General features: G+C 46.7%; 1 protein-coding gene, 1 long non-coding RNA gene and 1 pseudogene across 2 annotated transcripts; all 3 read left to right on the top strand.

Moving 5' to 3' along the window:
* The first annotated feature begins 29167 nt into the window (after nt 1–29167).
* LOC127679867 (uncharacterized) lies at nt 29168–33367 on the top strand. The gene is made up of 2 exons (XR_007976918.1): nt 29168–30551; nt 33171–33367. It is a non-coding gene; the product is annotated as an uncharacterized LOC127679867 (long non-coding RNA).
* A 17928-nt stretch (nt 33368–51295) lies between these two features.
* On the top strand, nt 51296–52281 carry LOC127679866 (pleckstrin homology domain-containing family B member 2-like; annotated as a pseudogene).
* Nucleotides 52282–60556: 8275 nt separating this feature from the next.
* B4galt1 (beta-1,4-galactosyltransferase 1) lies at nt 60557–111953 on the top strand. Its single transcript, XM_052176255.1, has 6 exons — nt 60557–61177; nt 91961–92196; nt 103162–103349; nt 106407–106529; nt 108591–108695; nt 109101–111953. The coding sequence occupies exons 1-6, from the start codon at nt 60763–60765 to the stop codon at nt 109231–109233; spliced, it is 1200 nt and encodes a 399-aa protein (XP_052032215.1). The 5' UTR covers nt 60557–60762; the 3' UTR covers nt 109234–111953.
* The last annotated feature ends 24062 nt before the right edge of the window (nt 111954–136015 follow it).

Here is a 136015-nt window from a genome sequence, read left to right as displayed (position 1 = left end):
AGAGCTGTGCTGTGGCCCAGCTCAGGCTGGGACCAGCTCTCCTGCAACCACATTCATTAATGTGGCTTCAAGCATCAGACACCCACATGGGCTTCAGTGGCAACATGGCCACAGACATCAACATAGCCCTTGGCCATATCAGGACCACTGACCCTCTCATGGCCCTCGGTGGCTGCAGGGGTCAGGGGTTTCAACATGGCCTCAGGTTCATAAACTGGCACATGCCAGTCACAGCAGGATGCCCCCTCCCCCCAGGCAGCAAAGCATGAGGATGTCACCTAGTCATCAGGCAGTGGCACAGATTGCATATGTCCGACCACATGTCCGACCACGTGGATTTCAACCTTCACCGTGGCCTGTGGCCACAGAGTGAACCACAGACACCAACATGGTCTCCGGTGGCATCAAGAAACATGGCGGTCCTTTAAAAAGGTCTAATCCACAAAGAGAGCATTTCCTCATCTTGGGCCTTTGTGGTTGCCCAGAGAGAGAGAGAGAGAGAGCCAGGGGATCTCGTGGTCTAGTAACAGGTTCGGGGGCTGAGTCTGCATCTTCATAAGCTCCAGGCTGCACAGAACCCTGCTGACTCTACTGGGCAATGACAACAGGTTAGCCTCGGTCCTCTCTCACCTGTCACCACCATCACGTCTCCAGTTCTGCCTTTCTCTACACACCACTCCATTTCTTAGTCTTTCCCACCTCTCCACCTATTTTAATTTTAATTAATTTTTTTTTAGATTTGTTCATCTTACACATTTTTTTCCCTGCACATATGTATGTGCACCATGTGCCTGCTTAGTGCCTATGGAGGTCAAAAGAGGACCTTGGTTTCCAGGAACTGGAGTTACTGATGGTTGTGAGCCAAACCTAGGTACTGGGAATCAAACCCCGGTCCTCTGAAGGAGTAAGTACTCATAACTGCTGAACCATTTCTCTGGCCCTCGATACCTTCTTTTTGAGACAGGGTCTCTTCGTTGAAATGGAAGCTTGCTAATTTAACAGGCCCTGGATACCTTTGGGAGTGCGAGGCTGCAATTGTTCCTTGCACCTCCCTCAGCACACCGGTGTTTCTCCAGAGATGCACTTTGTGGTCAAGAAGCAGGCTCATGCTGTGCACCAGATTGCTCTCTCTTAGACACTGGCCACAATCAGTAGTTCATTAGGAATTCCTTGGGTATTCATTTTCTATCCAGTGTTTCTCAGTTTAAGTGATTATAAAATCTTTCCTCCTTCCCCGAAACAAATATCTATTAATCTTCAGAATCAATGCTTTAATTGCTAGTCTAGGAAATGTTGCCTGTGGTGGTTGGGATGTAATTGGCCCCCATAGGCTCTAGGGAGCGGCACTATTAGGTAGGGTATGTGGCCTCGCTGGAGTAGGTGTGACCTTGCTGAGGCAGGCCTTGAAGTCTCCTTTGCTGCCTTCCGTTGTGGGTTTTTTCTAATAAAAAATTAGAATTTGCACACAAGACACTGAGGTTCCCTGCCCCCAGCTGGGCCTGATCAGCAGATAAAGTTGCCAGAGGCCAGTGATTGGGCAGAGAGACAGAGGTGGGACGTTAGGATTTGTGGGAAAGGGGACTGAGGAAGAGGCAGTATTGCCAAGCTGGGGAAGCAGAAAGATCATGCCTGAGAAGAGCAGGACAGACAGACATCCAACATGTAAGAGTTGGGAATTGTCCAGGAGGGCTTGGGTGGCCAGGATGGAATATAGGTTTTAGTAAGTAATAATTCAGGAATATCAGAGGGGAGAGTGTGGTAACATTCAAGGCAGTGTGCAGGAACTCTGGGTTTAAGCTGGTACAGATAGTTTATTTCATTTATTTTAAATTGTTTAGATTATTATGATGGGTGGGATGTTGAACTTTGTGTTTATATTGTTCCTCTGGGAGAGAGGTCAAAATAAGGGTTTTCCTGGCTCAAGGATGTGCTGGTTTAAAAAAGAAAAAAAGTTGTTCTTAAAAAGTGTGATTAGACTCTGGACATCTTCCAGAGCTATTTGGATCAGAAATGAAGGAGGAAGACCTCCAGAGGACTGTAAGACCCCAAAAACTGAGAGTGCCCCAGCATCCCACACCCCAGAAGGCAACACCCAAATCACTGGCAAGAAACGTTCTCGATGCAATAGCATGAGGATTTCTTTATTCCAGAATTCTGGGTTCCATAGCCATGTACCACGCAGGGTCAGAGGACTATGGACCCCGAGTGCCAAACTGCGATAGCTTTTTTAAGTTTACGACAGAGCCCGCGAATCACAAACCAATCATTTCTTAGCATGGAGAGCCCGCGAAATGGGAGCCAATTGATTTGTACCACTCCATAGTTTTTAGGCCAATCAGTTTAAATTATCGGAGCCCGCGCTCAGTGGACCAATTAGTTTCCTATAATGTCTACAGCTGCGTGAACTCCTGCTTAGGGGTAATGGCTTAGCCCATTTCCAGTTACCTTATGGGGCCAGGATCACCTATTCAAGGCCTTTCTGCTAGGTCTAAACAAAGGGCGGGCTCTGGAATGTGACCTTTTACCTAGTTTCTAACAAAGCGAGATAGCATTTTAAACTCCTGATTTCTTGGGGTCATCAGAGTTAGGCTGTATTATTTTCTATCCTTCAAGGACTAGATTCTAAAATATCAAACAAAAAAATCTGTTTTTGTGATACCAAAATCTTGTTTTGTGATTTATATTACAGAAAATACCACTCCCCTTCATATCTCAACGCCCATATTCAGCTTGAAGAAGTCACAAAGAATCGTCGACCCAATTCCCTGGGATTTGGGGCAGGAGAGGGTTATTATTATTTTTTTTTTAAAGATTTATTTATTTATTATATGTAAGTACACTGTAGCTGTCCTCAGATACACCAGAAACGGGTGTCAGATCTCATTACGGATGGTTGTGAGCCACTATGTAGTTGCTGGGATTTGAACTCAGGACCTTTGGAAGAGCAGTCGGTGCTCTTATCCACTGAGCCACCTCCCCAGCCCCTGAGGGTTATTATTTTTAAGTTGTCTTTCTAGAGAACATAGAAATGGTCAGATTTGAAACAGGGAGGAAATAAAATTGATTATATAGACATATTATCATTTGGTAAAAATCTTTATAATTGTTATTAAGTCCAAGGCATAAGTTCTTATTTGGTACAGAATTTATTTTGATACAAAATCAAAGTTTTCATTGGTGTAAATAATAACAATTTGAGAGTACAGGATTTAGACCCAGACCTTCTTTGCTGTTATTATTACAGATCTGAGATGTTTAAGCCTGTGAGTTTAGGGCCAAATAAAAACGTAAGGCTCTGAGTTTATTGTTAGGGTGTTTTCTAGGTTTTAATCAGAAATAGCTAAAGATAGTTAACAGACCACACTCCACATTACTTTACATAGATAGTTGGTTTTTCAAAAACGTCAGAAATCCACATACTGTGACATTTAGTGTTATTTATTTTTGTTATAGAGACTAGTCTGCTCCTGACAGCTTCCCTTTCTTGGATTTAAAGAAGAAGCTGAGCATCTATAGAGCTGCTTCTGTTGTGGTGAGACAGCCACGAGGCAAAGATTGTCCCTCTTCATCTACAGACAAACTCTGTCCAGAAAAGGATGCTTTTACAGGTTGGACAGCTTGATTTCTGCCAAGACAGAATGGCTCGTCCTTAACAATTCCTGATTCTTTAAGTCTGTCAGACGTTCATGCAGCAGAAGGCTGAATGTCGAAATATAAACTGTTCAGGTGTTCAGCGGTCTCTATTATTTGGCTAAGTCTTAGAAGCTGTGTTAAGCTTCTATATATTTTCAGTTAATATTGGTCAATCTTGGATTTCTGATGGGGTTGAAGACTCTTAGTCTTGTAGGCAGCCCAAGCTGTTTAGTTTTGAGAAAGTTGATACAGATTTAAATAGATGGTTTTCAGATGACTTAAAATTTATAGCCAATACATGAATTAGGTGTTAATTCTTAGTCTTTTAAGATAGTACAGATGACAAAGGTTCTATTTGATTGACAGAAATGACAGACTGGGTGTTAGGTCTATCTTATAGTTTATAATTTACAAAATGGTAATAGTTATGCTCAATTTATATTTAGAGAGGAGCACAGGAGCGGAGCAGGAGGAGACCTGAGACCACCTCCCCTGATACCACGGTAGCTCTCTCACTAAGGGCATATTTCCCAAGAGACTGATTAATCTCTTTGACACAGTTTTATTTGTAATACAGGAAGCCAAGAAGAATACCCCCTCAGATAAAAGGTAAGAGACACCTGAAGGACCAACACCAGACTCCATTGGCAGTTCTCGAGGGTGTGGCAGCCCATAAATTTGACCAAGGTATGTGACATTAAGCAGGGACCAGATGAGTCACCTGCAGCTTTTCTAGAGCAGTTCATAGAGGCATTCTGCCAATATACACCCTATGATCCCGGGGGCAAGGAATATAAAGCTACTGTGACAGTGGCTTTTATAGACTGGGCTAGTAGAGATATCAGGAAAAAAAAAAAGCTTCAGAGGCTAGAGGGATTTCGTGTAGTTTGCTGAGAAAGTCTTTAGAGGGGTTTAGAGCAGGTGGTTGAGGAAGTCTATAGAGAGATTTAGTGTAGTTTGCTGAGACAGGGAGACAGAGGGGAAGAAATGGGGAAAAAAAGAAGAATAAAACGACAGAGAAGGAAGTTACAGAGAGTCCTGGCTATAATAGTTAGAAAAAGCAGAGAAGAGAGACAGAAAAGGACTAGTGTGCATACTGCAAGGAGAGAGGCTACTGAGTCAGAGTGTGCCCTAACAAATAGAAGCCTGAAGCAGGAATTCCCAAGCCTTGGGAAAAATGCCCCCAAATGGCAAAGGTGTTAGCCTTGGGTGAAGACAGTGACTAGGGGAGATGGGGTTCTGACCACCTCCCCCAACCCAGGATAACTCTGAGAGTGGAAGAGAAACCCACTCAGTTCTTGGTGGACACAGGGGCTCAACACTCGGTCCTCCAAGCCAATGGCCCTGTTTCCAAGAAAAGATCTTGGGTCCAAGAAGCCACTGGCACCAAAATGTATTCATGGACTACCCGAAGAACAGTGGACCTAGGGATGGGATGGGTAGCCCATTCATTTAGGGTCACCCCAGACTGTCCTTACCCTTTGTTGAAACAAGACATACTCTCCAAAATGGGGGACCATATATACTTCGTGCCCAATGGGCTGCAGCTAACTAGCCCAAAAAGAGAGACTGAACCCTGCCGAAAGTCGCTACAGACAGGAGCAGTTTTCTCCATGAAGATCAGAGACGAGCAGGTGCTGCTATGGAGGACGGCACAAATGTCACCTGGGTAGAAGAACCTTTACCCCCTGGCTCGTCAGTGCAGAAAGTGGAGCTAATTGCCCTCACCAAGACCTTGGAACTTGGAGCTAGCAAGAAAATCAACATCCACACAGATAGCAGGTATGCCTTTGCCACAGCCCACATCCACAGGGATATATGCCAAGAGGACTGCTCATATCAGAGGAAACCAACAGGAAATCTTGGACCTCTTATATGCCTTACTGAAGCCAGTAACTGTGAGTACTATTCACTGCCCAGGATGTCAGAAGGGAAAAGACTCAGTGGGCAATAACCAGGCAGAGCAAGTGGCTCCAGGAGTGGCTATGCAGGAGCCTATCTATACTGGTTATGGGCCTGCAAGAGACACCCACTGGGAAATGGGACTAAATTAAGAGATGACCTCACTTAAAATATGCTAAAGAAAAAAGGACTGAGATGGCTAGCCACCCTACCAACTATTACCAAGAGAAGGCACACACAAAAAGGAAGAACTCCCTACGCACTAGGCCAAATGCACAGATGGACTCATTTAGGGGATTAAAAACCTTGTCCTGGCAGTTAAGGGACCTAAAGTATGTATTTATAACTCAGGTTTTGGACCAGACAGATAATAGAACATTGTAAGGTATGCCAGCAAGTGAATGCTTATACAGAAAAGAGTAAACAGGGCAAAAGACCTAGAAGAGAACAGCCTAGAGTATATCGAGAGATTTTATAAAAGCTAAGGCAAGAGAATATGGTTACAAATACCTTCTAGTGTGTCTAGATACTTTCTCTAGATGGGTTGAGACTTTCCCCAGCAAGCAGGAAACAGCTGCCAGGGTTAGAAGAAATTTTCCTGAGTTTCAGAGTGCCCAAGGTAATTGGATCAGACATTGGTTCTGTTTTTGTTTCCAAGGTAAGTCAGAAATTGACAGAGATATTGGGGGCTAATTGGAAACATTATTAGACCTACCTCCCCAGAGCTCAAGACAGGTAGAGAAAATAAACCAAACCCCATGAGAGACCTTAACTAAATTGACCTCGGAGACCGGTTCAGGCTGGGTTGTGCCTCTCCCCTTGTTTCTGAACAGCCTCTGTCATTTTAACCTGACTCCCCCTTGAGATCCTCTTTGATACCCCAACTCCTTTGGTGTCCACTGGGCCCCCCCAGGTGGTGTCCTATAACATGAGATTTGGCTCAAACTGTCTGCCTTAAATGCTCTAGGCATGCCAGAGACTCCTCACTGCTTTCAGACAGGTGACTGGATCTGTGTAAGGTTTCAGGAATAGTTGCTGGAACCCTGATGAAAGAGACCCTTCCTGGCCGGGCAGTGGTGGCGCACGCCTTTAATCCCAGCACTCTGGGAGGCAGAGGCAGGCGGATTTCTGAGTTCAGTTCGAGGCCAGCCTGGTCTACAGAGTGAGTTCCAGGACAGTCAGGGCTACACAGAGAAACCCTGTCTTGAAAAAAAAAAAAAAGAAAAAGACCCTTCCTGGCGCTGCTAGCCACTCCCACAGGCCTCAAGGTGGACGGTACTGTGGCCTGGGTATATGCTTCCCATGTGAAACCTGCAGATGCCCTGCTCTCCAGGCCCCCACTGGCCAGTATAGAAGATAGACACTCTGTTCAAGCTTAAGATCACTTGAACTTGATCATGACTGCCTGGTGGTAGGTACCCTAGGATTCTGGTCCCTCCCCTCCCCACCATGTGTCTGTTCACCAAACCTGTCAGGGCATTCACTGTCTCTCTTCTGATGGGGTTAGAGATGGCTGGGGCAGCCACCAGGACTTCCACTCTGGTCTCATTAGAGCTCAGAATAGCAGCAATTGTTTCAGGATTGAGGCATGCACAAAGAAAAGGGGGGAATGAAAGAGTTAACTCAGGAACCTTAAAAAGGTCAGAGGCTGGGTTACATTCCTCAGACTACAAGGGAGAGGGGGAGGCCTACCTAAGGGTGAGGACGAATTCTGAAGGTTGTTTTTGTTTTTGATTTTTGTTTTGCCTCTTTTGTCTTGGTCTCCAGCTCTGGGCACTGGAGGAGTTGTAGGGAGAATTAGGAGCAAACTGACCCATCCGGAATGGTCAGGACATGTGTGTTGGAAGCTGAGCAAGCTGTCCCCTCCTGGCACTGGACACAGCTGGGGCAAGCTCTGAGGCTGTAATAAGACAGAGGAGGTCCAGGGAAGCTCTAGGACAAGAGGAAGGCTTTTGCCGCATCCCCAGGTCTGTGCTGTGTGAAGGCTGCTGTCTTAGGTCCTTTTCTATTGCTGTGAAGGGACATCATGACTGAGAAAAAAGAAAGTGTTTAACAGGGGCTTATGGGTTCAGAGGGTTGAGTCCATGACTATTGTGTGTGGGCAGGGAGACAGGTAGCAGGCAGGCAGGCATGGTGCTGGAGCAGTAGCCAAGAGCTTACATCTGACCCACAGGTCAAAGTGGAGAGAGCTAGCCAGGAAGGGGTTGGATTTTGAAATCTCAAAGCACATCCCAGTGATACACCTTTTCCAACAAAGTCACACCTCTTCCTAATCCTTCCCAAACAGATCCACATACACGGTGGTGGATCAAGCATTCAAACATTTGAGCCCATGGGAACCATTCTCATTCAGACACCATAGCTGACTATCTCTGGAGAGACGTAAACACCTGGAAAGGAAGCAGAAAACTGACATGAATAAGCCCGACAAAATAAAACACATAGACACTCCAAGACCCTTCCCACGGCCCCTTGCCTGCCCCTGCCCCAGGGAGAGGTCTAGGTTTTCCTAGCAGGGGAACCCGTCCATCTTTTCCACAAAACCAGAACAGACATAGATCCCCTAGTGACCAGTAGCCACGGGGAAGTAGACATCTTAATTCCATCAAAAACCTCTGAGAAAGGCAGCATGACTATATATTTCCATGACAAGGAAGAGGGGTATTAAGCTAGGTTGCTCTTTCTTTTTCTCTTCCTTTCCCTCTTTCCCTCCTCCCTTCCCCCTTCCTTCTTCCTATCTTCTCTTCCTTCTTTTCTTTGGGCAGTTTCTAACTACACAGTCCAGACTACATTTAAACTCCCAATCCTGCAGAATGCTAGAATTACAAGTGTGCCCACAACATCTGGCTCACCCTACCCCTTTCTGGAGAGAGTTTACCAGGACAGTTTACTTAGGGCTCCACCCCTAGCCTGGCCAATAGCTATCAGAGGAGGCCTACCCCTCTGCAGAAGGAGTTGCCAAGGGCAGGCTGTTCCTGACACAGGAAGCAGCATGGGAGGAATGCTCTCCTCAGAAACAAAGCTCTACCTACAAAGGAAAATAGCCTTGGGACTTGTGAGATGGTTCTGTGGGTAAAGGAGCTTGCTGCCAGGTCTGAAGACCTAAGTTCAATTCCCCAGGCTCCCCATGATGGAAGGGGAGAACTAACTCCCCCAAGTGGTCCTCTGCCTTCCACATGCACATCATAGCTCTCAAGTACCGCCTGCCCACACTCCAAATAAATATATAAAAATAATAGTACACTTTGTGTGTGTGTGTGTGTGGTTTTTTGGTATTTTTCGAGACAGGGTTTCTCTGTGTAGCCCTGGCTGTCCTGGAACTCACTCTAGAGACCAGGCTGGCCTCGAACTCAGAAATCCGCCTGCCTCTGCCTCCCAGAGTGCTGGGATTACAGGCGTGCGCAACCACCGCCTGGCCAATGGTACACTTTTTAAAGAAGGAAAATAGTCTCTCCACCCCACCTAAGCTCACTCCCTAATAACAACTGCTATACATTTGGGTGAAAAAAAAATTTTTTTACAAGTTTTTTGCTCCACATGTATTTGTTCACATTTAACCTAACTGAGATTATAATAGGCACACATTATATGCCTTACTTTCTCACCTAGTACACTATAAACTCTTCACTATTTGAATTGCTATAATCATAATTAAGATTTTTTTTTTCTGAGACAGGGTTTCTCTGTGTAGCCCTGGCTGTCCTGGAACTCACTCTGTAGACCAGGCTGGCCTCGAACTCAGAAATCCACCTGCCTCTGCCTCCCAGAGTGCTGGGATTACAGGCGTGCGCCACCACCGCCCGACCAATCATTATTAGCATGCTATAATGATGAGACAGGCTGACTCCATGACGGGCTTCAAATTGGCAATCTAAGAGACTGGGCCCGAGAACTGGGCAAGCCCAGGCAAGTCAGTTACTAGAAAAAACCCAGGCCTCAGGCAGCTGGTCAGAAACCGTCCTGCCTTTAGGAGCTACCCCACCACTTGGCCTGAAGCAAGGACAATGGGTCTGCAAGTTTCCAGACCTCCCAAGTAACCCTGGTGATGGAGTAAGATAAAGAAAGGCCACCTACCTAGTGTTAGAATTCCTTCTAGGATCTGCCCTGCAGTTACGTGGCTACAGCCAGGTATGTCTGACTCAGTATAAAAGGGGCTGTTGGCTCCCTCCTCACTCTGTTGCTCTTACCCTCTTTCCTCTGCCCATTTCTCTCCCCCATTTCTCTCTCCCCCTCTCTCCAACTCTCATAGCCGGCCTCTCCTCCTCTCCATTCTCCCTCTCCCTCCCTCCTCCCTGCCCCTGTCTCTCCCCCACTTTCTCTGTCTTTACTCCATGAACTCCCCTTCCCACGCTGTAAATAAACTCTATTCCATACTATATCTGTTGAATATCCCTCAGGGGGAAGGGGTGCCTCAGCATGGACCCATAGAGGCCCCCTTCCCCTGCACCATACGCACCTCTATCAAACATATTCCTGGTTCTTCCTTTCTTTTTATAAAACACAACACCCAGACCTCCTCAGCAGCAGTTTCCAGACCTCATGCCCCGGATGCCCCTGGAGATGGAACGAGATAAAGGTCACCTACCCCAGACTCCCCTTCAACCAGGCCTGCAAGCTCACTTGGGTGTCTATCTTGGTAATGGGGATACCCCAGTCTCGGAATGCGGGACTTCTGCAGACTAAAACACTCTTTGCATTTATATACTATTTGAGTCTAGGGTGTCATTCTTTAGTGAATCACAGACCCTTACAATAATATGATTGTAAGTTAATTAGCTATGTACCTGTTGTAGGTGAAGGGGGCTTTAAAAGAGAGAGGGGGGTTTAGAGAATGTGTGGCATGGCGGTGTGGGGGAAGGGGTGCTCAGGAGGGCCCATGCCCAAGCACCTATTCCCCCTGAGGGACCACACGCATACAGGCATGGTATAGAATAGAGTTTATTCAGGCCAGAGGATGGGAGTCAGAGAGGCAGAGAGAGAGAGAGAGAGAGAAGAGGAATGGAGGAGTGGAGGCATGCCATGACCAGCGGGGAGGGGAGGAGAGTCCAAGATGCAGAGAGGTGAGATGGGAGAGAGCGATGGGAGAGAGGAGGGGCAAGTAGCCCCTTTTATAGTGGGCCAGGTCTATGGGGCGGGGCATACCTGGCTGTTGCCAGGTAAGTGTGGGGTGGAGCTTAGACAGAATACCAACAGTAGGGTCTGTCTCACTGTGACTGAGGCTATATAGAGAAACTGGGATTTCTAAGAGTTTTTTTTCCCTTTAAAAACTTTTAAAATTACATTATTCATTCATTTTGTGTGTGTGTGCGGCACATGCCATAGTGTAGGTAGTGTACTTGTATGGAAGTCAGAAGACCATTTGCAGGATTTGATTCTCACCTTTTGAGGCAGGGGAATAGGAAGGGAGAAGGGGGTTCTAGGGGTTAACATTAATTGCAGCAGGAAACAGGAAACAAGAGACAGGCAGTCCAGAGCCCACCTGCCTGCCTTCAGAGCATGTTTGAGAAAGAGGGAAGTTTATGACCGTGGAGGAGGTGAGTACTATGTTAATGCCCCCTGGGAGCCAGGCCGCTGTGAAAGTCTGGGGTACCTCTAGGCTCCTCTGGGCCTCTCCCTTAACAAGCTATTCTTTTTCTTGTAACTTTCCACACATCTCTGTACAATTCATACGAGATACATTCTGGAGAGACGGCTCTGTGGGTAAGAGAACTGGCTGCTCTTCCAGAGGATTTGGATTTGATTCCCAACAACCTGCTTACAATGACCAGGGGATCCAGTGCCCTCTTCTGCCTCTGTGGGCACCAGAATCCATGTGGTGCACAGACAGACATGGAAGCAGGGCCCGCATGCGCATAAAATAAAAGCAAATAATTAGGGGAAGAGACACAAGAACCTGGCAGCTAAAGTGTCTGCGTTCTAGACTCACATCTAGGACTGTAACACTGTTGCAGTGTGCGCTGGACTGTAACACTGTTGCAGTGTGCGCTGGACTGTAACAATGTTGCAGTGTGCGTCCTGGGGGTCGGTCTTCAGTTGTTGACTCCGCAGCAAGCAGTCCTAGCCGTCAGGCCATCTCCCCAGCCCTGGGAGTTTTAAATCCTTCATTCTGATTGAGGAAGTTCTTTTTGCAATCTCCCTCTCAGTTAATAAGGAAACTGTGGAATAATATGAATCGATAACGTAAACAGCCCATCTCTAAAAGTTTTTTTTTTTATTTAATTTTACTTCAGTTGACTATGTATGTCAGAAAGTGCCATCTCTCCTGGAGCATCCTAAACCTTAACTCCCCTCCTCTGCTGGGCTAATATGAGCTAAGGCTCCTACAACCCTCACTGAGGAGTCTGATGCAGGGACTGTTAAGTTCCAGTGAGGTTAAAGTAACAATCGAATGAGAATCTTCGAGGACTTGGGATCAGTGTCCTAGGATGGGGTTGTCCTCCCAGGAGGCCGGCACGGACATCAGCAGAAAGCTGTTCTGGAAGAGAAGGGCAGACAGGGAATTTGGGGGAGATAGAATGTACTGATGCCTGCCAGGTGGTCTGTTGGGAAGGGAGTGAAGGCGAGGATAGGAAGGATGGGGGCGGAGGTGGAAAAGGAGGGAGTTGGGGATGGGGGTAAAGGCAGGGGTGGGAGTGGGGGTGGGGGCATTTGAAGGCTGGGGTAGGTGGGCATTTGAAAGTGGGGGGTAGGGTGGGAGTGAAGGAAAGGGTAGGGTGGGAGTCGAGGGGTGGGGGGCGGGGAGTCGGTTTGAGCGGGGTGGGAGTTTAGGGAAAGAGCTGGGACAGTAAACACCTTGACACCTCGCATGTCTTGTAGCAGAACTGAACTGGAAGGCAGGGGGTTATGTATTCTTCAGCTAACCTCCCGGTACACAAGGAAGAGCAGAAAACATTGAAGGTGGATCTGATGAGATGATAGAGATGTGAAGAGACGGCATCTCTCAGAGTCAGACTATGCTGTCTCTTTTGGTTAAACACTACAAAAATAAGCTAAAGCTAGCTTAAGTTTGGGGATTAATTATTCAAATTATTAGACTACCTGGGACTTTCAGCATCTATTTCCTTTTGCTGTTTTTAAGATTTATTGTTTTTTTAATGTGTTGACTATTTGTTTGCCCTTGTGTATGTGCACCATGTGGGTGCAGATGTTTCAGCAGCCAGAAGAGGGCCTGAGATCCCCTGAGACTAGAGGTACAGATGGCTGTGTATGGTCAGGTAGGAGCTGAGACACAAGCCCAGGTCCTCTGCAAAAGCAGTTAAGTGTTCTTAACTGCTAAGCCATCTCTCGTGCATCTGTTATTATTGTTCTATTTCATTTTGCTTTTTGAGGCAGACTCTCTTGTAGCCCAGGCTGATCTGAACTTAGTATGTAAGCCAGACTCGTTTTGAGCTCCTGTTCTTCCTGCCCATGTCTCCTAAGTGCTGGGGTTATAAACATGTACTGTCATGCCAAACTCAGAACCTATTTCATTCTTCTCCTTTGTTCCAAAGAATGGCTTCTTTACAGTCCACCTGCTACTTACACTTTAATATTTAATCACTCAGAGAGACTAAATTGTCTATCATAGTTCTTCTACTAGTTAGGTTCCAATCAGACAAGAGAAGCCATAAAGTAGTTAGGATAGGGAAACTTTTACCTAATAAATTATTAACTATACTATTGATCAGAGTAAGGAGGGATTGGCAAGTAAGAATGAGAACTCTGCAGAGTATAGGAAGAGTGTCTGTATTGAGTCACTGCCGGCCATGGGGCTGGGGAAGAGCATCCAAGACAGAATTCTCATGGCCAAGATCCAGGTCTTGCTGCAGCTTCTGTCTTAGATGCTCTCTCTACCCCTCTGTCTTGTTAGGGTTTCACTGCTGAGAACAGACACCATGGCTAAGGTACGTCTTACAAGGACAACATTTAATTGGGGCTGGCTTACAGGTTCAGAGTTCAGTCCATTATCATCAAGGTGGGAACATGGCAGCATCCAGGTAGTCAAGGTACAGGAGGAGCTGAGAGTTCTACATCTTTATCTGAGGGTTTTAGCAGAATACTGACCTCCAGGCACTAGGATGAGGATCTTAAAGCCCACACTCACAGTGACACACCTACTCCAACAGGGCCACACTTTCTCATAGAGCCACTCTCTGGGCCAAGCATATTAAAGCCAACACAGCCTCCCTCCCCACCTCCCTCCATTATCCTGACATGGTCCACTCAGCAGGCTCCTGTAGCTTGCAGTAGCTGGTTCCTGCAGAATAGACACCTTCTCTAGTATGTAGCCCTCATGGCAGAAGCAGCGCATTTGTACAATACAGATGGCTTCTCCAACACCTGCTTACTACAGCACATAGTGGTTAATATCATCCAAAGGCTGGTGGCTTCCTCTAATACCTTCCCTGTATCGTCTTACAGAAGGGTAAGTCTGGCAGGCACCTCCCAAGTACTTAGAAGATGGATTTCAAGTAAAATCAACTCCCGTGGAACTGTAGTTTGTCAGTTGTCAAACACTCAATGTGGCGAGGGTCTCAGGGGTGGACAGGGTTCCTGGCTAATGCACCAAATGTTAGGTCCAAAAGTACTGTATGGAGACCACCACTCACATATGCAACATGCAAGAGTGTTTTTATTTTTCAAAAGCAAGAAGCCTGCATGCAGGGGTTGGCCACTTATAAACGTGGTGACTCCAGACAAAGGGGCACAAGTCTTTTTATAGGGAACTAGGGGAACTTCAGCAAAGGTTAGGAAATCTAAAACTTCATTGATGGGTGCTGGGGAAGTTACATGTGTTAGGTTTTGATTGGTTGCTATGATAGTTTTACTATATTTGATGAGGCCTTGAGGAAATTCCAGGAACCAACTCAGTTCTGAGCTTTTTCTTTGTCAGAGCCATCAATGGTTAATATCCCATTTTCGGTAACTCCTTCTGAGGAGCCCAATCTGCTTCCCTGGGGAACTGAAACTTTTTTATTCCCAACGGGGTTTTATTTATTTTATTTATTTATTTACTCTTATTTTAGATGACCTCTCAAAACAAATTGCTGTCTCTAGTTCCTCAGGCTTCACCATGGTCTTCAAAAAACCAGCAAGGTGTTCTTCATTTCTTTTTACCCACACATGATGCTCACCAAGAAACCTTCTGAGTTTTCTTCCCCCAATCTCAGTACCATCTGGACAGCTTAGGCCCAGTAGCCATACAAAGCCATGCTGTCTAGATAGAAAGGGACGTCAAGTCTTCCCCCAAACCACTCATAACTAGTGCACTAGGAAAGCCATCTCTGACGCTGAAAATCCAAGATCTTGGTTTTGGTCTCAGGAACTCCATCGAGAGATTTCCTTGCAAGCTCTGAAGCCTCCACCCTACACAAAGCTGCTGACATAGTCCCCAGGAGAGAAGCCTGCAGGACACATAACTGGGTGTGGCTACAGCAGGTTCTGCTAATGTGTGTCTTCTGCTTGATGACGTTTTGAGCTGTTTCTATCCTTTACCTTTCTTCGCCCAGAGACATAATTATTGAGGTCTACCCTCCATCTCCAGGCATAGCTGTAGCCATTTTGTTCCATGCCTGCCAGATATTTCATATATGCCTGCCAGTCATTGACATAGAAAAATAACTTGACCCAGAGCAAGGCGATGCTGATCATATATTCTGTTACGTTCTGTATGAGATTTGTTAATCTTAAGAGATTCCACAGAGCTTTACGTAGGACCCATCAGATCAAAGGTCCATATGAACTGTTATGTCTAAAATGACTTGAGTCAGAGCCAATCACTGAGCAGCACTTCCTGCACCTGTGCATGAGCTCACTGTGGTTTTTGTGGATTTTTTTCCTTTATAAGCCCACACTGAGAAATGGTCTGGGTTGTAGCTCAGCTCCCAAATTCTGAGCTGTAGTCCTGATCAATCAGTCTTAAGGTGTGTGTTCAGTAAACCATCCTGTGTGACTGAGATCAGTGTTTGTGTGGTTTGTGGGACGACTCCTGGACCCCAACAATAATCACACTTTTGTGATTAGCACTGAGCTGGTGATTGGTGTTCATCTCTGTTGTCTTGTTTTTGTATTCCAAGTGATTCCCTTAGGGTTAAAAAAGCGGTAGACACCAGCCTCTCTCTCTCTTTCTCTCTCTCTTTTCTTTCTTCTTTCTCTCTCTCTCCTCTTTCTTTCTTTCTTTCTTTCTTTCTTTCTTTCTTTCTTTCTAAGACAGGATATGTGTCCCTTTCTATCTTATTTTCCTTATGTAGCTGAGGATTGCATTGAGTTTCCGATCTATGCACTTCCACCTCCCAAATTTGGGGATAACAGATGTGTTTCACTATCCCAGGTTTATGGACTACTGGGAATGGAACCCAGGGCTTTGTGTATGATATGCAAGGACTCTACCAAACTATCCAGTTTCCAGCCTACTCTTTCACTGGGAAAAGGTATGATAGAATATATATATATATATATATATATATATATATATATCCCAAATCCAACCCCCCCCAAAAAAAAGCCGGGAGGTGGTGACACACGCCTTTAATCCCAGCACTTGGGAGGCAGAGGCAGGTAGATTTCTGAGTTCGAGGCCAGCCTGGTCTACAGAGTGAGTTCCAGGACAGCCGGGGCTACACAGAGAAACCCTGTTTTGAAAAACATCAAACAAACACATTTTATAGATGTAGTATCCAGTGGTTTCAACTGAACTGTGCCTGTTTCATCCTGCTGGGCTGATTTAAACCACTTCAGGACATTCCGGCACACGTGAAGAAACTTTGTGTGCATATGGGCATTTGAGTGTGTATACTATACATTTATGCAAATGCAGACATATGGAATCTCCTTTTGCATTTCTTTAGCTGATATTGGGGCTAGGTGATCATGCTCAATTTGTTAATCTCTTGCCCTCTCTGAGAATTGTCTGCTGAGGTCCTTCACATTTAAGAAGTTTTGATCTCTGTGGAATTTCATCACTCAGAGTCTATATAAAACTCCCTTCAGACAGAGAGGGTCTCTGTCTTTATAGTTCCAGACCCTTTGGAATTTCCCTGCTGAATTCCAGTTTCTGTGATAGAGGGGGAGGACTCGGAGCACAGTAGCTTGGAGGAGACTGGGAGCACGTATGAGGAGTCTGAAAGCAAACCAGGTGAGCTCCACCTCCCTGGCGTTTCCTTCAAGAGAAGAGAGGAGCCTGGTCAGAACTCTACTCTGTTTCCTAACAGTTCCAAGGGTCTCTGTATTTTCTTATTTTTATTGTGATTCAATTTAGTCTCCAAATAAACTTTGCTACTTATTACGCCTAGCCACATTTTTAGAGAAAACATTCACTTAAAAAGTGATTTAAAAAAAAAAAGATTTATTTATTTTATGTATATGAGTATACTATTGCTCTCTTCAGACATACCAGAAGAGGGCATTGGATCTCATTACAGATGGCTGTGAGCCATCATGTGGATGCTAGGAATTGAACTCAGGTCCTCTGGAAGAGCAGTCGTGCTCTTAACCGTTGAGCCATCTCTCCAGCCCAAAGTGATTTTTTTTTGTTTGTTTGTTTTTGTTTTTTGGTTTTTTGAGACAGGGTTTCTCTGTGTAGCCCTGGCTGTCCTGGAACTCACTCTGTAGACCAGGCTGGCCTTGAACTCAGAAACCCGCCTGCCTCTACCTCCCAAGTGCTGGGATTATAGGCGTGCGCCACCACCGCCCTACAAAGTGATTTTTTTTTAATGTGATAAATTATCAAAGCAAGAATCTCACCATCCCCTGAGCCCTGAGGTTTCTCTGATTGTCTCAGAGAGCATGTGTGTCCTGTTGGTTGGTAGATAGCAAGCATTTGGTATAGTTGTGCTGGTGTATACAGATACACAGGAGGTGACAGCAGTTGTGTGTGCTGGAGCTAGACAATGACCAAAGCCAGGGCAGGGTAGTTACTGTTGGTCACCTGACATGATGGCCAGGACTGGGAAATAACTAAAGGAGTGAGCTAAGTGTCTACTTTCGTCTTATTGGTGCCACCAGAAACCTGGGTTAGGAGGCAAGATACTCAAAGGAAATTACAGAGACATGGGAAGGGAGAGAAATCTCTTTCACTGCCAGGCAGTGGTGGTACATACCCTTAATCCTAGCACTGTGGAGCCAAAGGCAGGCAGATCTCTGACTTTGCTGCCAGTTGGTCTACAGAGTGAATTCTAGGATAGCCAGGACCATACAGAGAAACCCTGTCTTGAAAAAACATACAAAAAAAAGAACCACTCAGGTTGCTGTGGGCAGCAATGTGAAATTGGGCCCCCATGCCTGCTACTGACAGTTCTGTGTATGTTGCTTCTGGTATCATCAACCATCTATTCATCTATTCATCTATCCACCTGTCTGTCTATCCATCTATCCACCCACACACTTACCCATGTGTGGCGGTTTGAATAGATATGGCCTCCATAGATTTATGTGTTTGAATGCTTAGCCATAGGCGGTGGGACATTAGGAGGTGTGGCCTTGTTGGAGGAAGCGTGTCACTGTGGAAGGGGGCTTTGAGGTCTTATATAACCTCAAGCTACATCCAATGTGGCACACAGTCTCCTCCTGCTGCCTTCTGATCAAGATGCAGAACTCTCAGTTCATTCTCCAGCACCATGTCTACCTGCACGCCGCCATGCTTTCTGGCATGATGATAATGGACTGAACCTCTGAAACTGTACGCCAGCCCCAATTAAATGTTTTTCTTTATAAGAGTTGCCATGGTCATGGTGTCTGTCCACAGCAACGAAACCCTAAGTAAGACAGCATGCATGAATGTATGTGTGCCTGAATTCCTATATTTCATCCATTCTTTGCATGATCCATCATCTTTCTATTTATTCTTTTGATACCTACAAAGGACCTGCTCTGTAGCATGCTGAGGACACTTTTTTTTAACTTAATTTAATTTTATTATTTTTTTGCAGCACAGTCTTCTATCTCCATGGCTATATGTAGCCAAGGAGATTCTTGTCCTTTTGATCTTCCTGGAGCCTTCCCAGCAGTAGGTTCATAGGCCTGGACTACAGTACTTGGTTTATGTGGTGGTGAGGATCAAACTCACGTCTTTACAAGTGGCAGAGCCCTCGACTGACATCTACAGGGCTCTAAATTCAATCTCTAGCATTTTTTTAAAAGGAAAGTTAAAATTGAAAGCAAGAAAACATAGTGTCCCACTAGCTGTTTGCTGAACGTATGCTGTATGAGATAGGGGTGGTAGTGCCGGCTACTTGAGATACTGAGGCAGGAGTATTGCTTGAGGCCAGGAGTAGGAGGCCAGCCTAAGAGACACAGTGTCATAGTGACTTTTTTTTTTTAAAGCTTGTATAAATGTCCCTTCCCTCAAAGGACTTATCTGAGCAAGCAGTCGAATCAATTTTGACGTTCATTCCTATACTTTCTTATCCGAGCATTTGTCACAGCTAGTTCTTACTTTTTCTCTTATATTTATTTAGTGTGTGTATATGTATGTGCATGTGTGGAGCTCGGAGGACCATGTGCAGGCGTTCTCTCCTTCCTGCTTTACACGGGTTCCATCTATGAGGCCTCTGTCACTGTATTGCTCATGGGACGTTTATTTGCTGAGTTTGTCTCTTCCAGTGGCCTGGAAGCTCTGAGGTGACAAAGTCTCAGTCCAATTTGCTGAATACTTAGCACTCAACACCCATTCCAAGTCTAGCACAAGGCATGTCCTCAGCTGACAGGAAATGAACACACTAACATAAACATCCGCCATATACAGGAATTCTAGGATTTTGTACTAAGTTAATGATTCTCTAAGCGTTTTCCTTGGGTTAGCAGCAGAGTCAACATCTGAGATCTCATTAGAAGTGAAAGTTCTTCGCTTCATTTAGATCAGAATCAGAAAATTGGTTTTGTTTTGTTTTAAACAGGGTCTCACTTTCTATGTAGACCAGGCTAGCCTCAAAGTTACAAAGACCTGCCTCCCAAAAGCTAGGATAAAATATGTGTTCTACCACACCTGGGCGGAACTGAAACTTGATATCAATGTCAGCAGTATGAGTTTTAACAAATCTTCTGGGTGATTCTGATATTCACGAATGTTTGGAAAGACTGTAGTGAACTAATAAATGATCATTATATTAAGTCTTAAACATCTATGGATTTTTGTTTTGTTTTGTTTTGAAGTCTGTGTAGCCCTGGCTGTTCTGGACTTCACTCTGTAGACCAGGCCTGCCTCTGCCTCCTAAGTGCTAGGATTAAAGGCGTGTGCCCACTATGCCCATCTGAGACTGGCTTTCAGCACAGAGGCAATAGCAGTTCTCTCTGGTTTGGAGAACACTTCTTGGAGAAAAGCTTCCAGGTACGTAGACAGAAGAGCAACTGAGACAGAAAACTATACATTCCAAAGCACAAAACAATACATCCATCCGAATATTGAGTGGGTCTGTTTGTAAGTAGCTCTGTGGTTAGTTAAGCCTGGCATGAGATGGAAATGTGGGCAGGGGTCTCGATGTCAGGTGTTAAACAGGGGGGGGGGGATGTGTATCTCATCCCCCCAACTCCAGGAGCATTTCTCCCTCATTTTCTCCTCCCACCTCTTTCTTCGTGGGTGAGACAGCCTAGCTGCTGGGCCAGTCCTACTCCACCTTCACCGGGTGGAGCCCATTGATGTCTGCTCTGCCTGGACATGCCTGGGCTGTAGCTTTGAAGCTTACTGGGGCCACCAGGATGCTGGGGAAAGGCCAGGATGCTGGGCTCTCCCAGGGAACTTTGCCAGGACACCCAGTAGTTGGTTGATAGGAAACTTCCAGGGCTTCAGAAACACAGTTCCTCTCCTTGGAGACGTCCAGATCTGGGAGAAAGTGACATCAGAGGCCAGGCTTCTCTGGACTACTCGGTGCTCCCCATCATGAGTACTACACACACACACACACACACACATGCACAGGCACACACACAGGCACTCACACATGCACACACACACACACACACATGCACGCACACGCACACGCACACGCACACGCACACGCACACACACATATCTAAACACAAACTAAATCTTACTAGTTTTTTTTTTTTTTAAAGAAAGAAGAGAAAGGCCATTAGAGTGTCAGTATTTGATTTGACTCTACCTCTTGTCTACTTTAGGACTGCACATGACCCTGAGCTTGTTTTAAAGATCGAGGGGTGGGCCATCCATGGTGGCACATACCTTTGATCTTGGCACTCAGGAGGCAGAAGCAAGCAGATCTGAGTAAGGCCAGCGTGGTCTCCACGATGAGTTCCAGGCGAGCCAGAATGAGACCTTGTCTCGAAAAAACAAAGATTGAGAGTCGTGTTTTGATGGGACTCCTGGGATTGGGACACGGGGTAGGGGGCACATGTGGACATGTTCCACAGGTGTGAGTTTATTTATTTTTAATCTTCTGGCTGTTGTGTTGATGGAACCCAGGGCCTGGTAGTCAAGCCCCCTTCACTGAGTCAAGCCCCCAACCAGAATTCCTTTTTGTGGCCCAGGCCTTCATGGAAGCTGCCATATTCCAGAGAATGGAGAGCTCGTGGAGGAAGAGCAGAGACGAAGGTAAACCCTGCCTAGACTCTTAGACCTGTGACTCTCACTCTCCCCACAGACCAAGGCTTTGAGGGATTAGCCACTAAAACCTGACAGTTTGATCCAGTGACTGGTCAACGCTAGGCTCCAGTGAGTACACTTATTCCTCCCAAGCTGGTAGATAAACTAGCACTCGAAGTCCTCACCGGGGCTCAGAGGCTCAGGGCACGTCCTCCCCACAGGTTCACAGTGCCATTCAGCTTCCACAGCTATGGTGTAAATCTGAGCCATTGCCATCTCCAGTTTTCTACAAGTGACTGGCCTTTGTCTGATTTTGCACTGTGAGGAACTGGGATGGCTTCCCCGCATGAGAAAGCTTTGACTGGAACAGCAGTTTTATAACAGAGTCAGAGGGAGGAGGTGTGAGCAGAGAGGAAAACAGATTAATCAGGAAAATAGGCTCCAGGCATGAGTAACAGCAGCAAGGGAAAGAGTTTCTAGGTTAAAAGAGAAACCAGGACACATGGAGCGGGCTTGCCTCCTCTCTGGTGCACGGACTGTGGTCTGCCTTGACGTCGTTTCCACAGATGTGCTGAGGCTGCTGACTGCATTGGTTCCAGACCTGGGATTCAGTTTTTTTTTTTTTTGTTTTTTTTTTTTTTGAGACAGGGTTTCTCTGTGTAGCCCTGGCTGTCCTGGAACTCACTCTGTAGACCAGGCTGGCCTCGAACTCAGAAATCTGCCTGCCTCTGCCTCCCAAGTGCTGGGATTACAGGCGTGCGCCACCACGCCCGGCTTCCTGGGATTCAGTTATAACTGAGCTCAGAGGTTGGAGGGATGGGGCAGAGGAGACCACCTAGATGCACGCGGGGGTCCTAAGAGGAGGGTTGAGGTAGATGGCTAGCAGGTGAGGGTAAGCCAGATAGCCCAGAATTCATGCTAGGTAGAAGGAGAAACCAGACTCTGGTCAGAGAGTCAGTCTCTGTCCTCCACATGTGTGCCATCTTCTCCTGCCCACCCCCTGCCTCCACACGGACACACACAGACACACACAAACACACACAGACACACACACAAGAAAGAATCCAGAGTGGAGGCAGTTAGAAGCAGCCCTCTGGCCTGAGCTGGAATCATGCTTCAGACTCAACTCTTTCAGAGAGAGAGAGAGAGATGTTTCCTGTTCCGGTTCTCCCACACTCCCTGTTTCTGAGTCCACACCAGCGTTTCAGAGCAGTGAAGGCCAAGGTCACCAGATGTGCTGCCACACTGGATAGTGTTGGATAACCCAGACCATCCTCTCACTGGATCTGTTCCTGGAAGCAGGAAAATGGCTGGATACCTGCCGTTCCCACAGGTCCTGAGGCTGGAAGTTGATTCTTTGCTTTCTCACAGGTCTCTTGCCCTCTGCCACCCAGTGTGCCTCAGCAAAGAGGGCCCCCACCAGATTTGAGTCTCTTGGACTTGGCCTTTCCAGACTCTAGGACTCTAAGAAAATTAATCTGTAGGCTTTATAAATGACTCAGTCCTAGGTACAGAGGGAAAGAAGCTTGCAGAACAGTCAATTATGCAAGTTCAATTATGTAGAGTCCAGACAGCAGCTATCTGCTGCCAAACGCCTCCGGCCCTTCTCTGGTGTTCTGCACTGTTTCCCATGCTCAGGGTCCGCTTCTCTGAAAGCATGAACATAGAATCTCTGCCCCAGGATCTGCCCTCCAGAGATTGGCCCAGAACAACCTTCCAAGAGCGTCTCTTTCCCTCAAACAGTTGTTCCTCCAGGAACAACTAAGGTTCTAGGAACACTCTGGAAATACCGTGTTGGCCACCTTTGCCAGTTCCAAGACTGAATCAGCCTTTTTCCATTTTTCTTTACATGTCTTCCTTTTCTGGCCTTCTCTGGTTTAATGACTAGGGTCACATTTGCCTGCCGCCTGTGTGATCTGGAGGTGTTGGGATGTAGCTCTGGAACCCCGTATTGTAAATCAAGCCAGTCTGGAACTTATACTGATCTTCCTGCCTCTGCCTTCTGAGTGCCAGGATTAGTGCAGCACTACCACTTCCTATCCTCCCACCCCCAGGGCCTCCTTAACCCAGGCTGGTTCTGAACTCACTGTGTAGTTGTGGGCGACCTCGACTTTCTCTTGCCTCAAGCCCCAGGGCTTTTGCCATCGCTAGTTTCTGGGTATCACTCTTGTCACCTTCCTCCTCTCCTCTGACAAGCCTCCCTCCTCTCCTCTGACATACCTCTGTCCCTTCCGCCCTCCTTCTCACCTGATTCACTAACAATTATTCATTGTTTGTTAAAGAAGCATTGTATGGAGGGAGAAGAGACTTGGCAGCTTGCTCACACCTGCAATCTCAGCACTTAGGATGGTGGGGCAGGGGGGTTGCCATGAGTTTCAGGCCAGCCTGGTCTACATAGTGAGGTTCAGAGAAGTCTGGGCTATAGAATGAGACCCTGTCTCAAAAGACAAACAAATAGGCCAGGTGGTGGCGGCGCACACCTTTAATCCCAGCCCTTGGGAGGCAGAGGCTGGTGGATCTCTGTGACTTCAGTCCAGCCTGGTCTACAGACTGAGTGCCAGGACAGTCAGGACTGTACAGAGAAAACCCCATCTCAAAAAAACCAAAAACAAACAAACCACAACAATGGAACTGGAGTAGGTTTAAAGGGACTTGGGGGGGGGGAAGATAACAAATACATACAAATAAAACATTACAAATGTGTTTTTATCATCTTTGGAGGCTAGTAGCCTGAAATCAAGCTGGGGAGGTAGGGTGAGGGGCTGGAGAAGTGGTTCATCGGTTAACAACACTGCCTGCTCCTCTAGAGGACCTGGCTTCTATTCCCAGTACCCATGTGGTTGCTCATAACTGTCTGTAACTTCAGTTTCAGGAGATTTAATTCCCTTTTCTAGTCTTAACAGTCACCAGGAACACAAACGTACACGCAGCCAAAACAGTCACACACATAAAATAAAAATTAAAATTAAAAAAAAAAGTAAAAGTCTCATGAGGGACCCTTCCATGGGGTGCCTAAGTCTTGGGTTGCACGGTAAGGGGGTGCAGGCTGAACACCAGCAGCCTCAGCTCCTGCTTGCCCGCTGCGAGCTGCCCCATGCTCCTGCCCTTCCTGCCACAATAGACTGTAACGGAAAACTGGATCAGAAAAGAAACTTCCATGTGCACATAGGTGTTAAAGGAAGGTCAACTCAAGTAGGAGCCAATGTAGTTTTTAGTGAATGGACATGCCTTTCCTATCTCTAAGAAGAAAAATGTAGACCAATAGAACCAAGGGCCAAAGTCACAGATACCCAGTGTGCAGGGTGTGGGAGGCAAACACCGTGGAGAAATGGGCTGCAGGGAGAGCCAGAGAGATGAGGGGCTTGTGGGGAAACCTGCTGAGAACACAGTGTGGCTGGTGGCTGTTTGTAGCACCGACAAATAAATGAACAATACTAATGTTCTGAGATACTTTGATGGACAGAATGAGCTGTTAAATAGTACCAAGGAGTAAACTAATGCTACAACGGATGGAACATTTTTTTTTCATTTTTTTATTCGATATATTCTTTATTTACATTTCAAATGATTTTCCCTTTCTTGGATTCCCCCCTCCCTGAAAGTCCCATAAGCCCTCTTCCCTCCCCCTGTTACCCAATCCAACCCTTCCCACTTACCTGTCCTGGTATTCCCCTACACTGCTGCACTGAGCTTTTCCAGGACCCGGGGCCACTCCTTTCTTCTTCTTGGGCACTATTTGATATGTGCATTATGTCTTGGGTATTCCAAGATTCTAGGCTAATATCCATTTATCAGTGAGTGCAATCCATGAGTGTTCTTTTGAGACTGGGTTGCCTCACTTAGGATGATGTTCTCCAGTTCCATGGAGAAAGAGGAACCCTCCTTCACTGCTGGTGGGGTTGCAAGCTGGTACAACCACTCTGGAAATCAGTCTGGTGGTTCCTCAGAAAACTGGGAATGATACTTCCAGAGGACCCCGCTATACCACTCCTGGGCATATACCCAGAGGATTCCCCAGCATGTAATAAGGAAACATGCTCCACTATGTTCATAGCAGCCCTATTTAGAATAGCCAGAAGCTGGAAAGAACCCAGATGTCCCTTAATGGAAGAATGGATACAGAAAATGTGGTATATATACACATAATGGAGTACTATCCAGCCATTAGAAACAATGAATTCATGAAATTCTTAGACAAATGGATGGAGCTGGGTGGAACATTAAAGATACACTATTGGCAGGGTTGGCCCCTTCTAACTCCTGGACACCCAGTCCTTTGCGTTTTTTCTGGCTCGAAGCATGTCACTCCAGTTTCTCCTTCCTCTGTCCCGTGGCTTCTCCTTGCGGTCTCTGTGTGTCTTCATGACCAGAACACTCCGACAGGCTCTCGTGTCAACTTAAAAGTAATTACATGTGTCACGACCTTATTTCCAAACAGTCACTGCCTGAGGTTTTGTGAGGTAGGAGCTCAACATGTCTTTTATTTTGGTGTACGTGGACAAAACTCAACCCACAACAGGGAGAAAATGATCTGATTTTACATCACGTTCAAGAGCTGCTTTGATCTAATTGGCCGTATTTTTGCTTGGAGGAGACACAAGCTGGCAAACCAGAAATAAAATTGTCTTCCAAGCATGTTTGTCAAACCAGAGTCCTTTCCATTCCCCTGTGTAGTATGCTAGTCACTTTACAAAACCGCATTGTCTTTCTGGCTGGAAGGAATGTGCATTCGTGATGTTTTTGGTTAGAACTAATGGCCTTGGAAAAGTGCTTCGCCATTTTAAACTCTTAGCTCCAGAACTATCCTGAGGCCCAGACAAGTATGATCCCGTTTCACTGACCCAGACAGAAAGGGTGGGAGGGGGTCCTGGGATTACTGAAGGAAAGTAGTGGAGCCAGGACTCCAACCCAAGTCTAGCCTCCAGTCCTGACACCAATGTTAAGAGACTTTCTCCTTTTCCCGGGTATTTAAAACACTACCTTTTAAATTAGTTAGACTCTCCTCAAACCCAGTGTAGTTAAAACACTAACATTCTTGAAGCTAAAAACTGAGAAGCAGGCACATTCCCAAAGGGAAACCTTTACAGATGTTTCCTCCAGAGAGAAGAAAGCACAATGTGTTGTCTACACTGCAAATGTCTGGTTTTGACCTTGGCTAAATTTTCTTCTCCAAGTAAGGAGAAAGAGGAGGGGAGGAGGCAGAGAAGGGAAAGGCAGCTAAGTATGAGAGGCAGATAAAGTCTGTGAGGCTGGTCCGGATGATTCCTCTGTGGATACCTCTAGGCCGTTAAGCCACCTCTAAAACTTCGCTTTGTTCTTCCAAATGATTGGAAGGAAAACGTTTTGTTCTTTATGAACCTGAGGCCTGTCTTTGGGCGAGGGAGGACTGAGATTTATGTTTGTGTCTTCTCAGTTGCCTTTAGGTCAAAATGACCACTGTGGCAAAGTGACACATCTTGGGAAGGTATGTGCTGCCTCTCACAGTAGACTCTCACGGCCTTGACTTTACTCGGTAATTTACTTAGTAATTCTAGACAAAATATTTTTGGAGGTGGAGGGGTGCTGGGCTGTCAACTCTGTTACAAAGTAGGTTAGTATTCTTTCACTGAGCTACCTACCCTCCAGTCTCTGTTCAATTTTTAATTTTAATTATTTTATTTTTTGAGACACCATCTCACTATGTAGCTTTAGCTGGCCTGGAGTTCCCTGTGTAGACCAAGCTGGCCTTAAACTCAGAGAGATCTGTCTACCTCTTGCCCCCTAAGTGCTGGGATTTAAAGTCATGTGCCACCATGCCTGGCTCACTGTAAAACAATTTGTGTGTGTGTGCGTAGGTGTTTTGTCTGTCTACCACTTGTATGACTTACGCCCGCATAGGCCAGGAAAGGGTGTTGGATCCCTTGGAACTAGAGTTACAGTTGGTTGTGAGTCAGCATGGGTGTGGGGAATTGAATCTGGGCCCTTTGGAAGAGCAGCCAGGGCTTTTGTTCACAGTGTCTTTTCTCCAGCTCCTCCCTTCAACTTTTAAATGTGTGTTCTTGTTTAGGAGGAGTAGAATGTACTAATGTCATATATATGATGAGTGTGTATGTGTGTGTGCAGTGTATATGTGCAAGCATGTGTACATACACATACATGTGATATATATATATATATATATATATATATATTTTTTTTTTTTTTTTTTTTTTTACAGCGAGAGAGTCTTGGATAAAGAGGGCCTGGTCTTGGGTATGATGTTCTCTTGCCTGGATGGGAGTACGTGTCACTTGGAGAGCTCACTGGAGTGACTCCCTATACAGCTGACTGATCAGATCATGTGCAGGAGGAAGAAGTGTGGTATCTTCAACACTCCAAATGCGGTTGCCTAATAAACTACTCCCAGGAATGGCCCCAGGCCCTCTTCCCTGTGCCCTCCGCTCTGGTCGGAGGCCTTAACTGTCTACTTTGTAGCTTTTTTTCTTTTTCTCAGCTGCTATCATTTTTTTCTGTATTTACTTTTGGTGCTAAATGTAGAACACTTCTCTTTCATAAACTCTTTCGCATGTCCCCTTCCTTCCAGCACTATAAATATCCACCTATGTCCTTTTACTATTTTTATGATTTCATGTTTTACATGAAAATCTTTATGCCATCTGGAATTTAGTCTAATGCTAGCCAGGACTGGACTCCAAATTAATTTCATTCCTAATGGCGAGGTTTTCGTGTGTGGGTTTCTTAAGTGTGACTCAATTCTCAGAGCTCCATAAACGTTTCAAAGTCAAGAACTGAGGAGCTAAACTGTAACTCAGCCAGCTCCTGATCTCTGTCCCACTGCTGCTCAGTCAGAGTCTCTGGCACCCTCTGTGCTGCTCCTGCTTCTCTGGGGAGAAGCTCTGGATGTTTGCACAGGAGGAGAGCTGAGGAGGAGATGAAGCTTAAACTCTCTGGAGAAGCCAAACACTCGCTGTGTTCCTGCCACCAGGCACCGCCTCCTTAGACATGAGACCCAGCCTTGCCAGCAGCATCCGTGGCCCTGGTGCCACTTCTTAACTGTATTTTCTTGCTTTAGTTCCCCAAGCCCTTTCTTCAGTGGTCCAGCTCTGAACCGTGACTGCTCACACACTCCCACCAGACACACAACTCTAGGGAAATGTATTTGACTTTATTTTTTGAGACAGGTTCTCTTATATCCTATAACTTAAAACGTGTTATATAGCCGAGGCTGGCTTTGAACACTCTTAAAATTCTTTTTTAAAATTATTTTATTTATTTTAATTTTATGTGTGTGAGTGTTTGCCTACATGTATGTCCATGCACCAAACACATGCAGTGGCTGTAGAGGCTAGAAGACAGGGCCTGATTCCCTGCAACTAGAGTTATAGAGGGTTGTGAGCCCCCACGGGAGTGATGGGAAGAGCGGCCAGTGATCTTAACTGGTGAGCCAACTCCAGCCCTGGATTTTTTGTCTTTTCTGAGACAAGGTTTCTCTGTGTAGCCCTGGCTGTCCTGGAACTCACTCTGTAGACCAGGCTGGCCTCGAACTCAGAAATCCACCTGTCTCTGCCTCCCAGAGTGCTGGGATTAAAGGCGTGCATGCGCCAACGAGGCCCAGCTGGCTTTGACTCTTAAGCCTTTGCTTCCACTTCCCAAGTGCTGGTATTACAGGTGTGGGCTCTCTAAACGTTAAACTCAACACACACTGTTTCATTTGATTTAAGAACAAAAACAGCAACAGAAAAACCCAGCTGGCATTATTGGTTCCATTTCTCAAATGATGAAACTGAGTTTCAGAGAGGGGGAAATGATTTACTTAAGGTCACGAAGAGGAAGCACCCCACCCCCACCCCCACCCCCGTTCAGAAGCCTAGGCGCAAAGGGTTAACTTTGGCAAGCAGAACCTCTCTGTTAGCTGGCTTCCTCTACTTTTTGAAGCTAGTTAGTGGGGTTGAGCGGGGTTTTCCATTAGAAACTGCTTTCTTTTTTAAGATTTATTTTAAATTTTGCATGTATGTGTGTGGCTGTGTGGTGTGGCTTTGCACACTTGACGCAGCTGCCAGCACAGTTCAGAAGAGGGTGTAAGGACCTGTGGAGCTGGAGTTCCAGGTGGCTGTGAGCGGCTGGGGAACAGACTCGGGAAGAGCAGTAAGCGCTGGAAGTCGGATCTCCCACCCTTTGATGTAGTTTCTTCTGCTTGCAATTGCCCGCCTCAGCCTTTTGACTCTAGGGCAATGGTTTTTCCTTACAAGCAACCTCCCATGTCCAGCTCCCTTGCCCTTGCCTCCTCCTGCCCTGAGAATTCCTCCAGGGCTCCGTCCCCCTCCAGGCTTCATGAAGGGAGAGAGGAACTCAACACCCTCCTGTTCTCCTTTGTCTGGACTCTCCAGGGTCTGGTGCGTGGCCTGTCGCCCATGCTTGTCTGTTTTAGTACACTTTGTATTACAAAGCACCAACGGCTGAGACTAACCATGCCACGGTTTGTTTAGTTCTTGAGGTTCAAGAACATGGTACCAGCATCTGCTTGGCTCGGGCCTTACAGCAGATGGTCCCTCAGCAATAGGAATGGGTAGGAACCATGGGGCACAAGGAGGAGGCCAGCCACACCTGTGGAATTGTTCTCAGGGCCTGTGATGTAGCTAGCATGAATATGGCCCTGGGTTCCAGCCCTGTTGACTCACTCCAAAGTAAGAAGGACCCAGGGAACCAGGGAAGGGGCCAACCTTGCTAACTTTTGTTGGGGCATGGGTGCCACATGCCTGTGTCCAGCACCAGGAAGCTGTAGCAGGAAGAATCCAAGTTCAAGTTCAGCTTTGGCTATGTAGCAAGACCTTGTCTCAAACCAATGGCTGTAGATGTGCTAAGTGATAGAACACTGGTCTAGCCTGCACAAGGCTCTGGGTTCCATCTCAGCACAAGGGACACTGCGTGGTGTGGGGTGTACAACTCTTTTCTCAGGGGAACTGATCTAGTCCCACTGAAGCATTTATCCCCACACCAGATGTCATCAGCTCCCTGCAGCCAGACTTAGGTTCTAGCAGGCTCTACCTAGTAAAGGTCCTGCTGCCTCATTGCTGTCAGACTAGAAAAGGGAATGAAGATTTCAGCCCATGATCCTCTGGGGCAAACCAAGGCATATATTAAATAAGTGTAAGAAGAAAAGCACTTGTGTATGTGTGCCTGTGTGTGTGCAAGTGTGTGTATAAATGATTGCAAGTGTGTGCCTGTGCCTCTGTGCGCATCGATCTATCGCTGTGAATCTCCACCTGAAGATAATGTAAGCTGTAGGAAGAAATATAAAGACGATCATTCCTGGGCTGCCAAAATGGCTGGCCAGGGAAAACTCTTGCCGCCAAGACTGAAGAACTGCGTTTGATCTCCAGAAACCACACAACAGAAGGAGAGTGCCAACTCTACAAGGCTGTCCTCTGAGCTCTGTGTGTGCCATACTCATGCCCACATGCACACGTGCACATTTGCATACATGCCCATGTGTACACATGCATACATGCACACATGCATACAGGTATGTAAAATAATAATTGTAATTTTGAAAGCCTAAAAATCCTTTGACTTGTATTTTAGTTTCCTCGGAAAGAATCTCTTGTTTTTAAAAAATAATTTTGTACTTTAAGAATTGAGTTTCTTTTTCTTTCTTGTGTGTGTGGTGTATGGCGTTGTTGGTGATAGAACCCAGCACTTCACAAATGACTATACTTTTCTACTACCAAGCCATTTCTCCAGCTGTTTCTCCTTTTTAGTATTTCATTTTGAGATAGGTTACCCAGGCTAGCCTGGAATAAACTCAGTAGCCCAGGATTGGCAAGCTCCTGCCTCAGCTTCTGAATAGCTAAGAATATAGGTTTTGTGCACAGTAGGTGGAACAAATACCTTCGTTTTCAAGCCAAGGGTCTTTGTTTTGTTTTATAGACAAAAGGGTCTCATGTTTTCCAGACCAGCTTTGCATTTGTAACCAAGATGACCTAACATTTAGGCTGCTCCGACCTCCACCTTCCAAGTGCTGGTTCCCTGAGCTCAGTTATATGCAGTGCTGGGTAGTGAACCTGGGGCTGTGTGAGTGGTGGGCAAGCCCTTAGTAATTGAGCCAATTTCCAATCCCAGGACACAGAGTCTAGCATCTCAGTCATCTTCATGTGTACAGGTGGTAGTGCTTAACATATTCACACCAATCTCCAAAGTCTGTATATCTTAAAAACCTAAAACTTTGTACTGATTAAACATAACTCTCAAGTTTTTTTCCTGACTGTGGCACCTGGTAACCATATCGCTTTGCATCTCAATGAATTTGACTCTTAAGTAACTCATAGAAGCGGACTCACATAGCATACCTTTAAAATGACTGGCTTATTTCAGTTCTCCCAATGTCCTCAGATTTTATTCATGTGTGGTCAATTTTTCTTCTTTTTAAAAGCCTGAAAAACATTCTATTTTGTTTAATTTTCAACTTTTTAATTAATTAATTTCTACTCTTTCGTTATTTCTGACTTAGTCATTTTGATCAGAGAACGCTTTTTTTTTTTTTTTAAATAAAAGCAAGTATTTAATTGGGGCCAGCTTACAGTGTCAGAGGTTTAGCCTGTTATCATCACAAAGGGAATGACACCATGCAGTCAGACTTGGTGCTGCACAGGAGCTAAGAGTTCCACATCTTGATTGGAAGGCAACCAGGAAAGACTGACTTCTAGGCAGCAGAGGAGATGGTCTCTTCTACAACGGGTGTAGCCTGAGCATCGGAGGACACCTCCAAAGCCCACCCCACGGTGACATGCCTCAGAGAAGGCTTTCTGGAACTTAGTCACTCTATGTAACCCTGGCTGTCCTGAAACTCAGATGTAGATTAGGCTGCCTTCAAATTCAGAGAGTCCCCCCACTTCAGCCTTCTGAGTGCTGGAACTAACAGTGTGTACCACCACACCTGCCTGACTGGGATGATTTGAGTTTTGAAATGGTGATTTTTAAGTGGTTTATGGGTACCTCCAAAGGAATATATTATTTATTGATTTTCAAGGTTTGTAGTTTGATATATTTCAATTTGATCTTTCTTGCTAATTAATAAATCATATAATCTATGTTTGCTTTTATTGTCTGATTTATTAATAAATCAGAGGCTGAGAGAGTTGAATTAAAATGACCTATTGTGAGGCAGTTGTGGCACACTTCTGTTCCCAGCACTTGGGGGCAGAGGCAGGGAGATTTCTGAGTCTGAGGCCAGCCTGGTCTATACAGCGAGTTCCAGGACAATCAGAGCTACACAGAGAAACCCTGTCTCAAAAGAACAAATCAAACCACACCCAAAAAGCCTTCTACCATTGGGCGTGGTGGCACCCGACTTTAACCTCGGCATACTGGAGGCAGGTGGATCTCTGTGAGTTTGAAGCCAGCGTGGTCTACAAAGTGAGTCTAGGACAGCCAGGGCTCTGTTGTACAAAGAAACCTGTCTCAAAAACCAAACAAAACAAAATCCCCTACTGTTGGGGCTGGAGAGACAACTCTGCAGTTAAGAGTGCATATCGATCTTCCGGAGGATCCAGGTTCAGTTCCTAGACCAGGCTGGGTAGCCCACAGTCTGACCCCTCTGGCTCCCATGGGCACCTGCTCTCACAGGAACAGACACATACACGCCACTAAATATAATAAAAACAAACTCCCTATGCCCAGTTGCATTTCTGTTCACACCTCCCTGTCTTTGCTGTCAATATTAGTTTATGAATTCTGATGCTATATTTTTTCATGCATAGGTGTTTATGACAGAGCTTCATTTAACAGTCAGCCCTTGTCATCATGAAGTCTTCTTTTGTGTCTTTTCTAGGTCGTGTGTAAGTGTGTGTGTGTGTGTGTGTGTGTGTTAACCTTGTCTGGTAATAATATTGCAACCCCTGTTTTACTCATTGTTTCTGTTTTAAGTGCAGCTTCTGTTTTTTTCTGTTTGTTTTTTATTTTTGTTTGTTTGTTTTATTTTTCACCTGAGGAACACTGTTGTACAAGTCTCTCTTGCACACTGTACTAGCTGGGTTTAGTTTGGGAACTTGCCACTGTCTCTCAAGACTGGGATTATTGGGTCAAAGGTAAAGGAAGCTCTTCTCAAGTCCTTGACCTCCTCAACCAAATAAATTGTTTTTTACAGGTTGCACGCACACTATCCTGACACCAGCTGTTTTGAAGTAAACCGTTTCTCCACCGCTGCCAGGATGGCTATTATGCCACCGGCTGCTTACATTTTTAATAGATGAAGATGGAGTCTCACTGTCCAGCCCCACCCCCACCCCAGCTTTGTCAATTTCCACTCCAAGTTAAGAGAGAAGAAAGATGATCTCAAAATGAGGTGCTCTGTTTTGGGTATCCATCCCAGTGAGTTTGATGCTCGGTGCTGATGTTTTTGATTCCTGGTTGCCATGGAGAAACCAGATCGACCTCTTCTCATAGGCTCTTCCACCTAACCTTTGGATTCTCCCAGGAGAAATCGCCACCGTCCCTTTATTTCTGATGGGAAACCCCAGGCTCCTGGCAGCCATGTTCCCAGCCCCGCAGTGAAGCCACTGCAAGGAGCCTGCTGGGTGGAGGGTGGGGGGGGCGGACAGCCACAGAAGGAAGAGAGTCAGGCCCCGCTAGAGTCTCTGATTGTGGCTGTCCAGAAATGTTATCTCCTGAACTAATACACAGCCATTTTTTCCCCATAAACTCACTTTGGGTTTCTGTCTCTTGCAACTGAGAAAGAGCATTTAGTATTGGTTCCTAAGGCACCTAAGGACTTTACACACCGCAGTCTCCCGTCAGACAGACAGCTCTCCAAAAACCTCAAAAAGCTCTCGAATGTGCTCCTTTTACTCACAGAGTGGTGGCAACTCCAGTACAACCACACACACACACACACACACACACACACACACACACACACACACACACACACGATGGTCACACCAAGACTCAGGCCTGCAGAGAAGCCCTTTCGAGGCAGGATGCCATCCTGGAAATCCGAGCCGTTCTCGGCACACCCACTGCCCTTTTCGTTCACTGCCCTATTCAGCAATTTCACTGATATATAACAGCACCTGTCAGCCCGGAGGCCCCAAGAGAGTCAGCAAACAGCCTGTGCTGTCAAGGAAGCTACAGTCCGGGACTGTGAGCTGTCAGAAGGCCGCTCTGACTGAGGCAGTGGGATGAATGCTCAACAGATGTTTTTGTCAAGGGCTGCAGTTGCTCACAGGCTTTGTCCCTTGTTGCCTGAGACAGTTGTCTGGCTGGGTGACCAGCCTGCCCCACATGCCATCACCAGACTGGCTTCTGAACACAGCTGTGCTAGCCCCCCTCCCCCCACAGCAGGCTGAGACCAAATTCCTCAGCCCAACAACAACAACAACAAAAGTGACTCCAGATAATTCCCTGGCTCCCCTTCTTAGCCACATCACCCACTGCTCCCTGTTCACAAACCTTCCAGGGCCGTGTGGTGACTCAGGTCAACGCTCCCCCCCCATCATGGCCCCCCTTCTTTCTCGCCTCTTAGATGTCTCCTACATGTTTCCATTGTACACACCTCCTAAGGTGTTAGGGTGGCAGGTGGATTTTCTTCTCCCATGATGTCTCCGATAGTGACTGGATTGTTGTATGGAAAAGAATCCCATGAACGTGTGCCCACAAGGGAAAGAGAAAAGGGTTCCATGTGCAGTTGCCTTGGGTGTGAGATTGGGAGTGCATTTGAGCATGGCTTAGCTATAAGAACACTTGATAGCATTCGTGAGGTCCTGGGGTCCATCAGCCCAGCGAAATAAGTAAATTAAAAAAAAAAAAGTTGGGAAGGGAGTTTTTAAAATGGGTGCACGGGTAAAGGCGCCTAATGCCAGGCTGGGCATTTCGAGTTCCATCTCTAGAATTCACACGGTAGAAAAACAGAATCGACTCCCACAGTTTCCTTCTGACCTCGACATTTGCATTTCGGCTCGAGGGCCCACACTCGTACACACATGCCTGAAAATAAGTTAACGTGGCCAACAAATCAAAAGTAAATAAATAAAAAATAAAAATGAAAGACAGCACAAATATAAAAATAAAAAATAAAAGCATTGTGCGTGGGGGGAAACAGCACCCTGCTGCAAAGCCAGTCTAATGTTGCCCGTCCCCGTGAAACCTTCCTAACTCCTGCAAGTGAAATTGATCTAATCTGTTTCTAAACTTTCATAATGCAGTCTCTGTGCTCCAGCCCAGATGCCACCTGCCTTCTCACGGATGCGAGTGGTTTTCTGTGTTTGAGAGACAGATGGTATCCTGTGGTATACGAGACAGTCTGTTTACTGACAAGTTGGAACTGTGTGAAACCTTGACTGTTCTTCCACAGGACGGACGCACAGCTGTACAGCTGCACAGGTGCTTCAAGGTCTGGCTTCACACCCACCAGGCATTTGTCCAACAGACCCTTAGGATGGTGTGTTCCTGTGACCGTGGTGTGTGAGTGTATGTGTGTGAGTGTGAGTATGTGTGTGAGTGTGTGTATAAGTGTGTGTGAGTGTGTGAGTGTGTGAGTGTGTGAGTAAATGTGTGTGAATGTGAGAATGTGTGTGAGTGAGAGTGTGAGTGTATTTGTGTGTGTGTGTGTGAGTGTGTATAAGTGTGTGAGTATGTGTGAGTAAATGTGTGTGTGAGAATGTGTGTGAGTGAGAGTGTGTGTATGTGAGTGTGAGAGAGTGTGTGTGAGAGTGTGAGTGTGTGTGCATAAGTGTGTGTGTGAGTGTGAGTGAGTGTGTGAGTGAGTGAGTGTGGGTGTGGGAGTATTGTAGAGTCAATGTCCGATGTCTTCATCTATTGCTCTCCTCTGTGGTTTTGAGGCAGGGTCCCTCACTGATCCTGAAGCTTGCCCTTTGGGCTCACTGGCTGGCTAGAAAACCCTTAGGTATCACCTCTTGCTGCCTCCACCTCGTGCCTTCCAGCTCTGGGGTTACAGACACACGCTATGGCCTAGCTGGAGATGAACTAACTCCATGATTATGAAGCAAGCGTTTTACCAAGTGTGCCATCTCTTCAGCCCTCTCTCTCTTTTCCTTCCTCATTTCCTCCCTCCCTCCCTTCTTACCTCTTCCTTCCTTCCTTCCTTCCTTCCTTCCTTCCTTCCTTCCTTCCTTCCTTCTCTCTCTCTCTCTCTCTCTCTCTCTCTCTCTTTCTCTTTCTCTCTCTCTCTTCCTAAGACAGAGTTTTACTATGCAGCCCTGGCTAGCCTAGATCTCCATATGTAGACCAAGCTAGCCTTGAAGTCACAGAAATCTGCCTGCCTTTGTCTCCTGCAGTCTAGGATTAAAAATAGGTCCCACCATTGGCCTGGAACAATGGCCCATACCTTTAATCCCAGCATTTGAGAGGCAGAGGCAGACAAATCTCTGAGTTTGAGGCCAGGCTAGTCTACAGAGTGAGCTCCAGGACAGCCAGGGCTGCACAGAGAAACCCTGTCTCAATAAAACCAAGTACATAAATGTCAACGCACCCAGCACCACGGGATGTATGTTTTGACAGTCTCACTAAGTTACCACAGTTGGCCTCCGATTTGTGACCTTTCTGCCTTCAGCCTCCCAAGTGTTGGGATCATAGGCCTGTGTCATGATGCCCAGCCCTCTTTTCAAAGCCAAAATCGTTTACTTCCTGTATGGTTACTTCTGTCTGTCGTGTTATTTGTGATATTCTTGTGGTCTGTAACTGTAACTGAGCTCCCGGCCTCTTTCATCTCCCGCCTCCTTCAGGAAATCTTTGTCCTGTCTCATTAGTGGTCAGCTCAGTGCTCGGTGGTAGGGATACAAGATAGTACTCTGCCTTGGAGTCAATCTTTGACTTACAGAGAATGGGGTGAAACAAGTCTTGAGACTGATGTGTGGCCCCTAAGGAAGAGCAGAGAGATTGTAAGGGATTGTGGTGGAAGGCCTGGGGGTGGGGTGGGGGAGGGGTGTGGCAGGGTGGAGCTCAATGGCATAGGTCCATCCACATGATAAATCCCCTCTTCCTCTGCACTCCCACACCCCTTACACCTCCGTCCTGTGACTTCCACAGCTGCTGGCTCTATGCTCCGAAGATCCAGGACCTGCACTAATAGAGCGTGCTTCAATACCCTCCGCACACCTCACCCTGCCGGGTACTCATCCCCCACACGTGTACAAACAAGAGCTCAGCATTTATTACCCTCCCACACCTGGGATCTGGCCACTGGACACTCTTGAATTTCCCTGACTACATTCATACCCAGGACCTTGGGCCTAGGAAACCAGCCAGACTCTTGGGCTACATGGGGCCCCCTGGTTTCCTGTCTCTAGGACTGGGTGACCACCATGGTCACCTCTGATGTCCTTAAATTACTACAGGCGCTATAAAATCACTGGCCAGGTCACGAAGGCTGCTCTGCCTCTCTGTCCTTGGCCCCACCCTGCGACGTCCCCCCTCCTCCCCTCCCTGCTTGCAAACACATGGAGGCTGCCAAACTCAGCGGTAGAATCTTACAGCCTTTTTGGCAGGAGCCTGGCTGGCTCCAGAGAGCAGGCTGGAGAGAAATGTAGTGGATCACATTTCTCCGGCTTGTACCAAATATTATTCAGATGTAGCTTTGTCAGACACACACAAATTGCTCATCCAACAAACACAGAAGGGCTAATCCCAGGGCATGTATCAGAGTCAGGGAAAGCCTAGGGAAAGAATAGCCACAAGAGGCCTTTGAGGCCTGGCCAGGTAAGGTTGGCCTGAGGGGAGATGGTGAGACCTGTGTGTCTTCCCGGGGCTTTTATTCCACAGAGGGCCTGAAACCTGGTACCAAGGCTTTGGACCCTTCTGTCATCATGTCATTCAAAGTCTGCCCTGCTGTGTACACTTCCCAGTGGTGAATCGCAGTGGAGAAGTCTGCACTGGCCAGGCTGCTTTTGTAGGTAGACAGTCCTCACCCCAAGTGACAATGGTCAGGTAGAATAGCTGGCTGTAAGGACTTTGTGAGCTACCACCGCAAAACACTGATTGCACTTACGCCTTTTGTAACCTCTCGGAACTCCCAGTCTCTCTTTAGCTCTGGCCTGCAGGTGTGAACCTGGCGGCTGGGAAGGCAGGTTAAGGGACTGGGTCTACACGACGGGGACGGCAAGGGGCAGAGACATGAGGTCTTCTGTCATGCAGCTCCAGTCTCTTGCCAGCTCCTTTCTGCTGAGGCCTTCTGACAGGCTCTGGGAGCTCTTCCCTCCAGAGACAGCCCAGAAATGAGAGGAGCCAGGCCTTATTCCCAGAACTAACATCTACAGCCAGAGACAGCAAGATAAGATGAAGCCTCTGGAGACAGCCTGTGTCCTCTCATGGCCTAGCAACAGGGTCTGCCTCACTCCTGGCATCTTGACATGGACCTAGAGGGGAGGGGAGGGGAAAGGGGAAGGGAAAGGGGAGGGGGAAAGGGGGGGAAAGAGGAGGGGGAAAGGGGAGGGGGAAAAGGGAGGGGAAGGGGGAGGGGAAAGGGGAGGGGAAAAGGGAGGGGGAAAGGGGAGGGAAAAGGGGAGGGGAAAGGGAAGGGGGAAAGGGAAGGGGGAAAGGGGAGGGAGAAAGGGGAGGGAAAAGGGGAGGGGAAAGGGAAGGGGAAAAGGGGAGGGGGAAGGGGAGGGGGAAGGGGGAGGGAGAAAGGGAAGGGGGAAAGGGGAGGGGGAAAGAGGAGGGGGAAAGGGAAGGGGGAAAGGGGAGGGGAAAAGGGGAGGGGGAAAGGGGAGGGGGAAAGAGGAGGGGGAAAGGGGAGGGGGAAAGGGGAAGGGAAAGGGGAGGGGGAAAGGGGAGGGGGAAAGGGGAAAAGGGAGGGGGAAAGGGGAGGGGAAAGGGGAGGGGAAAGGGGAAGGGGAAAGGGGAGGTGGAAAGGGGAGGGGGAAAGGGGAGGTGGAAAGGGGAGGGGAAAGGGGAGGGGGAAAGGGGAGGGGAAAGGGGAGGGGGAAAGGGGAGGGCTCTCTTGAAAGGAGGAGGCAGTGACTAGAGCAAGGTAAGCAAATGAAAATGATTGTTGGCCGGAAATGCTGGTGTGTTTATTTAATCCTGGCACATTTAATCCAGAGGCAGACAGAATTCTGTGAGTTCGAAGCCAGCCCTGTCCTTCTAGAAAGTTCCAGGTTAGCCAAAGCTGCATTTTGAGAACCTTTGTTTTAAAAAACAAACAAACAAGAAAGAAACAACAAAATCCTACCACCACCACAACAAAAATAATTGCTGACATTAATATTGTTGAATTATCATAAGGTCTATTTAACCTTTGGCAGCAAGAAAGCAGAGCTCTGTGGCCCGCAGATCTGGGGAGCCATGGGGTGTCTTGGTGTAGCTGGTTCTGACCCAATCAGGAAGGCGGGGAGGGATTCCCAAGGTTGTTTCTACAGGACAGGTGTGGGTATGCTGTTCTTAGTGCTTTTCTGAAAGAAAAGACAGTTTTTAGTCACTGTGCTATCGCCATAAAGAGACACCACAGCCAAGGCAGCGCTTTTGTTTTTTTCGAGACAGGGTTTCTCTGTTTAGCACTGATTGTCCTGGAATCCACTCTGTAGACCAGGTTGGCCTCAAACTCAGAAATCCCCCTGCCTCTGCCTCCTAAGTGCTGGGATTAAAGGCCTGCGCCACCACCACCTGGCTTGGCCAAGGCAGCTTTTAGCATGAAAGCATTTAATTGGGGGTGACTGACAGTTTCAGAGGTTTAGTCCATTTTCATCGTGGTGGGAAAGGTGGGGGGGGGTAGCTAAGAGCTATATCCCAGTCTACAAGTCAAGAGGGACACTAGGCTTGCCGTGGACTTTTTAAATCTTAAAGCCTACCTTCGGTGACACCCTTCATCTATCAAGGTCACGTCTCCTAATCCTTTCAAATGGTGGTAGTTCCCAGTGACTAAGCTTTCAAATATGCGAGTCTGTGGGAGCCTTCTCATCCAAACCACCTTGGGGACTGAAAGGCCTGAGGGGAGGACTTAGTGTGTGCAGTATTTACCCTGCGTGTGTGAATCCCAGGGTGTAGTCTTCAGAGCTGTAAAACAAAGCAGAAGTATATCCAAATATGGCTCTGAGAAGCAAGATCTTTTGTTCAACTGAGGTCCGCCAACTTCTGGGGTGGGGCTTCTGAGCCCATGCTCGTTTTAACCTTCCTTCCTCCCCTCATTTTTTTGTTTGTTTGGTGTTGGTTTGTGGAGACAGGGTTCCTCTGTGAAGCCTTGGCTTTCCTGGAGCTCACACTTTATACACCAGGTTGGCTGGCTTCAGACTCACAGAGATCTGCCTGCCTCCATCTCTTGAGAGCTGGGATTAAAAGGATGTGCCAGGCTGGAGAGATGGCTCAGCTGGTAAGAGCACCGACTGCCCTTCCAAAGGTCATGAGTTCAAATCCCAGCATCCACATGGTGGCTCACAACCATCCGTAAAGAGATCTGACACCTTCTAATGGCGGCTGAAGACAGCTACAGTGTACTTACATATAATAAATAAATAAATATTTTTTAAAAAAAAGGGTGTGCCACCATCACACAGCCTGGTCTTATATAGTGCAGGCTGGTCTCAGACTCTCTCTCTACACACCCTAGCCTGGAGGATCAACGCTGCTCTTAGTCTGACTATGCTATCCCTGCTCTACTGTAACAAACTTCCGGAGAGATGCGGTTGACTCAGGAATCAGTTTAAAACTATTCAGAGGGGCTAGGGATTTAGCCCAGTCAAAGAACAACTGCCTAGCATGTGTAGGCTGATATGTTTACTTCCCAGTACTACAGAAATTCCCAGTTATATGACAGTTCTTAGAATAGCGGGTTTGGGATTTTGCTGGCCTTGAGCTTGGAATATTCAGGCAGGTTTCTACTGATACCCTCAAGCTGTTGTAATCATCTTAGTTTTCCTGATTCGGAGACGGAAATGGGATGTTGGGCTTTAAAGGTAGGATCGTTCCGCGTACACCAAATGAATTGTTTGTCTGTCTGTCGTGGAAAAGTCTTGGGCTTTGCAGTTAAGCCCCATCCCCCTCCACCTGCCTCCCGATAGGGACTCAGAAGATGATATATTGATTATAGATGATAGCCAGAGCATCAACTCCTTGGGAATAGCTCTTTATAGATACTTGGGGGAGCCAGGCTATAAGCAACTGCATGTGGCAACAAGGTCCCCAGAGCTTGATGAAAACAAGGTGCCTTTTAGTGTGGCTGGTGTTAAATCCAGCAAAGCTAAGGGGCGTTCCCAGCCGGGCCTGCCCACAGGAGGTCAGAAGAAACCTAGTAACACTATAAAGAAAGCCCAGAAACAGGTGCAGTTCTCTCTGTCTGTGGAAAGGAGCATGGCCTAGCAACTGTCTTCCCTGGCGACTGAAACTTTTCTCCTGTCAGGAATTGCTCCCAGGTTCTCACCCCAGGGACCCATGTTGATGTGTGCTCTTAGGCCTGATCCTTCTCCTCAGAATCTGTTTCCATTTGTGAGATTTTATCTATTCATCATTCTCTTTTGATTTGAAGATTTGAAACTCCCTCATACAACACCTGTGACATTTTAATACAAGGAGATGATATATAATGTGTGTGTGGTGCTAGGATTCAAGTCTAGGATCTTGCCTCTACTGGGCAAGCACTCTATCTTTTTAGCTATGTTTATCCAGGAGATTGGGTTCTGACGCGCAAAATCCATGGGTAGAAAAGTTGCTTGGCCTCAAGAAGAAAAAGGATAAAAGAGCCTCAGGAAAACAGGCAAGGGCCTCTCTTCCTTCTCATGCCCGCTTAGCTTTGTGGTCTGTTTGTCTCTCAGCTTTCTCCCTTCTCTGCACACTGGCAGAAGAGGTCTGTCATCTACATGACCATCCACACTGGCTATCCTGAATTTCAAATCCAAATACGCGGCATTGACGTATTGACCATCTGATTAGCCTAACTTGGGTTAGACACTCTCCCCTAGTAAATCAGCTGTAGTTAGGAGGTGGGGTGAAAAAGAAGAGAGGGGAGGAGGGAGAGAGAAGAGGAGGGACAGACAGACAGAAACAGATAAAGACGGAAAACTACCAAGACCCTTTCTTGGAAGAGAACAAGTTTCAAGAGAAAGAAAGCATGGGTCCTTTGTTTCAGGACATGATTACTCTGTCATGTTTCCTAGAACTTGTACATAACTGTGCCTTTGCTTCTCAGAACGTCTTCCATGTTCTCTTGGGTGTCAGTGACTGAACCCAGCAGGGCCTTGTGCACAATCAAGGAAGCATCCTGCTACTCAGCCGCAGAGCCAGCTTCTTCCTAGAAGTCAGCATTTCCTTGTGTCTCCTTCAGTGTTTGGTGCAGTGTTAGTCTCACTTTGGAATACTTTATAGGTTAGCTTGTGTAGTTGCTGTAAGCTCTTCAGCAAGCTGGTTCTTAAGTGCTGTGGTGCATTACCTAGAGCACCACATTATTTTCTTCTCTGTCTTATGGTTTAGAGCCTTGTAACTTTGTGATCCATAGACGCACAGCTTTTGCGTCACCTGAGTAGTGTTATTAGTGCAGAATTCCAGCCTGTAATCTTAGCACTTGCGAGGCTAAGGCAGAAGAATCTCAAATTTGAGGTTAGCCTGAGATACCTGGTAAATTTCGGGGTAGCCTGGGATATACAATTAGATCCTGTCTCAATAAAGCAAATAAACAGGACTGGAGAGATGACTCAATATCAGCAGTTAAGAGCACTTGTTCTTGCAGAGGACTGGAGTTACATTCCTAGCACCCACACAGTGGCTCACAACCACACATAGCTCCAGTTTCAGGGCAGCCAGTGCCCTCTTTTGATCTCCCTGGGCACCAGGAATGCACGTGATTCACATAAACACATACAGGAAAGACACTCATATATATATAATAAAATTATATATATATATATATATTTAAAAATCAAAGCAAATAAAATCAAAGCAGAACCAAGGGAATGAACAAAAGATGCTGAAGAATTCTTTCCTGGCCTAGGAAAACTGTGTCTGCATTTTTTTTTTAAAAAAAAGAGTTATACTTTTACTTATTTGGGATTGTGTGGAAGTCAGAAAACAACTAGCAAGAGTAAGTTCCTTCCTCTCACTGTCTAAGCCTGAAGACTGAAGGAGGCAGCTAGTCAGATGTGAGGGCGAGCGCCTTGACCTGCCGAGCCACCTAGGTGGCCTTTGATGATGTTTTAAACGCGGTGACAGGAGCGTGGAGCATTGCCCTTCTCTCTGCAAGGTTGGCTTTCAAGCATAACAAGAAAGGAAAGAGCAAGGGCTAAAGACGCTGTCAGGGCTCAGTCTTCTAGCTGCTCAAAATAAATATGGTTTATAGCCAAATGAAGTAATCCAGGGCACTAAGCCAACTTGCCAGTGAAACTGCTCAGTCCCATTGGAGGATTTGAGAAGTGAGACTAACAGAGGAAGTCTAGTCTGGAGCGTTGGCCGTGGCAAACGCTTTGCTAACTCTACCAAAGGAAGCATAGTAGCTTGTGACTGTTACTTCAGATCAACTTAATGAAAAAATGGGGAGGCAATGCTTGTGAGAGGCGGGCCTCAGGGAGTCGCGCATGGCCTAGCAGGGCGCTTTTCTCTTGAGTCCTTGTTGGTTTCTTCTACTTGGTGGCTGCAGTTGGTTACATAGTGAATTTCCAAGTTTTACCTTATTCAAGACTTCAGAATTGTGTTTGTTTGGAAACACCGCCTTTGTAAATGCATCTGTTAAGTGAAGATGATGTCAAACTAGATTAGGGTAGACCTCAAATATCCTTATAAGAAAAGGTGAAGCTAAGTGTGCTGTGAATGGTTTTTAGCCCAGAACTTAGGCGACTGACGCAGGAAGATTTGGGCTGAAGGAAAGCTGGGTTTACGGAGAAGACCCTGTCCAAACAAAGCAAGAACTTGAACAAGAGTAAGAAATAAAAAGAAAAGAAAAGGACAGAGAAAGGAGCCAAGGACAGGGCAGCAGAGGGCTGTTCAAGACTCAGCACGATGTGGTTGGGTGTCAAGTTGACAAGGGTTGGAGACTGCGGTAATTAATCTCCATTGTCAACTTGGTTGGATTTAAAATGCCCTGTGAAGTCAGGAATTTCAGTGTGCCTGCGAGAGTGCTTGCCTATGGAGGGAAGACCCACCCTGAATGTGGGCAACAGTCAAAGGAAAATCAAGCTGGAGAGCCCCATTCTCCTCTCTGCTTCCTGCCTGTGGAAGGGAGTGGCCAGCCTCATGCCCCCGCCGCCTCGCCCACCTCTCCCTGGCAGACTGCACCCTCAAACTATGAGCCAAAGTTGCTTTTGTTGGGTACCTTGTCACAGCCATGAGAAAATGAACTAATTCAAGAACCATACGCAGGAAGAAATAAGTCGACATGAAGACAGCGGAAGAGCCTAGAAGATTGAAGCTATGAATCACAGAAGGCCAAGGATTCCCTAGAGCCACTGGAAGCTAAAAGATGCACGGGAAGATTGTTTTTTAAAATTATTATTATTTTAGTTTTTATTTTATTTTATTTTATTTTATTTTATTTTATTTTATTTTATTTTATTTTATTTTATTTTATTTTATTTTGCCTGTAGGAACATTTTGCCTGAATGTGCACTGTGTATATGTCTGGTCACCCAAGCACTCAGAAGAGAGCACTGGCGTCTCTGGGCTGGAGCTATGGATGATCATACCAGCACATGGTTTCTAGGAACTCACCCAGGTTCCTCTGAAAAAGCAACGTGCATTCTTAACTCTGGGCCACCTCTCCATTCCAAAGAATTCTTTAGCATATTTAAAAGGACTGTGGTCTTGCCACCACCTTGACCTCAGACTTGACCTCCAGAACTGTGGAAGAATTATTTCTGAGTTTTGCTTTTGAGACAAGGTCTTATTGTGTAGCCCTGGCTGGCCTGGAACTTGCTTTGTAAATCAGGTTGATCTTGAACTCATAGAGATCCGCCTGCCTCTGCCTCCTGAGAGCTGGGGCTAAAGGCATGTGCCACCATTGAATTTCTATTGTTTTAAACCATACATTTTTCTGTAGCAATTTGTTCCAGGGATCCTAGAAAGACAATGTAATACTCACTACAGAAGTGCTGAGACATCTCTACAGTCCTGAAGAGGGGACTTATTATTAGAAGAAATAATGAATAGAAGCCAGACAAGACCAATACAATACAAAAACAACACTCGTCCATTCTAGGGAATGAGTCAATTTTAGGTTACCATTACAAATACCAAAGATAATCCACTTATAAATAGAAAGCTCATTCTGGCTTAAAAGTTTGGAGATTCAGCCTATGCTTTTTGTTGTTGTTGTTGAGACAGGGTCTCATGTAGCCTAGGCTGGCCTTGGATTCACTATGTCACTGAGAATGACACTGACCTCCCCATATTCCTCCAGCAGAGGTTACAGATGCGAGCCTCACACCGAGCTCTCAGTCCACAACTGACTGCACCTGTTCCTTTGGGTCTGTGGCAAGGCAGCAGGTTGTAGAAGTTCATGGTAGCACAAAGCCACAAACCTCATCTCCAGTAGGGAAAGAGAATGATGAAGGATTCAGAGTCCCAGAAATCCTTAAGGCCACCTCCAATTGCCCGGAGACTTCCTAGTAGGCCCTAGCTTTTAAAGTTCTTACACCCTGCCAGTAGCATCAAACTAGGAGCTAAGATGCTTCACAAGTTTTGAGGACAATCTGGATCCAAACTACACTGGGAAGAAAAACTGATTCTGTAAACTGTACTCTTATAGGAAAGTAGGTTTTGAAAGATATCAAGGAAGTGGAGAGCTCTCAGAATAAGCCAGAACAAACACAATCACACTTCCTATTTGACAGGTCCCTAAAATGACAGACCACAAAAGTCTATTTGCTTATCTGTTTTTCAAACAGATGTGTTCATCTCTTGACAGGGCTCTTTATCTCTGGCATGGTATTCTAACAGGTAAAATAAAAGAATTGGATCACGCTATAATTAAGAGGAAAAATGGAGGTGAATGCTTGCAATCCCAGAACTTGGGAGGTGAAGGCATGAGGATCAGGAGTTCAAGGTCAGCCTTGGTTACGTAGCCTGGGATATATGAGACCCTATCTCCAAAAACCAGCTGAGATGGCGCTTAAGAGATTGCTCAGATGTATATAGTGATGCCTGCCTTTGATCTGAACACTCAGGAGGCAGAAGCAGGTCTATCGCTGAGTTTGAGGCCAACCTGGTCTACAGAGCAAATTTCAAGACTGGCTAAGAGTTCCAGTTGAGCTACCAGCTGCCAGCCAGCGCCAATTTTCAGCTCTGTGAATGAGAGAACTTGTATTTTCCACACACTCCATAATTCCAGAAAACACGATACGAAACACAAAACACCTGGCCAATGCACAGACTCACGAGAAATACTTATACCATTGTTTTAAGAAACTCACTTTTGGAGTCAGGTGTATGTAGTGAAACATGCCTCTCATATCAGGCAGAGGCAGGAGGATCTCTGTGTATGAGACCTGTCTGATATAGAGGGAGTTCTAGGAGAGCCCGGACAATGCAGAGAGACCCTGTCTTGAAAAACCAAAGGAAAAGAAAAGAAGGAAGGAACAAAGGAAAACCGTGCTCGGTTTTGAGCCATGTATGGTGGCAGTGCATGAAGGTTAAGGCAGGAAAATCAAGAGTTTTGAGGCCAATCTGGGCCTCAGATAGAGAATTCAAAACAGCAGTTTTGGGGGTGGGGATTATTTGGGTCAGAGTTTTTCTTCGTTTGGTTTTGTTTTACATAGCGATAAATCAAAGGTTGGCAAAGTTTTTTTTTTCCTGTGAAAGATGAGATAATGCAGTACGTATCTCTGGTTTTATAGGCATATGGTCTCTGTTACGACTCCCTAATTCTGCAGTTATGGTTTGAAAGCCCCCGTCGACAAAATACAAACAAAAGTACACAGCTGACCTCTAATGTATTATCGTTTCCAAAAATAGGTGGCAGAGGTTCAGAGCATGGGACCTGATTTCTGAAGCTCCCTCATAGAAAGTGAACACAGAAATTGTGGCTGAGAAGGGATGCCTCTATAGTCAAAACCTAAAGCATGACATTTGACTTTGGGACTGGGAAGTTTGCAGAGTTCTGAAGAGTAGTGAGGATCGACCAATCAAAGTCAACTGATCAAACTGTTACTAGGGGTTATTCATCTAAATTACACATTGATCTCGTGTCTTAGCCAGAGAGTTTGTGGATTGAATTCATAGCCTGAATTCATAGGGATTTCTAAGTACAACATTCCAAGTTCCAACCGACTCTTTTTAGCAACACACAGAGAAGGACAGGAGTGAGATCAGGCCCCGCTCTACTCAAGCTTACCACGCATTGTATAGAGCAGCGGGGTTTGTTGTTTTTGTCTTGTTTGTTTTTGGCTATGCATTGCTCCAGGAGAGTCTGTTTTATAAGCAGCTTTCTTCTCATTTTGAAGGAAAAGGTTGACTCAAGTGGACCTAGAAATTGCTCTATCTGCCGGATACTACCCATCCAGAATGAACTGATTAGTGACTTAGTCCTGGCACTAGAAATACATTTATTGAGATATATGGCCTATTAAATTTGTACCAGGTAAATTAGACTCAAGGACTTATGGGATACACATGATCGAAGACAGGTTTAATATCTCCCTTCTCTTGACTCCACCAAGTGGTAGGCACCCAGCAGTACGGTGGCATGGTCCTGTGCTGGCCTATCACCTGATAGCTGGTGTATATGTCAAAGACTGAGGACTCCCTGACTCATCTCAGTCCCCACTATTGAATGCTGGTCTGCTGGTCTGCCTCTTCCTCTGCCTGGACCTGGATCTGGCCTGCCATTTCCTGCTCAGGACCATCATTGTCTTATCAATACCAACTCTGCTCAGCCCACTTTAACCTCTTGACCTCAGCTGCAGCCTCTTTTGACATAGATGTATAGAGCTATATAGGTCTACTTGCTGCGTGATTAAGAGAGTTAATGTTCATAACTAAAATCAGGATAAAAGAACTTACATTAGCCTTGGCCACGTGACTACTAGGTGGATTTTATGACAGATCATTGTCACCCAGACCCCTAAACCTTGTACATTTACTGTCATTTGGTAACTATGGCATTGTGCAAGACACAAAAACGTGTTCATCTATGTTTTTAGCTTATTGCACTCATGACAACAGGAAGAAAAAAATTAATGGTTTGGCAATATTCAGAGGAAGTAAAGAGATCCCACCCAGGACAGTCTCTAGAGGTAGGGGACAAAAAGTAATTTAACATTTAGGGTAGAGTAGGGTGTGGCAACAATCTCTAGGGAGGTTGAGGCAGGAGGACCAAGAATTTATATGTACAGTTAATGAAAAAAGAGGCCATAAATTTGAAAGAGAGTGGGGAGGTGTATATGGGAGGGAGGAAAATGGAAGGGAGAAACGTTGTAGTAAAATTACAATTTCAAAGACTAAAAGAAAGCATGGTCTCTAGAGAGAGTTCCAGGACAGCCAGGGCAACACAGAGAAACCCTATCATGAAACAAAGAAAAATCTATTTGGATACATTGAATTTATTTTTATATATATATATTATAATATTATATATATTATTATTATATATATTAAGATTTTTCTCTCTCAGCTTGTTGAAAGGAGAAGATGATATAATTGGTCTTCATATATTGAACAATCCTTACATACCTGTAATAAATCTCACTGGACATGGTATTTTTTTTTTTAAAAAAGAAAAAGATAGCCCAAGAGAATAACAAGGCACTGTCTTCAAAAGCCAAAAGAGAATTTTGTTAAAAAGAATTAGAGATTAATTTATTGATTTTATGCACGTGTGTATATGCACCATGTCATGCTTTGTACCTTTGAAGTTCAGTAGAGGACATTCCAGATTTCCTGGAATCGAAGTTATAAGATGTTTGTAAACCACCATGTTGGTACTAGGAACTAAACATGGGTCCTCTGCAAGTACAAGTGCATTAAACTTCTGATCCACTTCTCCACTCCTCCCTGCCAAAAAAAAAAAAAAAAAAAAGACTCTCCAGGGAGGCTAGGGTTGTGTCTCCGTTGGTTCAGTATTTGCCTTGTTTGCATAGAGCCCTGGTGGTTCAGTCCCCAGCACTACATAAAACCCAGCATGGTGGGATCTGGACAGATGGCCTTATGGTTAAGGGCCTTGCTGCTCTTCCCGAGGATCCAAGTTCAGCTCCCGGTACTTATGTCAGAAGGTGTAGTGTGCAGTTTCTACTACCCCACTTTAAGCTCCAGGTGGACAGTGCTACCAGCCTCTGCCATGGTTCCCTTGGATCTGCGGATGAAAGACATACACACACATGAGCTTATTTTTAATGTGCTTTTTAGCTCAGTGGCCAGGCTCTTCTAAGCCTATTTCCAGCTCAACACTTCTAAATCTACCCTCAGCTTAGTTGCCTGGTTACCTTCTCCTTGTTCAGCACCCTAACTCTGCCCTCAGGTTAGTTGTGTTTCTAATCTCCCGTCTGCTACCCCAGGCCCAGTCAGGGAAGCAGCCAATGTCCAGTCCACCTGAGATCTCACATGGCTGGTAGCTCTTTCTCCCTCTGAAGCATGGTCAATTTCTTTCCTCTCTTGCATCTCCTAGCTTGCCTGCAGGAGCCTGAATGTCCCGCCTCTTCTGCCCAGCCACTTTAAAAAAAAGATTATTTATTTATTATATGTTGAGCACACTGTAGCTGTCTTCAGACACACCAGAAGAGGGCATCCAATTTCATTACATATGGTTGTGAGCCATCATGTGGCTACTGGGATTTGAACTCAGGACCTCTGGAAGAGCAGTCAGTGCTCTTAACCACTGAGCCATCTCAGTGGTTAAACCCATGCTAGCATCTTTATTGATCAATCAAGAACCATTTGGGGAACAGGACCATCAGTGTTCACATGCAGATTCCCAATCAAAGTATCAGAACCACTCCCTACAAGAAGGCTTTCAACTAGGGATGCAACACCCTCTTCTGATATCCTTACACAACTGTATACACATAGTTTGTGTACAGAGTCACAGACAAATACACAGTCATAAAGATAAAAAATAAATCTTAAGCTATCAGTTGTGGTGATGCACACCTATAATCTCAGCACTTGGGAGGAGAACCAAGAGAGGATAAGAAGTTCCAGGTCACCCTTAGAAGATTCTATAAAAAATAAACAGACTGAAAGATACACAAACAAAAACCTTAAGTGTTTTGTAATTGAGCTCTTTGATTCACAACCTAGCCTAAAAGAAGAAACAATTTCTTTTGGGATTTGAGGTGTTAGTTTTTATCTAATAAAGGAAGTACAATAAAACCCATGGAAAATCAGACCACACACACACACACACACACACACACACACACACAGAGAGAGAGAGAGAGAGAGAGAGAGAGAGAGAGAGAGAGAGAGAACTAAACCAAGACAGTTCCAAGTGCAAAGATAACATTGGGCACCATGTAAGCCATCATCAGCAGGTTGCTGGATGAAAACATGGACTATTTTTTAGGAAAAAAGAGCAATCACTCTAATGTGTAGCTGCTTTCTGAGCCAAGCATGCAGCCACGAGCAGAAAGGGCAGAGGTAAGAGCCACAGACAAATGGAATCGCTGCCTCTGGAACAGAGCCCAGGGGATTGTCTAAAGGGACATGATTCGTTTTCAGATTTACTAATGGCTGCTATGTGCTTCTAAATAACTTCTTTCTAAATGGGAGTTTCGACTGTGGTTTCCCTATTGTCTGTTTTCCCATTATATGCTGTATGTGGGGGAAAGACAGGTTACAGAAGAGTCCAAAGATAAATTCAAATAGTGTTGTGAACTGCTTGAGGGTAAGTTTGACATGATCCGTAGTACTCCCAAATCCTTTTTAAGAAATTAAAATTCTTTACAATTTCAGACTCACATATAATGGATTTTGGTCATTTTCTCGGCTCCTCACCCTCTCATGCCCCTCCCACTCCCACAGAACTCCCCCTAAGTTCCCTTCTACTTCCCCATTCCCTGTCTTTGCTGTTGTTTTATGACTGCTGAGTTTAATTAATGGGTATGTTGTGTGTTGGGTCTTGGAGCATAGGCAACTTACTAGTGGTTATACCAGTGAAGAAAATGTATCTTCATTTCTTCCTCCACCCAAGTCTTTAATATAACCTTAATATAATAATATAGTTATGTCATATATTATGTATTTATTATACACATATATAAAACCATAAAATTAATATTGATACATGATTACCAATTTTGCTCTTAGTCCTGCTCAGTTTCACTATGGATATCAATACTATCCTTGAGCAGAGGATTCACTTGAGTCATGTGGTACATTTAGTTATTGTTCCTCTGTATTTTTCTTCAGTTAGAATGGAAAGGCTGGGTCCAGTGAAGAAACAAAAGCCGGCCACCTTGTGCTCTCAGCCTGATCCGTCTGGCGGCCTGAACAGTCACAGCTGAAGAGATGGTGTTTGTGAAGAGTGGACGGTTACTTTGACAGAGCACCATTCTGAAACGCTGGAAGAAAAATCAGTTCGACCTGTGGTCAGACTGTCGCCTGATCTGCTATGATGGACAGACTCAGCAGAGCATAGAGGATGAGGTCCACATGCCCGTGGACTGCATCAATAACCGCACGGGGCATGAGTGTGGGGACATCCAGCCTCCAGATAGGAAGCCAAGAGACTGTCTGTTGCAGACCGTCTGCCGAGACGGGAAGACCATCAGTCTCTGTGCAGAGCACAGACAATAGCCTGGCATGGAAGGCTACACTGCAAGAAGCCAGAACAAACACAGCTTACATTGGCTCAGCGATCCTGTCTGAAGAGACTGCGGTGGCCGCTTCCCCACCTCCCTACACAGCCTATACGACACCCTGAGGCCTACGGCTGTGGTCTTTACAGAGGCACATACACCTCAGGAACTCAAGTTGTTTATGTTGCCAACAGGCAGGTGTACGGCGTATGCCATGCTTTACCATACTAGTACCTGTATGCAGGAGTTTATGGACAACAGCCTGCCAACCAAGTCATCATCCCTGAATGATACCAAGACAATGACAGTGACCTAGTTCTGGGCATGCTTGCTGGGGCAGCCACAGGCTCTCTGTTCTGGGTCTGCTAGAGCCTTCAACATTTTCTGTGCATAGCTTCTGTTAGTCCTGTGTGCAATAATTTGATTTGCAGGGCATTTCTGTTTGTGACAAGTGTCTTTCATATTAATTTGAGTAGTTCTTTTGAAGGTCATAATTTAATAATTGTGACTGACCTGCATGGTACCACAAAGAAAGCCCGTGGTATGCTGTGAGTGAGAGCCCGCGTGAGTCACACCAAGTCTTTCTTAGGGACTCTTGGATGGCTTTATGTAAACACAACCAATTAAATGGGCATTTTCCATTTAATTGAATTGAGGGACGGCTTTCCTTGCTATGCCAATAATAATAATAATAATAATAATGATGATGAACGAGGGTTGTGTAAGTGTGATGAGGAGAGTCGCAGCATCTTTAACTGTGGAATCTCACTCCAGACCTGGCTGCATGTTACCCTAGGAGCTGTGTGTTGCTAGCTCCTGGTGTGAGGACCCCATAACCTACCCCTTAGAGCTCCTAAGTTCCGGCAGGATCAGCTGCTCGGGATGCAGAGGGCCACCCGCCCCCTTTAAAACAAGCTACAGGAATCTGCCCAGTTTTATTTTTTTGTTATTCTTCTGTTTGAATGACTGGCTGACAGTCATTTCCAGGGGTGACTGGATACAGTCTTGAGTTAGGAATTGATTTGAGCCTCAGAATTTGAGCCCTGCTGAATGAGGCGGTGAGTGCCAGTGGGTGGAGGTAGGCTGGGAGCAGCTGCCCAGTGTTTTCAGGTCTGCTTTAGGTGTGTTGATTGCCAGCTCAGTCTGCAGAGAGCCTATAGAGACTCTTTTTCTACATGTAAAGTATGGTGAGGGGAATTGGGGAGAGCCTTATTTAGAATGCTCCTGCCTCAGGCAAAGCTGCACCAGGATGCTCTTTAACTCCTGGAAAGGCTCTTCCTTAGCAGTGGTAGGGAGGCCACGTGGCTGTCCAGAGAGTCTCAGGTTTTGAGTGAGAAATGGGATTGGGTAGAGCATCTCAGGGATTTGTTCTAATCCCTCATGCTAGTGGGGATCCAGCCTTATTCTCAGTCCTGACCTGCTCACGACAGAAGAGCTTAAAACATTTCTAGTCCCCAGACATGTGACACTCGGGGAAGTGACAATCTGACTTTCTGATAAAAATCTTATTTCCCATGTTAGAGAATACATGTTCCACATATTTAAAACTTCTGTTCTTTCATGTCTCAAAGCTTCCAGTTCCAGCTTTGTGACTACCTTGTTTTAGTTTCAAACAGTATCCTCCTTCCACCTCCTCCCTCCTCCCACCACAAAGATGGGACGGCACAGTGAAGGCCCCGCCCTCTGCGTTGTCCTGTTTCTCCAGAGTGCTCCCAGGAAGCTCTCTTTCTGACTATGCCCAGCGCAGCGCATGCGTGCTGCCTTCCCTACTGCTGGGCCGCTCTCTCCTGGTCAGTTCAAGTCTTCAGCAGATCGCCAGTTGCCAAGTAGATGTGGTGGTGTCCACAGTGTTTTCTCGCTACTCCTTGGGAAGGTGTTGACACAGCCCGCTTCCAGCTAACGTTTGCTTTTCGGTCATCTCTGATGGATGGAGTATGTGACAACATGGTACAGATGCCGTACAGTGTCACTTTAATAAGCGTGACGCTGATTTTATTTTATATTTTATTTTATTTTTGGTTTTTTGGATTTGGTGTTTTGGAGACAGGGTTTCTCTGTATAGCCCTGGCTGTCCTGGAACTCACTCTGTAGACCAAGCTGGCCTCGAACTCAGGAATCCGCCTGCCTCTGCCTCCCAGAGTGCTGGGATTACAGGTGTGCACCACCACTGCCCGGCTTATATTTTATTTTATTTTGGTTTTGGTTTTGGTTTTTTGAGACAGGGCTCTGTGTAGCCCTGGCTGTCCTGGAACTCACTCTCTCCATCCTTGTAGACAAGGATGGCCTTGAACTCAGAAATACGCCTGCCTCTGCCTCCAAAGTGCTGGGATCAAAGGTGTGCGCCACCACTACCCGGCGCCGCTTTTTTTTTTTTTTACATCCTGTGCTTTAAGACTGATATTGGCTCACAATGTCACCCTTCATAAGTGCTTTACTTACGAATCGTTAAAACCAGTGTTTAGTGTTACACAAGGATTTTAATTTTGAAGTTAGTTACTGGCATTCCTAAAACCACAGAGTACTGAGTCACGTCCCTGAAGTACTTTTGAAACAGAATTATCTTCTACTGCCCCATGGGTGTGCCCTGCCTAGCCCCTGACCCCAGTGGGGCTAGCTGTACCAGGCAGCCATAGTTGAGCCTGATCACTTCCTGTCACCAGTTTTACTTGATTGCATACCTAGCATGGGATACATTCTCGGGCACCTCATTCCTTGGCCACGATCCTCAGTGACCCCACCCTTTCGATGCGTTTGCCGCATCGTTCTTTGTACCTACATCTGTTGTTGATCCCATGTAACCTCTCATTTTGCCTTCTAGTCTATGTAGAAGAAAGGCAGAGGATGCAGGCAGTCTTCTTTGTGACTGCTCTGTTAGTCTGTTGCGGCTACTGAGCCGTTTTTTCCCTGTACGTGCATATGGTATGTTTATAAGTGAACTTGTTAAAATATTAAATGAGGCTCATGCCTTTAATCCCAGCACTTAGGAGGCAGAGACAGGTGGATTTTTGAGTTCAAGGCCACCTGGTCTATAGAGTGAGTTTCAGGACAGCCAAGGCTATACAGAGAAAATCTGTCCCGAAAAACCTAATTAATTAACTATATGATCATTAACCTCAAAAAAAGGGTCCTGAGTTTAATTCCCAGCAACCACATGGTGGCTCCCAACCATCTGAAATGAGATCTGGTGCCCTCTTCTGGTCTGCAGGCATACTTACAGGCAGGCCAGTGCATGTATAATGCATACATATTAAAAAACAAAAAAACAAAAAACAAAAAACAAAAACAAAACAAAGCAAAAGAATGGGAAATAGTTTTCCAGATTTTCTTCTCTATCATGAGACTGACATTTTGGAAGGCTCCAGGAAGTGGCCATTCCATAAAATATCTGTCATTTGGATTGCTCTGTTTCCCGTGGAATTACTGGGATTTCAGGGAGCGGGACTGGGAACTGGTCTGTGTCCTTTCCCAGGCTTCCCTGTGCTTATTCCTGTACCTATGGGCTTACAGTTTCCACTCTTCTGCTGATCACAAGCTCTTCCTGTCAACCCTTAACTTGATTCTTATCCTGTACTCTTTGAACTTTGAACTAACTTCTGAATCCTTTTACATATTTCATCCTTGGTTTGATATGATTCATCAAACCTTTTGGTCCTTTTCTGGACCTAGAGATTTCAGTCTTACCTTGTCATTGCTCTGGCCTATCAGAGTTAGGCTTGTCTCCTAAACGCCCGGTCCTTTTATTGGCCAGGTTCCAGGTGACTAAATGTCCTCGTCGCTTTGGTTAAATTTCTGCTTCCATTTCCCTCCCCCCTCCCCCCACTTTTGTTGTTTTTTGTTTGTTTGTTTGATTTTTTTTTTCAAGATAGGGTTTCTCTGTGTAGCCCTGGTACCATCCTGGAACTCCCTCTGTAAACCAGGCTGGCCTTGAACTCACAGAGATCCTCTTGCCTCTGTCTCCTGAATGCTGGGGTTAAAGGTATGCGCCATTGCTGCCGGCCATTACAGGTTATCAGCACGTGCCTGGGTTATTCAGTGCAGAGGACAGAACGCACAGCTTCCAGCTTCCAGCATGCTAGGTAAGCCCTGAACCTACTGAGTTACCTCCCAGCCATGTATACACAGTCCTCCATTTTTCTTTTCCAGATAGGGCCTCATACAACCGAGGCTGGCCAGGAATTCACTAGCCAATTCAAACCCTTAGACTCTGAATCCTACCTCCACCTCCCGAGCATGGCAACTACATTTAGATATACTGCACACAATTTACAGCACACATTTGCTGATGTCTCTCCAGTGAAGAAAATGTATCCCACCATTATCCCCAAATCTTTAATATAACCTTAATATAATAATATAGTTATATGTCATATATTATGCATTTATTATATATATATATAAAACCATAAAATTAATATTGATACATGATTATCAATTCTGCCCGAGGTCCCACTCAGTTTCACTATGGATATTCAGTTTCATTCTGTCTTTAACTTGAGGGGATGGCAGGTGCAGCTCACTGGTAGAGCCTGCGTGAGGTTCTGGGCTTCAAATACCAGTGACGCAAAAGTGATTATCTCTAAGTGGAAAGTCATAAATTCATATCAATTTCACTCATCCCAAGAAAGGATCGAAAGGTTTGTTCTAGCTTTTGCTCTCTGCATCACCTCTTGTCGGCATACTGTCGGAGACTCGAGTGACTTTCTTTACTTACCTGCTTACGGGCTTCTTTTAAAAACTGTCTGCCTGTATTTAACAATGTCCCTTCCTTCCTCAGGCAACACACCCTGATTTGGATTGCTCTACTTTTCTACCACACGCTACCTACATACCAAGCACATACAGGGTGCTGAGACTCCGCGGGTGCCTGCTTCACTCTGCTTGGGCCTTGGCATTGTGTCAAACGGCTGCCCTCCTTCCCCAGCTCGCCCCCCTCATCCTGGTTGGATTTTGCCAGCCTGCTCATGCCATCTGGACTACTTACCTCCTTTCACCCAAGTGACTTCTAAATTTCTCAGAAGGGTGTGAAGAGGAAGAGGAAGGTGATTTATTTTATAATTCATAACTTCCTGAACTCAAGGGACTGTACCTGGAACTGGTTTAGATGTTGAAATTTTGCACTTGAATGAGCTTTGGGGGCAGGGCAGAGTGAAGGAAAGGACTTGGAACCTTATATATCAAATAGTATATATTCTGCATCTGAGAAGAATATAAAATAATTTGTAGCTACTGGAAAAACTGGTACATTAAAGATGTCTGTAAAATTCTTGCTTGTCCTACATTCATCAAGATCTTTCTTTGTTTTTTTGTTTCTTTGATTCTTTCTTTCTTCCTTTCTTTCATTCTTTCTTTCTTTCTTTCTTAAATTTAGACTGCCCAGTAACCTTGTTCATTTTGAGACAGGGTCTTCTATAGCCCATGGCTAGACTGGAACTTGCTATTTATTTAAGGATGGCCCCCCTGCTTCCACCTCTTAAGTTCTGAGATTACAGGTGCAAGTCACCATGTCTAACTTTTTTTTTTTAAATATATATTTATTTATTTTCTCTAAGTACACTGTAGCTGTCTTCAGACACCAGAAGAGGGTGTCAGATCTCTTTATGGATGGTTGTGAGCCACCATGTGGTTGCTGGGATTTGAACTCAGGACCTTTGAAAGAGCAGTCAGTGCTCCTACCCACTGAGCCATCTCACCAGCCCACCATGTCTAACTTTTAATTACTTTGTTTTTTTGGTTTTTTTTTTTTTTTTTAATTTTGAGACAGAGCTTTACCACATATATAGCCTTGACTGGCCTCAAACTTGAGAGTCTCCTGTCTTCACCTTTTAAATGCTGGTAGGATTATAGTTCGTGTGAGCATGCCTAGCTCTGCAATTTATGTTAATCAAAAGAATTCTCTAAGAAGTGACATTTTGGGGATAAAATGTGGCTGAGCAGGTAAAAGTGCTTTCCATTCAAACCCGATGATCTGAGTTCAACACGCAGAGCCCACAGCAGAAGAACAGACTTCTGAGAGTTGTACTGTGCACTTCAAACACGTGTGACATGTTTGAACACACACACACACACACACACACACACACGAGATAAATAAACATTTTAAAAAGAAGCAGTTTAAGGCTGTGTCTTAGGAAATGTTCCTCTATTTGTTTGGGGACACTTTTGGAATGTGTCCCTCACTTTGTGAGGAAACCTATATATATTTCCCACAACCCAACCCAGCTGGACCTTATGAGCTCCCAGCTTCTACTTGTACCGCACACCAGGGCACACACAAGAGCTTGGAGAAGCACTGTGTTTTGAAATTTCCAACTGTGCTAATGATGGGTTATGACTACAGGAATCAGAACTGCCAGCCCAACAACCTAGGGTGGAAAGCTGCTGTCCAGTCGCTTGGGAGTTACAGACCTGTGAAATAATTGCCTGTTGTGTGCCAGGCTCTATCTTCTGTTCTTCTGCTCTACTGGGGAGAAACAGCAATGTAAACTGGCAGACATGGGAAAGACATAGTCCGTGGTGGGTTCTTCGTCATCCCAATCAACAATTAGCAGGTATTATTTTTTCCCATATTTCTGACTCAAAGGATCCTGGGATATATCTGTGGCCCTAACACTCTTCTCCTGTCTCCTGGCCATCGTCTGTACCTAGAAAGACTGGTCTCCATTTTCTTCTGCTCATTTTTCAGATGTGAAACTAATATGCCTCAGCATGGCTGACTCTCCACAGGCATAGGATGGTGGAGTTCGTTCTTTACCCTGACCAACTTTCAGAAGATAATTCATGACTTTGTCCTCTATGATAACTTAGCAATAAAGGTTCCCTTTTCCTATACTAAGATAACCATTTCTAGAAATCAGGTGTGGTGGCTCACACCTACAATCCATGCACTTTGGAGGTTGAGGTGGAAGGACTGTTGTGAGAGTTCAAGGCTAGTTAGGCTAGCCTAGGCTATAAGGTGGGCTCCCATTGAAAAGAAAGAGGAGGAGAAGGAGGAGGAGGAAGAGAAAGACACATGGATGCTCACAGATATTCCTGGTTGTGATAATGGAGGCCTACTTATAGTGTCAGATTTGTGAGGCTGAGGCAGGAAGGTGCCAAGTTTAAGACTATCCTGGGCTATGTAGAGAGATCCCAATCTCAATGCAAATCAAACCAAATCACAAGCAGGTTGAACAGATTTTGTAAGAGATGTGGGGTAGTCCAAGGGGGTCTTTTCCAGAACAGGTTTTGGTGTTGGGGGACTGAAGAACAATGGTGTCTCTTTCTGAGGGGATGAGGAAGGAAGTTGGATATAGGACTTAGGTTATTGTGGGTGGGACTCGTGGTGATACTGGAAGGTGGGGGGCTAGGGGAGAGATGCGGGCTGGAGACAGAAAGTTTTGGTGTCATCAGCCTATAGATAATAGAACCACACCTAAGGAAGAAGTGTAGACATAAAAGAGTCACAGGCACCACAGCCTCTGGACCTCATCAACCAACGGAGATGTGGAGGAGCAGTCAGAAAAAGGCCAGAGGGGCGGTCAGGAAGTCAACTGAAGAGAAGTACATTTTGTATGACTGCAACCCAATGTCACACTTCCCAGCCTGTTTTCTCACTGATCAATCGGGGACAGTTAACAGTTCCTATGTCATGGCATATACTGGTTAACAATAAACTCTCCAAATACAGGAGTAGCTAGAATTAGCATTCCCCATCTTAAGGTTCTCACCACATTCAAAGATAAATGGGTCAGAAGACTCGGGGTCAAGGCTTCAACAAGGGGTAAAGGAGCGCATAGTGACAAAGTGTTTAGGAGCCCGAGTTCCACAGCTCATCAGCTGCGAGATTTTACAGGCTTTCATTCCAATTCTCTCCAAGGCACTGAAATGTTTGTTTGTTATGTAGTCTGGGCTGGCTCCAAACTCAGGCTCTTCCTGCCTCCGCAGCCAGAGTCTGGAATTACAGGTGTGCACGACCGCTCCTAGATTCCAGTACTCTGTCAAATGGGACTGTGTTCCAGCGCATTGTACAACGGGCTGTTCTGTTCGCAGGCTTAGGAATTAATGCAGATTTCTGTCAGCCTCATCCCTACAAGCATGTGTCTTCTCCATGTGGCATGCACTAGAGGCCCTGTTGCACCTAGAACCTAGTTGGGCAGGCTCCTGAGTTTCCCCAATCCGGCAAACACCAAAGTGGGAGTAAGAGTATAAAGCAAGTTGGCCACTTCCCTAGCAGGGCTCTCAGTAAGCCGCTCCTCGTTAGCTCCCTCCCTCGTAGGCAGGCGGACCCAGCTAGGGTAATAGGATCTTTGGAACGCCCCAGAGAATCCGTCCGCTGGCCTCGCGGGGCGTCGAAGCCGGTTTCCTAGACGACCTTTCTCCACTCCAGTTTCTCACTATCCCAAGGCTACCGCCAGTCCTCTTGGTCTCACTAGCTGCTGTCCCAGCCCCATACCCGAGTCATTGGGTACGCCAGGAAGTGGTGAGCAGCTCATTAAACAAGAAGGCACGGTTTAGAGAGACTTAAGCTCCACGGTGAACACTAGGAAGAAAAGCTGAGCGCCGCCGGGCACGAGATGCCAGCTCAACCTCACGCTGCAGTCGAGCTGGCGGAGCGCCACGTTTAGTCCCCAAGTGTCGCGGCGCCCTGCAACCCAACCTCCCGAGGTCCCGCCCCTTAGTGCCCGCCCCCTAAGCCCCGCCCTCCCTTAGCTGCCAGAAAAACCCGGCTGAAGGTTCCGCCCTCTCGGAGCCTTATCCTCAAGCCCCGCCCCTCTCAAAAGACCCGCTTTGCGGCCCCACCCCTTAGGCTCCGCCCCCTCAGGTTCCGCGAACAGCCTTCTGAAAACCGGACTGAGGCCCCGCCCCCGGTCAAGGCCCCGCCCCCTGCCCATCCGCGCCCGTGGTTCCCGCTGATCTCTTCGGAGTCCCGCGGCCAGGGGTGTCGGCTTTCCGCCGTAGGCAGCCGGTGCTGCACTATCTAGGTCCCAGCCCCCCCTCGGCCCCTCCTTCGATCGCTGTGGTCGGGTAGCGCCTGGCGGGCGGCCTGCGGGCGGGCCGTCCTCTCAGCGGTAGCCCACCCCCTCTTAAAGCCGCGGCGGGAAGATGAGGTTTCGTGAGCCGTTCCTGGGCGGCAGCGCCGCGATGCCGGGCGCGACCCTGCAGCGGGCCTGCCGCCTGCTCGTGGCCATCTGCGCGCTGCACCTCGGCGTCACCCTCGTCTATTACCTCTCCGGCCGCGATCTGAGCCGCCTGCCCCAGTTGGTCGGAGTCTCCTCTACACTGCAGGGCGGCACGAACAGCGCCGCCGCCAGCAAGCAGCCCCCAGGAGAGCACCGGCCCGGGGGCGCGCGGCCGCCGCCTCCTTTAGGCGTCTCCCCTAAGCCTCGCCCGGGTCCCGACTCCAGCCCTGATGCAGTTTCTGGCCCCGGCCTGAAGAGCAACTTGACTTCGGTGGCAGTGCCCACCACCACTGGACTGTTGTCGCTGCCTGCTTGCCCTGAGGAGTCCCCGCTGCTCGGTAAGACCTAGGATCTGAGGACATGGACTCCTCGGATTTCCTCAATTGGGTTCCTGGGATATTATCCTAAGATCTCTTTCAAGACTGCCAGCCACCAGGTTTTGATCGGAGTGTTTAATCCCGAAGACGGGCTTAATCCTCTTTGGGTTGACCCGAAGAGAGGTTGGCTGGTGTCTCAAGAGACTAGGGCCCTGTTGGGAAGCCCGCAGGCTCTTCTGGCCCCAGCACCAGACAAGGCCCTGGAGACACCCTTGTTCTGGCCCAGGACTCAGGAAGTTTGAAGTTAGGGGGTCATTTAGGGTAGACTGAAAAAGCTGCTCTGCAACCTTCCCTACCTATAGCAACACCGGTACCAACTTCTATGGTTTGAGGATAAGACCGACAGTGAGCAAACCACCTCCTTCCCCACCACCTTCCACTCCGCCTTTAAAAAAGCGACTTGACTTTCTCTTTTAAGGTTTCTTTCTGGTAAATGGAGATAATAAACCACATCTATTTAGGGAGTTGTTTTGAAGGAGTAAATGAAACATTGTAACTAAGAGTTTAAATAATGAGGATGAACTCTTAGAAAGTTGCTACAATTGTGAGATTTCATCTTGTTTGTAGGTCCTGAAGCAAGGGGCGGTCTGTCTCCCACCCCAAATTCCTCCTCCTGGAGGTTCTTCTTAAGCAAAGTGAGCAGGGCCCTCTCCAGGGCGGAGGGCCTGTGCTCTCAGGGGACTGGAGGGCTAAAATTAACTGGATCGATGCGGGCTGCACTTTACTGGCATTAATTGCCCAGCTGATTTGAACCCTGGCCTTCACCAGGCAGGGGGCAAATATATGAGTTTGTGATCCTAGTGCTAGGAGACTGACCCAGGGTAGACCTTTTACCTGTAGAGCACAGATTATGCCAGGTTTTAGTGAATGTTTAGAGACTCCCACCTCCCCACAAACAGGCAGGCAGCGTGCCAATAGTTCTGTCTCATTCTGTCTCATTCTGGGAAAGCCTTGGCCGAGCAAGCCTTCCTATAGCCTGTTGCTCAATGTCTCCAATAATTACTTCAGTATTTTCATATCAAGTTTGGGAGGAACCTTTTGGAATTGGCCGAACAGAGCAGAAAATTGAATTCTTTTGGACTTGGTTGTTAATCTGGGAAACTGGAATAGCCCTATGGGAAGTGGAGTAGAACATTATTAGTCCTACTGATAAGTGTCTGACTTCAAGCATATTATAGTGTTTCTTCCTATTGTATAAACTGGTCTTGTCTGTGCTTACCTCACAGGGTTGTTTTTAGCACTAATTGAGATTGTATACAGAGTAGGCACCCAGTGTAAGATAGCAAGTACCCAACAATACAGTTTGAGGATCTGAAGTGATGATTTCTTATACCTCCATGGAGATGGCACCGAACACCACAGAAGAGGAGGAAGAGACCGAGTCCCCAGACCACAGAATGTCTGGGCCTTTTGCTTTTGTTTTTGGTTGTTGCCTGAGCATTATGCAGAAAAAAGACAAATCGGTTAGTAAAGTACCCCAGAGCCAGGGACATAGTTCAGTTGGTGGAGCCCTTGTTTAGCCTTGGGTGTAAAACTGAGCGCACATCAGACCCTGTTTCAAAGAGAAAACCAGGTACCCAAGTTTGCAGTTGCTCAGAGTATAGGGTTCTTCCTGCTGAAGTTTGAGGGACTGGTAACTATAGTTGTGCTCAATGTGGTTTGGTAATGTGGGTTGCTAAATTGATCCTGAAATCGGCAGCTCAAAAGGACCGAGAGAGCTCATTTTAGACTGTGGAGTCAGAGGCCTGGCCTCTTCTTCTAGCCTGGCTACTTTCATGTGACTTGCATGGGACTGATGTTTAAGTTTCTGTCAAGGCCACAGTAGTAGAAGCAAGGTTAGGTTTTGTTTTGTTTTAATTTGAGCCCTTAGATTTGAATGCTTAGGGGTAGCTTATAGAGGACAGTTCTTGGCAAGGAGGAATCTTAAGAAAGTTTTAACTGTATTCAGGATTTTGTGTGTGTGTGTGTGTGTGTGTGTGTGTGATCAAGCCCATCTGTTCAAGGCCTGGCAGGTGTCAGCCAAAGCCCTTGGCCGTGGTTTTGAGGTTGGTGGGAGAAAGCATCCCTAGGGCTTACCACGGTGGCCTTTTCACTACTTGCAGTTTCTTTCCCTAACTTTCCTCTGCTTTCTGGTGTCCAGCAGTCTCAGCCAGATCGCTTGATAGCTGGTGACTTTGAGGTGGTGAGGGACCAGACCAGGCTGCTGATAGGCTGCTGTTAGATTTGTTTTTGGTTTGTTCAGAATATTTGAGTGGACTTTAGATAGACTAAGGTTGGAATTGTGCTTAGGCAATATGTGTGACCGGAGCAGACTGCACTGTCTGCAGTTCTTGTGGTACTGGGGACTCCTCTCTCCTGTGGGGGCTTTGTTACTTTCTGGCTGACTGTCCCGTCCTTCCCCACCCCAGTGTGGGCTACAGGGGTTAGCTGGCCTTGCCTGAGAAGTCCTTCTATTTGCCAGAGAACTCTGCAGGCTTTTTCTTTAGCCCGGTGACAGGCCTCCAGGTAACTGTCACTGTGTACCCTGCTGGCTGTAACAGTGAGCTCTCCTTCCTGGTCCTCTGAATGTTTGCCCAAGATGAGAGAAGGCCCGGCCTTGTGGCTCTTTCCCGGAATGCTTATCTTTTTCCAGAAGGTTTTATCTGCTCATATTTGGCACAGCTCAACAAGATTTGACTAGCTGTGGCACAGGCATTTGGGGTGTGGTGTTGGGGGAAAGGGGCACAGCTTATCAGGCTGACTTGGGAAGCAGGGCTGGCTGGCTCAGCTGGGGTCTGGAACAGATAGTACAGATCTTTCAAGGGGTCAGTGAATTCTGGGCAACTTAAATCTCGGAGACCCCTCTTGCCCAACTGTGCTTTAAGGAGATACCCTTCATTTGTTCAATGGGAAGGTGTGTGTGTGTGCGTATTGCTTTTATTTATTTGTGTATGTGTGTGTCTATGTAGACCCACATGCCGTGGTGTGAATGTGGAACTTAGAGGTTTCAGGGATGGAACTTATATTGTCAGGCTTGGTGGCAAGCACTTTTACCTGCTGAACCATCTTACTGGCCCAGGATTCTTATCTAGAAGCAGACAGCCCTGTTAGAGTACTTAGTGTTCATTAGTCAATCTCCCTGGCTTTTGGGGAGGTTCCTCTTAGCTGAGTCTCTGCCGTTGAGAATGTGACGTTGAAGATGAAGTACTTGCTGGGTCTCTGCTGGGCTCTTGGCTCTCAGGTGTCCCTCTTTATCACACTGCTGTCTTCACCCATTTGTGCACATGTGGACACAAGCAGGCTGAGTAGAACCATCTGTACTGTGAGGCTCGGAAGAGGGCTGTCCTTGACCTAGCCATTCTGGGAAGGCTCTTGGGACTCCATCACCCTTTGATTGAGAGTGGAATCTCATCCTGGGTCTTAGAGGAGGCACAGAGATCCTCACTTGGATGCAGATCTTGCAGCTTTGACTTTGGGGTAGCTAGCTCTTTAAGCCAGTTTGTCTTGCTGCTTTACACACAGATCCTACTGTCTTTATCTAACAGTTATATTGGACATACCTTTACCTACCCGGAGCAGAGATGGACATCCCAGGAAAAGCCTCACAAGGCCCCAGCTCTTCCTAGCCCAGACAGTCAGGTGGCCATAAATTGGAAACCTGATTGCCACAGCCATTCAGAAATACACCCCATGACAGCCTGGGTCTTTCTCATGGTGAAACCTGCTCATTTCTCCTAAATAGCATTACGGCAGGAAAGGTGATGCCTGCCTGTTATTTATTCTACACTTGCTTGCTAGGGGTGTGGTGAACTGGTTGCATATACAAGGCCTTGGGCTTAATCCTAGCACTGGAGAAAACTATCCCAGTTCCCAGCAAGTGTGGGAACTACCTGTGGCAGAAGAGCAGGTAGATGTTCCTTGGGATATGGGAAACGAGCCAAATGTGGGATTGGCTTGAAACCGGAGTTCCTTGGCTTAGCATCCCCGGAGAGGCATCTGGTACTCTTGCCTCAGGTTAATGCCCAGAGAGACTAGTCCAGAGGACCAGGAGTTGTCTTGATATATTGCAGAGATCTGAAAGAAGATCCTCCTAAGATGCGCTTGCACATCCCTTCCTCTGAAAGGTCCTGTACGGCTGTCTGGGTGCCGGCGGCAGTACCATCCATTTACAGTGTGTACCGTGTGGAGCTAGAGCTATAAAGAAGACAAAATGTCCTCCTTGTAGCGGTTAGCAGCTTAGGCAAGAGGGACTTAATTATTGTACTAATGTCTCTGAGCACCCTACGTGTGTGTGTGTGTGTGTGTGTGTGCGCGCGCGCGTGTGCACGTGTGCACGCATCCACGATCCCATGTTCCTTTCTCTAATAGTATATCCTACCTTCTTTTCATTCAGAAAGAAGAAACTCAGGCTTGATGTCACAGTTCTTCCGTCCTGGTTTTATTTGATTGCGTAAAAATATCCCTTTTCTTTCCGAAGCCGTACTTTAGCTCCGCTGGGTAGTCTTAACTCGCTGCTTTATAATGATTATAATGAGATATCAACAGCCATCTGCCTGGGTATTATGGTCTTTGAGTGGCAGCAGGGTAGGGATTTTCAGGCTAATTTCGGGGTTGAGGATGATGGGGCAGTTGATGCCAAGTCGGTTGGAGCCCTCCCACAGATTCTGCCCTGGGACAGTTCAAACTCTGGAAGCGTAGAAAGCAGGACCATCTTGGGCTCAGTGGGCTTAGGGTCTCTGAAGGCGACCTAGATGTGTTTTTTTGTTTGTTTGTTTTGTCAAACCTGGTGATTCCTTCACGTCCCAGTTATTTACTTCCTCTTTTCCTTTTTCCCATTCTCTGTTCCCTGTTTGTTCCTGCCCAGGGAGACTGAAATTCTGCTTGAATTAAGGTCCATTTGGAATTTGCGTGGATTATAATGCAGTGGTGTGGTAATTTTTATAAGAGAAAAAAATCATTTGTGTTTGTGTGTGTGTATGTGTGTGTGTGTGGGGGGGGCATGCTGGCCATGGTACTCTTATAGAGGTCACAGGATAATTTCAGGCATTAGTAGTCCTGCCTTCCACTTTGTTTGAATCGGGGTTTCTTGTCTGCTGCTCCGTACACCAGAGGAACCTGTCCCACACGTTGTTCAGAATTCTCCTGTCTTCACCTCCCAAGCTTCCTATAAGAGCACTGGGAATATAGACATGCTATGGTCTGTCTTTTACATGGGGATTCAAATTCAGGGTCTCATTATTCCACAGCAATAACTTTACCCACTGGCTCATCTCCCCAGCTCTGGAGTGGTCTTAGGACAAGCAGACTTCCGTTTGAGACTTTCTCTGGCACTGTGATGATCTTGCATTTGATACTGCCATACATGATATACTTACTCCCTGAACCAGTGGCCAGACCCCGCAACTTTGGTCGGTTTGAGCTTCATGATTCTCATAGAGCTAGCCTTCCTGTTTCTAACCTGGGCAAAGTCTCCTGAAAGCTGACTGTAGCTGTGACTGAAAAGACCTTAGTTGTGAAGCCTCGTTTGTCTGGGACTGTGCAGGGTGAGGTGAGGGAGCCATTGCCCTGAGGAGAGAGCTCTCTAAAGCCTGTTCTGGAAGCTCTCTAGGTTAGAGGTCTGTAGTGGTTTGGCCTGAGGTAGTTCTGGGGGAATGTGGCCTAAAGGGATTGGTCACTAGAAGACAGAGGGGTGAGTCACGTGCTCAGGGTCAGGTTCCACGGTTCAGCTTGGCCTCAGCCTTCCGCTTCCTTATACAAATCCGGGCCAGGGCCTGTATCATCTGTTGGGTGTTGTTGAATTCTGTGGCAGTGATTTTAAGTATGTTCTGGGTGTGTTGTATAATGTAAATGTGTAAAGTATAATGACTTGCCTTGTAGGTATCAGGACAAAGGCTATGGGTTTTGTATTTACCTTTTTGTGTGTGTGAGGGTATTATCAATTTTAATTTTTGTGGAAAGTAATATGGGGTGGGAGGGTTTAACTCAGTGTAGAGCACTTGTAAGACGTTCTAGGTTTGACGATTTTTCAACTCTGAAAACATGGCAACGAAAACCACATTCTCTGCCCCCAAGATAAACATGCCCCCCTGCTCTCTGCCAGTCTCCTCTTCCTGAAGGTTTAAGAATACAGCTGATAACTTGTTCCGGATCGGTCTGTTTGACAGTATCTTGCAAGGTAGCCTAGGCTTTTAAGTCCGGCCTCGAGATACCCGAGAGTAGGACTCCAGCTCATGGTGGCAATAATACTCTGTACTGGCTAGTTTTTATGTCACTTGACTCGTACTTGAGTCATTTGGGAAAAGGAAACTGCTAGTGAGAAAATGCCCCCACTAGATAAGCCGTGAATAAAGCCTGTGGCGCATTTTCTGGATGATTGATGTATGTGGGCGGGCCCAGCCATTGTGGGTGTGGTTGGTACCACCCCTGGACAGGTTGTGTGTGTGTGGGGTGCTCTGAGAAAACTGCTGAGGAGCCATGAGGGAGGAGCTAGCCAGGGTGCAGCCTCTCTCCGTGGCTTCTGCTTTACCTCTAAGATGAAGATGAAATAAACCCTTTCTGCCCCAAGTTGCTTTTGGTCATGGTCTTTATCAAGCTTTAGGAATCCTAAGACACCCAGAATGGCTGATGTCTTTACTGGAGGAATCGACTGTCGGTAGCCTGGGTGATCATCCTTTGTCATTTAAGGTTCTGTTTCAGTCTTGGTCCTTCATCTTTAAAAAAACAAATCACAGGGGCTGGAGAGATGGCTCTGCGGGTAAGAGCACTGACTGCTCTTCCGAAGGTCATGAGTTCAAATCCCAGCAACCACATGGTGGCTCACAACCATCCGTAATGAAATCTGACTTCCTCTTCTGGTGTCTAAAGACAGCTACAGTTTACTTACATATAATAAATAAATCTTTAAAAAAACAAAACAAATCGCAAAGGTGGGATGGGGATGTAATTCAGTGGAAGGGTGATTACTAGCAGGTGTGAGGCCCCAAGGCTTGATCCCAACACTTTGTAGAAATAATAAAATAAAACTAATCAATAAATCACAAGAGTGGTATCCTCTTGGTCAGCAGTGCATGTCTTAGCTTTCTTACCACTCGGCCTTTAGACACACAGATGTGGTTTTTGTTTTCCTGGTGGTGTGGTGAGCCTTGTGCACAAAGTTGTACTTTTTTTTGTGGTATCTGTAGAACATTTTCCAAAAGAGAGAGATTTAAAAAAAGAAGAAGAAGAAAAAAAGAATGAATTCTTTTTAAGAAGCACTAGGTTTCAAGCCTTCTTACAAGGGGTTAATTGCATTGGGAAATTACAGGTTTGCACAGTGCTGTCAAATGAATATCACTTATGTGGAATGATATGTCTAGAATTCTAATCAAAAGGAGAATAGGTTGAAGAAGTGCCTGGGGCAGGGCCAGAGTACAACCCAAGCAGATCTTTAGATCTGTCTGAGCAGAGAGCAGCTGTAAATAAAACCCTTGGACATGGTGCTTCCCCAGTAACTTCTCCAGTTGTTTCCTTAGCTGCCAAATGCCTGGATAGGTTTATATAGCCTAATATGGCTCCAGAGCTGAGTTGCTGAATGCATCCTAGTGGGCTAACCCAGTGCTACTGACATCATCGAGCTGTGTCACGGAGGAGAGGTGGGAAATGAGCCAGCAAATCAGATTCGGAAACACAGGACATTCTTTCTCTACTGCCACATGTTCCTGAGTCCCAGGGAGGGGCTGTAGAGTGAGAATCTTTTACGTTTCCGAGAATTCTCTTAAGGGAAAAGCTTGGGAGAGCCACGGAGGCTGGCTTTCCATGCGGGCTTGGTGGATTACGTCAATGAAGCCTCAGGCTGCTGTTGCCTGGCTGTTCCCAAGGAGTGTATTTTGAAGTTACTCCATTTTGAATGTCATCAGTGGAGCTAGAGTCTCTTCTGAGGGAGGGCTGGGTGTGGAGAATCTGCTGAGGTCATGTGGCATCGAGTCTTGGAAGTTGGAGCAAAGTTGCATTGAAGGGAAGGGACAGGATTCTTCTGCCAGACCAGCTTGATTCCTGTAATGTCGGGGTCAGGCCCCTTCCTGCTTTTCCATATGGGCCTGGAGGGGCCTGGCAGGGGCTTCACTAAGGGCTTGGCCCGATGACAGAGTTCATTCTAAAAATGTCTTTAACATTTTCTTTAAAAGTTCCTTCCTGTTTTGCTTAATGTCCTTTTCCCTTTGACATCCTGAAACCACAGAGCTGCTGTTGGTGTGACAAGACCCCAGCAGCTTGAAAAAAAGAAAGACAGACAGACTTTTAAGGGAGACTCAGAGAAGCTGATGTTTGTGTCAGGCAAGCATGGGGACATGGCCGGGCCTCTTACATTCAGGTAAACCCTGTAAGCAGCCTGAGGAGAGGCCCTCTGGCCAGCATAGTCAGAAAGACCCCAAGGAAGAGGATAGACATGGACTTACTTGCTTAAGCAGCAAATGTTTAATGAGAAACTATATTATACGAAGTAGAAGGCCCAGCCCCCTGTTCTAGAAGAGTCCCTTCCTTCATCATGGGTGGATCCAGAAGCCTTGATGTTCAGAGGCCTAAGGGGCAGAGTGAAATGGGTGGTCTGGACTAGGGCCAGCATCCGAAACCAAGGGCCCCTTACACACACTGATTCTGGCAACCCTGTCTCAGCCTGTCTGAACACTCTCCCATGTTGTGGTGGGCTGGGGTCTATTGCTGGAAATAGCCCATGGTTTCTTCTAGTTGCTGTCACACAGCCGACTCTCCAGCTGTTGCCTCCAGTTACCCATAGGGTAGAGAGGAGAGGAAGTGAATGCGGAAGGAAGAGAAGAGAGGGAGGAGTGCTGCACTTGAGGCTGCCGGGCAGGGCTGGAGGCAGCAGGAGGCCAGGGGACCTCAGCTAGGCAGTGAAGGAGGGAGTTTCTGGGAGTTTGCAGAACCAGTACATTGTCTGGAGAGGGCAGGGGCAAACTGGGAACACCAGTGAATTCAGAGTTCTCCTTGTGTGTTAGACCGATCAAGAATCCACTTTCTGAAGCTCAAGTGGACTGTCTTTCTCTCCTTCCTGAATGCTTGTGTGGGGCGTGTGTAGAGATAGTAGCTATAGCTGCTGCAGTCTGAAAGGCCTCAGAAATTCTTTGTGATGTCCACCACCCACTGCTTCCAGAGCATTTGTGGTGAGGCTTCTTCTGAGGAGTTTGTGGACACTGTCAAATAGGTGTGATGATTGTATGCATTATGTATGTCTGTATGTATTTTATGTATGTGAGTACACTGTATCTGTCTTCAGACACACCAGAAGAGGAATTGAACTGGGGAGCCTTGTATGTTCTAGACAAGCACTCTACCTCTGAGCCATACCCCAGCCCCGCCTCGTGTGTGTGTGTGTGTGTGTGTGTGTTTGTGTGTCTGTGTATTTGTGTGTATGTGTGTGTGTGTGTGTGTGTGTGTATTTGTGTGTCTGTGTCTGTGTGTATTTGTGTGTGTGTATTTTTTTTTGTGTGTGTGTGTGTGTGTGGTGTGTGTGTGTGTGTAGTCTAGAAATCAGTGTTCTAAGTCTTCCTCAGTAGTTCCCACCTTAGTTTCTGAGGTCTCTCATTACCTCGGGAGCTCGCTGCTGGCCTGGCAGACTGGCAGGCTGTGGAGCCCACTATTCTGTTCTTTTCAGCACTGAGGTTGGACATGTGCCGCCATGCCTGACTTTTATGTGAAGCTGTGGCTCTGAACTGCAGACTTTCCCAGCTTGCAGAGCAGGCCCTTCACCCGCTGCCTTGGCCGGGTCCGTTACCCCCCAAAGTGCAATGTTGCCTCTAATTAACCTGATTATTTTTTGTTGTGGCTACCTAGGATCTTTCTAGCTTTTTAAGATTTTTTTAAAAATTTAATTAAAAAATTTGAAGGCAGGTTTCCCTGTGTATCCCTGGCTGACCTGGAACTGACTTGCTCTGTAGACCAGGCTGGCCTTGATCTCAGAGCTACCCGCCTTCAGTGCCACTACCACCAGGCTTATCATTTTTAATTACAAAATTTTACTTTTGTAATTTTTCTCATACGATATACTCTGGTTTTCACTATGTAGTCTAGGCTGACCTGAAATTCATAATCCTCCTGCCTCAGCCTCATGCCTGTTTGCTACCTTACTGCGAATCCCCTAGTGTTCTTCATTCCAGTTTCACTGTCATAATCCTGAACACATTTTTCAGGGTATGGCTCTTTATTTCAGTTGAATAAATTCCTTGGGATAAATTCTTGGAAAGAATCTGTAGGCCAGATATGATTATCTTGACAACTTGGGTTCAAACTGCCACATTGCTTTCTGAGAAGTTTGGAGTCATTAGAGTCACAGACTCTAAATTTGAAATTCCTGGCTTCTAAAGAATGTGGAGCTAAATTAGAAAGTGGTGAATCTATCTTGAGCCTCTTGTGAACATCTCCAGTCTCCCTCCCTCCCATCTCTTCTCTCTCCTTCCCTTCCCAGTCCCTCCCTCCCCTTTGTGTGCACGATTTCCCAAGAGAGACGTGCTGTTCCTGACAGTAATTCCCTCTAGGCTGTTCCTGCCCAGGTACTTAGTATTCTAAAAAGGAGTCTGTTGGTTCTTTGTACTCCATAAGTAAAGATGTTTTATCCTACAAGTTGCAAAGCCAATTTGTAGAAGAGGATCAGTTGTTGGCTATAAAAACCTGACGTTAAAACGATATTGAGGAGGCTGGAGAGATGGCTCAGTGGGTAAGAACACCGACTGCTCTTCCGAAGGTCCTGAGTTCAGATCTCAGCATCCTCATGGTGGCTCACAACTGTCCATAGATCCGACTCCCTCTTCTGGTGTGTCTGAAGACAGCTACAGTGTACTTAGATATAATAAATAAATCAACCTTAAAAAATAACTGGTATTGTTCTAAACCTTTGTGAGAATAAAGGTTCTGGTAACACACCTGCATGCAGCCAGCCATAGAGGCTGTTATTAATAGCTTCTGACAGACTAGCCTGAATGCTTGGTCATTTAACCTGAGTGGACAAATTCCCATATAACAGCGGAAGTGTACAGAATCTAATAACAGTGCCCAAATCAAAGAACACTGAAATTCTTTTCTTTTTTTTAATTAGATATTTTCTTTATTTACATTTCAAATGTTATCCCATTTCCTTGTTTCACCTCCAAAAACACCCTCTCCCATCCCCCATCCCCCCTCCCCCTGCTCCCTAACCTACCCACTCTTGCTTCCCTGTCCTGACATTCCCCTTCACTGGGGCACTGAGCCTTCACAGGACCAAGGGCCTCTCCTCTCATTGATGTCAAGGACATCCTCTGCTACATATGCAACTGGAGCCATGGGTCCCTCCATGTGTACTCTTTGGTCTGTGATTTTGTCCCTGGGAGCTCTGGGGGTACTGGTTGGCTCATGTTGTTCCTCCTATGGGACTGCAAACCTCTTCAGTTCCTTGGGTCCTTTCTCTAGCTCCTCCATTGGGGACAGTCTAATGGTTGACTATATTTGCCAGACACTGAAATTGGATTAAAAATAAGTTGGTGCAGTTGCCCAGAGTCTGCAGATATGCAGGGTGAGTATTTTCCTTGCACATGTCTTTTATTTGGCTCACAAGTGGAGACTGAATTCAGCAGCTCGTGCATGTCAGGACAGACCTTTCTGGGAGACCAATAAAAGCCTGCCTCACTGCATACATGGTAAAGTGATTAGAGCCAGCGATTTCTAATGCCCCCAAGTTTATAGATCCAGGAGATGGGGCCATTCTCAACTTGTAAGGGATAGTATCTTTCTCTTCTAGCCTCTTCCTTCTACCAAATTCACAGTTCCCTTCTGACTTAATAGGACACTCTGGGTTCACTGAATCAGGACAGAGTTGGTTTTACCTGTGTAAAATGGGATCACGTCTTTCCTTAGAATGTTGACAAGAGGACTCAATAACACAAGGCATATATTTATTGATCAATACAGTTCCTTGGGCACCGGAAGCATGCACTGAGTTCCTTAGGCTGGCACAGTCAAGTCACTTCCAAATAGAGAGATGTGGGGAGTGCCATCTGTCTGGCCAGTGTGGACAGACCTACTCCAGGCCACACTGGGAACATCCCTGGAGTATGTCCTTCCTCTGTGTGTTAGGTGTGCCAGGTGTTTGTGGCTGTCTACGCAGTCATCTCTAGGCGGACACAGCCTAGAGTTGTCATCTCTAGGCTGACAACTCTTGTGTCAGCATGCAGACCACAAGGGTTGAATGTTTCGGAGGGAGCTAGCAGGGAGTCCTGGTTGCTTTGTGGAGAGGTGAAAAGGTATGTTGTTAAAATTAAAAAATGGGTTGGAGAGATGGCTCAGCAGTTAGGAGTGCCTGCTCTTCTATCAGAGGACCCTGGTTTGATTCCCACTACCCACGTGGCAGTTCAAAACCATCTGAAAACTACAATTCCAGGAAATCTGAAATCCTCTTCTCACTTCTTTGGGCACCAGGCACACACATAGTACACATACATACACATACATAGGTAAAACATTCATACACATAAAATAAATAAATCTTAAAAAATAAAAAAAAATAAAATGGAGAATTGTACACAGAGAAACCCTGTCTTGATGCAAAAAAATAAAAATAAAAAAAGGAGAATAACTATAAATACCTTCAGTTAGTTTGTGGTCTGGAATGTTGGTAGACTACTAAGGGCATCGGCCTGGGAAAGCCTTCTATGCTGTATATGGGGACTGGAGTTGAAACCCAGGATGCCCAGTTCAGAAGTCAGTTCTCTTACCAATGTACTGTAATATCTGAGTCTCAGTTTATCATAAGATAAAATGGAGGGTTTGTTTGACTGCTCACTGGCATATCTTGGATGCCTTGTGGAGAGGTGAGAAGGTTTGAGGTTGCCAGTGTAGCCATGGTTAGCTAAGAGGCTTCATTGTAAGATGCCGGCGTGCTTACTAATGCCACCTTGTGAAGCGGGTAGTTGTCAGTAGGCCTTTCGAGAACCAGATTGAGTCTTAACTGAAGAAACTCACACCTGTCCTGCCCTCTTGTGATGCTGCTGCTTACAAATTCTCACTTGAGAACTGTTTACAAATTCTTACTTGAGAACTGTGAAGTTGGGTTACAAGATTGATCTCTCTCTCTCTTTCTCTCTCTCTCTCTCTCTCTCTCTCTCTCTTTCACACACACACACACACACATCCACTCCATGTGAATTTATGACGGTGCTGGGCTGCGATCATAGCTATCCATGCTTGCCTTTGGCAGCCATATCTGCTTAGACTCATCTGGTGAACCAGGTGCCTAAACAGGAAGGCAGAAGCTACAGATCAGTAGATAAGTTGGTCGGTGCGAGAACCCAGTCAGAAGGAGCCATTCTGAATATGGAGTCCTGGACTACAACAACTGCCTCAGCCAAGCACGACCTCATATTTGTTCAGCATTCCCTACATGCCAGGCGTGGGGAAAGTTCATTAACACCCACAGCAGCTCATTTTCTTGCTTAATTGTCCTGACTCGAACCTCTGTTATAATACTGAATAGATAAGGCAGAAGAGGATATCCTTTTGTTCTTCCTGAGTGGGGAAATACTCAGGTTTCCACTGTTAAGAATTGTGTTGGGGCTGGGTGGTGGTGGCGCACGCCTGTAATCCCAGCACTCTGGGAGGCAGAGGCAGGCGGATTTCTAAATTCAAGGCCAGCCTGGTCTGCAGAATGAGTTCCAGGACAGCCAGGGCTATACAGAGAAACCCTGTCTCGGGGAAAAAGAGAGAGAGAGAGAGAGAGAGAGAGAGAGAGAGAGAGAGAGAGAGAGAGAGAGAGAGAAGAAGAAGAAGAAGAAGAAGAAGAAGAAGAAGAAGAAGAAGAAGAAGAAGAAGAAGAAGAAGAAAAAAAGAAATTGTGCTGGGAAGCCAGGTTTCCATGGCACATACCTTTAATCCCAGCACTGAAGAGGCTGAGACAGACAGACAAATTATCTGAGTCTTCATACAGATATCTGAGTCTTCATAGTGAGACCCTGTCTCAGATAAACAAGCAACAAACAAGAAAAGAATTGTGTTGGGGCCTGGTAAGATGATCTAGCAGGTAAAGATGTTTACCACAAGCCTAACAACCTGATTGTTGTCATCTGACCTCTACCATGTGTACTGTGGCACGTGTGTCACACATACACACACACACACACATACACACAAATAAATGTTAAAAAATAAAAAAGAATGGTGCCGCCCCCCTCCGTTTCTGGTCCGGTGTTTTTATCATTGAAAGGTTATGGCTTTTGACAGTGCTTCTTAATCGTGTGGCTTTGTTTTGTTTTTATTTTTGTTTTTGTTTTTTCATTTTCCCTTTTTGGGCCATTCTATTAATATAATGCATTTTTTCATGTTGAATGATGTTTAGCTATTGAGGCAACCTTGTATGCCCAGGATAAATATTACTTGGTCATGGTATTCAGTGTGCTTGTTTTTTTGCTTACTTGAGTTTGATAGTATGTTGTTTTAGGTTTTTAGTTATAAGAGATGTGTCTGTACTGTTCTTTCCTTGTGATACCTTTGTCTGATTTTGTATGAGGATAATAACGCCTCAGAGGATGAGGAGGGGAATGCCTTCCCCCCTTTCTAGTTTTGAAAGACTTGGTATGAGTTTGTCTACCCCATTTAAGCATCTGGTAAACTTCTCTGGGGAAGCCACCTGGACCTTACTTTCTGTTTATATAGAAAAGTCTCACTCATCTTTTAATTTTATCTCTGCCATTTTTAGCGACACAGGCGTTCTGATTTGTTGTCTTTCAACTGTGACTTCAGGATATTTTCAGAATTGGGAAGGGCTTCATCACTCCTAGATTGGCTCCCCAACATTGTATGCTTGTCTCTGGCATTGGGTGGTAGGCAGAATGGCCGCCCCAGTGCTGCGGTCTCCTGTCATATCCTTGGGGCCCTCGGGAGTACCAGACTCTGCCAGTCTACCCCACTGGCCAAGTGCAGCTGTGAAGTTTTATATTTATGTCAATAGAACTGCATTTCCATGTAAGGTTTGATGTTCTAGGGAGTCTGGGGAAAAGGAAAATTAGCACAGAATATCTATCTCTAAGTGCCAGGCACTGTGGTAAGAGTGTGTGTATTTATAATTATCCCCACCCTTTTGAGGGAAATTAGAGATAGCTGCATTTGTAATGGTTCTGATAGCTCAGTGTTGCCTGGAATGCATGGTTGGCTGATTGCCCAGATGGCCTATTAGGCTTTCTACAGTCTTAAGATTTGGTCCTGGGAGGAGGGAGAGACAGGTACACGTAAGTAGCATTGTGGGTCAGGAGCCTGCATCAGGGCTCCAGAACTGATGAAATGATTGACTGATTTAGCAACACAACTTCCCAAACCTATACGCCAGGATGCTGTGCTGCTGATTCACCGGAAGAGTGGCAAAAGTAAAGCTGTCAGCAAGTGCCTTAGAGTTCTGTGGATGTGGCTGGGCACACGACTTTGATTCCAGCACTCAGGAGGCAGAGGTGGGGGTGGAGGGGCTCTGGGAGTTTGAGGCCAGCTTGGTCTACAGAGCAAGTTCAAGCCCTGTACAGTACAGGGATACGCAGACAGCCCTACTTAGAAGGTCAGAGTTTACTCAGGGACCTGAAGAGTCAAAAGCCAGAGTTAGAGAAGTAGGTTCGCACTGGCTGAAGATCATGTCAGGCTGTCATGGCTAACATATAACCCAGACCTGCAGGCCTAGGAGTCAGATGCCTTCCTTCCTACCCGCAGCAGCCCTTGAAGAACATGCCAAACTCTATACGGCCACTTCTCTTAGTTTCTTCTTTCCAATCCACTTACCAGCCTCCAGTTCATTGTCCCTTATCATCATTGCTGTACTGATCGATCGATTCTCTTGCCTTATTTGTTATTGGTCATATTCTGCCTTTGTTCTCATTTCCGTCACTGAGCCTAATGTAAGCAGCCCTGTGTCCGTGTTTGCTGCACACGCGATTCCACTTGCCACAGAGAGATCACTGGCGTGTGTACGTATGCACTTCTAACTTAAAACCATTATGTTTTTTAGATTGACATGCTGTAAGATTGGTTTATTTGTCATATAGTTGTATGGAGTCAAACATGCTTATATTTGTGTAAACACCACCATAACCAAAATACACAGAAGCGTAGTCCCTTCCAAAGCTCCCATCTTTAACTAGTCAGTCCCCCATCTTTAACTAGTCAGTCTCCCATCTTTAACTAGTCAGTCTCCCATCTTTAACTAGTCAGTCCCCCATCTTTAACTAGTCGGTCTCCCATCTTTAACTAGTCAGTCTCCCATCCTTAACTAGTCAGTCCCCCATCTTTAACTAGTCAGTCTCCCATCTTTAACTAGTTGGTCTCCCATCTTTAACTAGTCGCTCTCCCATCTTTAACTAGTCAGTCTCCCATCTTTAACTAGTCAGTCCCCCATTTTTAACTAGTCAGTCTCCCATCTTTAACTCTGGGCAGCTGTTTTGTTTGAGATCAGGTCTCTTTGTATATAGAGCACTCGCTGTCCGAGAGCTCACGGTGCAGGCCAGGCTGGCACTGGCGTCAGCCTCCATCCCAGAGACTTACACGTGGTAGGTAAGTCTGTCACCACTGAACCCCAGCTGTAGAAGTGTGTGTGTGTGTGTGTGAGAGAGAGAGAGAGAGAGAGAGAGAGAGAGAGAGAGAGAGAATGAGAGAGAGAGAAACAGAGAGAGAGAGATGTGTGTGTATGTGTGTGTGTGTGTGTGTGAAAGAGTTGTGTGAGAGTGTGTATGTGTGTGAGAGGGTGTGTGTGTGTGTGTGTGTGTGAACGAGAACATGAGAGCAGTATGTACACGTGTTTTGCGACTAGATCTCTGCTCTGTGGTCTTGGCTGGTCTAGAATCCATGTTTCTTCTCAGCTTCCTGAGTCCTGGCATTAGATGCACCACCATGCCTAGCTCCTTGTGAAGATTTGTCTGTTGTGTCAATACTGTGGTAAAAAGAAAATCAGAAATCATGTATTATAGTCAGCCTTTCCATCTGGCACTATATCTCAGACTCCCTTTGCATTTTGACAGAACCTTGTTGAAGAGTATAAGCCTGTTGCTTTGTGGAAGTTTCCTCAGGTTCGCTGTTTGTTCATGATTATTCTTTTTTTTATATTTTGCTTGGACGGGATCTCACTATGTAGTCCAGGCTAGCCTCGTACTTGTGTTCCTCCCGAAGGTAGCTGAGGCTACTCCCTTAGCCTATTATTATGTAAATATTCTGTGATTCCTCCCACTTTTTCTCCTCTGGATTGTTTTTTAACATCTGTAGTTATTTATTCCTGAATCAATTACTTTGGTTGATTTCTTTGTATTTGTTACTTAAAAGACTCCCCATCCCCACCCCCACCAATTCTCTCTTTTTCTCTCCTTGATTTGTAGATCAGTGCAGAGTATGAATTCTTTTTTAAATTATTTTTTAACTATAATATAATTACATCATTTCTCCCTTCCCTTTTCCTGCTTCCAAACTCACCCCATATGCTCCCCCCCTTTCAAATCATGGTCTTGTTTTTTCATTAAGTGTCGTTATATGCGTATGTTTATGCACGTATGTTCCTAAGTACCGAAATAACCTGCTGGACTGTTGACTCCTGGTTTTCACTCTACTCCGATGCTTGCCATCTCAGGTTTACTGTGGGATTTTTCTCCCACTGGCTCACTGTTGTGTCCTTTTGATATAGTCTGCCATTCCTGGAGCAACTGCTTTCAGGAAGGAATGAGGTATTCCAGGAGGCCGCTCTTCCCTTGACTCTGCCCTGGCACCAGCCATTTCTTCAGTGAGCCTTAGTTCTTTTCAGGAGAGAATATATTTAGAAAACTAGAATTGGCCGCCAGGGATTCACTTTGGTTTTTAGGGTCCATCCCTGTTGCCATGCGTCCACTTAGCCTGCTGATTCTCACTGCCCAGAAATACTCCACGGTATCTACCTACTCTGGTTCTCTCTCCTGTCTTTTCCTTAATGGCAAATATGCAGATTGCTTCCCACACTGCTTGCCCAGATATCACTGTACAGAGCATCCTTCTATAAGACGCTGGGATTAGAGATGTGTGCTCCAAGCCCAGCATTGTGTGGGATCTGAGAATTCGAACTCAGGACCTCACGCTTGTGCAGTAAATGTTGTATCCACCTCCCCACCTCCAATGGGGTTTCCAAGGGCCTTCTTTCTGGGATTGACAACTCAAGGCAGGTACACTTTACACAAATACAGGCTAAGGGGGTAAAGGTGGTAAATCTCTTTCTAGGATTGCACCAAATGAAGTAGAAACTCATTCTTGATTTTCCCTCGACAAAGGTGAACACCGGGCTGCCTAACCGGGCCATAGACATTTTTTGACCTCCAGGCACAGACTCAATCCTAAAGCCTAGGGTCTCGGTTTTCAATGCAGGTGGAAACCTTTTACCTTTGGACAGAAGTGAACTGTCAGTTTACTCTAGTTCTGGAATCTCCAAGAAGTTTCCCTGCTCTGTCTTGTTCCTACTGCCACCACTGAGTTTGACTGCCATAACCAACCAATACACCTGAGAAGAGTTTAGCTCAGTAAAGTCAAGTTAGACCCAACTTTTTTGCTGCCTCCCTCAGTTTACTCCCTGGAACATGAGATTGAGAAGGATTCAGAGACAAAGATAGGGCATAGCACGGGGTCAGCAGAGGCAGGACTATTAGGGTCTCCTATCCTCCATGTAGCTGTATCGTGACCATCAGAACCCTAAAGGTTTATTAAAAGCAAGGAGGCAGCTCTTCAGATCCAAGATTGCTCCTGAGGAACTGTGTCAGCCCCTCTTGTCTGAACTCCTTTTGTATGGAGGAATCATGGTATCTCCTCTGTCTCTGGGCAGAAGTCTTTACCGTATGGTTTAAGGTAGGTTCTGACCCTTCAAGGCGATATAATCTGGTCGTAACATTGTTCCCTTATTTAGATTTATCTAAGTCTTAATGCATTTAATGAGACTCCATGGATTGAACGGCTAAGGCTGAGGTCTTTCTGGTCATCCCATGGCCTGACTCAGACTTCGGGATTTGGAGACTGGGCTTGTTCTCACAGGAAGGAATAGCATGGGTGAAGAGCGTGGTTTGTATGGCTGTGTGACCCTTGGATGAAGAAAGGCAGTGCATCTCATTAGGCTAGTCTATTCTTGGCCACAAACTCAAATTGTAGGCCTGGAGCCTGGAGGAAATTTAAATTTAAAATTTAAACTTATTTTGAGCAGTATCAGCAGCTGCACACATGAATCAGAAGCGGGGCCTGGCAACCAAGGCTTGCTGAGGCGCACAGACATGAGTGGCTCTGCTCTACGAAACCATGTCTCAAAACAAAACTAAATCCAACCAACCAGTCAAGCAAACAAAAACAACCCTAGCACTCATATCAAGAGGCGGCAGCTTCCTGGGGCTGGAGAGATGGCTCAGTGGCTCGAATTAGCTGCTACTTTTCTAGAGGACCTGAGTTCAATTCCCAGCACCCACCTGGGGACTCATAACTGTGTATAATGCCAGTTCCGGGGTTTGGGGGGGGGGATCCAGGGTCCCTTTTTCGGTCTCTGAGGCCATTAGACACACATGTGGTACACATAAATGAAAATAAGACATGCGTATACATACAATTGAAGAAATTTAAGACAAAATAAAAATCAAAGATGTGGCTTTCTGGGCTACTCAGAATGTCTAGGTGAGTAGACACACTTCCCAGCACGATTCTCCCTTAATAGGTGGCTGTCTCGCCAGCGTTTTGAAAGTCAACCCCAGTGATTGAAAGTTGGGTGGGTCTTTAATGATGTGGACAGCCGTGTGTCACTGTGTGAGAAATGGCAGTTCCCCGAACTTGGTGGCTCACTGTTGGTGAAGCTACTTTCTGCACACGGAAGGTTACACCGTGGGGCCCTGTGGGCATGTGACAAGGCTGTCCCAAGCAGAGAGATGGACAGAGGAGAAACCGTGCCTCTGGTGATGCAGCTCTCTGCCTGCTTGACCCTCCTGCCTTGCCTTGTCGGTTTGGTCTGGCAGGTTCCTTTATTTTTTTGATCACATACTTTGTTTTTTTGGTCTCTAAGTGTAGAGCTCTTAAGCCGCAGACGTCTTCTGTTTCCTGTTGAAGATGGGCTCCCCACCCCCTCTGGCTCTCACAGTGGATGATGAGATGGCAGAAAGAACAACAGTGAGTGTGGAGCTTGTGTTCTCTGCACGTGCCAGGATGTCATGTAGGGCACGAGGACGTTTCCCATAGCCCAGTCCTATGATTTGAACAGACAGAGTTGTGCACCCCTGGAATCCCAGTGCTTGAGAGGGAGACTCGAACCAGTTCAGGGTCTTCTCAGCAACCAGTGAGTTTGAATCTTGCATGGGCTGTGTGAGAATCTGTCTCAAAAATAAGACAAAAACTAGATAGTTTGAATCCATTTTTTTTTTGCATTTATTTATTTAGTGTATGCGTGTCTTTGAGTGTGTGTTCCAGGGCACACTTGCGGACACCCTATGGAGGGTGGGTCTCCCCTCCTCCGTTAGGCTTGCATTGTTAGGCAATATGGGGCCATCTTGCCAGCCCTCGTTGAAATCCTTACATTGGAAGATATTTCCTTTGGAGGTGGCACTAGAAGTCGCTATCACCTTCCCTGGGTTATAGTTGAAATGATTTTTAGTTCAGCTTTAAAGACATGCTCCAAAGGTACAATAAAATGATACACACGTATGATTTAAGAAGTAAATTATGCTGGGTACAGTGGTACACACCTTTAATCCCAGAGCCCTGTAGAGGCAGGCAGATCTCTGGGAGTTCGATGTCAGCCAGGACTGCAGCATGAGACCCTGTCTTTAAAAGGAGGTGAAAAAGATAAACCATTTATAGTCCCTTTGAAATCTTTGTGAATTTAAATTTTTTTAAATAAAAATTTAAAATGATATTCTGTTTCTCTTGCGTGTGTGTTTGGGGAGCACGTACCATGCTTGCTTGCGGAAGTCACAACTTGTGAGTGACAGGGAGTTCTCTCCATCCATCTCCAAGTTCAAATTCAGGTCCTCAGGCTTGGTATCCTGCACCTTCTCCACTGAGCCATCTCACTAGCCCAGGTCTTAAAAAACAGACAAACAAACTAACACGTAGCATGTTTACTAATTCATGTGACATGTGTTTGAGTGTATGTGTACATGTGCCGTAGCACAGGTGTCACGGTCAGGGGACAACTTGGAGGAGTCAGTTTGCTCCTTTCACCATGTGGGTCCTGGGGATGACGCTCAGGTCTTCAGAGTTAGATTTTAAAACTCAGTAAGAAATGCTTCGCATGGGAGTTGAGAGCCCACTCTGATGTTCTTCAACCCACGTCTTCACTTGGAATTCACTGGTGCAAGTGTGTTGTGTATGTCAGTAGCAGAGCCACAGGAACTGTGTGCGAAGAGTGGGGAAAGGATTTTGTTTCTATTTTTTTGGTGGTTTTATTTTGTTTTGTTTTGTTGATTTGTTTGTGGGTGTGTTTATGTGTTAGAAGAGGGAGCTCACTGGCAAGTGGATACAGATCTGGGTGACGATTCCCTCCCCAAGGGACCCCAAAGGCCCTGCTGAGCTCGTCACTTTGCAAAGCTTTCCGTGGCTCTCTTTCCCGGCACTGGGGTTGATGTCCCCGCTCTGGTACCAGGTCACCATGCTCACATTCTCCACCATGGTCTGGTGGAGACCGCTAGGCTGATCTTCCTTTTTTTTTTCTACCCACTTTCTAAGTTTTTTTTTAAATTAGATACATTCTTTATTTACATTTCAAATGTTATCCCCTTTCCTGGTTTCCCCTCCCCTGAAAACCCCCTAACCCATCCCTTTCCCCCTGCTCACCAATCCACCCTCTCCTGCTTCCCTGTCCTGGCATTCCCCTACATTGGGGCATCTAGCCTTCTCAGGACCAAGGGCCTTTCCTCCCCTTGATGTCCAACAAGGCCATCCTCTGCTGCATATGCATCTGGAGCGAGCCATGGGTAACTAACTCCATGTGTACTCTTTGCTTGGTGGTTTAGTTCCTGGGAGCTCTGGGGGTACTGGGTGATTCAGATTGTGGTTCCTCCAGTGGCGCTGCAAACCCCTTCAAATCCTTGGGTCCTTTCTCTAGTTCTTCCATTGGGGACCCGGTGCTCAGTTCAGTGGTTGGCTGAGAGTATCCCCCTCGGTATTTGTCATGCACTGGCAGAGCCTCCCTGGTGACAGCTATATCCGGCTCCGGTCAGCCAGCACTTATGGGCATCCATAATAGTGTCTGGGTTTTGTAACTGTATATGGGATGGATCCCTAGGAGGGCAGTCTCTGGATGGTCTTTCCATCAGACTCTGCTCCACACTTTGTCTCTCTATGTCCTCCTGTGGGCATTTGTTCCCCCTTCTAAGAAGGACCAGAGTATTCATACTTTGTTCTTCCTTCTTCTTGAGCTTCACTTGATCTGTGAGTTGTATCTTGGCTATTCCAAGCTTCTGAGCTAATATCCACTTATCAGTGAGTGCATACCATGTGTGATCTTTTGTGATTGTGTTCCTCAGGATGATCGCTCAGGATGATATTTTGTAGTTCCATCCATTTGCCTAAGAATTTCATGAATTTATTGTTTTTAATAGCTGAGTACTATTCCATTGTGTAAATGTACCACATTTTCTGTATCCATTGTCCTTCCTTTGTTGAAGGACATCTGGGTTCTTTCCAGCTTCCGGCTATTATAAATAAGGCTGCTATGAACTTAGTGGAGCATGTGTCCTTATTAAGTGTTAGAGAATCCTCTGGATATATTCCCAGGAGTGGTATAGCAGGGTCCTCCGGTAGTATTATGCCCAACTTTCTGAGGAACTGCCAAACTGATTTCCAGAGTGGTTGAATCAGCTTGCAATCCCACCAGCAGTGGACAAGTGTTCCTCTTTCTCCATATCCTTGCCAGCATCTGCTGTCACCTGAGTTTCTGATCTTAGGCATTCTGACTGGTGTGAGGTGGAATCTCAGGGTTGTTTTGATTTGCATTTTCCTGATGACTTAGGATGTTGAACATTTCTTTAGTGCTTCTTGACCATTTGATATTCCTCAGTTGAAAATTCTTTGTTTAGCTCTGTACCCCATTTTTAATAGAGTTATTTGATTCTCTGGAGTCTAACTTCTTGAGTTCTTTGTATATACTGGATATTAACCCTTTGTCAGATGTAGGGTTGGTAAAGACAGTTTCCCAATTTGTTGGTTGCCGTTTTGTCCTTTTGACAGTGTTTTTTTGCCTTATAGAAACTTTGTAATCTCAGGGGTCCCATTTGTCAATTCTTGATTTTAGAGCATAAGCTATTGGTGTTCTGTTCAGGAAAATTTCCCCTGTGCCCATGTGCTCGAGGCTCTTCCCCACTTTCTTTTCTGTTAGTTTCAGTGTATCTGGTTTTATGTGGAGGTCCTTGATCCACTCGGGCTGGTCTTCCTAATGCTTTGCCTTGTGCTCTCCCCAGCTTCCACACTGAGGGCCACCGGCCACTTCTTAGCGCACCTTCTGTATGCCTGTGACCACTTGGTACATGGTAATTACTAATGAGGTAAATGTTCGAGTGAATTTGGCATTGTGAATATTTTGAATAAGTGGATAGAAATAAAGACAGGGCTTCAAGTGAGGGGGGGGCATTCCACAGCCATAACTCTGACCCATAATTGTTCCTGTTTGAAAGAATTACGGGGATGGAAATAGAGAGGAGCCTGAGGAATAGAAGGTCCAGTGACAGGCCCAAAGTGGGATCAGCACAAGGGGAGGTCCCAAGGCCTGACACTATTACTGAGGCTATGGAGCACTCACAAAAAAAGTGTCATGCACTAGCATGACAGCACTCCAGAAGACCCAATAAGCAGCCGAAAGAGTTAGATGCAGATATTTGCACCTAACCATTGGACAGAAGCAGCTGACCCCTGTTGTTGAACTAGGGAGGGCTGAATGAAGCCAAGGGCGACCCTGTAGGAGGACCAGCAGTCTCAATTAATCTGGACCCACAGGATCTCTCAAACATTGGACTACCAAACAGGCAGCATGTACCAGCTGATATATGGCCCCTAGCACACATACAGCAGAGGACTGCCGGGTCTGTGTTCATTCAGAGATGATGCACCTAACCCTCAAGAGACTGGAGGCCCCAGGGAGTTTAGAGGTCAGGTGGGGTGGGACTAGGGACATCCCCGTGGAGACAGGGGGAGGGGAAGGAGGTATGGAATGGGGAAGTCAGAGGGTGGACAGGTGTTGGTGGGGTGGGGAATAAAATATGGAGTATATAAAAATAATTAATAAAAATTATAAAATAAAAAAAAGAAATAAAGAGCAAACCTCCTGGGAAGGCCTCCCGAGGGGGTCATGTTGGGGGCATGACTAGGTTTGGTGATCACAGTTAGTCAGTCAGTGCACAGAGAGCTTGTCCTCCTCACAGGGTGGAAGGGGAGGTCTGGGGCGAGCTCTCTGCAGCAGCTAGCGCTCTCATCTCTACTTCAAACATCACCTGAGGGTTGGGTATTTTGTTTGTTTGTTTTGTTTTTTGGTTGTTGTGTTTGAGATAGAGCCACAAGTAGCAGCAGCTGGCCCTGATCTTCTAACTAAGCTATACTTCCCAGGGGGTGACAGTATTGGTTTGTATTATTAGCCTTGGCTTAATAATATCCTCCCCCCAAATAATAATAATAATATCCTTCCCAAGCTCAGACATGCTATTGCTAGCTTCTGGTACATTCCTGCCCTTTGGAATCACAAAGGTACTGAGAGGAAAGCACACACACACACACACACACACACACACACACACACACAGAAAGAGAGCTGGAGGGTCAATTGCCCCCTGGCAATCCTATATGTCTTCTCCTATATGTTCCCCAAATGGGGGAGTTTCTTGCTCAAAAAATTTTGAGAAGAAATTTAGGGACCTGACCCTTGAATATCAAGAAGGATATTTTAAAAGTAAAATTTAAAAAAAAAATCAATCATTTTAAAAGTAAAATTTAAAAAAAAAATCAATCCACTATCAGAATCCACCATGGTTTCTTACTTCCCTGGGGGTGGGGTTGGGAAGGGGGAAAAGACATCTTTACCAGACTGATAAGCACTCAATCGTGGAAGACAGAAGGCTCTGCTAGAGGGTTGTGTTAGCTTGAAAGACTTGGTTTCAGCATTTTCATAGTTTGGTAAACTGTTTTCACAAGGCAATCTTGGGCTACGGATTATTTCCTGAACGGCCTGCCGTCAGTAGGGAATCAGTGAACTGGATGTTGCAGCCTGTTTTGCTGAGGCTAGAGGACGGAACCAGTGCCCAGCCAACATGGAAGTGGGGCTTGAGCCTGTATCAGGGTTGGCTCGGATTAGCCCTGCTTTTGTTGTTGATAGGAAGATTAAAAGTAGATAAAGGATTAAGTACTCTGGTAGGTTCTCCGATGTCACAGGTGGATGTCTGTGGAGTCACACATCCAGGCTAGAGCATGGGAGTTTACAGAGCTTAGTCGAGGAGTGATGACATCCGGCTAGGAGCTGGGGCGGTGTCCACACACAGTCAGAATCAGAGCCCTGGGCGGGCACTCTTGGGTGGGTTGCCGGAAACGCTAAGGAGTGATGTTAGCCTGGCGCTTTCTCCAAGTGGGCGGGGTTGATAGGAGGGGAGATGGGGTTTCCCAGTTTGTGCAGGAGCTGAGCAGGGGTTCCAGCTTAACAGTCGGTGTGGTTGTTTTGTTTTTTCAAGAAAGGATTTTTCTGTGTAGCCCTGCCTGTCCTGGAACTCGCTCTGTAGACCAGGCTGGCCTCCAACTCAAGAGAGATCCACCTGCCTCTGCTTCCCGAGGGCTGGGATTAAATGTGTGGCCACTGCTCCTAGCTTAGCTCTGTTTTCGATATATACATGGGCATATGTGTGTTTGAGTTTGCTGTATCCTTTAAGGAAGCAGTGGAATTTACAAAGTTGAACTCAACACATTGAAGTTATTGAGCAACTTACACAAGAGGCCGTGACCTGAACTCCCAGCCGCGAGGTCCACGTGGCAGTGCTTGGGCCTGGGGAGCTGAGGACAGCTCACATCTGTGCTTATGTAACCCCGCTTCCCAACTCTCAGAGCCAAGAAAACACACAAGCCAGCCCAGCAGGGCTCATAGCCTGCAGAAGCACACGCCGCGCGCCGCACAGCCAGAGTGCCTTGGCCCAGCCTGTGGGTTATCATCAAGTACTCAGGCCTCTGCTGCCTCTTGTTCCTCTTCCTGTGTACATAGGCAGTTCTGAGAACTGGTAGCAGAGGCCCTTGTTTGTGAATGGTATCAATCCTTGCCTGCCTGGAGTCTTGTAACTTTACTTCTTTTTAATCCTATTTTTAATGATGGGTCTGAAATGCTTTAACCTTCCTTGTAACCCACCACCCACCACAGGTAGTGGAAAAGAAAGGATCAAGGGAACTGGACCAGTTTAGAAAGGTTCTTTGGAGCAACTCCCATCTGTGTTGTCTGGAAATCGGCAGTTTAGTTCACAGGTTAGTACGCATTGGCACCTCGATCCACTCGCAGACACCTCACGTAGACATCAGCAGTCCCGTTCAGAAGACTCAGGTTAGCAACAGCAGTGACACGCCCTAACAGAGACAGCCGGGCCTCCTCAAGTCAGCAGGAGGGACAAACAGGAACCCCAGAAGGTCTCTGGCTGTGTGGGAAGCGAAGATCAGCGAAAACCCACAGATGTTATAGAGCTCGCTGTAGTAGCAAGCCGAGCTCTGTCTCCGGCAGTCACTCCGTGAGTCCTATTTATACCCTCCTCACATCACGTGTCCTCCATGCGCCTTGCCTCAGCACCTGCATCCAATCAGCCCGAGTCCTTGGAAGCAGCAAGAAACCGCAGTACACCACCAGAAGTTTTTTGGTGCATTTCTCTCTATGGCGTCCCAAAGAATCTTTCATCACGTGTCCTTTCACGTGCTTGCTTTGGCAGAACATCCTCTCCTGTGTCTGCTTCAGCTAAACATTCCTTCAGGAGTCGGCCTCAGCCTTTCACACCTGTGTCCACTTTAACGAAACATTCCTTCACGTGTTTGCTGTAGCAAAACACCATCCAAACCCCAGCAAAACAACATCTAACTGACTTTCCAAAGAACCCTCAAGTTTCCACCTTAGAGTCTAGTTCCTTGGGTTTTTCTCGTTGAGGGAGGGCTGGGTGTGTAGGGGAGGCTAGCCTCTACAGTATGGCAGAAGGTCTGCAGCTCCCTGGGTCACACAGGAGCCGAGGAGGCATTCACCTATGGACCTGCTGCTGGTGTGCGCTCTCCACTGGAGGGGTGTGAGCTGCAGAATTCCCAGAAGATGGGGGTGTCAGAGAGGTGGGAAGGGGTGTGGGGTGAGGGTACTCTCCATGTATAGGGGACATGTGATAAGGTGTGAGATGATGCAGAGGGGAGCAGGGACGTGAGAGAGGCTGACCAGTGGCCAAGCTCTGTGCAGCCATTGGGCGAGCGCGTTCCCCAGGCCACTGGAAAGCAGAGTGTTTTCATTTAGATTTAAGGAGCTTCCGGGAGGTGAGAACAGTCTTGTCTAGGCTCTTTCTCCAGTTCCCTCAACTCACCCTTCTTTAACTGGGGAACAAATTGGGACTCGGTTGGTACCCAGAAGACACTGGCTGACACAAATGTTCGTGACTTATCAATCACAAGGAGCATTTGAATGAAACAAATGTTTCAGAATAAAGGCTGGTTCTGTTCTTAGTAGGGTCCCAGGGACTTGGTCAGCATTATTGATACCGTGAGTGAGTGTGTGTGTGTGTGTGTGTGTGTGTGTGTGAGTGTGTTTGTCCATGAATGTGTGTCACATACATGCATTTGTGTGACAGAGGCAGACAGAAACACACACACACACAGTATGGGAGTTGAGTAGGAAGAGGTGGGAATGAAGATGGACTGCCCATGTCTGCTCCCTGGCTAGATAAACAGCGGTGTCGTTGCCAGGGAATTGCTGGAGGGCAAATGAGTTAGACAGTGGGTGCCAAAGGGTATCCTGACTAGGTGTTATTTGGGGTAGGTTAGGTGTCTGTAAGCAGGGCACACGCCTTTAATCCCAGCACTTGGGAGGCAGAGGCAGGCGGATTTCTGAGTTCGAGGCCAGCCTGGTCTACAGAGTGAGTTCCAGGACAGCCGGGGGCTACACAGAAACCCTGTTTTGGGAAAAACAAAAACAAAAACAAAAAAGGTGTCTGTGGCACCTATGGTGAAAGGGACAGTGATTGTTACCAAGGAAAGAAGCTGAGAAAGTGTAGGTGACAGGTAGGGACATGAGTGGGCATGGTGCTGGGTAAGGAAGGTTCCTTTCTTACCCTTCTACCCTTCTAGGATATTCGTTTCATTTCTTCCTTTCTGCTTGGTCATTCATCATCCCATCTCAGGGGCAAGAGAGATGAGAATAAGGGTTTTCAAAAGATCCTAGTTTGGGGGTTGTTCTTCCTGGTTTTAACCAGCGCTTTGAGCCTGTCAGGTCTAGAATTCATCTGGTCCAATATTTGTAATTTATGAATGGGAGCAGATGGAGGTTGTCCAAGGATCATCAAGTAAGTCACTGCTGCAGCTACACTAGGGTGGGGCTCCCCTCTCTTATTTGGGGCTCTTTGTCTCAGCATCTGTCCGCAGGAGCGACATAGGACCCTTTTCGCCCTGCAGGTGTTTACTTGCGGAGCCTTGGCAGACCACATGTGAACTCTTGGTTTCTGCGTTGGTTTCAGAAAGTCTGAGCAAGCCTGTGGGAAGGCAATCCAGGTGCCTCTCAGGGGCTTGTAAATAGGGTGATGTTCTTCAGTCCCTCTACAGGTGGCATGGGGCCTCCTGAAGAAAGAACCCAGTGGTTGATCATGAGTCCACTGGACCCTGGCATCTCCCAGAGGTCTTGTCTTAGGGTTGGGGAATTGAGCTCCTAAGCTTAGTAGGTCTCATGGGCAAGAGTGGGAATCTCTAAGGACCTTCATTGTTTGAAAGTTTCAAGACTTGTGAAATTGAACCAGGTTCTCTGTTGTCCAGTTGACCAGTAAGAGTTATCTGGGGTCTGGAGAGATGACTCAGTCAGTCAAGTGTCTCCCTTACAAGCATGAGGACATGAGTGACGATCCCTAGGCCCCAGGCTTGTCAGCAGAGCCCTGTAGCTCCAGTGCTGGGGCAGAGAGCAGCAACCCAGAGAAGCAGATCCCTGGAGCTCAGCCTGGCTGAGTCATTGAGTTCCAGGTTCTGTGAGAAACCTTGTCACAAAAACTACGGCGGAAAGCAGTGAAGGGGGAAATACAGCGCTGACCTCTGGCTTCAAATCCACACCCCTGTCCACACCCATAGGAACATACGCATCCACAGCACATGGACACATGAAACCCAAAATCTCTTGAACTTTTTGTTAATGTCCCTCCCAAGATCAGCTGAGTTGCACTGAGACTGTGTGTTTGGGCCACTGTCCTCAGGAGATCCTCTTGATAGGATTGAGATCTGCGGTACCGGGTGACCACTAACACCGAACAGAGCGCCTGCTCACCTCAGGACATCTTGGGAGGTCAGAGCTGGGACAATAGCAGTATTGTTAAGAACTGGTTCTGCAAGACCCCCTACTGAGCATCTGCTGAGGCTCACGTTTCTGGAACCTAGTTTGCGGGTGTCCGAGGAGCACGGAGCACTGTGAGCCCGGCTTGCGGTCTTGGGTCTCTGCTGGACCGTTCTGTGCATTCCACAGGCTTCCTTCTCCCCTCTGCCCTTGACCCGGTCAGAATCTGCCCTCTGCCTTCTCCTAGCCTTTTTTTTTTTTATTATTTTATTTATTTTTGTTTTTATTCGATATAGTCTTTATTTACATTTCCCCTTTCCTGGATCCCTCCTCCCTGAAAGTTCTATAAGCCCTCTTCCCTCCCCCTGTTCCCCAATCCACCCTTTCCTACTTCCCTATCCTGGTATTCCCCTACACTGCTGCACTACGCCTTTCCAGGACCAGGCACCTCTCCTTCCTTCTTCTTGGGCTTTATTTGATATATGAATTATGTCTTGGGTATTTCAAACTTTTAGGCTAATATCTACTTATTAGTGAGTGCATACCATGAGTGTTCTTTTGTGATTGGGTTACCTCACTTTGGGTGATATTCTCCAGTTCCATTCTCCTAGTCTTGTGAGCGAAACACTTTCTTACTGACCCATTTCTCTGACTTCTTCCAGCACAGGAACGCTGGAGCCATCCTGCCCTCACCTTCTCAAGTCATGCCACTACTTTACCAGCTACTGTTTCTAAGCCTTTTTTGTTCCTTTGACTGATCTTTTTAGCTTGTTTCTTTTGTGTCCCCTCTTTTTCCTCTGGGATCCCATGGCCTCCAGCCTTCTCGTTTGAGTCCCAGCTACTCCACGACTGTCTTCATTTTGAATCTGATTTCCTCTACAGTGATTTGCCCACACCACACCCCCTCCTTCCCTTTCCCCAGTTTAGAAAGAACTGTGTGAGTTGTTTGTCTAAAACCACACAGATGGCAGGCGGCAGAGCTCGGGATTTCTGAGGAAGTGTTTTCTCATCTGTGCTCACCAGTCTGTACCGCAGCAGTCAAGTGGTCTGAGCAGAATTGATTCTGTTTTGACAGTGCAGCCCCAGGGGGAGGGTCTCTGTCCCACAGGTAGGAAGGTTTCCTGGGGTGACTGGTCACACCAGGGCCAGGCATGAATGCCTTTTCTACAGCACCCTGTGTGCTCCCTCTTCCAGAAGGAAGAGGTGTCCCCTCAGTAGCTGTGGTCTGGTGAGCTGATGCAGTCTGCGACAGAGTGGGCCCTGTGGCTAGCTAACCTCTTCCTTCACCTCTCTAGTTGGCCCCATGGTGATTGACTTTAATATTCCTGTGGATCTGGAGCTTTTGGCAAAGAAGAACCCAGAGGTAAAGATGGGCGGCCGTTACTCCCCCAAGGACTGTATCTCTCCTCACAAGGTGGCCATCATTATCCCCTTCCGTAACCGGCAGGAGCACCTCAAATATTGGCTGTATTATTTGCATCCAGTTCTTCAGCGCCAACAACTTGACTATGGCATCTACGTCATCAACCAGGTGAGGTCTGGGAAACGGGACAAGGGAGGGAGAACTCCGGCGTACAAATGTGCGCTCAGTGAGCACTGAGGGAAGGGAGTGAGCTCAGTTTACAAGGACGTGCCAACTCTGTCACTGCTGCTGTCCTTCTTTAAACAGTGTGGCGAGCTAAGTGCCAGACAGTATGCTCACTTGTTGATATTAGCTCTGTCCGTTAGCCAAGAGAAATAGATACGGTGTGCTTGGCTTTGTAGAAGTATGCTTCCAGCAAAAAACGAAAGAAAAAGATATCTCCAATGATTGCAAAGTAAAACACTGATTATTTACCATTTTTAGGTTACTATAGTTTTCTTCCTACTCTACTACTACGACTATGACTACTACTACTATAATAATAATAATTGTTATTCTAAAACAAACCATTTTTGTTTCAGATATTTTGGGACAACTTTGAAATTTATCCAGTTGGGCAGTCAGTGTCTTTCTTCTGGGACATCCGTAAGGGACCATATGTATGTCTCTACAGCTAGCCATGGGTGGAAAGTCTGGGAGAGTCCTATTCAGAGAGTGCTATGGACTAGGCTGAGTTTCCCGCTGCACCTCAGATTGTGTCAAGCTCTCATCTGCTTAGGATACAAATACTGAAAACTTCCCAGCCTCTATCACCGCAACCTGAATTCAAATAGATCTAAGCCTTTTTAAAGGTTCTTTTGAGGCAGGGTCTCACTATGTAGTCCTAGTGGCTGTCCTGGAGTTTGCCTTGTAGACCAGGCTGGCCTTGAACTCACAGAGCTCTGCACCTGCCTCTGCCTCCCGAGTGCTGGGATTAAAGGTCTGTGAGCCACTGCCGCCGCCACTGCCACCACCACCTGGCTCACATGCTACTTTAAATGAATAATCTGCCTTGTAGCAAAGTCTGCACCTTCCTAAGGGGGCTGGAAGCTTCAGGATGGCAGAAACTTACACTTCTTTAAGCATCCCTGTAGCAACCGAGGCAGCCCTCAGCTACCCCAGCTTCCCTGATAAAGCACCCCGACTTTGATAGAAGCAAGAGAGAGAGAGAGAGAGAGAGAGAGAGAGAGAGAGAGAGAGAGAGAGAGAGAGAGAGAAGAAATCTTACTACCTCAAGACCTCAAACAGGCTCAAAGTTCATGTTGAAGTAAAGGGGCAAACAGTCTTTCCAAATACATTTCAATGAAACTGGCACCCAGGTTAAGACTCATCAACGCACCTAGATTACAGTGAATATACATGAATTTCAGGATTGGAAATAAACTTGAAATACCAAAGTTATATTCATGGGGAAAACAGTAGCGCTCATTAAGCATACTGAAAAAAAAACAATGTTTTTCATTTTTATTTATTTGATATTTTTAAGTTCTTGGTGCATGCCTTTAATCTCAGGACTCTGGAGGCAGAGGCAAATGAATCTGAATCTGAATCTCTGAATCTAAGGTCGGCCTGGTCTACAGAGTGAGTTCCAGGACAGCCAGTGCTACACAGAGAAACCCTCTGTCAAAAAATAAACAAACAAAAGTGTGTGATTGGACAGTGAGGAAGGAGAGAAGGCTGTGCCCCTATATATCTAGCACAGGCGCTCCTAAATACATGAGGAAGGCAGATCTCATTGTTAGAGACCCTTCCGTGCACCGGCACCCTGTGACCTCCGGAACCATTTCCTTAGCTAGTCTAGACAGAGGGCTATTTTTCCAAGAATCATCTCCAGTGATGAGTATTATGTGAGTCACATTCTGGAGAAAATAACCCTAAATTACCCGCTCTGCTTCCACCTTACTTTCCCTGGGATACTAGGAAACTCCCCCCATTCTTTTTCCCCCCAATAGCACCTTAGTATCAGAAAGGGAATCTTTTTTAGGAGCTGGGGGTGTAGCTCAGTGGTAGAATTCTTACCAAGCATTCTTGAATCCTTAGCTTTGAGTGCCAGCCTTGAAGCAAAGCGAGAAAATAATGTACTTGCCTGTCCCTGCTTTCTAGAACTTGCCTAGACCCTAGAGGGCAGGGGTAAAAAAAAATCTGCTGTGTCAGAGAGAAGTAACTAGTAGAGATAAGTACCAGTCACATAAATAACAGTGGGTTGCAACTAAACGCCACTTAGATTCCCAATTTCAATAATGTCCTCCAGCAGGGCCACAGTAGCTCTTCTGGAGGCCATTTATCCGCTTCCGGGCGTGTTTCTCAAAGCCTGGTATCCAGGGCTGTGAGTGAGCCCCAGACCTGGAGAGCCACTTCCTGGCCTGTGATCATGGGCCGCCTGTAAGCCTGGACTACTCCGTGAACAATAGCTGTTATTCCTTTCCTGTCCTTCCTGCCTGATGCCTCTGCCTGGTACCTTGCTGATAACTTCCTTATTGTTCTTCCTGCCTTCTGCCTTAGCCCAATGTAGCACCAGTATCAGGGTCTTGCCTCCCACCCATTAGGGCCTCTATGGGGTCAGAAGATAATAACTAGCAGCGTGAGTCTGATGACAGACTCTCAGAAGACTCGGGGGCCATACCTCATAAACTTCTTTAGGACGAGGGTTGTGTCCAAAGTCCAGTGAGTCTTTATGGTTCCTACTTGTGGTTGACCTTGTTCAGTGTAGGCCCCTCCAGCCACTGTGAGACTTAAGGCTCAACATGAGTGTGCTGGAGGGGAGTGTGTGGGAGGTGCTCCCCAATTGTTGCAGAGAGGGGCAAGCATGTCCTTTGGGTGTCTGTCTCTCCCCTGACCATACGCATGCGGGTCCTGCTAGAGTCTCAGCATATCCCACTTGGTGTCATGGGTCCTACTCTGACACTTAGGGATCTGGCTAAGTCCGGCACTGGGATGGACCTTGGTGGGGAAATGAATGTCATACAGCAAACCGGGAATGCGTCCTGTCGCTCATACTTCAGTTAGGAAAGCACAAAGCCAGGTGATAAATAGGAAGGCTGCCACGTGGTAGCACCAGCCTTAACTGAAAAAGACAAAGAAAGGGGAAAACTGAGGGAAGAAGCTTTAGAGAGAATCCATCCTAAAAATCACAGACGGTCATAACCACCGCAGTGCTGTGTCCCAGAGTCAGCAGCTGGGAGACTTTCCCTGCGTCACCTGTGTTGCTTCTGTCACCTTGGTCTCCTCATCCTTCTGGCTCTGCCCATGTCACTCCCCCCTGCCATAGGCGAGGGTCTTGAGTGATCTGAAGCCTTAGCGGGGACATGCCCCCGGGGACTGCTCCAGACACTTCTCCTCATCACCCTTCACACAGCGTGCCACAGGCGAGCTGCCTGTCACCCTCGCCCGGACACTTGTCCCCTCACCCTGTGCCTCTGCTTACTCTGTGCATGGGCCTCCCCCAGTGGCATTTTCTGGATCTATTTTAAGCCTCTTTGCTTTACCTCATTAGCTCTGTGAAGCCCCTGAAGTGGAGGTGACCTCTCCTTCTTCCCTTGGTACAAGGGACTCTTCTCATTTTTGTGCTTCATTGTGGCCTTTGATCCTTACTCCCTGGCCAGACTCATTCGCACATGTCTGACCGTGGTCTCCTCTGCAGTCCAGAATGGACTCTGCAGGGTTTGGAACATGGAGTGTCTTTCCTAGAGTCCTGCTTGTTTATTGATACCCACACTCAGGACCCCCGGCCCCTGGGTCTCTGGCTGGGGCCATGACTGCTGGAAGCAAAGTCTCCTCTCCCAGCTTGGCCATCTTGTGACCCTTTCAAAACTGGCACGGTCCCTTCCCAGGGCCCTTCACCTGAAGCTCCTGTGCATTGCTGCCTAGGGCAGAGGCTGCCTGTGATAAAGCCTTAGGGTAATCTTCCTTTTAGGGAAAGATACAATGTGCTTTATCCCTGTGTTTGCTCATAATCATAAAACTCCTGAGTCAGACATGATAGGTGATTCATACCTCTAATTGTAGTACAAAAGAGAGGGATTGCAAGTTTGAGACTAACCACACTACATACCGTGCTTGGGGCTAGCCTGAGCAACATAGCAAGCCCCAAACCCAAACCAAAGGCTTCTATGTTCCTTTGTATTTTGACTTCCATAGACCTCAAGTGAGGGCTGCTCTGAAGGCCACATAGGCAATCAGATCACGGCCAATGGCAGGCTGGGATTAGAGAGAGGTGCTAAGGAATGTCCCAATTGCCGTGCTTGTATATTTGGCATACCAGGAGGCTTGCTAGATTATGTGAGAGAGGCAGCAGCTTGTTAGTAAGAGCTGCCAATCCCCTAGGAGCCTTTCTGACTTGTGATACTTCCAGGCAGACCTGGCTGGACAGGCTTTAGGGAAGAGAGAGCCAGCCTGTGCTAGGAGAACAGATGGGGCTTTATCTGGCTTTGACTTTGTCCTATTTTGATTTGTTTGTTTGTTTGTTTGTTTTGAAGGTGTTTTTTTGAAAAGTCTGTGTATGTGTGTGTATGTCTCTGTGTGTGTGTGTGTGTGTGTGCTTACACTTGTGTGTTCATGAATGTAGGGGCCAATAGAGGCCAGAAGAAGGCATCCACTGGAGTTTGAGATATGGTGGGCAGTTGTTGGCTTCCTAATGTGGGTACTGGGAACCAAACTCAGATCCTCTACAAGTACACCACCACTTCTCCACCACTGAGCCATCTCCAGCCCCTCCCTCTGAGGACTGTTTTAAGCCATAAGATGACAGTTCCTCCAGGAGGTCAGGACCCGTGAAGGTGGCTGCTTTACAGCCCTTGTGATTTGGCTTCTATCTTGATTATCTTTATGTCACCTGTCACCTGTCTTCTCTTCCAGCTGTCAGTGGATGTGTAGGGGGATGGGACTTTCAGAGGGAGAGGGCTCAGCCGTTGACCTTCCCTTTCCTGGGGGCATTGCTGGCATGGGGGTGGAGTGGGAATGGGGGAGTGTCTGTCACCCCAGTTTGAGTGTCACCCTCTGCTCTGCTGTCTCCCTGTCTGACCACATCTCTCTATTCTGGGGAGCATCATAGCACTTACTGGTACTGAGCTGCTAATGGATAACCTCCCGACATTTCCACAAAAAAGGGAGTGATTGCCTATTTGGACTTTGCTTTATTGTAAGCTTTGTCCAGTGAGTCCTTTCCCTGCCGCAGCCCGAGGCTTGCCCCTCCCTTCACCCATCTCATTACGTGTGACTTTTTTCCCCCTCTGGTGGGGACTTTTACCTTTGCTTGTCAGTCCTGTTTGTAGCAAAGCCAGCCGGAGGAGGAGCTCCTACCTGTGGGTGGCTTCTTCCTTTTCACCTGCCTTCTCTTCTGTCCTCTCTGCCTCCTCTAAAGAAAGAAAAGTCGACTTAACTACTGCTGCTATCCTAACTACTGCTGCCACCTCCGCCACCACCACCACCACCACCACTGCCGCTGCCACTGCTGCTCTGGTAATGTCCTCACATCTGACACAGTGCCAGGCCTCTCTGGCCGGGGGTTGGGGGGGGGGGAGCTGTGAATAGACCCTGTGACTGTGCTGTCCCCCAGCTATGGTGCCTCCCAGGCAAGCACAGGGCTGCTGTGGGCTTGCTGGGAAAACATCGAGATTGGTGGAAGCCAGCTCATGATGCAGAGCCCGAGAGACTTCGCCGACTTTAGACTAAGCCCCGGTAGAGCTCATAGTGTGTGTATATAAGTGTTTATATCTTGTCTTTCTCTTCAGGTCCATATCATTAGCATCTTCCCATGCTGTTTCATAGACTCCATATCCATAACGTCAATGCTTTCATAGTAGTCCATCACCAATCACAGTTAATCCTTTCCTTTATTAGAAGGGAATTAGGCCAGGTTATTAGCCTAAATGAACAGTAGCAAACATCAAGTCTCAGGTTTGCTCTGTGTCAGCCTCTTCTGCATTCGAGATTGTTTTCTCGGGCCAGATTTCCACACATAGGATTGTAAGTTAAGAGATGCATTGCACATTTTTATAGTTAACTGGTACAAGTAACAAATTGCATTTTGAAAGAGAAGCCTGTTATTAGCTTGTGTCTTACACATCCTGGAAGATCCTAGTGCCCCCTTTTGCTGTGGAACTTCTACAGGAAGTCTCTGTGCCTCCGGCCCAGGTAGAGAGAGGCAAGCCTTCTGCTCTGACCTCACTGCAACTAGGGTTTTAAACTGACCTCTGCATACGTCACCCCAAATCCCTGCGCTGTTCTCCCAGCCTGCGTTCTGGGAATGCTCGCCCTCATGACTACTGTGGCTAACGGAGAATTGCTTCCCAAGAGTACAAGCCCTTGTTCTGAAGAGCCTATGTCTTTTACTTACTGGGAGAAAAACCTAAGTCTCGGATTCAAGTTTTGTTGGGGACTGTGTCTAAGCCCAAGGCTACCAATTTCTTATGCATAAAAGCTAGAACTCAGCTGCTAGGGACTGAAAGAAGAGTAGGTAGTAGCCCGCCCCAGATTCAGCATAATCCCAGCCTCTCACCTCCCTCCTCCGGGCACCACCTCCAGCCTGTCTGCTACTCTCCGATCCACACTGGGGCCTGCAGGAAAGGCCCGGGCCGAGCTTCTGCTCTGAGCCCTCCTAGCCTTCTCACAACCCACTCCACCGAGGTCTTGGCATCTGAGGAGGCACAGAAAGATACTTGGGGCATGCATGGTCAGCAAGCGCCATTGGCTGCAGACCTGTGCCTGGATTTGAAGTAGGAGTGGCTTTGTAACGGGGCCACAGCCTCCTAATCTCTCCCATCGCAGCGTTCTGACCCAGAGATTCCTGGGAGCAGCTTCATTGTTGAGCTGCTGCCTGTTCCCGGTGTGTCCTCGGGTCACCTGGGTCTCAGGACATGACTGCTGTGTCCCTGGAAGGCCGAATGGTTGGACTGGATGAATATTCCAGAGGCTGTTGAGACTTGGACAGGGCGAACATGGCTTTCTTTAGCTTGTCCTCTAGCCTTTGTTGCAATCAAAGAAAGTCACTTTTGCCCTCCGTAGGATTTTTCCTAGAGATAAGGCTAGACTCCGGTATCTGTTCTGTCCCCCTCCCCCAAAAGGCTCTCATGAAGGCACGTGCTTAGGGCCAGGTGGGCATGAGGAACTCTGGCTTGAATTCTTCCTTTAAGGAGAAATTAAAAATTTACCCGCCATTACTTCCTAGGCCTGCCTGTCTTATATAAATCATACAGCAGCTTTCTAATTGAGCTGGTCACCCTGCCTTTGAATTGAAACACAAATCCCTCTAGACATGCAAAACATAGTATAAGGCTCACTATGGCCTAGAGGGCCCACCTGTACCGCTGTTTTGAATTGTTGTTTCTAAAGTGTTTCTTTTTCTTCAGTGTTTTTACAGACCTCTTCCCACGTGATGCCTCCCTCCCTCCCCCGCCCGGTGTGTCTTCTCTCATCTGCATTCTCAGTCAGTTAGAGATTTTAGCTCTTTGGGGGCTTTTCTTCTTTCTGTGTTTTCTCCCTCAAATTAAGAAGGGGTGACTCTAAGTCTTGTCTGCCAGTGTGAGATGTAAGAAGCTCACTTTTAAAATCAAGCTGGGCATGATGGTGGTGCATGACTTCAGCCCCAATAGTCGGCCTCTGTGAATTTGAGGCCAGCCTGGTGTCCACGGTGAGATCATGTCTCAATACTCAGACAGACAAAAACTAAAACCCAGAACCAACCCAAACCAAAGTAAAAAATCAAAAACAAAAAACAAAAAAAACAAAAAAGCTGAGTCATTTTTTAAAAGAGGGTTGTGCTTTAGTGGGAAGCTTCTCGTGCCCAGACTTTGCACTGGGCCTTCCCTCCGTCCACAGGGCTCTCTGAAGGCCTCTCACTTTCTACTACAGCTGGAGGCTTAGTCATGTGAGCCACAGGATAATTCAGTTAAGCCTAATCCCGTTTAGAAAGGCCCTGTCTGTCAGAGAAGCAGGAATTGAGGGGGGACCCTTTAAGCTGCTAAGAAGGGCCACAGGCAAACACTATAGAAGGTGGAGTCACCAGGGCGGCCAGGAAACAGCCTTGGACTCAAGCATTCTGATAGTCTCAGAGCTCCAGGTGGATGAAAAAGCCTGTTTGCAGAATCATGGTAGCAGCTGAACTGTCACTAGGTAGGGTACTGAGGCCTTCATGCACTATGGTGACAAAACAGGAAACTGAGGCCAGAAGTGTAATTCATCTCTCTCTTAGCTAGTAAGTGAGAAACTGGAATGAAAGTATCCACTTGTCTCAGTTGTGTATTTGGCCTGGCCTGGCCTGGCGCTGGGTGCTTGATAAATTTGCACTTAATTGAGTGAAGCAGTAGATGGTGATGGGGTGGGAAGGCAGCTTGGGAGGAGGCGTCTTCTGTCTCTAAGGAGGGGGTGTACGTTTTAGAAAAAGATAACCGACTTTGCATGCTGTCTTTCTGACCAAGAAAGGAAAGCATTTCACCCAAAGAAACCCAGAAATTACTTTCCTTCTCTGCAGTCTCAAGGAAAGAAGAGGAAGATACGTTTTGCCTATCTTCCCATTTCAGGTTCCTGGTGGGCCACCGCACACCCGCTAGCTCAGAGCACGTGCCTTTCCTTTTTCCTGGTTCATACAGATGATGCTACTTAGGAGGCCTACCTAGGAGGGAGCGTGTAGTTCAGGTTATTTGGGAAATTGTCTGACTCATTCTGCCAGACAGCCCTTCTGAGTTGAAGGAACTGTGTACTTCTCTTTATGGGCTGTGGCCCCCCAAAGTGTGTGTTCACAGTTCCAAATTTTGAGTTCCTGGGAAGTGCACACTACATAGTCTTGAGCAATGCTTAGATCAAGCAGTCACTGCCAGCAGGTCCTGTGTGGTACTGAGAAAGCCTCCAGGAACACCTCACACACACCCAGATCCAGGGAGTATGTTGTGTGTTTGGAGATACCCTTAGGATGTCCCTTAGGGGTTAGAGTCTTTGGGAATTCATCCCTTTCACTTATTAGAAACATGGTCATTGGGGCTTTGTGTTCCAAAGTGTAATTTGGGTTGGGATAATGGCTATTAAAAACTGTCAAGATGATCAAGCCATATGCCACAAAGGAAGAAGCATTTACTCTATGCCTTGTATATGACATCCCCCAGTAGACTTTAACAATATGTTGTTACAATAACAGTGGTTCTAATAGCTTCTTGGTTTTCCTATTCACTTTCTACTCAGTGGACTTTTTGCCCCATGCCTTACGTGGAACTAGTTGAACTCAGAGTTTCAGATCAACTCCTTGTGGTAGAGCAGCCAAAGAACACAGTGTCCTTTTTGTTCTGCATGGTTGAAGGACTTTGATAGAGCTGGAGAAAGGAGCTCCTGTGTGCTAGGTGGTTTCTTAATTTAGTCATTGTTTTCTAACTTCCTGGTACCTCCCATTTTCTAAGTAGTTTGTTTCTCTATTACCTACCTGATGGACAGCCTGTGGAGTACCACAGTTTTCAAGTGTTCATCCAGGCACAGTGAGAGAGGCGTTCTCTTCTGTGGGCTACAGGACCCGTGGGACAGTGATACTCAGAGTGGAGGCTCCAATCCCTTGATCCCCCAGAGTTTCAGGGAAAAAAGCCTTCATAATGAGGATTCCAGAGTGTGAGACCTTCACTGCTTCATGGCCCTCTAGGAGGTCAGAATGAAGCCACATGGTCAAGAGGAGCTTTGTGGCCGGGCAGTGGTGGCGCATGCCTTTAATCCCAGCACATAGGAGGCAGAGGTAGGCGGATTTCTGAGTTCGAGGCCAGCCTGGTCTACGGAGTGAGTTCCAGGACAGCCAGGGCTACACAGAGAAACTCTGTCTCGAAAAATGAAAAAACAACAAAAAAAACCATACAAAACAAAACAGAGCTTTGTGACCTGCTAAGTGGTAAAGGGCAGCAGGCCCATGTTGGGACCATCTCTGCTAACCACAGAGAACCACAAGAGCCAGTAAGAACCAGCACCCCCAGAGTGAGCCTCAAGGAGCTGCTTTGGTCAGAACTTTACAGAAAGTGCCATCATCTACCATTGTACATTGTAACTTGTTCATCAGATTGTCCGTCCATCCATCCATCCATCCACCCATCCATCATCCATCCATCCATCCATCCATCCATCAAACTAGACAGCAACTATTAAACTTTTATTTGATGACAGTGAGACACTAGTTGACTGATAAAACGAAACTGTAAGTCTTGGTGACACTTACATTTTCATGGGTGATACTGGAATAAACAAGGTAAGTCATTAAAACATGAGCGATCTTTCCACTGTCCATCAGGCTTGGCAACTTGAGCCCATCAGCTGGATCTAAAGCAGGTGCTTTGTCTCTAAATCTAGCATGTGTATCTGACTGCTTCCTGCTCGACACTGAGCATTATGAAGGCAAGAATTACGTAAGCTTCACCACATTCCTCCAGCATCTAATGGACGGTCTGATAGATGTGTAGAAGTCCAACAGTATGTCAGTCAGACTGGAACAGACGAGTTGAAGAACCACCCAATTTTCACTCTTCCTATGTATTTTTGCTCGAGTCTATAATAAGTGACATGTGTTTAAATGTGTTTCACCTTTTCTTTTAGAGCTACATGGGTTCTCATGCATGTGAGCGTGCATACACACACACACACACACACACACACACACACTTACTTACTTACTTACTTACTTACTTATCGAGTCTTACTATTTTCCAAACTGCTTTGGAGTTTGTCTGGTCTCAGACTCATAATCTACACACTTTGGGCTCCTGGGTACCAGATACACCTGGCCATTTATTTATTTATTTATTTATTTATATCATTGCAACTCTATTTCATTATGTGACACACATGACTTGTTTAGCCAATTCCCCAGTGATGCCAGTCTGTTACTATGATGCATCCTCCACAGGGAACAGTATTGTTCACAGTTTGTCACACACATGTAAGCCCTTCTGCTGGGCAGACTCCTGGAAATGAAGTTGCCGATTCAGGGGTTTGGCACTCAGCATTGATTTATGAAGTAAAGGCAGAAAAATGAAGCCCAACAGTTAACTGGCGGCCATGTGTAGCAGACCCAGTCCTTGTGAATGTTCTGCTCAGAAGTCTTGTGACATCTAATAGCGGTTCTTGTTTCTGCACCAGGCTGGAGACACCATGTTCAATCGCGCTAAGCTGCTCAATATCGGCTTTCAGGAGGCCTTGAAGGACTATGACTACAACTGCTTTGTGTTCAGTGATGTGGACCTCATCCCGATGGATGATCATAATGCCTACAGGTGTTTTTCACAGCCACGGCACATTTCGGTTGCAATGGACAAGTTCGGGTTTAGGTAAGACATACTCAGTCAGAGTCTGCTGCAAATGTAGTAGGTTTTCTAGTGTGAACTAGAAAATGTAGTTCCTCTGTAGTGCCCTAGGCTCTGCAGGAGACCACTGCCTCTGAGAAATAGTTGCTTTTTAAAAAATCTACTGTCGTTTCTTGCTGGAGAAAGAGTCCAGCAATCCCTGTAATTATTGTGTATCCTGATAGCAGTTCCCAACATGGGCTACATCTCCTCACTTTCTTTTTTTTTTTTTTGTTTGTTTGTTTGTTTGTTTTGTTTTTTGGATTTGGTTTTTTCGAGACAGGGTTTCTCTGTGTAGCCCTGGCTGTCCTGGAACTCAGAAATCCGCCCGCCTCTGCCTCCCAGAGTGCTGGGATTACAGGCGTGTGCCACCATTGCCCGGCATCTCCTCACTTTTTATCCCCCTCTGCTCCACATAGTTTGAGAAGCACTGATTCTAGAGATTGGATATCTCCACAGATGTCTTTCAGCATTTTCAAAGAAACATGGTTCTTTTTCTAAGGAGAACATGTATTCCTGCTCAAATGTGGGGCTCTAACTTTTGTGTCACAGTGCTAGTGAAAAGGCAGTGGCAGCAGTGTGATCCAAACCTTATTGACATGTGTGGAAGATGGTCTTATAGTCGGCTGTCTAACCTTAAAAGTCAAAGGCCCAGGCATAGTGGTGTACACCTTTAATCCCAGCACTCTAGAGGTAGAGGCAAGTAGATCTCTACAGTTTAAGGCCAGCCTGGCTATATATTGAGTTTCAGGACAATCAGAGATTTATTGTAAGACCCTATCTTTAAAATAAAATTAAAGTCATTAAGCAAATAAATGTGGGTTTTACTTCACAGTCCATCCTTGTTTGCATTCAAGGATTACTCATATTTGAAAAGCATTATTTTTCCCTTCCTTAAATAAACCTGAAGCCTCAGGAAGCTGTGTGCAGATCCTTGGGTTTAGGTTGGGTGTAAGTATACTTGGCCTGTGCAAATAGCCTTTGTGCGAACACAGCTGCTCTGTCAGACTCTGGTGTTCTCAGCTCCTCAGCCTCCCCTCCCTTGATGGGGGCATGAGAGCTACAGACCCACACAGAGCTTAGGTCTCCCCGTGGTCAGAGCTATTCAGGACCTACCCAGAATGGCCCTTTGAGACTCATCAGGACTGATCTGTATCTGCCTGTCTTCCTTCTGCTTGAGTGTCTTCCCTTTGACAGGTCTGTACTCTGACCCCCCTCCTTCTCCTGAAGAGTTGAGATGAGGCCCAAGGAACTACTGAGTTCTGCACCATAACACCAACAATAGTTTACAGACACCCTGTGATGACAGGTAGCTAGAGCAGACAGATCAGAAAAGGAACAGAGACAGAAAAAAACTGTATCTACTCAAGATAGCACACACTCCCACTGAAGTAGGAATGTGTTTCTAGAAAGACACTGACTAACAAGACTTATTATTAGTCCAACCTTTGGTTTTAACCAACATTAAAGGTATGTGTATGTATATACACACACACATATAGGAGCTGGAGCTATAGCTCAGTGGTAGAACAGTTGTCTAGCGTGCATGAGGTTCAGTCCCCAGTTAAGCATTTGACACCCCCCCCAGAGGTGTGTGAGGAGTGCCAAAAATGGATAATTTGATTCTTTAGTGGTATCATCTGAATCTGGATCCATTGTTCATTCAAGCAGAAATGAATTCTGCTTTCTTTTCTTTCGAAAATAGCCTTTCCAATCCAGTAAGGTGCTCTGTCCCTGTAACTGTAGCAACTGGGAGGTAGAGGTTGGGAGGATCATTTGTTCAAAGACAGCCTGGGCACCTGAGCTTGAGACTGTGTGTGTGTGTGTGTGTGTGTGTGTGTGTGTGTGTGTGTGTGTGTGTGTGTGTGTATGTGTGTCATGGGGAATTCTAGGCATTGTGGTATGTAACTGTAATCACAAGTAAGGCAGGAGAATTGTGAGTTCAAAGCTAGCCTTGATACAAAGTGAGACCTTTACTCCACACACACTCTTCGGCCTCATGTGCTCAGCTTTGTATGTGTGGCTTGGCTGGCATTTTCCTTAATTCATGTAAGGAAACAAACCAACAGTTTTAAACATTAACTTTGGACTTAAGCGTGGTTGGGAGTTACACTTAGGGTAACAGGAAACTGAAGCCTTTAGAGGCTTTAGAGGCCAATGGACAGACCTTTGTGTGGCCTTTGAAGCAGAATCTGTTCTTCCTAACCATGAATGTTTCAAGTTATTAAAGGGTAGAGAAACACACCCCACCCAGCCCAGTGTCTCAGGACTTGGAAATGTGGAAATGTAGATTTATCACTTTGCTAAGTCAGAATAACTAGAAAATTTGAGGCAGTTTCCAGAGATGCAGCTGCCATGTTAGGTTGGTGTTCAAACCTTGTGCCTCTGGGAGAAAGAAAGACTGGAAGAGAATATGGGAAAAGACAGACGGGGTGGCATGGGCGGTGCCACCCGCGTAAGGATGTTTTCTGCAGGAATGAAGAACACAGAAAGCAAATTTCAGAACCACAGCTGGAAGAGCTGGGTTTGGCCTGCCATCACTGACTGGTTTCCTGTGTGATCATAGGTTTAGTACTGTACTCTTAGAAAGAGAGAGGATTCCACATATCTGTATGTCTCTAAAATAATCCAAGCGCTGACAAAAACACAAACATCAAAAGCTAAAGGAACCATTTTGGGTCAGGGTTGGATTTGAAAAGATGATAAGTAAGTAAAATGAATTAATGTTTCTAGATCATTAATTTTTATGTCATTTAGGGAGATTTCTTCCCAGGGCCTTAGGAGAATCTTCAGAAATGTTCATACGGGTCATGCCTTTAATCCCACCACTTGGGAGACAGAGGCAGGCAGATCTCAGATCAGCCTGGTCTACATAGTGAATTCTAGGCCAGCCAGGGCTACATAAACCCTGTCTCAAAAAAAAAAAAAAAAAGGTTGTGTGTCTCAGTCATTCCCTGAGGTAAAAGGTTGTATGTCTCAGGTCATTCCCTGAGGTAAAACCTTACTAACCACAGGCCCTCTGTCCATGTGCTTCCTCTCCAGCCTGCCATATGTTCAGTATTTTGGAGGTGTCTCTGCTCTCAGTAAACAACAGTTTCTTGCCATCAATGGATTTCCTAATAATTATTGGGGTTGGGGAGGAGAAGATGATGACATTTTTAACAGGTAATGTTCACAATTTCTTTCTCTTCTCTTGGCTTTTCTTTCAATGTTCAAGTCATTGCTAAGTTATTCTCGAAGAATTAGCACCCTGGAGGCAGAGGAGTCCCCACCCAGCCCTTGGGCTTAGGTCCACGCTCTTGCAGGTCTGACGGGTGCTAGCAGAGTCTAGGAAAAGGAGCTCTGGGATTCTTAGAGGAGCTTTGGAAAATGTAAGGTGGGAGGGAAATGGAGGGGCAGATTGACTTTGGCTCCTTCGCGGGCTTTCTGTACTGAAGAAGCCCAAGCATCGGCTGAGGAGACAGACAGCTCGCTGGGTAAAGCACTTCCACTTGCAAGCATGAGAGCTTGCACAGCAGAAGCCATGGAGGGCTGTAAGCAGTACATGCGCCTGTGACCCAGCATGCTCTAGTGAGATGGGGACAGGACAACCCCCAGGTATGAGAGTCTCATTTTCAAAGATTTGCACCTCACTGTGGTCCTGGGGTTTTTTGTTTGTTTCTTGTTTTTTTATAAAGCAAGTTTCATCCCACAGAATCTTTGTGCCATGATTTTATTTTGAATTATTGTAACCACAAACAAGGAGAGACAGATTAGGGGCTGCAGCGATGGCACAGCAGGTAGAGATGCACGCTGCTCCTGCAGAGAACCCCAGTCTTGCTCCCAGCACCCATCTTACACAACTTCCTGTGACTCCAGGGACAGAGGAGCCAATACCTTTTTCTAGAGTGTGAAGGCATCTACACTCAGATGTGTACACACACACACACACACAATTAAAAATAAAAACACATCTTTTTTTAAAGATTTTTTTATTTATTATATTTACATACACTGTAGCAGTCTTCAGACACTCCAGAAGAAGGAGTCAGATCCCATTACAGATGGTTGTAAGCCACTGTGGTTGCTGAGATTTGAACTCAGGACCTTCAGAAGTGCTCTTAACCGCTGAGCCATCTCACCAGCCCCAAAATACATCATTTTTAAAAAAGATAATAATGTCAGGTGTGGTGGCACATGCCTTTAACCCCGGCACTTGGGAGGCAGAGGAAGGGTGATCTTTTGTGAGTTCAGTGCCAATCTGGTGTACATAGAGAGCTCCAAGACACCCAGAGCTACATAGTGAGTCCTTGTATCAACAACAACAACAACAAAATAACCCAGACGATAGTTTACTGAGCCTGTGTGGAGCCGCCTGGCCTGTGCCCATACTGTGACCAGTCTTACCCTAGGCACACCCCCAGGCACCTTTAAAACTGGCAAACCTGTCTCCTGTAGGTTTGGGTAGTAAAAGCCATCTGGGAACCAGTCTGAGCTTTTTCCTGGCTTAGTATACATTTGATGAGTTAACAGAAAATGTCTGTCAGAACAGTGTCCACGCCATTCAAGGTTACCACTCTGAGAACTTGCCAAAGCTCCACGTTCTTATTAAGGGCCTTGACATAGAGTTCATATGAGAGTGTGCAAACTGGTTATCAAGCATGCACATATTGAGTACCTACTGCATGCAGAGCACTCCAAGGCCCATCCAGCAGGGAAGATGCTAAGAAACCTCGACACCAGGTTCAGACAGACACACCTGCCTCCACATAACCTAACCTGGGCAAGCCCTCTGGACTGCTGTGTACCACAGACCTGCCTGAATGGTCAGGAGGGTTGGGGAGGAGGAAAGCATTGAGGGAAAGACTGGAAAGATGGGGGTAAGTAAAGGGATGGAGTAGCGTTCCAAGATAAAGGCTTTATGAACCTGCTTATTGTATGCCAGACACTAAGGTAAGCTCACAGGGAAGACATGGCCAGAAATGTGTGGCTCCCCCACACCCACCAGTCTGCCTCTAGCTTGGTTATTCAATACTTTGATTTGGGGCTTTAATGAGGCAAACACTACAAATTGCAGAATCTGCCAATTCAGGGTATTGGGAAGGAGTCTAAAATTTAAAGACTTTCTGGGCTGTGTCGTAGCATGGTGGTGAGGGTTTGGGCTTAGTGAACAGCATTCAGGCCCACGAAGGAGTCCATAATGTTGCAGCTGGGCTATGGTAATGACTGTCCCTTTACTCTTTACAGATTAGTTCATAAAGGCATGTCTATATCACGTCCAAATGCTGTGGTAGGGAGGTGTCGCATGATCCGACACTCAAGAGACAAGAAAAATGAGCCCAATCCTCAGAGGTATGTTCTCTCTGCGTGTTCCTTTTATTTATTTATATGTTAGATTTATTTTATTGGTGTTTGGCCTACATGTATGTATGTGCACCACATGTGTGTTTGGTGCCCTTAGAGGTCAGAACAGCTTATCCGACCCTCTGGCACTGGACCTGTGATCCACTGTGGGGGTTTCCTCTGCAAGAGCAGACAGTGCCGTTCCAGAACAGCCCCGCGTGTTCTTGTGTTTCTTCCTCCTTTAATGGGGACAGTCTGTGAGTCGGGCTTTGTACAGGGCCCTGTAACTCCAGTGAAGTAGAGATATTCCATCTGGGGTAACCACTCTGGGCAAAAGGGCTGCTGGGGACGTCCAGGTGTTGACCAGCTTGTTGAGGTTGATGTTTTAACCGTTCCCTTTGTACCTTCTGGTAGGTTTGACCGAATCGCACATACAAAGGAAACTATGCGCTTTGATGGTTTGAACTCACTCACCTACCAGGTGTTGGATGTACAGAGATACCCGTTATATACCAAAATCACAGCGGACATCGGGACGCCGAGATAGCATTTTGGTACAAATAAGAGACCTGAGAATGGCCAGAGGCCTCAGATGTGTGCCTCTGCCAGTCGACTGGGCTGGTCCCTCTCCTTCGTACAGTCTGAATGATAGGTCGTCCAGATGCCCAGCGTGAATGTAAGGGTTTACCCACAACCCGGCTCGGCGCTGGACGAAATTCTACAAGGTGTTTATCAGTGTAAAAACGGTCAGTCTTTGGGGAGACTTCTTGGACATGTCACCCCACAAAGAGTCAGAACTGTACACAGTTCCACGCTTATCGACTGTGGGTCATATTCCCACTGTTGAAACTGCTAAATTGTGACATGGGTAAGAACTTTGCTTTAATCAGTGATGTTCATACTTTGTGACAAATGAGACTGCTGCTGGATTCGAATTGACAAGATATTCTGGGATTTTTTTTTTTTTACATACAAAAATCAAAATTTCAATCAGTCTCGTGTTCTGTCCCTTTCCATTGGTATGCAACTATTACAATCACTGTGTGTGTGTGTGTGTTTTCTTAGCAAAAGAGTTTTAAAACTTGAGCCTGGAACTTGGTGTCCTGTTAGTGTGTGGATTCCAAGGCCTTGCCCTCCGAGCAGGGCCTGGGCCCTCACTCACGAGGCCTGTCTCCGGATCCCTGTCTGATTTCTGAATGTAAAGAGTCTTCTGTTGTTTTTGTTGTTTTGTTTTTGTATTTAGAAGCAGTTTGTAGTATTTTAAAGAATAAATCAAGTTTTGATTATGCTACAGGTTGATTTTGTGTTGATCCAGATTGTGGATCCAAATCTATTGAGTGTTTAAAGTTGTGACTTTATTTTTCTGGGCATGCTGTATAAACTTGAATTTCCTATGTATTTTTATTGTGGTATTTTAAGTGTGGGGGAAGGGATTGAGTATTTTTTAGAGGAAAAAAATAATGTATGCTGTAGTAGTCACAAAAAAGCCTCTGATTTAGCTGGCAGGCCAGGTTTTGTAAAGAGCAAAATTACTTCCAGGTCCCTTGCTGAGGGAGCAGGTCAGCAAGGGACCTGCAAGACCTCGGTCAGGAATGTGGGAGACAGCATCTGCTTACCTGGCAGAACTCTCCCGCCCCCTCCCCCTGCTCCCCCAGGTGGGCAGGGCAGAAGGACCCCCAGCCTCCTAGAACTGATGACCCCCCTCATGGCCCTAGGCTGCTGGGTTGAAAAATTACCGCAGTCAGGCTGTTTACCACCCCTCCACCTCGGCGCCACACTCCCTAACCCACCCAACGTTACCAGTTCCTATTTTTCTCTCCTGCTCTTCTCCTCCCTTCTCTCCTCTCCCTTCTCACCCCTTTGCTTCCTTCCTGAAATTCCCTGTGGCACTCAGGGTCTGACGATTCATTCTCCAGCATGATTGTGCCTTTTAATTAGATGTCTACACACCCCATCCTTCCTGAGAATCCCGGTGCCTATAAAGCCCCCTCACCGCTCAGGGTTTTAGCAGGTGCTTCCACTGCTCAGTCTAACCCATGAGATGTCATTCACAAAGCCACCTGTGCCGCACCTGTGGTGACACAGCCAGAAGCGCGCGCACTCAGATCCTCAAACTGAGAGAGGGCTTCAGAGATGAAGACTGGCTTGTGATCCTAAGGTTCAGCTATCGGATCCCAGAGCTAAGCCTGGACCCCAGCCCTGAGTACAGAGGCCGCCTGGGTGGCTGGCCCTCGGCCTACCTGTGCCTTTATTGCTTTGAGCACCACAGTCTCCAACTCGCTGCTTTCTCCAGAAGCCTTTTAATGTGTGGGTTGGAAACTCTTCTCCCCAGTCAAAGGCTGTGTGAAAATCTGTGCTCTCTCTGTTCCCCATGCCTCTAGAAGGCCATTAAGACCAAGACTGGATGCACTGAGAAGTGTGCTTTCTTTCTTTCTTTCTTTCTTTCTTTCTTTCTTTCTTTCTTTCTTTCTTTCTTTCTTTCTTTCTTTCTTTCTTTCTTTCTTTCTTTCTTTCTCTCCTTCCCTCTCTCCCTCCCTGTCTCTTTCTTTCTTCCTTCCTTCCTTCCTTCCTTCCTTCCTTCCTTCCTTCCTTCTTCCTTCCTTCTTTCTTTCTTTCTGTCCCTAGATCCTGATTTTTCCAAAGTGCCTTAAAAGAAAGAAAACTGACACATTGAGTGTGTTGCTTCTTTCTCTCCTAAAGCAAAACTCTGCCTTTTCTCTACCCTGTTCCTGTTGGGTTTTGTTCATGTCAAATATGTGGTTCATTCTCAGAACCAGGGGAAACTGTCTTGCCTGTTCCTCCCATTTCCTCCTCCCAGCATCCTTTGGGGCACCTCCAGCCCAAGGCACTGTTAGACCTGAGCATGTGCCTGGCCCAGGAGATGCCACTGGGGACTGGAGGATTGCAGGGATAGGGAACAAACATTTCCTTCACCTGGGAATTCTGACCCTGGTGTCACAGGCTGTGCCTTTCTCTGTCTATATTTTTGTTGGTGACCTGTGTCGAGTGGCCTTTGGGAAAGAGCAGAGGCATGGGAAGGGGAAGGAAATATGCTGCCCCTTAGCCTGGCAGGGTCTCCACTGCCCACTGGACTATTCCAGACCTACGATGCTGTGCATGTATTTTGATATCCCATGTGTACAAATGTATTTACCATAGGGGGTGGGGATGGGTGGCTGTCTCTGACCTTGATGTTCAGAACAGACATCTGTATTTTGCCTTTGAAATGCAGTAATATAACATGAATAAATGACCCTCCCTTTGTAACTGGTTTCTTTTCTGTGTGTGTGTTGGAGGGAGGAGGGGACAGCAGCAGGCTACACATGCCTGCCAGATGTCAGAAGTGTCCCTGTAAGACCTTCATTTTTCTTATCTGAAAGTAGGAATGATACCATATAGAGACCATTTTAGGCTTAAATGATGATGATTTGTTCAAACCAATGACCTCACAGGTACTCAACAACATAGTATATCTATTCCCAGTTCAAAATAAAATTGTGCTTAGCAGTTCTCTGGCCACAGTCTACTGCTATTCTCAACAAATGTCAGGATAGTTGAGGATGGATCTGAGAGCCATTGTGCCAGGTATTCACGATGTGAGTTATGTGTTATTATCCCATATAGAGTTTCTTGCCAGGCCAGGAAGTTGTTAGCCAGTGGCTCCAAGCTAGTGATACTAGAGTAGAGATCAGAGCCTAAGGGCCACTTGTCCTCAATAAGCCAATTAAACAAGTCATAGTAAAAGGCAGGAAGTGGAGATTTATTCAGTGTGGGTACTTAAGAGGACCAGTGCCCCTCCCCCAAGTCTTTTGAGTCAGTCCTAACATATGTTTAGGTTTAAGTAGAGGGTAGGGGTTGTATACTGCAAAACAGTCCTTGTCAAGGAATGTGCCCCCATCACCACTGCCTCCAGCTCCAGTCTCTCCTGCAAAGTCACCCGACAAGGTGCTAGCAGTGTGAGAAATCCCTTTCCAGGAGACACATTTCCTCTCCAGTTGACAAGTCAGCCCTTTCCTCCCTGCATGAAATTTCTGAGAACATTGCAGTTCTCTGGCATGCATTGTCACAACGGGCAAAAATGTCTCCCTCTCTTTTAAGATTTGTTTTTATTTTTAATTGTGGCTCTCTGCTTGGGTGCCTGTGGGGCCAAAGGGGGGCCTCTTGTCCTCTTGAGCTTGGTTAGAGGAGGTTGTGAGCAGCCTGAAGTGGTTGCTGGGAACTAGACTTGGGTCCTCTGCAAGAACAGTGTGTGCTCTTAACCACTGAGCCACCTCTTTAGCCCCGAAGTCTCTTTAGTATGTTGTCGTTGCCCGGACTATTACAGAAGGATCTTGGTTGTTTCCAGGTACTTAAAGCAGTATATCCCAGGTGTGTCCCCTTCACCCTGTGTGTCAGACACCACAGTCTCTCGTGGCCAAAGGAAGCCAGTGCACCTGAGAGGCCATAATAGTGAGCAAGGAAGGGGCTGGAGAGATGGCTCAGTGGTTAAGAGCACCAACTGCTCTTCCAGAGGTCCTGAGTTCAAATCCCAGCAACCACATGGTAGCTCACAACCACCTGTAATGAGGTCTGGTGCCCTCTTCTGGTGTGTCTGAAGGCAGCTACAGTGTAGTCAGAATTAATTAATTAATTAAACAAATTTTTAAAAAAGGACTGAGCAACAAGAGCATCAGCCCCACCCCACCCCACCCCACCCCCCATCTGGGCGTTGTCTACACTCCTGGAAGAATCTTTAGTGGCCTTTAGCCTGAGCATCTGTGGAAGGTGGCTAGGTGTGGCCTTCAAACATGACGTAGTGACCTCCTGACACAGTGAGTGCTCTTAGAGACATGATGAAAAACCAGTGCGTTTTCCCTATCTTCTCACCGCTCAGCACTTCACACCCAACTCCAGGTGTGCGGACTTTCTCCCGGCCAAGCAGGCACTTCCAGTAGGATGGCCTCTAGAGTAGCTTATTTTATTATCATCGACCGGATTTGGAATGGCCTGCCATCAGGCTAAGGACTCAACCACAAGACTGCCCTACCTCCAACGCCATTGGCAAGTAGCAGGTTGTGACCTGTGCTCCTGACCAACTGGCTGTGGACTCCCAGCATCTTTACTGCAGCTTCAACTTCTCTGCCAGGGCGATTTGCAGAACTCAGGGAAACAGACATGTATAGTTGATTATAAAATGATAGCTCCATCCAGGCATGGTAGCTCAGGCCTGTAATCCCTGCCAGTCAGAGCTGACGCAGAAGGATCACAAAAATCTGAGGCCCGCCTGAGCAAACTACTGAGACCACCCCACCCTCACCCCCACCTAAAAAGTGTAGGGAGAAAAAATGGCCAAGGAAATAGCTCAGAGGTAGAGCGCTCACCTTGTGTGAGACCCGGGGCTCAGTCATAAGTGGTAGTAATGGATGTCAGGTCAGGGGAGGTGATCCAGTGGGTAAGAGCGATGGGAATTCCCCAGTATCTATGTAAAAAGCCAGGCCTGGCTGTAACTTCAGGTGCAGAGAGAGAAGAAAAAAACCCGAGACGTCGTCCTGCGTGTGTGCATGTTATTTGATGATCTGCCGATCTTTAGCCAGAGTCACTTGGGGTGGGGGGTGGGGGGAGCGGTGATTGGACTGAGGAGGTGGCAGGTTCCCAGGTTCTAATCACAACTTTATCTTCCTAATGGTCAATTCCCATCCAGGAGCCACCTTGCTAGAACAAAGGGCATGCCTGTCCTGCAGGAGAGTTCAGGGAATGTGAGCTGCAGCAGAGCTGAGTATGAGATCAAAAGATTCCAGCTCCACCCCCCCCCACCCCCACCCACCCCCCCCCCACCCCCCACCCCCCCCCCCACCCCCCCGCAATTACTACGAAAGGTAGGAAAGTGTTGAGGGCCCTACACCAGAAACCAGGGCAAAGGCCAAGTGTGTGTGTTCCACCAAACCACAGTGAACACAGGCCTTGGTGACCTGCAAGGTGTGGGTCAAACTAACAGAAATGAGTAGATGTGGAGGCTCCTAGCTTGTATCTCAGCACTCAAGAAGCTGAGGCAGGAGGATCCCCAAATCTGAGACCCACCTGGACTTACCCCCGAGACCCTGGAACCTCTTACTCTTGTCAGAAAGGGAATGAGAGCTGGCTGAGCCAGTCCTGCCAGGAGAACCTTATTTCCTTGTTTGAACTAGTCCTGGGCCGGGAATGTGGCCGCTGCATTCCTCTGGGCATGAACCATTCAGAGGTCATGAGGCAGAAAAATCTTTGTGGGTATGGTGTTACAGGGTGCTAATGGCATCCGGCCAAAACTCAGAGGTACTATTGGAGAAAATATATACATCAGCAGGACACACACCATTGAGGACTGACAAGGATGTCACAGATCATTAGAGAAGTGGGTGGGACAGAAAAGAGAAAGGGATTACGGGCCCCATGGCAGACATCAGCGTGAAAACCAAGCCTGTGGCCCACCAGACCTCAGTGAACACAGGCCTTAGCAGACCATCCAGACATGAAACTGGCGTTACTACTGTGCTGGCCTTTCCCTGCCTTCACCCTTGCTTGTTGACTCTGGGCAAGTCAGCCTTCCTTTCTAGACTTCTGTTTACTCTTGCTTTCTGTGAGCTGCCCTCAGAACCCCTCCTTGGTCTCCTGTGTAATTCTGCCTTCCCACAGAGAACTTCCCAGAAGTTATCTGGCCTGACCCCTGTGATCTGGAGGAATTCACTATAGTTCTGGTCTTATCCATAAACACAGCTCTCTAAACCTGTCCTCCACCCACTCTCCAGCTCAGCACCCCAATCCCCACCTGACTAAAGGACGGTTAGTTGTCTGTGTGTCGCAGCCTCACACAGTCTAGCCTCCACAGGGAAGGAAGGGTATTTGTCTTAGTAAGAATTAGTAAACTGAAAAGCCAGTCCTCTGGGACAGAGTCAAACTGGATTTAGAAACCCAGCTGAACCTCTGGCATTTGTCAGTCCTGGGATGGCAGGCGCTGTGTGGCCAACTGGCCTCTTTTAAACTTCCTAGTGGAGGTTGGGCGTGGCCTTTGTGTCACACTGGAGGCCTCCTGCTGATGGACAAGCTCAGCAAGTTCCAGGCTGGAGCAGGATACAGTGACACAGTGTGGACCACTCAGCCACCCTGCCTCTCCTCAAATGGACCAACACTAAAGTATTGGTGGTGGGCAACTTCAGAGACTGGCTTTCCCCGACTTTCTCAGACTGAGCCGCCTCTGGCTTGGCAGATGGTCCTTTTCTCTGAGTGCCTGCATTGTGGTGTTTCCTCACCACAATAAACACCTTCCTTCCTGCTGTCTGCTGTGTTTGGGATTTCTCTGCTGTTGCGCTTGAGAAGTTTCCTACCTTTTAATTCTTTAATTGGCAGAGGAAATGAACCCAATCAAGGCCCCCAGACTACATTGATGCCATAAGGGAACAGCTTTTCTGGCGTTCCCATATCGCCCCACAATTCTCGTTCTGGGCATTTAGTTATTTCCTCCCCTGAGATGTTCATCCCCGGACTGTTAGCCCTGAGAAAGGAGGAGATGCCATCAAGAGGAGACCTTGCTTAGGAAAATGAAGTATGTTTCACCACAGCTATAGAGAATAAAGTAAGTCGGGCGTGGTGGCGCACACCTGTAATCCCAGCACTTGGGAGACAGAGGCAGGCAGATTTCTGAGTTCGAGGCCAGCCTGGTCTACAGAGTGAGTTCCAGGACAGCCAGGGTTACACAGAGAAACCCTGTCTCAAAAACAACAACAAACAAACAAACAAACAACCCCCCCAAAAAACAAGGTAGGGTGGGAGTTGGGGACAGACAGAGAGCGGAGGCAGACAGACAGACAGGGGAGGAGGCGCCTCCTGAAAAGCTGCAAGTCTTAAACACTTGGGAAGAGAGAGGGCTTCCTTCTCTCTCTCTCTCTTTCTCTCTCTCTCTCTCTCTCTCTGTTTGTGTGAGAGAGAGAAACAGAGATAGAAACAGAGATGAGACAGAGAGACAGAGATGGAGACACAGAGAAAGAGACAGTGAGAGGAGGCCTGAGGCCTGTTTGTGTGTGGTGGGATGTGGCATCACTGTGGAATCCCTGAAGAGCTCAGTGCAGGTTGAAGAAACTTCTAGAAATTTCTTGCCTCTCTCCCACGTGCAGCAGAACCCCCCACCCCCCAATGCCTGTTTCACTTGTGCATTAAAAATATTGGTCTGGGAACATTGAGCCCTGGTCCCCAAACATTGGTAAGGGAACACAGAGGTTCCCTTGGTCTAGAGGACCAAGATTGGCTGGAACTCCTTCATCAGGGGCCCTTGGAGGAACAGGAGCCTAGGAGGAAGTAAGCAGATTCCATTACCAGCAGAGCCTTGGTCTTAGAGTCCAGGAGCCCTGGACTCTGCCCAGGCAGACCTTGACATCTGGATTTTGATAGAGACTTGATCCCCAGAGCTACGGGAGATTCATTTCCTGGCCGGATATAAATACAGAATATTTGGCTTTTGCTCCTGTACTTAGTCCCCGCTTGAGAAGCACATGCCACGGCGTGACCAACTAGACGGCGTGACCAACTAGACGGCCTGCCTTTATCTTTGAAGCCTGTGTGGTAGGGTGAGGGCTGAGTGCCCGGCCTCGCCAGGCCTCTCTCAGTTCCGTGGAGCCCAGCCAGCTGCAGCTTCCTGCATCAAGAGCCTTAGTCATCAGGCCACTAGAAGTATCCAGTCAAGGCCGCTGGGACATTACAAGGGCCTTCAGAACACTTCCTGTGTAATGTTGGTCTCCTTTGATGACAACAGGACAGGAGACAGACTAGGTGCCACACCCTCTTGGCTCCCAGCTTCACAAAAGCCACGCCTAGAGAGAGGAAATGCTGGGGAAGCACCCCACCACGTGAGTGGCTGCACACCTAGAATCCTCCCCTGCTCAGCAGTGCTTCTTATAATAACCCCATCACTGGAAACTGAGGCTCAAAGAGGTCACATATCCTACGCAGGGTGACACAGTTAGTGCCTAACACAGACCCTTCCTTCTCCGTCAGCCCTTTAGCCAGCTTCTTTAGCCCTAGCCATACCACTGAGGAGTAGAGGGAAGTAAAACAAAGAGAGCCATGACACTGAGAACCCACGTGGACCTGAAACAATGTGGTTTTCTCCTTCTTAAAGTTCACCTTGAGCAGCAACACCAGAACCAGTGCCTGGTTCACAGACAACACAGCTCCTCTATTCTCTTGGTCTGTCCATGCCTTGGGTCAATATCTGTGGTCCTGGAGGCTCAGTGTAGACTCTACCAGGAGGCTGCAGAAACTCAAAGGGGCAAGTGGACAGATGCTGTCTTAGTTAGGGGTTTCATTGCTGTGAAGAGGTACCGTGGCCAAGACAACTCTTATAAAAGGGCAACATTGAATTGGGGCTCGCTTACAGGTTCAGAGGTTCAGTCCATTATCATCAGGGTCATCAAGGCAGGAAGCATGGCAGCATCCAGGCAGACATGGTTCTGGAAAAGGAGTTCTACATCTTGATCCAACTGCAGCCAAGAGAAGACTGGCATCTTCAGGCAGCTGGTGGGGGTGTCCCTCAAAGCCCACCCCCACAATGACTCACTTCCTCCAACAAGGCCACACTTCCTAATAGTGCCACTTTCTGGGCCAAGCAAATTCAAACCACCACATTCCACTCCCTGGTCCCATAGGCTTGTTCAAACACATGAGTCTATGGGGGGCAAAGTATAATGCAAAATAAGTTTTGTCCAATTTCCAAAGTCCCATAGTCCATAACAGTCTCAACAATGTTAAAAGTACAAAGTTCAAAGTCTCTTTTGAGATCCAGGCAGTCGCTTACCTGTAATCCCCTATGAAATCAGAATCAAAAGGCAGATCACATACCTCCAATATCACAGAATATACATTACCATTTCAAAACCAAATATTGGACCAAAGCAAGACCAAAAACAAGTTGGGCAAACTCCAAACTCTGCAATTCATGTTTGATGTAAAAGCACTCTTTTTTGTTTGTTTTGTTTTGTTTTGTTTCGAGACAGGGTTTCTCTGTGTAGCCCTGGCTGTCCTGGAACTCTTTCTGTAGACCAGGCTGGCTTTGAACTCAGAAATCCACCTGCCTCTGCCTCCCAAGTGCTGGGATTACAGGTGTGAGCCACTACTGCCCCGCTGTAAAAAGCACTCTTCATATTTCCATCTCCTTTATTTATCTCCTCAAACAAAGGATTTAGATCTATTGCACTTCCTGGTGTCCTTTTATTACTTGAACCACACCTTTTGTACTTTTCCTTTCTAAACTTGCTACACTTGATCAAAATGTTCTTCATGAACGTGAACCAGAGGACAAAGTCTATGCTGGTGGTTTTTGAGACTTCCTTTGTCAGCGCAACTAATTGAAATCTATTTACCTTGGCCTCAGGCGACTCTACAGACAAGGGCAAAAAAAAAAAAAATTCGAAACATCCTAAGAATGATCTCCAGAGTTCAAATCACCCTCAACACCAATGTCTCCCTATTCTTACTAGGCTGGCTCATGAAGTCCCACTTAAAGCATTCCATGGCTTTCCAAATTCAAAGTCCCCAAAGCCACAACTCCTCCAAAGAACAGCATGTTCAGGCTTTTCACAGCAATACCCCACTCCTGGTATTCTTTTTTAGTTAGGATTTCTAGCTGCGAAGGGACAGTTATCAAGGCAACTCTTACAAAGGGCAACATTTAACTGGGGCTGGCTGACAGGTTCCGAGGTTCTGTCCATTGTCATCATGGTGGGAAGCCTGGTGCTAGAAAGGAACTGGTTTTTTGTCCTTGTCTGAAGAGTCCAGACAGGCATGACGCTAGAGAAGGAGGTGAGAGTTCTATATCTTGAGCCAACAGCAAGTAGGAGCAGACCGGCTCTTCAGCCAGCTAGAAGGAAGCTCTCTCAAGGCTCACCCCTGCAGTGACTAACAAGGCCACACCTTCTAATACTGCCATTCCCTGGGCCAAGCATATCCAAACCACACAGATGCAGTTCCTCAGGGTGGATCCCTACTTTCTCTCCCTTCCCTTTAAGCCACCTCTCTTCCCTACCACACACCTTCTTCCCAAAAGGAGGGTAAGGCCACTCTCTTCCTTAAACTTCATGTTCCCAGCCAGAGGCCATGTTGGGGATTTGTTTTGTTTTCAGCAAGTCCAGGACCTGTGGTTTGTTTTTGAGTCACTGAATGATGAACTTAACTCCATCAACTCCAGGTCTGTCTGCCTCAGGATTCATGTGATCACTCTAGATAGGTATTTCCCCAGTCACAATGAGACTATTGAATGGATAAGAGAAGGGCTGTATGTTGAGAACAAAAGAAACCTCCCTTATGACCAATATGTCTGTTGGGCCAGCTGTCCCAGACGCCAGCCCAGGGTCTCCTCTAGTTGTTTGGTTTCAGGCCCTGGGACAAGAAACTGAGGTGGATATCTTACCAAGGCAGACCTGGCCTGCAGGTTCTCCCAGCATCCCTCAGTACCTACCTGGCATATCCTGTCCCCAAACTGGACAGGAACTTTGCAGCTCAGGAACTGGGATGCCCTTCCCTGAGAGGCTCTTCTCTATATAATCCAGACATTTTGGTCTCCCTTCTCTCTCCTTTTCTTTCTCACTCTCACTGAGTGTGCACTCTTTCTTTCTTTTCCACCACTCCACTCTATCTCTTGCCATGGTGAGCACCCCCCCCTGCCCCGCCTCCTTCCTTGGGGCCAATGAACTCATCCAAGAGCAGCTTCCCAATAACTTGTGTTTAATATAATCTTATCTGGCTTGAACTGACTCATTGCACCAGCGGAGAAATAATTTATTACTAGTATCTAAGAGTACTGAGATTGTGCCCTTCACAGTCTATGGCTTGACTGTTGTCAGTTTGGTTGCTGGGGTTCTGTCACACTTACTTCATGTGTCTGGGTGCTGTTCCTGTTTTGTGCCTACTCTGGAGCACAGATACACTGCCCACAACTTCCAAGAGTTCTAGGGAACTCTTCGTGGGAAGAAAGACTGTCAAACCTATTTGACCCCTCTCTACCTCAGAGCCATGACAGACTAGCCCACTGACTGGATGCCTCACTTTGGAGGGTGCAGACCATAGAGGGAGCAGAGGAAGCCTGGACTGGAGTGACCAAGGCTGGGTCATCTCTGGCCCTCGTCTGGGCAGCAAGGTGGTAAGAGATCTTCTAACTGCAAGCTTGTGGTTCATAGAAAGCTCAAGGGGTGTCCAGTTTACTCCTCCAAGTGCTCTCACCAGACTAAGGTTGTGAGGCCTAGGACAGGAGTCCCATCCTCCTGTAAGACCTCAAGGTCAGAAACAAAGGTCTATTTTGGCAATCTAGGAAGCCAGAGAAGAGCGGGAGGAGGGAGGGTCAGCCCACAGCAGCTCTAAGGGACCCCCTCCCCGAAAGACATGGCACAGAGTCCTTCTGAAAGCAGGCCTTTATGCAAGTTTCTCTGGAAACTTTCCTATTTTCAGTCTGTCTCACTCCACAGAAGGAAGCTTCAGGCATGCAAAGTCTGGCTTACAAAATGAAACAGCAAACCTGTCCTGAGGGTGTCTTGTGGCCTAGTCCTGCTGTCTCTCCCAGAGCTCACAGTGCAAGTAGGTTTTCTAACCTACCTCAGACAGGCCAGGGGCTAGAGAGAAGGCTCAGCACTTGAGCAATCTGTTGCTCTTATGAAAGCCTTGGTTTGATTCCCAGCACCCACACAGTCATTTATAACCATCTGTACCTCCGATGCCAGGGGCTCTAATACCCCCTTTCTTTTTACCCCACCCCTAACCCCCAGCAAAGCTATAGCCATTTTGTTCCATGCCTGCCAGCTATTTCACACTGTTGCTGTGACATGCCTGCCAGTCATTGACAGAGAGATGACTTGGCTCAGAGCAGGGACACGCTGACTACATACTCTGCTTTGTTCTGTATGAGATTTGCTAATCTTAAGAAATTCCACACAGCTTTATGTAGGATCCATCAAATCAAAAGTCACTATGAACTGTTATGTCTAAAGTATCTTGAATCAGAGACGGCCACTGGGCAGTACTTCTCGCCTTGAGTGCGTATGAACTCATTGTGGTTTTTTTCCGCCCCTTTATAAACTGATAGAAAAAGATATCCATGGTCAGCGTGTTTGCAGCCTTCGCCACACGCCGCTGCTCTCTAAGGCCAGCGCCGCCTCTCGCTTGCTGAAGGAAAAGGGGGTAAGTAAGGAGGTGCCCACACTGTGGCTCAGACAAAGCAGACAGCCTGCAAATCCACCAGACTGAAAGGCCAGCCTTGGATAAACAGCCAATCAGAGAGGGGCTGCAGAGATGGCTGGTATTGGGAGCTAGCACTTGGGAGGCAGAAACAGACAGATCTGAGTTTGAGGCTAGCCTGGTCTACAGTGCAAGGTCCAGGACTGCCAGGGCTACATAGAGAAAAACAAAACAAAGAACACTTGTTGCTCTTGCAAAGGGCCTGAGTTTAATTCCCAGCACCACAGACTTGTTCACAGCCTACTGTAACTCCAGTTCTGGGAGATCTGACTTTCTCTTCCAACTTTCTTGGGCAGCAGACATGCATGCGGCAGAGAGTCCATGAATGTGTATATATCTTTATTTCCCTATGTTCCCCCCTCACACTTGCAGCATTTTGGGTTCTACTTTAAGATTGTTTTCTGTCTTCAAGTGAACTTTTGCACCAATATTAATTAATCTGAGATATGAACTTTTGGACACAATCGACCCTTAGACTGACTCAGTGAAACTTTTTGGTTAGTGACTAAACCCTGTTCCTAATGGTTTGGGGTTTCAAAGTTCACAAAATAGAGGCTCCAAGAGTTCCAATTGTTAAGGCCTGGGAGGGCCGATGCCTGTCTAGCCAGCCATTTTGAACTATAACTAATGTTGCAAGGAAACTCATATGCTGTAACTACTGTCACTAGGAAACTTTCTCATGCCCAAGTTGATTGAATATGCGCTGTGCTTTGGGGTTCTTGGAAACCTGTTGCAGGAAATATTAAAAATGAGAACCCACTAGTTCTCTGAGCTCCTTCTTCTCATCCTGACAACTCCACAATGTCTCAGGAGAGAGAGAGAGACAGACAGACAGACAGACAGACATAAACCAACGTGCTTTAAACCAGCCACAGGTAATTATGATATCATAAAGTTAAAATAATTGAGATAAAACTTTTATCATTACCAATTGGCTCTAAAATTATTAAATTGTCATCTTTGTCATTTTATTGATACATAAATCTAACTATGACTATAATCTAGTTAACTATAAACATTAAAAGTTTTAATTTTACTGGGTTGGTTGGCGGTTCATTTCGGTTACTGGAATGTGGGACAGAATCGGCATAGCGTTGTGGCCTGCCAGTGCCAGCACCAGAGCAGGAATGTGCCAGCTCAGGTTTGTTTGTTTGTTTGTTTATTGGGGTTGTTTTGGTTTTGCTTTTGGGTTTTTTTTTTTGTTTTTTTTTTTTTTTCTGCAGACATGGTTTCTCTGTGTAGCCCTGGCTGTCCTGGAACTCACTCTGTAGACCAGGCTGGCCTCGAACTCAGAAATCTGCCTGCCTCTGCCTCCCAAATGCTGGGATTAAAGGCGTGCACCACCACCGCCCAGCTATGCCAGCTCAGTTTTTAACATTTCCCAGAACAAAAACGAATCACATCAGAGGTCAGTCAGAACTGCTTTGTATAGTTAGCTACAGTCAGCTTGGAGCCAGACCAGCCACCAGGCAGCTCTTCCTGCGCCTGTGCCTGAGTTTTCATGGTTTTTGCCTTTATAAGCTGCCCCTGGGATGGACCACAACAATAGAGAGACACCTGCCCCAATATACGACACCATTTGGGATGAGACTTTCATTTTGAATGGGGGTCGAGTAAAGTTTTAAGTTCCCAAGACCTCCCTGGGAACTGACATCCTACTTGGCAGAAAGAAACATGTATGTGGGTAACTGACATCCTGGTTGTCAAGGCATCAACCATTAGACATGGGAAGTCCCCCACCATAGTTGAATACCCCAACCAATGGGAACAGGATAAGTGTACAACAAAGACATGTTCCTAAAGGAAATCCCTCTATCCCGAAATCCTGACTGGTGAGATCACTTGGCTCAGGTGTTTATGGATTTCGGGCTTAAAGGCTCTGCAGGACCCTTGCTCAAGGTTGCAATCAGCTCCCAAGTCTGGACTCTCCCTGTCTGACTGAGAGAGGTGTTCCTGTGGTTTGTGGGGCGACTCCTGGACCCCAACACTCACCCTAAGAGTACAAGCTCAGCTCTTTCCATCTCCTCTCCCATCAGCCACTCCCACACTACTTCAGCCAGCATCTTGGATGGACTACCTGATATTTATAACTTTGTAGGTAGAAATGGAAGGGTCTTTCCCCCTCCCCCATTAAAAGGATTAACACTTTTCCTACAGAATGCCCGCCCGTGTCTGCTTTCTTTTTTTTTTTTTTTTTTTTTTTTTTTTTTTTTTGGTTTTTTTGAATTTGGTTTTTTCGAGACAGGGTTTCTCTGTATAGCCCTGGCTGTCCTGGAGCTCACTCTGTAGACCAGGCTGGCCTTGAACTCAGAAATCCACCTGCCTCTACCTCCCAGAGTGCTGGGATTACAGGCGTGGGCCACCACCATCCAGCTCGTGTCTGCTTTCTAACAAATGGCTTCTCATTCAGTTTCCATCTCCTAAATGATACCAACACATCTGTAATCCCAGCGCTTGGGATGTGGAAGCAAGAGGGTCAGGAAGGAGTGTAAGACCACTCTCACTGCGAGCCAGGTCCAGGCCAGCTGGGGCCATGTCAATAGGGAGATAGCTGGGGTGACATCAATAGTGAGACCTGTCTTGAGAAACAAAGCAAATCAAATCAAATCAAAACAAAACAAAACACAAAATGACATCATGGTAACTAAGAAAGAAGAGGCTTTTTGTTTTCGAGCTAGGCTTTCTGTGTAGACCAGGTTGGCCTGTGACTCTGCCTGCCTCTGCCTCCCATCTACTGGAATTAAAGGTGTGTAGCACATGCCTACTTCAGTCTTTCATGGGGAACAGCATTAAGGTCAGGCAGGAGACACACCTATGCTTGTTGGTTTCAGACAGTGACAGCTTTCAAAGCAATAGCTCCCAGTCCTTATTTATGGTGCCATTACATTATTTTGAAAAGATAAAACATCTGGACATGAGGACCCACACTCTAATTGTTTCTATTTATCTCATATGTCCCTTGATCAGACCCCAAATTGTAACCGAAATGTTCCAGTTTCATCTCCGTTCCTTTCTACACTATCCCGTCCTGGCCTAATAACAGACCAACAAAAGCCCCAGATTACACATAGGCTACACCGTTAACACGGAGTGGTGAAGCCAGACATGGTAGCACACACCTTTGATGCCAGCTCTCTGCAGTGGAGGCAGATAGATCTGTATGAGTTCAGTGCTAATGCCAGCCTGTTCTCCCTGGCGAGTTTTAGGCCAACCAGGACTTCTATAGTAAAACTTTGTCTTAAAACAAAACAAAAAAAAAAAAAATAGAGGTAACGCAATTGGGGAGAAAACCATGGGGTCATCAGACATATTCTTTGAGGAGCTATGGTTTCTTTATACTGTCCCACACGCCTCCCCACACCCTGTTCTGCCAGTTCAGTCCCCTGTAGAAGGCTCTTCGCTTTTCCCTGCAAAGAACAGCACAGGCTGCTTCTGAAAGCTTGTTTTCCTTTTGTGTATGAACTTCCTGGCTCTGAACAAACTTCCTGGCTCTGAACATCTTGAAGCCATTTGGGTTGCTGCACAGAAATCATTTCTGGCTTCTCTTTTCTCTCCTCTCTCCTCTTCTACTCTTTGCTTTTCTTTCAAGTACTGGGGAATCAAACCAAGGACCTCGTTCTGCCCCCTCCCGAAACCCAGCCCCTCCCCAGAAACCCCGCCCCTCCCACTCCCCCAACCCCCACCCCAGCACACATTCTACCTCTAAGCCACGCTCCCTTCTTTTCCCAACTTTATTTTGAGACATGGTCTCTCTCAGTCCCGAGGCTATCCTTGAACTTGTTCTGTAGCATTGTCAGTCCTCCAATTTATGATCCCCTTGCCTCAACCAACCAAGTAGCTGGTGTTAACTATCCTGGACCACCGGGGCCTGACTATACTGGCTTTTCTTTTTTTGTTTTGTTTTTTACGAGACAGGGTTTCTCTGTGTAGCCCTGGTTGTTCTGGATCTCACGCTGTAGACCAGGCTGGCCTCGAACTCAGAAATCCACCGGCCTCTGCCTCCCAGAGTGCTGGGATTACAGGCATGCGCCACCACCGCCCAGCGGCTATACTGGCTTTTCAAAGAGCATAATCTTAAGCTACCTTTATAGTGTTAAGACAAATGAAAACTCTTTTCCCCACTTGGAATCCAGAGTCAGAGGACAGGGGCTGGCATTCCGAAGGGTAGGAATACCACATCAGCTTTTCTGTAACCAAGCCAACCCTTGGTGCTGTCTTCCGCAGTAGCAGCCAGGCGGGCCTTGCAGGGGCTTGCCCATTTTGATAGGAGCACGAGCTCCTCTGGGAACTACAGGTCTAAAAACTGGCTCTAGCGGCAAGGCAAAGCCTCCTGCCTTCTGGGTCCTTTCTTCCCTGCTGTGTTCTCTTCCTTGCCTTCGGGAGCAGGATTGGCTGGGCTCTTGCCCCTCTGATCCGGCTGACTCTGTCTGGCTTGTCTGGTGGCTGGGAGGCTCAGCTGTGATGTCGGGCAATCCCGGTTCTTTTCCGGTTCTCATGTGTTGTCCTTGTTTGAGAATGCTTCTACTGTAGGAGGTACCCCACCCTTCCGATTGCGCCTCAAGGACCGCTTACTTTATCCACCGCAAATTCTTTCTTTTCTCCGACTGTACCATAGTTTTACTCCATGGTGTCATGTGGATTTTTGGTGTAAAGGGTGACGCAGCTCAGAGCAGCACCCAACGAGTCCTAGAAGGACGGGTACTGTGTGCTGCTGGCTTGGTGTTCAGACCAGCCAAGTCAGCGGCCCTAGTTGCTGGGAGCAAGAGGAAGCCTGGTGGGTGTTTGTGTTGACATGAGCCTGCCATGTTTTAAGGTCCACAGAGCCTCAGTCAGACCCGTGAAGAAACAGCAAAGACTTCCCCAGGGTGAGGCTCAGAGGGAAATGGCAAAACTCTCCTTCCGGTCCGCGTATAAATGTGTCCACGGTAACTCTCCTCTCTGGATGTTTATAGCCTGAGACTGCTCTCCTGCAGACTGCACCGACCTAGACTAGCTAAACCTCCTTGCTGCACCTGCACACTATAACCCTGCCTCCTTGCTCATCTGTGTGCAAGCGCTGATTTCTTGAGCTTTGAACATGCTGTGGTTTCTCCAGCTGAGAGCCTGGACCACCCAATCCCAGCTTTCTGTCTGTGTGTCTGTCTGTGTGTCTGTCTTCCCTTGGCCCTTCCGCCGTCAGGACCCTTTTTAGAGCCATACTGGATGAGGCACCTGAAGGAGTAAAAATGAAGGGGAGTCGAGTCAGTGAACACGGACATGGTATAGAATAGAGTTTATTCAGAATAGGGGATGGGAGTTAGTGGTAGAGAGGGAGAGAGGGAGAGAGAGAGGAGAGAGAAAGAGAGTGGAGGCCGGCCAGCCATGACCACGTGGAGAGGGGGGAAGAGCCCCAGGGGCAGAGAGGTAAGAGTGTGGGAGAGCGGTGAGCAAAGAGAGAGAGGAGGGGCAAGTAGCCCTTCTTATAGTGGGCCAGATCTCTGGGGCGGGGCATACCTGGCTATTGCCAGGTAGGTGTGGGGTGGAGCTTACACAAAGCCCCAACAGCACCCAATTGAACCCCTGAAATCCTATCTGGATTTCCTCCTGGAATGTGTGGCTTGACAGCTTTCTTCTGTTTGCCCCTAGCCCTTCGGTCTCCACCCCTTAGTGGCACTTGAACCCCAGGTGTATTAGAGCTAACCTCCGCACCCTTTAGAAATCCTCCCCTTTCTTTTGTAGTGCCCTCATTTTTGTCTTTCTGCGCCAACTCTGGATATTTTTGAAGTTATTTTCTAATTCAGAATGTCTCCTCATCTTCCCCCAAGTGAGAGCTGTTAATGACTTACTATTAACTTGTACTTTCTGATTCTAGAATTTCTATTTCAGCTGCTTTTAAGTCTTCCCAAATCTTCACCAAAGGGCTCAGGAAACACAGCCTGCGTTCTGCTCATTATAATGCCAGCAGTTAGAGCCATGGTGGGGTTAGTTCTATCGCATAACGTTTTTGCTGGTTTTTATTTATGTTGTTCACCTCTTCAGGGGTGAAAGGTGACCCCGTGGAGAGGTCTGATGTCTTCTTCCAGATCCTTTGGAATGACTTTACACCAACTTTAGGGATTGAGCTGGGTGATGTGGCATATAGCTGTCATGCCAAACTTCAAGAGGTCACGGCAAGCAGATCTTGGAAGGGAGAAGTGAGCCAGGGCTCCACTCCAAGGTGTTGTCTCACACCAAACCAAAGCCAAAACAAGCACCTCTCAGAGACTTGGATGACTTGGAGCTGGTCCCTGTCTGGGCTGCTGGTCCCTGTTGGGGCTGCTGGTCCCTGTCGGGGCCGCTTACCTTTTGTTCACAGTGGCCCCTGCCCTTCTCATTTCTTCTTATTTTTAGAGGCAGGAATCTTAAGGTGGATTAAAAGTCAGAGAAAATGAAGGCAGAAGTGGAGTTAAAGGACAGTTGTGAGTCACCCTGTGGTTGCTGGGAATCAAACTGAGGCTCTCTAGGAAGAGCAGCCAGTGCTCTTAACGGTTGACTGAGTCACATCCCCAGACCAACAGTATTCTTTTTACATGTAGACATTTCAAATTAGAATGTTAAAAATCACTGGGAATGGTGGTGGACGCCTTTAATCCCAGTGTAGAGTCAGGGGGATCTTTGAGTTCGAGGCCAGCCTGGTCAATAAATGAGTTTGAGGACAACCAGGACTACACTGTGAAACTGTCTCATAAAAAACAACAATAACAACAACAACAACAAAACAAAAAAAAAAAAAAACAAGCAAAAGTTAAGAATCCGTAACCCACATTTAAGGCCTAGAGTATGTGGCCAAGTCTGGCCTTTCTCCTCTTCTGTCTAAACATGTAATTTTTCTACAGTCTCACAAGCTAAGACTTGTTATAAACTGAATTGACGTGAAATTGACACATCTCAACCCTCTTGGGAAACATTTTCTGACCCATGATTTCTGTTGTGGATTGCTCTGGTGCTGTTTGTATTTTGATATTAATTCTGCTTCCACGTACTCCGGTGATTTCATGTGAACCTTCTCCCCTTTTTAACTGGTCAAATAAAGGCTAGAGCCTGTGATTAGGCAGTGGAAGGGAAAGGTGGGGCTGGAGGTTTTAAAGAGCGGGAAGAGAGGAAGGAGAGAGTCAGACGGGGAGACAGAGGAGAGATTGAAGATGGAGCAGAACCATGGGGCCTGGAGAAGCCGCGAATAGCAAGGGATCTCCTAGCTGGGGAATCGAGTAGTGTAGTCGTAGATCTGCCTAATCTAGGCGTGCAATTTATAAATATTGTAATTGAGTTGTGTGTTCTTTGCGTGGGCTTATTGGGGTTGGAGATTTACTGTAACAGATTTCACCTTATCAGATTTCAGTTCTACTTAGGGCCTGTCAGGAAGTTCATACCCTATGATCTCATTTCCCGAACCTGGAGGTGATAGGGTTGGGAGATAGGAAAAGGTGTGGCATGGAATTGCAGAATCTTGGTGGCCGGGTCTCTTTGCAGCAATAAAACAGTGTCTAACTGAGATAAGATGGTTATCATATCAGTGGATCTCTGAAAAAAGTTCGTTAGTACATCCACCCTTTTATTTGTCTATGCCTTTGGGTAGATATTTTAATTTTTAATTCTCCAGTTGTCTTCATTGAGCCAAATTGTAAGAAGTTAAATTTGGCTTAATTTTCTGAGCCTTGTTTTTCTGTAGTTGAGAATTCACATGTAATCATTGGTTTTGATAACATGGAAGCCATCAATGCTCTTGAAGGCATGACAAGGCTCTGGAATAGAGTGATGAGAGAGTTCTACTGAGGCAGGATAGAGTGATCAGGGGGTAAAGTAGAAGGAAGTAGCACTAGGGGAAACTAAAAGTTTGACTATGAAAGAAAGCCAAATATTATCTTGATTTTCATGTATGAGTGTTTTTACTACATATATGTTTGTGTATTACATGCATGTCCAGCTTAGTCCAAAAGAGGACATTTGATGCTCGGGGAACTAGAGTTACAGTTGTGAGCCACCACGTGGGTGCTGGGAACTGCATGCCTGTCTTCCGCAAGATGGCTAAATGCTCTTAACCCTGGATTCATCTCCCCAGCCACGAGAGACTTAACCTTTACTTCCTCCTCACTCTTCTACTCCTTGTCCCTCCTTCCCGACGGGACAGACTGCTTTGTGAGGTAAGGCTGGCTTGTTGGGTTAAAAGATTATTGGGTTGAGGAAGGTGGAGGCTCTGGTTGTCCAAGACTGTTCAGTCCAAGCCACTAGCTGTCTTGGTGTGCCTTGGGCTAGGGGGAGGCTGTTTCCTGTGACTAAGAGGCCCTGGGGTAGAACTTGTTCTGGAACATCAGTTCTAAAATGACTAAAGTGGCCACAGTCATCTTGCCCTGGTAAGCCAGGGCTGGGCTGTGCCAAGGCCTTTATTGTTAACTTGGGAGAGGCTTCAGGTTTCTGGGTGTTTTTTTTTCCCCCTGACAACTGCAGATGTGCCACGTGGGTACCACTGTAGCCGGAGTCAACAAGAAAAACCACACCCGGGGGGAAATCTTACTCTTTTAAGTCACAGGACTGCGGTGAGTGACTCAAAGTTTATGTGTCATATGACTATACATGTCTCTACCTATAGGCTTCCTATCTAAATAGATGCATGTCTCTGTCCCTGTGGGAGACTCTCTGTCCCTGTGGGGGACTCTCTGTCCCTGTGGGGGACTCTCTGTGTCTCTGTGGGGGACTCTCTGTGTTGCATGCTGGCAGAGAACGCCCTCCTGGGTTGTGTGCCTGTGTGGCTCAGCATGTCTGACTTCTGTCTGGGAATACCCATGTGGTGGTTTCTGCGCATCCACACTTGTGTGTAACTGCCCCTCATTTCCATGAGTTTCTCCAGTCGAGGTTTCCTTTCACCTGAGACACTCTGCTCAGGCTCAACTCCTGTCATGACTAAGGCACCACCTCTGTCTCAGATTCCAATGCTTTAGAGTGAAATACACTTCAGTTCTTTCAAACGCTGGCTCTCACCAATCCGTCTTCCACCTTCCTGAGACTTCTATCAACTTACAGGTCCCTCCTGGGCTCCCTTAATGTCCCAACTGGCTTCTCCTAAATGCAGGTAAGCCTAAAACCTGTAGCCACTGCTGGGGGATTCCTCGACTTAAAGCAAGCTGCTTTTTCTTCCTTGTTTCCAGCCATCCCTTTCTCCAGCCGCAGTGCTTCTTCCCATCCTCAGTTCTTGCTCTGAACCACCTCACAGATAGAGTCTTGACGTTAAAGGGTGTGAACTTCCTCCATTTCCTGCCCCTCCCTGGGAATGCAGATTGTAGCTTAATTAATGGCAGAACACTTATCTACTATGCCTTCACACACACACACACACACACACACACACACAATCCACTTCAGACAGCCCTCCTCTTTTTTTTTTCCCCTGAGACCCGGCTTCTCTGTGTAGCCTTGTCTGTCTTGGAACTAGCTCTGTAGACCAGGCCTCAAACTCAGAGACCTGCCAGCATCTGTGTCCTGAGTGCTGGGATTAAAGGCATGTGCCATGACTGCTGGGCTAGTCAGCCTTTCCTTAATAAAAAGAATCCCAACCAGTTCTTCTAATTATAGGTGAAAAGAAATGACCGGCGTTGGAACCAGGCTTTGTGCAAACCTAGATTAGTGCTCTGCCGCTGTGCTACATCCTCAGCTCCCCAAACTAGCTTGTACAACTCGGGTACCCAAAGTTGTACAGTAGGCAAGACTGGCTAGATCATCATCCGATGCCACTTAGACAACCTGCCTCTTCTGCCTCGCCTTTTCCACATCTGTAAAATAGAACTCTGGTATTCCCTACCCCGATCGATGTCTTTATGAGGAAAGAAAGCAGTCGGAACCAGAAAGCCTCTTTTGCTCTATAGAGCAGGTCTTAGTCTTCCTGCTGAAGCTTCGCTCTCTGCCTCCCGGCCATGTTACAGAGCATGAGAGCTCCCATCTCCGCATGTGAGGCCAATCAGAAACAGAACACTTTGCTGTTAATGATTTTGAAAATGTATTTTATCTTATGTTAATGAGCATGCGTTGTCTTACCTGCCTGCCTGTTATCTTCAGAGGTCAGAGGAGGTGTTGGTCGGAGCCTCTGGAACTGGAGTTAGGGTAGTAGTGAGGCACCACATGAGTGCTGGGGACTGAACCCCAGGCTTAAGCAGGAGCAACAAGTGCTCTAGACTGCAGAGCCACCTCTCCAGCCTCTACTGTCACATGTCACTTAATAACTACTAAAGACAACCTTAAGTCAGCGGCTGCCCCTGGACCATTTAAATACTGTGGGAAAAGAAATATCTGATGAAATGCGGTTTCCATAACCCTCTTCTGGGCGTGGTTGGATGGGCACAGGACTAAAGGGTAATTGTGATGAGGCAGAATTTAAAATGTTGGTGTATTTAAGGCGGACACTACCCAGGGAAAGAAGTCCTTTACCCTATGACCTTGTTTGCGCTTCTTGGTAGAAAGTCAAGAACTTCTGTGCAAGAAAGCTTGCCCTCATGGAGACAATGCTCATTTTCCTGATGTATCTAAAAGTCTAAGAACAACAAATGAACTGTTTGCTTAGGGCCGGGTACCTGGGGCCCTGTGAGTTTACAGATGATACTTCTCTGATATCCCTAAACTAGAACAATGCAGAAGCCAACTTGCAATTCCATCCACAAAGGGAACTCTCCAAGATAAGAAGAACAATTGAATCATCTCTTTCTTTTCCTTTCTGTTTTATTTTTTTTTAAAAAAATATTTCTTTATGCTGGACATAATGGTGCACGGCTTTAATTCCAGCACGTGGGAGGCAGAGGCAGAGGCAGGCAGATTTCTGTGAGTTAGAGGCCAACCTGGTCTACATAGTGAGTTCCAAGACACACCACAGCTACATAGTGAGACCCTGTGTCGAAACAAAACAAAACAAAACACAAACAAACAAACAAACACAAAGATTTTTTTTAAATTTTATTTTCCATATATGTCGGTGCACCATGGTTTGTGAATGGTGCCCATGGAGTCTGGATGAGGACTTTGAATCCCCTGACTATAGTCACAGTTGGTTGTGAGCCACCACGCGAATGCTGGGAATGAAACTGCTGAAAGAGCCCCTGAGCCATCTCCAGCTCCAGGGTTTTGGTTTTTTAGAGACAGGGTCTCAGTGTGTAGCACAGCCTAGCCTTGAACTTGCTGTAATCCTTCTATCTCAACCTCCCAAATTCTGCCATTATAATCTCAAACTACCATGCCCTATTTGTCTCATACTTATTTATTTATTTATTTATTTAGGATTTGTTTTTTTCAAGACAGGGTTTCTCTGTGTAGCCCGGGCTGTCCTGGAACTCACTCTGTAGACCAGGCTGGCCTCGAACTCAGAAATCCACCTGTCTCTGCCTCCAGAGTGCTGGGATAACAGGCGTGTGCCACCACTGCCCAGCTATGCTTTTTTATTTTTATGTAGCCCCAAAGCTTTTAGAATCATGGTAAGCTGGGTGCCTTGCTGGTGCCATGGTCTACCAATAATCCAGAGACTACACCAAATTTCTCTTTTAGTGTCTTTGTCTATGAGTGGCTCATTGGACCCAGCAGGAGCTCATCAGACAAATTCTGTAATCGGTAATAGTCCTTTGTGCACAGAGGGCTAGAGTCTCTGTGACGTTTCTAGTTTGTCTTAAGATGAGAGATCTAAATGGACTGCAGATGCCACATGTAAATACATGACCGGATTTTTATCCTCAGCATTGTAGCATCGCCTCTGTAGCTCTCTCCTCTTAGCACATTTTAAAACATAACTAAACATTTTTCTCATCTTCTTCTTCTCCTCCTCCTCCTCCTTCTCCTCCTGCTCCTCCTCTTCCTTCTTCTCCTCCTGCTCCTCCTCCTTCTCCTTTTCTTCTTCTTCTCCTCCTCCTCCTCCTCCTCCTCCCTCTCCCTCTCCTCCTCCTCCTCCTCCCTCTCCCTCTCCTCCTCCTCCTCTTCCTCCTTCTCCTCCTCCTCTTCCTCCTCTTCCTCCTCTTTCTTCCTTCTTCCCTCTTCCTCTTCCTCATCCTTCTCACCCTCACCTTTTACCCTCTTTCTCTTTCTTCTTCTTTTTGATTTTTTAAGACAGGGTTTCTATGTAGCTCTGGAACTCATGCTGTAGACCAGGCTGGCCTCTGTCTCACAGATATCCTCTGGCCTCTCTGCCTTCCCGAGTGCTGGGATTAAAGGCATACTTAGATATTTTCTGAAAATTGTATTTATTTATACATATGTGTGCATGCACTCACAGAGGTCAGAGGGCAACTCTGTGGAGCCTCTCTTCTTCCATCAAGTGATGTCGTCAGGAGAGTTGGCAAGGATTTTTGCCAGCTGAGCCATCACTTCGGCACTTAACATTTTAAGCCTTACCTAATCTTTGAACCTGCTTGCATATTACATCCTTTGAAAAACGTAACTTGAAAAGCTACAAAACGACTCAGTTGTAGAGGGCTCGCCTAGTATGCAGTCTGGGTTCAATCCCAAGCACTGCCCACCCAGGTGTGGTGGAGCTTATCTATAGTTCCGGCACTTAGGTGGTGAGGCCCGAGGATAAGGAGTTTAATGTTATCTGTGGTTACACAGTAATTTTTGAGGCCAACCTGAGATACATAAGATAGTGTCTCCAATAAAAGAAAACGTCACAAGACATGTGTATAGCTCTGCTTGAGATACTTAAGGCTCCCACCATCTTTTTTCCTGCCTGTACTTCAGATTTAAGTAGATACTGTCTTAATTTTTTATCTCTTTTTTAATAAATCCAACTTTGCTTCATACTGACTAGTTCTGAAAATCTCTACGGTAAACAAACAAACAAACAAACCAAACCAAACCACCCAACAAACAAAAACAATCCAACAAAATAAAACTCAACCAAAACTATGGGCATCCCTTCTACACTCCGCCCAACAGTTACCTGGCAACAGCCAGGTAGGCCTGGCTTGCTATAAAAGGGACTGCTTGGCTTCCCCTCCCTCTGATCCTGACTCTCTTTTCTCTTACCTCTTTCTCCTTCTCTTTCCCCTTTGCCCCTTCTCTCCATGTATTCATGCCCCCTCTGTCTCCTCTCTTTCTCTGCCTCTACTCCCTTCCCAATTCCCCTTCCCATGCCCCCAAATAATCTCTGTTCTATACTAGACCGATGGGCCCACTGAAGTGCCCTCTCCCACCACACCATATGGTGCTCTACAAAACACATCCCTGACTCTAGAAAACATATCCCTGACTCTACAAAACACATCCCTGACTCTACAAAACATATCCTAGTCTTTACAGAACACATTAAAAAACAAAACAAAACACCCCAGTTCTATCTGAGTGGAGACTGCAAAAGAACTCAGCAGGCTTGGGCTGTGTGTCCCCCACTGCTGCTGGCAGTGAGCTTGCCAGACAGCTTCTCAGACCCTACCATTGCAATTGGAGACTTTGGGCAGGATAGTAAGGGGAATGAGGGCAGAATCCCCCCCCTCCTCTGGCCAAAGGAAAAGGAGAAGTGTGAGGTGTGTAAATTGAAAACTAATTTTGTGCCTCAGAGTTCCTTGAGATTGTAGGAAAATAATTTGGGGAAGGAGGGCCAGAGATGCCATTTAAAAAGCCAACTCTGGGAAATCCCTGTAGAGAAAGTGCAGGAAGTCACTGTGCTCCGTGTACCCTGGGAAATCCCTGTAGAGAAAGTGCAGGAAGTCGCTGTGCTCTGTGTACCCCGGTTTTGTTTGCTCAGATCCCAGATCAAAGGACAGCAGAGGGAAGCCTCAGGAAGCCACAGATGTCAGCAAGTCCGTGGTGGGGTGACAACCCTCACATTCCAGTCCCAGCCTGTGGCAAGAACCTTTCCATTTGGCTTAGTATCACGGAGGCTGAGTGGGCCAGTGGGCCACACATTGTGAGTTTGGGGGGTCAAGACAAGGGGAAGGGTCACGGGATGACCAGCCAGCCACCACCTGCTGACACAGGAACAGCGTGTAAGCCCCTATGTGAGAGCTGGCATCTTGTTAGCAAGGACGGTGTTCCCTCACTCCAGACCGACCAGTTCAGACCTTGTTTGAACTTACAGGGCTCACTCATTTCCTCTTTGTGTTAAGAAATAGAAACTACAGAAA

Source organism: Apodemus sylvaticus, chromosome 3 (genome assembly GCF_947179515.1).
Source record: "Apodemus sylvaticus chromosome 3, mApoSyl1.1, whole genome shotgun sequence".
NCBI classification, from domain to species: Eukaryota; Metazoa; Chordata; class Mammalia; order Rodentia; family Muridae; genus Apodemus; species Apodemus sylvaticus.
This window is presented reverse-complemented; position numbering and strand designations above follow the sequence as displayed.

What these genes read in the sequence shown, in the direction of transcription:
- B4galt1 (XM_052176255.1), top strand. Translation starts at nt 60,763, where the DNA reads ATGAGGTTTCGTGAGCCGTTCCTGGGCGGCAGCGCCGCGATGCCGGGC. An exon ending in GCATCTACGTCATCAACCAG is followed by an intron (nt 92,197 to 103,161) that starts GTGAGGTCTGGG and finishes TTTCTGCACCAG; the next exon opens with GCTGGAGACACCATGTTCAA. An exon ending in AATGAGCCCAATCCTCAGAG is followed by an intron (nt 108,696 to 109,100) that starts GTATGTTCTCTC and finishes ACCTTCTGGTAG; the next exon opens with GTTTGACCGAATCGCACATA.